The sequence below is a fragment of the Poecile atricapillus genome, chromosome 1 (genome assembly GCF_030490865.1).
Source record: "Poecile atricapillus isolate bPoeAtr1 chromosome 1, bPoeAtr1.hap1, whole genome shotgun sequence".
NCBI classification, from domain to species: Eukaryota; Metazoa; Chordata; class Aves; order Passeriformes; family Paridae; genus Poecile; species Poecile atricapillus.
Window position 1 is genome coordinate 82,007,849 of NC_081249.1, and position 143,869 is coordinate 82,151,717.

Here is a 143,869-nt window from a genome sequence, read left to right on the forward strand (position 1 = left end):
CCTGTGAGTTAGAATCCATGCTCCAGGAGGGAGTTTCATTTCTATCACTCTTTTCATCACTCTTTTGATGATGAAATATTTGATCATCGTCAAAATTAAAATTATCCTACAAATTGAAAAAATGAAACCAAACAAAATGCAGAACTTATGTAGCTCCTTCCCAAGAGTCTGCAGCCATAGCTATTACCTAGCTATATATATATATATATATAGCCATAGCATACCCTATTAACTATTTGATTAAAACCTCCCCTTGCCAGGTCAGGGGACGTTACAGATCTGTTCTCACAACCTTCCTCAGCACAGACATGGGGGAAATGAGTGTTTGCCTGGGAAAGCTTTCAAAAGGAAAATGGACTTTTCCCATTATAGGCAGCTTGACTGCATTCAGTGTGGTCACCTACAGAGAACAACCAGCTCATACACCTGCTTCTCACCACAGCCAAAGCTCTGAAGTGAGAAACTCCCAAAGGAGTGCAGACTCACCATCTGTCATCCTGACTGCCATGTGTGTGACTCAAGTATTCCTGTAACCAGCTCTCCCCTCACTCCTCAAGAGTCAGGTACAAACTAGACAATGTCACTTGCAGAACTTGGAATCTGACAAAGGATAAAAATTGATGTCCCTGCAAAACAAAATCCAGTTCCAGAAAGTCAACATTATTTTAATGCATTTTTATTGATGCAAACTGCAGGCTCACCAATAAGATTCATGCTTTGGGGAAAATATTAACTCTTTTTCCCTCTGCATTTTCCCCAGTGAATAGGAAACATAGAGTCTTCAATTCCTGCAATTTCTAACACAAGATAAGGACTCACATAAGCCTGAGATGAAGTATGGCTCATCACCATATGCCTGGAAAGACAAATCAACCATTGGTTACGCCCAACTCATTCTCACCTGTATGAAACACACAGGAGAGCCAACATTTAGATGAGGTAGCCAAACCACAAGACAGTCCCTCTGTAACATTCACAGATGTGTACATGGATTGTAAGATGAAGTCTGAATGTTTGAGATAAATAAGACCTAAAGTTTTGACTACTCAGCTTGACGGGAAAAAAAGTAAAATCAAAAATACCATAAAAACAAGTCACATAATTCATAAGCTGGTCCAACCAATAAGAACCTGATCCAAAGTACACTTGAATCAGTCTCACAGAAAGAAACTGTATGGAATAGTAAGATTATTAACATCCCCCCTCCCCCAAATAAACAAAAAACACAAACAAAACTCCTCTGAAAATATTTTTTAAGTGTCATTTCACAAAACTTAAAGTTAAGAAATTGCATGTTACCCTAAATGTTGCTGAAGGTAACTTTTTTTTTGCTAATGAAAGGAATGAAAAGAGAAAGAAGAATGAAATTGCTGCTTGAAATTAACAAGTGTTTTCCATACAACAAAGCAGCAGCTGTTTCCTGAGACAGTAAGTTCACTAGCAGGGGAGAGAGAGGAGACACAAGCTGACTAATAATATAGAGTAGCTGTTAATTTCAGCTGTTCACATCTTTATGGAAATGCTTATCCCAAAATTTTCACTTGGAGCAGCATCCTGAGCAATCAGTGGGCTAGTGGGAGCAATTGCACCAGGATCTTGCTTGCTCAATTAAATAATTTTTGATCCCCAAATTTATATTAACTCTTACAGGTTTCATTCCATGCCCTGCAGTAAACCAGGACATTGCCACACATCAATTAACGTGTAAGAAGACACAACAGTATTCCTAAAAACTCTGCTGTAACATAATTGATTAAAAAACAATAGATTTTATTTATTTCAAAAGAATCAAGGACATGTTATAAAGTCCATGAGTGAGAGTCTAGAGTGTATTTACAGCAAAAACTGGAACTATTGGAAAACAGAAACACCAACAGTTTTCAGTCAACAGGTTTCAGGAAAATCCTACACAGCTCATCCTTTAACCCTGCAGTTCTTACCTGGCCTTGTTCTCTGGAGTATCTAAGAAATTACCTTGCTCAAAAGTGTAAGATTTTCAGACTGCAGAGTCTGAACATAAATGCCATGTTTAACACTAGATGAGAAAAAAGACAATCTGTTGGAAAGAAGATACACAGGAGTGTTTGAAAAGATAAAAATTAAAAGATAAAAAAAAAAGATAAAAAAAGATAAAAAAGATAAAAGAGACCAGTGTTGGGCTCTCTTTGTTCCCAGAGGACAGGAGGAGACTGGAAACAGAAAAGGCCACCTGGAATCTTAGGAAAATACTCAACTATTAGCTAAAGCTGAGAGAACTTTTCAACAGAGATGGAATTTTAAGAGTCTGGGGACATGAAGGCTTGCCTGAGTCATTCTAAAATTGAGTTGTCCTTTAAACTGCAAAGAATCCTTTCTGAAGAAGGGCTGCAGTGTGAATGAAGCCAAAGCTGGAAAACAAGGGTACTGCCCCAGCCATTTATTAATGTCAAATATGCTGTCTCATGAATCAGGGAAGTTTGTCTGGTTTGGAAGCCTTACAGAAAGCCCAGTGCACCTGGCTTGGTGAGCTCAGCATCAGACTTTAGGCTGATCCAAGGGAATAGCTGCATTCTGTGTTTTCAATAGTTTGTCCAGCAAACATTTTCTTTTTTAAAAGGCTTTTATTGAAGAGCCATCAGCAAACAGATCATGCAGAATTTGAACAATACACAGAATGGAAGGGAGGGAAGAACCCACACAAGGCACAGCCCCAATTATTTGTCACTTCATAAGATGTAGCCAGCACAAGTGTCACATTTGCTCTTCAAGGGAATAGCTTCAAAAGCTTTCTGATTTCAAAAAGCTATGTGTTTGTGAGAGGTACAAACATATACACACACAAAATATGCTCAGTTTTCTTTGGTAACCATCATCACAGATATTGACAGGTATCTCAGAATTAGGACTCATAGCAAAAGAAGAAATAGAATCCTGATGCAGATTCTGCATGCTCAGCCAGTTAGCAGAGTGAGTCTGGGCCCAGCCCTGACCATTCAGTACAGCACAGAATACAAAAATGTGCCAATTAATAAGCTGCTGGAAAACTAGGTAGAAAAAAAGTTGTATATTTATTTATTCTCCAACACTGATTCCAAAAGGGTAAGGGCTGTTTAGTTTCCTTATAAACAGTACAACCAGTTTCCCCAGGCCTTGCCTACCTCTCCACCAAGCATCACAGAAAGATGTGATTTTTGTTCACTCATTATCTCCAGTAGCAGAGGATGTTTGAAATTCAACCACACTGGAGGCAGCAGGAGTTTCACCATCAACAGCACTCCCATGCAATCCACTGTTGGAACAATCACTCAGTGCGGTGAGGAGAAGGGCAACAAGCCTAGAACTGGAACCCATTACTGTGTAGTAAAGTACAGCATTTGAGCAGAGCAGAAGAGGAAAGCAAACCAGAAGCAGGCAGCTCAATCCGTGCACTTTGACTGGAGTTTATCATCTGAGAATGCTCTCCATCCATCTGCTGCCTGCCTCTCTCACGGACAATGGTGACCGCTGCAGTGCAGGTGAGGAAGCAGGAGGGAAATGCTCCAGTGACCATATCACAAGGCCTGATCCTGCTCTCAGCAAAGCCAAGAGAGGTGTAATGGCCACAGTTGTTGCAGTACCACTTCAGTGGCTGTGCCTGGCCTTTTCAATCCACTCCTTCATGAGGCAGATCTCCATGGCTCGAGCCTGCTGTACAGACTTGGGGTCCAAAGGGTTACGGCTGCGTAGGTCCAGGTGATGGGCTCCATCTGGGATCACAACTGCCACGAGGGAATTGGTGATGTTCTGGGTCACCCCACCTGCAGACCATGGATCCAGGCCACCATTGCTGTAAGGAAAGACTATTTCATCAGGGTACATGTGCACAGCAGTCAGCAGTGAGGCTGCAGCTCACATCAGCATTTCTACTGATTTTTGTTTTGCATGTGCAGCAGCAGAAACAGAGCTCAGCCCTTTCTTAATATCTTGTGCCCACCCCTCTGCTAAGAAGCACCTTCTTGACAGAGATATGGAGCTATCAGCAGCTTAAGCAAGGCTACACTTCTCACTAATTATCTGCTAACTCAGATAATAACCTGTAGCAGTATAAAAGCCTCAGAAGATAAATCTGCTGCAACCTGTTAACTGTCATAAAAGTTTCAGGTTTCCCTCCACTAAAACATGCCAAAATTCCCAAATCAAACACTTCACTTTCCTTCTTCACAGTCTACCATAAACAAATTACTCACTGGACCCTCTAGAGCTGAATTTTTAGGAAGTTTTACCTTTTCGTGTCTCAGCTGAGTGCCAACCTGGTTTTGCAAAGAAATGCTTGGATGGTTTGTTAGTGCTGACTTCAGTAACAACCATATGAAAATGAAGATTTTTTTTTTCCCCTTAAAAAACTGTCTAAAATGACTCTTCCTCTGTGACAGGACAACTTCATACCATTCACTCCCCCTCCTCACAGATAAATTTTAAAAATTCCTTACACTATAGATAGGGCTCCAAATAACAGTCCATAGAGCAAACCCAGCTGGGAGAGAGCTTTCCATCTCTCATTCCTAGTCCTTCAAGTCCTAGCTTAAGACTTGACCCAATAACCCCTACTACATCTTATTTTCCTTTACTGCAGTGTCCTTCCCACACATGGCCCACCTTTCTGCACAAAGAAAGCAATATCCATATACTTGTGGAACTACACAAACCTAGATCTGTTTCTCACTTAAAACACTGGACCTGCCCACAAAAGGAAATGTCAGAGATGGGCTGTGGTATGAGAGAGTAAATTTCTAGAAGGAGCTATTAAGACATCCTTGGACACAGAGACACAGAGCTAGAAAAATACCACAATGGCAGCACCAGAAAACGACAGTAAAATAATGAATAAAAATAAAAAATAAAGTTTTTTTTAGAAATAATCTGGAGTAGAAACCTAATATTTCACTTGTTTCACCGCTGAAATAAAACCCCAAACAACTAAGTATCTTGAGTCTCTGCAGTTCCTTACTTTCAGTGATTCTAAATACGACCTAAGACAAGAGAAACATTTTGTATCTGCAAAGCAAAAAACATTGAGAGCTGCCCAATAAGCCAAAAGCATTGGATTTAAAAGGTCACCTGAATCAGCAGAGCACCTTGGCAACAAGGGGATGAGTTGCTGAGAGACCCATGATGCAGATGAACTTGGATCCTTTGGTCCTAGTCATGTGGAAGCTAAGCATGCCACAGCCTTTTCTGTGAGCTTCTGGCTGCATCCTCTGCATCTCCTTCCAAAGGATAGCACCAGAGGTACTTACACAGCTTGGGAAGTGAAACTTAATGGGAGGGGAGATGGAGGGCTCACCACAAAATCACAAATCTTAACAGTATTTGCAGATTAAGATCATTCCAACTGGAATAAATTATTTATGTGTTAAAACTAAGCATGCATGTAAGTACTCTGTTGCCCATCTCACGCAACAGGAATTTCCCAAAGCAAAAGAAGAAAAAGAATAAGCCAGACATTTCTTTATAGCAGTGGCCAGGCAAGCAGGACTTCAGAAAAAAAACTAATGCAAAAATCAGCATGCTACTCCTGTTTTCAATTCATATGCTTCCTTGACAGCACACACAGGGTTCTGCATATCCCACAACACACAGTTCCCTTTCCTATATTCTCTTCAGTCTCCTCAGCCCTCCTGCCCTGCCCAGAAGTTTTACACAATTGTAGCAGCACTGTCTGTGCATCCTTTTATAACGTGACCACCTTCCACAATTGTCATGTTCCCATGTTGTTTCTCTAGCTTTTTCTCTTCAGACACATATTGTTCTGCCTTCCCTTCTTTGCCTCCATTCCCTTCTTTAGTGCTAACAATTCTCCCTTCTGCACAGAGCACCAAAATCTCTTAAAACCAAGCCTTCACTTTCTGCCTCTCCTGTGCCAGTACAGGACTGGATATGTGGGTGCCCTGACTTAGAAGCCTACAACTTAGGTGTGATTCACTGAGATTGAAAAAAAAAAAACATTTTTAGACTCTGCACACAAGATTTCATACTGTCTGATGTAACCTGGGATGATTTTGACTACTACAGTAGATGATGAGACACTACAACTGCTACAACCTCTCTGCCACCACCTATATGAACAGTGTTAAAATGTCACTTCCCACTGCTGTGCAGCACTTCCACATCAAGTACACAGCATGTTCCAGTAAGAGGAGTGAAAACTGCTGGAAGGGAAAGGGGAAACAGGGTTCTGAAACCCCCAACTTCCTCAGACCAGTTTTAGTAAAGATGTACTGCCCAGGACAGGCAAGTGCCACCTGCCCACAGCCTAAGTAACTGCTTACACACTATGTAATTCCAGGAAGGTAGCAGAATGGCAATGGAATTCCCTGCATTAATCCCACACAAACAACAGTGTGACTGTGCAGAGTGATGTTCTGCTCACACAGGGAGAAGCAGCAGCACCAGTTTAAGCATCCTGGCCAAATCCTACTGTGTCTGGATAAATCCACCCTACAGTGGTTCTCTTTAGACGGAGTACTTTTCCCTTCCTGCACTACACTGTTGTGCAAGTTGCCTGTCACTTGAAACACAGTCCTTTTCACCCCACAGGGAGCCACATCCCCTGGTAAACATTGGGATGTTTTTTGTAAAGCACTCTGCAGTGTTTGAGAATAAAAGGCTCTTATATAAAATGTACAGTGTTGACAACGTATTTGTTTGAAGAGAAACATCCCAGCTTGAGATCCAAAAGCTTTGTGTGTACAGCACTACTTTAACATTCATTTGGTTGCTTTCAGGCTTTTCTCATTTCCAGCTCCTTCAGCTGGCATAAATTCTTAAACACTTATTTAGATTTGTTTGCTTGTCTATCGCTTACAAAGCAGATTTCTACTGTACAGAGCTGTGCAGCCTTGGAAATAATCAACATTCTGAAGAAACTAAGTGAAACCAACAAATTTTCTTTATTAAAAAGTTTTCCAAAAAAGGGTGGGATTTCTCACTCCAGAGTAGATATCCTGCTGGGACAGAAACAGCAAGAGGCAAACAAGAGGAAAGCAAAATGCCTTTGCAGCCAAACAGACTGATACTAACAGCTGTGATCCAGAAAATAATCCCCAATTTAAGTGAGAACTTTCTACTTTGAAAATGCATACCTATCTACCACATACAAAAGACTAATTCCAAGCTTGGTTTGTAGAAGTGGCAAGGTGTTTTATGAAAAGGTTTTGCAGAATTTTGACCAGAACACAATACATATCCAGGAGCTTCCCAAAGTGGGTACAGAAAGTCAGGACTCCTGAGGCCTCAATGGGTCTGTAGGACACCTCCCTCCCACATAAGAACCTGATGGATAGACAGCACTCGCCTAAATCACCTCACAGCATAAGTAAAACCACATGAATTTCCCTTTAAAGACAGCAGTTTAATCTTAAAAATCAGGGAACCAAAGGCTGAATAGAGAGCAAGCAGCATGGACCAGTTTTTTGTGCTAGATTGAAACATTTCTTTCATTTTTTGTCCACATACAAAGGTATTTTAGACAAACTTTTGTTGTATTACCAGTATTCCTTACAAAAATAGAAACATCTTTGTATTTGGACCTTACACAAGTTTGTTGAAACTTGCCTAAATGCCACTAAAAGAAAAAGCTGTTGGCAGTAACAGAAAAACTCCCAAAGTTACTTCCCTCTCTTTTCTGTATCAAAGGGAAAAAGGAATGCCATGCCAGCCCTTTCACAAGGCTATCACTCAGAGCAATAATTTTGGTGACCAAGATTCTGTGTTATAGCTAGGACTTATTTAGACGTTCCTTTTATGTGTAAGCAACAGTGCTTTGGGTTCATAAAAGTAGGAATTTGCCAGCATGGGAAACCTGAATTTTGACCACAAGGTAAGAATGAATCCACATGGAAAGAAGATGTTTGGCAGAATCCCAGCCCAGATTTTTCTTTTAGAGTCACACAGGCAATAACAGAACAGTTGGTTTCTTTGGCCACTGCAGACTGACCATTTTACTCTCAATAGCAACACAAAGCATGCCCATAATTTATTCAGCTGGAGTGCTGCAGAGAGATCCCTTCACTACTTGGGGCAGATTCTCTACACTGGAAACCCAAACTAGTGGAAGACTACACTATCAATTGAAACAAGGCTTACCTGAAGATGATGTTGCTGTGTGAACTGATGTTTTTTCCTCCATACATAGAAAGAATCCAAGAGAGGCGAGGCCTCACTCCCCACATCCTGTAACACTCTTCTGAAAGTGCATCAAAGTCCCACTTCTGAGGCTCAAACATGTCATGGACACCATCTGTGCATAAGGGCATCACCATCTCAGTGCAAGCCTGAAAGAAAGGGCAGGTCAATGAAATATATGCCATGGGGAACATCCAATAGCTTTTACTGCAGTATTTAGAAAAGAAGGTTCAAACAGCATTTGATCAGTAATTACTGCCTAACTACTACAGAACCATTTAGGTTGGAAAAGACCTTGTAAAACTGAGTTCAACCATAAACCAAAAAGTGCCAAATCCACTTCTAAACCACGTACCTAAGTGCACAGTAACTTTTTAAAAACTCCAGGATGGTGACTACACCATTTCTCTCTGTAGCCTGTTTCAGTGTTTGACATTTTTCCTAATATTCAATCTAAATCTCCCTTGGTACAGCTTGAGGCCATTTCTTCTCATACTATTGCTTGTTACTTAAGAGACAGAAACCCACCTCCCTACAATCTCCTTTCAGGGAGCTGTATAGAGCATTAAGGTCTTTCTTCAGCCACCTCCTTTTCTCCAGGCTAAACACCTCAGTTCCCTCAGCCACTCCTCATCAGACTTGTGCTCCTTCCCCAGCTCTGTTGTCCTTCTCTGGACACGCTCCAGCCCCTCAATGTCTTTGTTGCAGTGAGGGGCTCAGAACAGAGCACAGGATTTGAGGTGAGGCCTCACCAGTGCCCAGTACAGGGGACAATCCCTGCCCTGGTCCTGCTGGCCTCACCATTGCTGATCCAGGCCAGGGTGCCACTGGCCCTCCTGGCCACCTGGGCACTCTGCTGACTCATGTTCAGCTGCTGTTGACCAACACACCTGGGTCCTTTTCCACCAGGCAGCTTTCCAGCAGCTCTGACCCCAGCCAGTAGCACTGCCTGGGGTTGTTCTGACCCAAGTGCAGGACCCATCACTTGGCCTTGTTAGACCTCATACAACTGACTGCCATACATTCCAGCCTATATGAACAGCTGAAACTCAACAAGTAGCTAGATAATGAAGATACAATCTAAACCGCCTGAGAAAGCTGCTTCTATTTTCTGCCTTGTCTTCCCCACTACAATCATTGGCTTGTGACTATGTTTGTCATCAGTACATCAATACATCTGGCACAATATATTGACAGCTAAATAACAATTCTCATCTGCTCTAGATCAAAAAAACACAACTGACTTGCAATTTATAAAGATTAGTGAGCATACCTGGTAGTACCAACCCATTTCACCCAGACTCTTTGTTGCAGTCTGTGACACATCTAAGCATGAGGCTTCTCCTGTATAATTGTAATATAAATTTACTGCCTGGAAAACATTCTGCAGCAATAATTTGTCAGAGAGACTGGGATCCTTCAAGAACTTGCAGACTTCCTGCAACAAAGAGAGAAGTAGTCTCAATCTATATGAATTAAATATTAATACATGACACCTAGTAGAATATTAATTTATTTTCCAAGTAGAGTCAGACCACTTCCAGAAATTGTCTATGAAATTATATATCCTGATTATCAGAAAAAGCAGTATCACATATGTGTAGTGCATGCTACTATGAAGAACCTGAAACTTTTTATTTCCTGATTAATTTTTTTTAAAAAACCCAACAGTGCCACTGAAATGCCTTTGTCATCAAATTTTTCAATCCATTTCCCATATTTTAAAATAGATTATATTTAATAAATAGTATTTAGTACCTCTGTAATTAAAGGCAGCACATACAGATAGATAACAGAGAAACTCCAGGTATAGACTGGGGATTTAGTCCCTGTAGTTTGATGTAGGTAGCTCAAAACAGAACAGATTAAACAACATGCATATATATATATGTATATCCAGCTGCTCATTAAGGTTGGAAAAGACCTCCAAGATCATCAAGTCCACATCTTCCCCCTACCTTTCTTGCCCTCAGAGTCATAATAGAGCTACTGTTTCAGAAAAGAAAGTATGTAAACAGCTTATATAAATCAGATTTCATGCATTAGTATTGTCCAGATGAGTAGTGGCCTCTTGTGGGCTAGGTTTATACCTCAGCTAAACAGAGGTAACATGGACAGTGGTGGAGGTAAGCATGTTTCATGGATCTTTCAGACTGATAAAAAAGCAGAAATTATTTCCAAGGTGTTTATCCTGCTCTTTGCAGACAGACACATAGGACAGATGAATTTCCCTCTCTCCTCAAGCATACAGCTCTATACAAGGGAAAGATTTTGTTTTATAATTAACTACTGCCTAAAATACTTGTATCTTACCTGCCTCACCTGCCTTACACAGTAACCCAAAGTCCTGCAGGGAAATTCAGCCAGAGTCTTGAAAGAATAAGAACACTCCAAGGATATAGAAATCTTGGAGAGGGCACTGTAGATAAACAGAACTGCACAAATGAAGGCTTGCAAGTGTAAAAAGAGGTTCTGCTTTGAGAAGGGACCCAGCAAGGAATGTTTGTGGTGATCCACATTTTCTCTCTCACTAGTTTTCCCACACCCAAAAGGACACAGGCTCGAAACTTTTTCAGTTGCAAGCTCTGTCAGCTAAATCTCACATCAGAAACACGTGTGCTTTTTGTGCAGTATTTTTCTGTGAAAGAACAGCTCTGCAGGACAGCTAAGGTTTCTCAGTCATCCCTGGCACTTTTTCTTCTGGCCTGTTGATATACCCTGTTAGACCTACAAGTGGCAGTTAGTAACAAACCAGCTCATGCACAAGATCTTATCTTGGTTGTCTTTTCTCAGCACACTGCTTCTACAGAGCCAAGAAAACAAAGGAAATGGTGCAAGCTAGGAGAGGAGGAGAGAATTAATTAAATCAAATAGTCAGTTCTACAAGATATTGGTTCTAAATTACCTGTATAGGCCAAGCTGGCAGAGGTTGTAAGAAGTCAGCTTTATAGGGATAATTCACCATAGCCAAGTTTACCCATGTTTCACTCAGCCAATTTTTCAATACAGCAGCATCCTGAAGAGTTTTTAAGGGGCTGCACAAATGAAATGTGTTGGAAAGCCACTGCAAACCTGCATCTTCAATAAAAATAAATGGATAGAACAATATTTAGTGAATTGTACCATTAACACATACATCAGTTTTGCTGCTGCTAAAAAATATTTTTGCTCAGCCTAATTCAGTGAAACTATTCCACACATATACAAGCACAGCAGATCAATTTTTAGTCAGCATCTCACTACAACTTTTTTTCAGGTAGTTGTATAATCACAGAATCACTTAGGTTGAAAAAGATCTTCAAGTCCAACTAAGTCCCTATCACTGAGTTCATAATGACTACAGTATTTTCTCTTCCTGAATGCCTCGGTTGGCAAAGTACTTCTTTTTTATAGTAATGACTATCTGGCCTATTTTGTCAGAAGAAATATAAGCCTTGAGGTTCTGATCTTAAGTCTGTTCTTATCTGACCTTAGGAATGTTTGGACCTGGATTCTGCATCCCACCAGGCCTGAAAGAAGTTTGTGATACAACAAAACAGGCATTTAAAAGTAGTACTAGGTTCACTAAGCAATTTTCAGTACTGGAGCAAAGTTTCAAAAAACCCAAGACATACACAGGTAAAAGTCATAACACTCTCCAGATTATTACTATTCTTTGAAAAAGCACTGGTGAGGTCTTACCTGTTGAGGAAAGGTGGTTAATAGCATTCCAGGAATTCCGGATGCTCTCTGAGCAGCCCGTGCCACTCTTTTTGAAATCATTGGTCACTATGCTGAAAAATGTGCCACATGGAACCAAATCACCAAACTGCCAGATTGGGGCAGAGGCTGCCAGAGCTCTGCAAAAGGACATAAAAAGATCCTTAACCCCTGCAAAATGGACTTCCATACCCTCCCCACAGACATTATCTAAGCAACATTTATAATTCAGCTTGGACACTGTGCTCTAGGTGAGCTAACCATAATGCTGCAAAATTGTTCCACAGGTCTGTATACAAAAGGCTGCTGGAGGATACAAGTCTTGGACAGTAGTACAACTATATCAGCAAATACTAGAGGTAGAAATTCAGACTTGATTACTTTATTGTTTTTCATTCTTATCTATCAGGTCTTTCTCACTAGGCATTGTGTGAACCCAAATGAAGAGAGGCACGGTCAGTGAAAATAAGCTCTCTAGCTTGTTTGCAAGAGGGTAACTAGGTTATCAAAGAGATTAAAGACCTGCCTAAAGTCATCAGGAAGTCTGGAGACCCTAAAAAAAAATCAGGTGCCAAGTCAGTTTTCACATGTTGTTTTCACAAATCTAACAGGTAACTCTGACAAAATATACCTGCTGACCTACAGCTGTCTTTTTTAGGCAAACGGTGCCTCTTCCCAAGTTCAAAGTAACTTGATTCCTTTTCCCATCACTGAAAAATTCAAGCCAGCTTGAATTATGGTACTTCTGCCAGAGCGGAAACATTTATAGCACAGAAGTAATATGTGCCTGCTCTGTTTAAGCAGGAGGAGCACACTCACCCAACCACCACATGGGGATACTTCATCCTAAACCAGGCTGCAAGCATTCCTCCATAAGACCCTCCAATAGCTATGACTGGACTGTGCTGGGCTCCCGCAATGGTCGTCTTTAAGTACTCAACAAGTACTGCAAAGTCTGCCAGAGCTTGTTCTGAGGTCAGGTAATTGAGATGCTTGGAATCCTGAGAGAAAGAAGGCAGGTTATGGACAGCACGAGTGATTTCCAGCAGCAGTCTTTCTATTCCCCATGGCAGCTACAGCTAAAATCAGGTCTACGGCTAAAATCATAGGTGTAAATTTGTGCCTGAGAACAAATTAAATATTCTTCACATGTGTCCTTTGAAGCACTAAAAAAAAAACCAAAAACAAAACCTCTAGTTGTTTGGGGTTTTTTTCCCCCTAGAATTGATAGATACAAAAAAGTTACATCTTACTCAAATTAACACTCATTGCCCTGGCAAGAATTAAAATGCACAGAATTATTTTTCTATGGAATACATTTATTAGGAAGACAAAAGATGACACTTACACTGAAAGACTCATTCCCAAAGGGCAAAGATTCTCCATAGTATCTATGTTCAGCAAATACCAACATGGCATTAAGTTCTTCAGCCACATCCCACATAAAACCCTGGTTGGAGGAAAACGACACTGAAAATAATTGATTCAGCTTGTTTAAAAGTCTCTAGTTTCATTCACATAGCTTATATTTTTTCTAGTGTATTCCAATTCTTTGATTAGAAAGATATCACTATCAAAATGCCACTAGAAAGACAGAATGCAATTTGGTTTTTAAGTATCACTTAAGTCAGAAAACACAGAAAACAGATACCAAGCCAGAGAAAGAGATATAAACAAAGACATTATGTGTATTTCAATGCTGAGAAATATTAAGTATCCTTGTCTTGTGACTATACACAGGCAATTCTAACAGGACTCCTATGGCACGAGCTTAATCCACAGGAAATAAAAAAGGCTACAGGAGAAAAGCATGCATTTGATTTAGGACTATATTACAGAAAATACAAAACTTGTGTGTCAATAAGTATTAATCTAGAGCATTGCAATACAGTTATTTTCAATTCATAAATAAGTACAACTTATTATTACTTGTTGATAACAGTTTGTTACCAGCAGCTATGAGCAGAAGCAGACAGAGATCATCTGCTGGCAGCACAAAGCATGCAAGCAGTCCCTGGTGACTTTGAGCTCAGCACATGCCACCTCCTATCATGTTACTGGACTTTGTATTGCAATGACTGAAAAATACCCACACACTCCATTTTGCATTTGTACCAGTCAAGGAAGTAAAAATTTTCACAGGTACTACAGAGAACAATTTGATTTCCAGCTCCCTTCATATTTTTCTTAATAGAGAAACAAAATTCCAAACATGAAAACCTTCCATTTTGCTTGGGGAATCTAAAGTACTAGGATAAGTTTAATTTGATCCAAAATTCTGAATTGTCAGCTCAGGGCAGCTACAGTGCTTCCTTTAAAACTTTTCTTCACTGCTCCAGGAATTTAATACAAGTGTATCTCTTTGGTTTGTTTGGGCTTCAAATAGGACCCTGAACCCCCCCCTAAGCTTTTTATGTGCTTTTGTTCAGCTTCCTCTTCCTCCTATAACAATCACAGCAATCATTACAAACCTATCTTTCAAGAACCTTCTATGACTGCCATCTCATTCCTCCTCACTTTTTCAGTATGCCAGCACTGGCAGGTAGGACTGTAATCCCAGTATTTCACACATACCGTGTTGTTGCAGAACCACTCAATGTCTCCTTCATTGCCTGTATAAAACAGTATTGGTCCACTGCCCTTCTTCCAGTACTGATCTGCTACCAGGTACCGCTGCTGGAATGTACGATTTTCATCAAATCCAAAGTGATCAATCTGTAAGAACAAACATCAGCAACAGGTTCAGAAAGTTCAAACTGATCCTGGAGCCCACTGGGAGTACTGACAGTTTTTAATCTGTAAGTACGGATTAAAAAAAAAGTCTTTAAATTAATTTATATTCCTAATTCATCAAATTATTCTGCTTTGTAAAAAAAAAAAAGTCTAAAATACAGGTGTGTATACTGAAGGATAAATGCTATTTTCAGCCATTAAGAATAAAAATCCATGCCCTTTTTATAGCACCCTACTTAACGCCAGATATTCTAAATATATTTAGGAAGTCAGACAAATCTGCTGAGAGGTCACAAAGTACTTCATGCAATAAAACTATCAACAAATAGAGAGTCATCACAGGATGTTTTGAATCTCAAGAACACCTTATTAGCCTAGTTATTAAAAAAAAGGAAAAAAACTCCAGCAAATTAAACAAATAAGAACTCCAAAACTAAATCAATAAAAAAAACCACCTCTTCTTTCTCTTCTTCTGGCGTAAGAATTAAATTTAAACAGATTCTTGTTAGAAAGTGGGTGTTTATTGCCTACCACTGTTCTACAAATATTGCCAGCCTATATACATCATACCCCTTAACCCAAACCCCATAGTGTTAGATTTATTCCCTCATTAGAAATTCAATTCCTAAGGTAATTTTTTTCCAGCTTTTACTCACACGGCTTTGTATTCACCATCCACCTGGACCTTTCCCCTAGAATTCATCCACACTGGAGAGTTTAACAGGTAACTCCCTGCATAGGCATAATCTTATTCTGGAACACCCATACAGGCTTTTACTATGAAATATAAAAAAAATAAAGCCAAACCACAGAATTACTCCAGAAGACCTATCCTACTTAATTACCACATATTCACAGTTCTCCACTACTTTTATTCCTCAGCTGAAAATGACCTGTAGCTTCCCAACTTTGACTTTCATCAGTGCATCAATCCACCTTTTCCTGTCATAGTTCCTGCTGGTGGTAACAGCCTGACATCTGCTGGCTTGAGGATCTCTGCTCGCTCATCCATCTGCCTTCACACCCAAACTCTGCCACACCTCTCAGATGCTACAGGAAACAAATTTTCACATCCCTATTTTATGAAAGTCTGCAAGTGAGAGTTGAAAAGCAGCAGATCACACCCAAATCCAAGCATTTGCTGTTATCACAGTAACATATCTGCTAGGCGGATTCCTTTAGGCAGCTCAGAAAAGCCTAACACTTGACCTGCAGGATCTGGCTACTCCACACCAGGTGCTTATATTTGCTTTGTGTCAAAGAGAGCACAGGAACTTATTTCAGATGTACAGCCTGCTGCAAAATGTCGTTTCTGAACTCCCTCAGAGGTTAATCTCTCTTGGACTCAAGTGGGAGGACACGTGTGCTGCAGCCCACTGCTACAACAGCAGGAGCAGATGAAGGTCTGTGCATGGTGTGGACAGACATGAGAGACAAAGTCTTTGCCTTCAACAAGTAACTTCAGTGACTGCTTCCAGACCCAAATAAAACTGTTTTATGTACTTTCACAGTTTTCCTCAGGGAGGCCATTTCCTCCTTACTCATAAGTACATGGAGATGCTATCGTGTGTATTTAAGGGCTCTTTCGATGAACTTTGGTACTGACAACACATGCTGGGCTTGCTTCACAGTGACAACTCACCTGCACAGTTATTAATTTTAGTTTCACCTATTAAGAGTGACTAAATGTAGAAAGGCAGAACAAGGTGAGCAACTGAAAAAGCCTCTGGTCATGAGACCTTGGGACAATTAAAGAGAACAATCAGTTAAAGCACATCTAAAAAGTCACCGCATGGTTTGATAAACTCAACACTATCAGAAAGTACAACTAACACATCTTTTCTTCCATGTCTGTTTGTAAACAGGAGGAATTCTTTTTCTATTTCAAATTTCTTATTAAACTGCTTGCCAGAGATAGGAAAAACAAGCCCACGTGTCCTGCTTGCCTTTTACGGAATCATCTAAAACTAGGTATGTAGATTTAGAACTTGATTCTGCATCCTTCCTGCCTGAAGCCAGAGTGCCAGCTAGAGGACTACACCCCAAAAAGTATTCAACGTTTGTCTGGAGGTACCCCAAGGGGTATCTTATCACAAGAGTAAAGACTATGTTAAAATTTGTCAAGCCAGAGGGAAGAAGCCCAAGAGTCAATACAAAATTGTGAGGTGAAAGGTTTGGACACGCAGGGAAAGCTGCAGCTCAGGAACGACAGAGGGAGCTGTTGTATAGCCAAAGTGTGCAGCAGGAATGTGCAGGGCTGTGCACAGGAGCTGCTGGGTCTCATTCAAACAATTGCTTTATTTCACCATTCTTGATAGAACAGGCATGCAAACAGGTAATAAACCCCAGCAATTGTGTGAAGCCTACTGTAGTACTCAAATCAACCAGAAATTTTTATAGCTTTTTTTAGCTTAAGCCAGATGTCTTTAAACACTTGAATCAGAAAGGGTTTTTTCCTCACTCTTACATAAAAGGAGTAAGATAAAAACAACGACTTTTACAACCAGACCACAACCCCAAAAAGAAAAAAAAAAAATCCATTTAGTACACATTTAAAATACCTTAACTGCTGGTTAAAACAATAGTAATGGTATACTACCAGATATGTGTTTTTTCCAATTAAAATTTTCATATTACAACTGTGTCCAGGATGTCAGCAGTAAGTACAAGGTCCTCCTGAGCAATCCTGAACTATTCTGATATTGGCCTTGCTTTGTGTGGGAGGTGTGAAGAGATGGCAAGGTTCTCTTCTAAAACAAAACTATTCTAGAATTAATGTAAACCAGTTACTCAGCCCAAAGTTCTACGCTTCTGTAAACAGGACTATCTGGCAAGTTTGGTAAAAAAATAAAACACAGTCATCATCAATGATGCGACAGAAATGTCTTACAGATGAAAGTATGATTGGTCATTTTATTTACAGATAAAGTAAGAACAGTCATTCTGATACTAATAAGAGGAAGGATAAAATTAGAAAAAGCAGCACTGAAACTCATAAGTTATGACTAAGTTTTTAAAAGAAAATCTTGTCAGCTTAGGCAGGCAGGATGGCAAAGTGAGCACCTAAATTTCAGTTCCACATACAAAAACCCTTGTGAACACTGCTTAAGAAAGCCTCATACTTTCTTGCACACCTTTGAGCCCAAAGACTCACAAAGCATTTGGGGAAAATAAAAACATACAGCAGAAGGCTTGTGAAGGCAGGCAGCTCTGATGGAAGACTGTAGGCACTACCCAAGGAAGGATTCTGGAAACTGCACTCCCTGAGCTGGATGACAAATGTCAGTGGGCAGCACAAGGCACTGAGCCCACAAGGCTGATGAGAGCACCAGACTGAAGGCTTAAGTCAGCAGCTTTGATCCTTCAGCTCAGAAAACTTTCTACAGAGAAGAACAGCTCATCAGCTCAGGATGAGACATCTTCCCCAGACTGGTTTACTGAACAAACTCACACTGGGAGGAATAGCCAAACCCCATCTTGGTGCCTTCTGTTTGAACTGTACAGCACCTTTCTCTGTCTTTACCTTATATGTGCACATGTACCATGTGCTTTTGTTGAGCTCTCAAAGACTACTTATCTCAAGGTGGTTTTTTCGTAATGTGCTTTTTTGCTATTTTTAAAGTCCATTTAAAATAAAACAAGTTACTCTGCCACACACATGCCCTGGGGACGAAAAAATAAAAAGGCACAATAGATGTTAGTTATTGTACAGATGTTAGTTTGCTTAATGTACTTCTGGAAGTATCCAGGAACTCGGGCAATAAGTAGAGCACAAAGACAAAACAGGACATGTGGGCTAAAACCCACTTCCTTCTCAGCGGGACCTTAAGGTCATCAGTGACTACAGAGACAGGGCAGCAAAGCCAAGCCTTTACCAAAAAAAGACTATAATTCACAGGGCAGTTTTAACCAAAAGCATCTGATACCATTTGAGGTGGTAAATCAGCACCTGATAGCTTTATGCTTTTGGGTTTCTGGCAAGATTGTGAGCGTCTGAAAGCCTTTCAGTGATGCCTTGAATTTCAATCCTCTATGCAATAGCTTTATTTTCCCAAATTGGATATTCCATGTGAAATCAAGCCAGTTGTTTTACTGGTGAGAAGCCAGGGGATTTAAGTCATGCTTTACTCTCCACATGTCCATGGAGCTGTTTTGAGGGCTCATCCTGTCTGAATTATTTCCTGAGGACAGGAAGATACAGGATAGCCTGAGGATATCCTCCTGTGTGAATGGCAGTATGGACCTTAGCCTCCTTGGGATTTCACTGATGTGTTCCTATTCCTGCATTTACTCCTGATGGGCTGTGGGGGACTCCAGTTCAGTCAGCTGGCCCTATTAGTTTTCTTTCCTCTTATAACCTTTGCTTCCTCTATTCAAATTTGAAGTTCATGAGGGCAGGGACTTTCTTGTCACATCTGTGTAAGAAAGGAGGATGGGGTGGGGGAAAGATTTTGTTGAGGCTTCCAGGACTGAAGTTTCATCCTACCAGTACCTGCTAAGGTTCTCTGTCCCTGCTCAGTGCAGGAAAGGGAGGAGAAAAAAAGACAAGAAAATCAAGCTTAGCTTTGTTTCAATTTTTTAATTTTAAATGTAAGGAATGAGGTGTTTCCTTGCTTCCAAGGCTGATAGTTGTGCAAGGAACAGCAGAGATTGAAGATTTTCACCCCTCTGTTGAAATGGATAATCATTTGGTGCTCTGTGGAAGAGCAGGGAGATGTAAACTCCACCTTTTTGCATGAGGCTGTGTAACCCACTAACTGGAAAGTCTTAGACATAAATAATACCAGAAATTTAAGAGACAGGATCATATATTAGAATAATGGAACTGCTTAGGCTGGAACAATACCTTTAAGACTGAGTCCAATCATTAATCTAGCAATGACAAGTCCATCCCTAAATCACATCCACACACCTTTTGAACACTTCCAGAGATGGCAATTCCACCACTTCCCTGGACATCCTGTTGTAGTGTCTGACAAGCTTTTCAGTGAATAGTAATCCAATCTAAGCCTCCCCCGTTGCAACTTGAGGCCATCTCTTCTCATTCTACTGCTTGTTACTTAAGAGACAGAAACCCACTTCACTATGATCTCCTTTCACAAAGTTGTAGAGAACATTAAGGTCTCTCCTCCTCAGCTTCCCTCTTGCCAGACTAAACACCTCAGTTCCCTCAGCCACTCCTCATCAGACTTGTGCTCCAGACTCTTCCTCAGCTCTGTTGTCCTTCTCTGGACACGCTCCAGCCCCTCAATGTCTTTCTTGCAGTGAGGAGCCCAGAACTGAACACAGGATTTGAGGTGAGGCCTCACCAGTGCCCAGTACAGGGGACAATCCCTGCCCTGGTCCTGCTGGCCTCACCATTCCTGATCTAGGCCAGGGTGCCATTGGCCTTCTTGGCCACCTGGGTACAGGCAGGCTCATGTTCAGCCACTGTTGACCAGCACACCCAGGCCCTTTTACCCCAGGCAGCTTTCCAGCCATTCTTCCCCCAGCCAGTAGCACTACCTGGGGTTGTTGTGACCCAAGGTCAGGACTGAGCACTTTGCTTTGTTGAACCTCATACAACTATCCTCAGCCAATGGATTCAACCTATCCAGATCCCTCTGCTGAGCCTTCCTGCCCTCCAGAAGACCAGCAGCTGGATTTAACCCCACTCACCACCACTCTCTGGGTTTAGCCATCCAGCCAGTTTTCCACCCAGCAAAGAGTATGCTCTCTGTCATTATCATTTCCCACAAGCTCCATAATTCAGAGGTGTTGTTCACCAGATTTAATTTTATTTGTTAATCTATCACATTCACTAAACCATACAGATAACAATAGACAGGCTTTTTGACTGTTTTTTGTTTCTAATTCCTATTTAACAATCAAGATGGTCGAAGACAACTGTTACCAAGTTTGTCTCCACGGCAATGAGCTTCCAGGCAAATATGCCCCCAGAGCAAATGCAGGCTTAGGATCCTTGTAATACAGAGACTCTATCATTGCAATTGTGTCCTTAAGAATGTCCTTTGACAATGCACATGGGTTAGTGATAAACCTGGCAGTGTAACATTACAGATGGACTTGATGATCTTAAAGGTCTTTTCCAACCTAAATGTGTCTATGATTCTACATTCCATGTATCTTCCAGAAGCTTCTCTTATGCTGCAGAAATCACAGCACCTGCTCTTGCAATGCTGTTTAAGGAAGTCTGATTTTTAGCACTGATTTATCTCTTCAGTGATTAAAAGACACAAACAAGGAAAACTTCAGACAGGAACTCTACCTCTGCCCTGAGTCACACAGTTTGGACAGGCTCTTTAAAGAAAATTTAAACAGCTACAGGATATGCTGTAGGAAAGCACCAGGGTACTCAGGTCAGCCCTTGTTAGAAACAAACAGTACATGATGAAAGGTTATTTTTATGTCGGAAGCCCAACCGGCTAATGAGAATACAAACAAATTGATTTCAACTTCCACAAACCATTAATAGTTTTGTGCTGCAATTTAACTTTCAGATTCTACTTACCATGTAAAAATGAAGTCCATAAACACATTTAGGCTTTAATTACTTAGGTGTAAAATCCTCCAGCAGACACAATGAAGATGCTAGTATGTTAAAATTCCTCCATTTGGAAGAAGTACCACAGGCATTCTCAAACATTTTCTGTCCCAGACATGAGAGCCAGAAAGCTCCAGCACAAGGGTAAGAATGGGTGACCAAGGCAGGATTCTCTTCAGTCAGCTTTACTGCTGTCACTCCTTAACCAGTCTCCATTCCCCTGTCACTGGTTCTTTTCAGAGCAGTGAAGGGGCATGAGATGCCCAGACTCCACAACTCTGCAATGAACTACTAAGGTAGTAAACACCCCAAATGTTCACATCATTAATGCTTCCATTCAAGGCATTATTTTCCAGGTGAAATTCTTCCACAGGACAAGGGATGGGGCAAGGCATCGGGAAAAACCAGCTCAGAGCCCTACTTCACAAGGTATGATTTCACGAGGCTGAAAAAAGCAAAAAGACTACTACACCAGTCAGAACAAAGTTACCCTTGTACAAGGTCTCTCAGACCCCTAACAGGCAAAGGCCAGTAATTTTTTCCATGTGCCTTCCAGATTGAATTACAAATCCATCACATTCAGAGGATTAACTTCAGAGGAGAGAAAAAAAATGGATGTGAAATGTCAATAGGTCACAGATTAAGCAGCATAAAAGCATTACAGGGTTTTTTTAGAAGTGACCCAAAGTTCTAGTGTGTAGGACCATGTAGGACTAATTAGTCTGTGTAGAACTAATTGTTTAAGCTAAAGAATTTGCAAAGTTTCATCTTCTCTAAGGAACACAGTTTTCATTTAAAAGACTTCCTCAATTCATTTTTTTAAACAAAGACACAGGGAACAACAGCCTTTCAGATACAATATAATATTTTTACTGTGTCAAATTAAATATATTAACCAGCTGTACCCCTACCTCAAAAAGGTCTAGAACTGTCTACTTTGCCAAATATTTTTAAAAGGTTTAATTCAGGTTGCAATTGTTTTATTTCCCAGGTTTTCAGAACTACAAATAAATCTGCTTATCATTCTCCCAGTCTTAGTTCACCCACTATTACTTGTATTTCATTCTCTATTGCTAATCCTACAACAGAGGATCCAAGGAAGTAGAGATGAACAGTGGCAGCTAACAGGAAAACTGTCCTGTAATCTATCCAGATAGTCTTCTAATTAGGCAGAGCACAGACAAAATGACAAAAGCTCAGTGCAGGGATGGCAGTTTATCAGTATTGAAAGGCTAAGTATTTTACAAGTGCCACTGGGGATCATGTATTTAGTAGCCACCAATGCTGATGAACATCGAGGTGGGGGGAGAGAAAATTTCAGAAAACAAAGCAGGAAAGCAGCACTTACTTCTACAACCCTGATGCAACAGCAAAAATACCACATAGCAACTGCTACTTTGGCAAGCTTGCAACACCAAGGAACAACTTCTGCTTGCAGAGCTGCAAGATGTTGGTAGACAGGATGATGGGGAAACCAGCAGCATTTGGGAAAATATCATCTGTGGCTCCCTGCACCACCAAGTGTGTCAATATCAGTGATCAGAGGGAAAGGACAGCACACAGTATATCATGGCTCCATGGTATCCCATGCAGGTAGGCTATTCAGTCAGCCATCTCCACTTCAGAAAAGAGACACACATCTCAAATTTTCCTCTATGGGCACCTTTTCCAGCCAATCTTCACTTAATCACTTTGGCTTTAAGCCTGACACAAGGGTGAACTTGTACATAAGCTCTGAATCTTGGCTGCAGGCGTGAATAATTGAAAAGTCTGTTACATCAATTTAAAGTTAGAAACAACAGCCTACAAGGATCAGAAGTTTTGTTCCTTGTTCTCTGTGTGTGTTTAGAGAACAACAATCACACACAGCACACCTGACAGCAGCACCATAACAGCACCATATATCCGAACGTACTACATGCATGCTAGAGATGAACAAAAGCATAGGAGACAGCAACAAGAAATTTAACATAAAGAAAGGAAATTATCCCATTATACCACAGGCAAGGCGTGTCTACTGACTGTGCTTAAAAGAAATGCAATTCCCATTCTTCTGTCTATGTTTAATTCTCTGAATTGAGATGCCTGGAAAACTAAGAAATTAAACATTTTGCAAATATTAGTAAGATGGCCCAGTAATGCCTGGTTTGCCCCACTAAATTTCTTATAAGCTTCACTGCTTTAGATATAAAATCCAAATATTACAGGATGTATGAAATAAATTAAGGTAAATCAGTTTTTGAAAGCTTAAAATGAAAAAATCAAGTTTGACTTCTGGTCTCTCACCAACTTGGCAAAATGCTACAAATTATCTGCATGATCTACAACTTCTAATGTTGATGGCTGGTCTTGATCTCCTGAAAGTCAGATGAAGAAATAGATACAGAACTCATTAGCATAAAATTTCATTTTGAACTTCATTTTCCTCCATATCTCTCCACCCAGTCGCCACCACAAAACAAACAAAAAAAAACAAAAAAAAACTCTAAGACTTTGCTTCAGCTTGTAGAATCTCATGGTTCAAGCCAAATTCAATGAAGTTAACCGGAGTTCTCATGCACCTCTGGCTTGTAAACAGCTTGCTACTTCAGCCAAACGCAATTCTGCTTACTGTTTTGTTCTTTAGACTTTCTTTAGTCTAGACAGTTTACCAGAAATCTTCCAGTGGCCTATTACAGCTTTTAATGATTAAAGCTAGTGAGATGTGAAATGCTGACTTCCAGTGAGGTAGTAGTGATCATTGATGTTTTTTGAGTCACTACTATTAACTGCTCACTTGAAGGAAGAGGCTACAAGTTGTGAGGAAATTGTTTCCTGCTTAATTTGAGAAGCTGATGTCTGCATTGTGACCCCACAGATAAGCAGTGCATAAAAATAAAAATTCACTGACAAGCTTTAACAAGTACTTCCCTGTTTTCCTGTCCCCTGAGTAAGAGCTATTGTTCCTGCTTGTGGACCTGGTTTATAGCTTACAGTTCCAATTTTAAATCACGCTATGAAATCACAGAGTAAGAGCTGCCAAGTACTCCTGTACTACTTGATGAGTAAAACACATATTCCAAGTAATTCACCTCAGAGACAAACACCAGCATCACTTTTTCTTTAAACACCGGCATAACTTTTAATTGGTACCAAGGGGCTCTGTAAAAAGCACTTTGTTTTTTCCTTCACCAGAAGCCAAAAGTGCTATTGTGTTATGGTGCCAGGCATAAAAAACAAACCCATCTTAACCATTCCCGACATCTGTTACTATTCTGAGACACCAACCTGAATCACAATAAGATGCTAAATAATATGCTAACCAGAATTACAAATTATAACCTTAATCTATGTCTTCCTTAGCAAGTTTTAGACCTATGATTAAAAATTACTTCATTAGGTTTAAAAAAATTCACTCTAATTTTCGCATTTTCAATCAGGGCTTTTATTTTCTATACTTCAGAATTTCAGTCTGTAATAAAAAATAGGGTATTAAAGACCCCTGATAAAGCCAGAAAGGATCAAATTGCATTGCTTTTTAAACTTCATCACTTTGAAGCTTCAACATATCTTCCTTTTATGTACACACAATATATGTGGATGCATTTCTGAGCAGAAGGACTTGCATGTGAATTTATTATGAGATACTGACATAGGTGTGAAACCTAGGAAGTTATGAAATGTAATCAGAATCCTTCTTTTGCAAGGGGTGACACAACTGACAATCTGACAAATGACAATCTGATTGAAGAACCAGGCTCAGTAAGTTCCTAAACAAAAATTAATTTGTACTTGTTACATTGGTTCTCAGACAAATTCATAGCAATTGTGATTGAGGTGAAGGGTTCACCAGCACAGAGTCTCACACAGCCATCAATTATCAAATTGAGTGAAGAGATAGCACATCCACTCTCTTTTCTAAGATGAGTTTATCACTAAGAAGCCTTCAAATACCAGAAATTTTAAGGCATCATGCTCTCAGCAGTACAGCACATAAAGCACCACAAGTTCCCAGGCTGTGGTTTTTGCAGCACTGGTATGTGTGCCAAAGGCAGAGATACAAAGGTACAAGATAAGGCTCCCCAAAGGTCAGGACTGACTGACTTCAGACCCTCCTCAGTATGCTGTAAGATTATTTCTACTTGGGTAAAGAGAACTAGATGGATCTTGGATGTCTCACCAAGTCATTCCAATGACCTGACCTGTGGTCACAGACACAGCTGCTTACAAAGAAGCCACCCCAAGAGTGGTGCTCCGTATACAACTCTATACATTCTACACATCGTTCTCTGCAAAGTTCCATTTTGGATGGATTAATTTAACACACAAATCACAAACAGCTGCTTAGCAGGCAAACAAATTACCACAGACTTGCCTTCAAAAGTCACATTAGTACATCAGAAAAGCTATAAAGGAGATTATCATCACCAAAACAGACAAAATGTATTAAAGACATGGGTGATGGAAGAGTTTCTCCCCCCAAGGGCCATCTCTTCTAGGTCTGCATGAGGTACTTTTTTACTGGGGTAATTTCACTCATATATAGGAGGAGAAGAGGGCTGAAATACATCAGTTACTTTTGAAGGGAGAGGGAAAAAAAAAAATCACACCTCTAAGACAAAAATATAAAAGGTATTAAATACATACACAGGTCAGCAAACAAGCTAAGATACTAGTCACACTGACACAGGCACTGCTTGACTGATTTCTCAATATTCTAGACTTTAGCCCCATCATCACGGATGCCTGACACTTAAAATGGTAAACAGGAGGAAGTTTAATGCAAATGAGCATTGAGCTAAACTCTGACCCTGTTATTTCTCCATTTTAATGAAAGCAGACTTAAACATCACTGATTCACAGTAAAAGCTAACACTAAACCCTCAAACAATGTTACATGTCTACAGACTGTCATTCCCAGAGGTTCCACTGTGCAGCAATAATAAATTATTCACAGTGATCAAGAAGTAACTTTTTAGGCAACAAATCATGGAAGGAATCTAATTACACTTTCAAAGTTTTCTTCTGTAGAAGTATTAAATATTTAAAGACTCTATTTAAAGGTACTTTTAATATTAATAGGTATAAAAACCATTTCCTTTGTTTTTTATAAAAAAGCAGTATTTTGCTGTTAGAATATTGTACTATGAAGTAATTTTTTTATTTTGAATGGTTTTAGATAAATTATTTCAACTTGTGATGAAAACCACCAAAGAGAGAAACAAGAATCAAAACAGGAACCTTAGCTTAGAATAAAGACTTTGGCAGCAAGGAACACAGACAGATAATTCATGTCATAAGAAATAGAATGTAATTAATTAAACTTCAACAATCCTGAGAGGTGGTAGAGTATCACCGCCCCTTATTTAACATGTTAATCATAGTTTTTATGTTGCATTACAGAATAATAATGCAATTACAAATTCCCAGACAACAGCACTGAATGCATGTTTCATCAGGGCTGAATGCTATCAGTTCTACCCACAGCGCTACTGTTAGTGCGTCCCATGCTCTCCATGTGATTAGACCTCTTATGCTGCCTCTGTGTCTTTCAAGTGCCAGGCAGCAGAATTCAAATCTTTGATGAACACACCTCTCAGACTCTGTTCAACAATACTAGTAAGTCTTTGGTCAAAGAAAGCAAGGATTTCCAGGCCTGTGAATGGGCTCCCTCTTTCCTGAAGCAGACACTCTCAGACAACATGATTTTGCTTTGAAGCATGAGAGGAAGAGACAGAGGGGTGAACAAGATGTGGCATCAATATTTACAATAGGTTGTTCCTGTGACTCTTTCTTCACTTCTCTCAATACCTATCTACACCCCAAAATCCACAGATTGGCTGGCAGCCGGATGACACCCGGGCTGTCTGTGCCAGAGCTGAGGAGAAAAGCCACAGCCCCGGGAGGAGATGAGGACAGAAGTGTAATAGATGGTGACAAAGGGTGGTTCAGACCACAGCACAGAATTAGTATCACTGATACTATGATAACAATGTGCAACAACCAGTGTGCCATAACAATTAGGGTTAATTACACCACTACTGCAGGACTGATATCCTGGCCAACACTGGCCACACACTGCAGAAGGTATCTTCAGTATGCTCACAATACAAGCTCAATGGCTGTTAGAGGAGTTAATGCAGGGACACAAATCTCAAATCATTATCCGAGTGAACATTAGGCAGAAATGTTTTCAAGATGCAGAAATTCCATGATTTATGCAGGGAGAACCTTGGAACAGGAGGATTCCCGAAAGCAGTAACATGAAATTCAGATGCATGCTACAAGCCTGATTCTAAACAAACCAATACTAGGAAAACATCCTCCTCTCTTACTATGCCTCCCAGTAAAAAGAACCACTGCCTCCCCTGAGAAACCCAGGTACAGAATAGGGGACGATGCAGACACTCCTTGACATACCAAAGGAGCTGTTCACTGTTTTCATGAAAACCTATGAACAAGGGACCTGTTTTACTAAATAATAGCATATTATCAGAGGCAATATAATAGAGGCAATATAGAAGTGGATCTTTATTGAAGGTTTTCAGGGCAGTTACGGAAAGAGCCTCACAAAAGCCCACCTCCCCACTGGGGAGTACATTTTTAAGTTTTAGGAAATTAGTATAATTGATAAAAAACACTAATTAGGAGGACAAGTGGCAACGGAATTCCCCCCCCCCCCCAGGTCAAGCCCCTTCTCTGGAGCCCCTCTTCTGCACTAGTTGTACTTTGTCCATGAAATGTATCTCAAAGAGCTGTTCTCAGCCTTGGCTCCCAGGAAGAACCAAGATAGGAGAGGGGCCTCGTACCTCTGGAGCTGTGAGCTTTGGATTTTGTTTTGTCATTTTACCTAGGCAAAGACCATGGCAAACTATTGGGAAAGCTACTCACTAACGCAATAGGCTACAGAGCTACAAATATATAGAGACAATATAGAATAAAAAGGCAAAAAAACAGAACTGCAGCACTATCCAGGAGAAAGTGTCCCTGCCCATGGCAGGGGGGAATGTGGAACTAGATAGATCTTTACGCTCCCTCCCAACCCAAACCATTCCGCGATCAAACAAACAAACCAACCAGAAAAATCCCCGCACGACTACTACTGTGCCTCTACCATCGGGTGCAGCCCCTGGCTGCTGACACGTGTGCAGCGTGTGCGGGAATACGGACCCCAGGGCACGGCGCACGGACACAAAAGACAGCAAACGACCTGGCGCTTTAAACAGCTGCACTTAACCGGAACACTCAAGGCTTGGAATGTTTTACCAAAGGGACACAGAATTCAGTGTTTCTTTAAAAACCTCGAATAGTCGTGTCCCGACTGTGGCTCGAGTGAGGCTCATGACAGCGGAAAACGTCCCCCAATTCCCCAAGGAAACTCCCTCCCTCCACCACCGGCTCCCACCTGCTGGCTCAGGTAGCGCGTCAGGTAGGGGCCGACGAGCAACGAGGCGCTCCGGTGGCGACGGAGCGGGGTAGGCAGGGTGCCGGCCGCGCTGAGGAGCGCTAGGAGCAGGAGGAGCCGCAGCATCGCCCCGGGCAGCAGGAGCTGGAGGAGCGGGAGGCGGAGCAAGAGCAGTGGAGGCCCCGCGGCTTTATAGGGGCCCGGCTCCCCCGCCCGGGACTGCCCCGAGTGGCCCCGAAGGGAGCGGCGGGGCCCTGGGGGCGGGGCCATCCCCACACGTGCAGGGGCGGGCTCTAAGCAGCGGCGCCTTCCGATTGGCTGCCGGCCGGCCGTTACCTCGCGCGCGCCTTCGCGGTTGGCCGAGGAGGCTTCCATAGGTGTTTCGGCCGCGCGGCCTCCCGCGGGGAGGCAGCGATTGGCTGTCCAAAGCACGTGATCCGTCCGTCTCACCGCTCCGCGCCGTGCGGGGCCGGGGCAGACGTTATCGCTTTGTGATTGGGCGAGAGGGGCCGCTCGCCCCTCGGACTGCGTCACGATTGGCTGAGCGCCGCCTCGTCCCACCCCCTCTACAGACCTCCGTAGTCGAACTTCCGCCCTTCCGCTGTGCCCTCAGGCTGCGGGACTGCCCGGGCGGCCGAGGCCCCGCTGCACCGCCCGCCCGCCCGGCCCGGCCCGGCGGCACCGAGCGCAGCCCGAGCCCGGGTGAGTCGAACCGCACCGGCCGCTCGCTGTCGGCCTCGGGGAGGCTCAGGGGGGCAAACGGGAGTGAGAGGTGTTAGCGACACATGCTTTGCTTTTCCTTGGGGAGACAGCGAGGCAGCGCCAGAGGGCACCAGGAGCCGCGCTGGGAGCCGGGCCGCTGACAGGCAGCGAGCGCGGAGGGCTCTGTGGTTCCGCGGCCGGGCGCTGAGGTTTGGGTTTTTCGCTCTATTACAAAAAGTTCAAGTAAAAGAGATCTATTCGTGCCAGCCTCTTTCAGTCTGAGTCCGGGTAGTGACTTCTGTATTTCTTCCAAAGGGAAATAGAGGTGGAGATCTCGAGCCTGTTCGCTCTTGACAGAGCCTGTGTGAGAACTTACACGCTGTGCTTTATCTCCCGTATTTCAATTTAATACTTGCAGTGGACTCTGTTTCCTGGGGTGTGCGTTTGTGGCTTTTTTGGGTTTTTTGTGTGTTTTTAATTCCTTTTAAAAGTGCAGATAACAAAAGCTAAACTTTGTTTCTAGAGTTCTGAGTTGAAAACAGGTGGGAATGAAACACCTGCTAGTTTCTCCAAGCCCACCTTTTTTGGCAATAAAAAGCTCAGGCTTAACTTTATTACTCCTTTCCTATATATTGATGTGTTTTCCATGTACTTTTTGCTGTTGTCTTGTACAAAATCTTTATAACCAGAACAAAACAGTTCCCTTTTGGTAAGACTTGAAGGCATGCACCATTCAATATACTGAGTCAAATGAGTCTCTGTTAATACGTGTGTTCTAAAGAGATGTTTTTTTCTCATTTTGTTTGGCCCCCTATTAGAGCATTTTTTTTTTTTTCATCTGAACTACTCAGAGTAATGAGTTTAGTATTCAGTGTTACAGATCTTGTTTTTACCAGGATGCTGAGAAAGGTGTCCCAAAGGGCAAAGGAATAGCCTGTAAGTTTAACTTCCTGGTGGCAAAATATGAACAAAACATCATTGTTGATTATAGAATGTGGGATCTTTTTTTAAACTGTAAAAGCCATACTTCAGTATCCTCTATCTCTTTGGTCTTTTGTCTCTCAGAGAGAATTTTGGGATGAAGATGTGGAATTCCTTCCTATTCTGCAGTTTATATCAAAGAGAGATTATATTTAGCTAGGCTGTGATAAAAGAGCTTTTGCAAGTGTGGACTTCTAAGGAGTCGTTTGATTCAGCTGTAGAGAACATTTTGGTCATTTAAGTTGGAACTCTGTGATGTGAGCTACTGGATAAGGCTCCAAGCAACTTGGTCTAGTGAAAGGTGTCCCTGCCCATAGCATTGAGGCTGGAACTAGGTGATCTTTTAAGGTTCCTTCTAACCCAAACCATTCCAAGATTCTACTATTGTTGTCTACATGCTTCTAATGTCTGCTGAGAAAAAAGTTGTCTGTCTAAAATGGGGGAAGTTTCCTAAAACTTGATGGTTTGGGCAGTAGAGTATAATAAAGCTAAAATAAGTCTGCAGGGAAGCAATATGGAATAAAAATGAATTAATTCCTATTTATTGAAATGTTTTGGGTTTTTGTCAATTCTGTACAGCCTCTGTTGACCAGGAGCTGCCCCTTTAACTCAAAGAATGTAATATAGGAGCAAATATAGTTGTTGCTGTTGTGAGCCTTTTCCAAGATTTTCTGAGTATTCTTTCCAAGTCATTGCTGTTAAAGCATTTGCAGAATTACAAGTGCAGAATCATTTCAGTTTTTAACCCCGTGTTGACTTCACTCTGAATTAAGGAAAATAATTAGAAAGTGATTTTCTGGAGTGCTTTGTCCAAGGATAATTCTAATAAAAATCCCTAAATGCAAGTGAGAATTTGCATCATCTGTGTGCAATGGCATGCAAATGCCACAAACAGTTCCTTCATATTACATAACTTAATCCTTTTTTTTCTTCTTTTTTAAAAGTTAGTTAATAGAATTTCTATTTTCAAACAGAGATCATAATTTCCTGAAGACTGCTATTCAAAATGTTAAAATAACTCAACTGAAAGCAGTTAATGTTAACATCTCCTTTCGATTTACTCGTTTCAGGTGATACTGTGAGCACATGAATAGTGTGCAGGGACTCTTAGCTGCCTCGGTGATTTCCATCCAGAATTCCTGCTTCATCTATCCTGCCTGTCAAAACTGCTTTTCTAGGCTGATACTGGACTCCAGGAGGTACGTCCTGTTTTGGGGATCATTTACTGATTTCCATTAACTTGGGGATCTCTGTTAGCTGAACACTAAATAAAGTGGTAAAAATCCAGCCCCTCCAGATCAAATCCTGATTTTATTTTTTTTTCATCTCATTCTATATGTGCAGCACACCTGGTAGTCCTGTATGACTCTTCACTGAGTGCATGTCCAGAAATGGATGAGCTTTCTTTTTTAATTGCAGTGGTGGGTGAAATCTCTGACACACAGAAGAACAGTAAATCAATGAATATCAGCACTAAATGGAAGGAGCTGACTTTGTAGAACAAGGGTATCTGTTGTTTCAAATGCTGAAGTACAAGATAACAGTGCTGTTTCCTGATTATTTTTTTAAACCTAGGTATTTATACTCAAGCTGCAGGGAAAAAAAATCCCAAACCAGAATGAAATGTGAAAAAAATGAGCTCAGGAAATTCAAAATTGCACTCCAACAGTCTCTCAAAGCCCACTGTCCCTTTAATTTGACAACAGGCTAGCATTTAATAAATCAGTGAAAGAAGCCAGAGTCATTCTGTCGTTATACACACATCTTGCTCTGAGCCTTTGGTGACATTAATGCCTCAAGGAGTAAAGAATAAGAAAAAAAATCCTAAAGTTTTTTATTGAATATTTGATACATTATAGTAGTAATACTTATGGCTGCAGATAAATTCTTACCTCAGCAGTGATTAACAGAAGTTCATGTATTCAATCTTTTTTATCATTTTCCTGTCTTTTGTCAGGTTCAACTGTCTAAAGTGTGGCTGCACAGGTGAAGCTAAAGATGCAAGCTACAGATATAGATTGTCCCTAAAGATTGCTGACATTGCTGATTTGTTTGACATCACTGTTTTTGGAAGTTGCTTAGATCCATTCTTTGGGGTCACCGCAGAAAATCTGCAGAGGTAAGGAATAGATTGTCTAACGATATAGCTGCTGCTATTTATTCAGTCTAAAAATCTGCAATGAGCATAGATGGTAGGAAGATGAGTGAGAAGTAACTGCTAAAGTGCTCCCTTCCAGCATTTCCTTGGTACCCATCACCTTGAGAAAGTGCTGAAGTTTGTTTCTTCCTGAAATCTTGATGTTTTGAGATGGATTACTTTTAGGTAGTAGAAGAAATCCTCCACTTGTCTATTAAGTGCAGCTACTACCTGTTAAGTGAGCCTCATTGGTTGGTTGGTTTGGCTTCTTCCTTATGTCCTTTCTGTTTTTTTTTCTTTTTTGAGATGATTGAATTTCCTTTGTTTAAGTAAGTTGGGTTTTCCACATAGAGCCTCTGGGTTTTCTTTTTTAACAGTTTGAATGCACCTTGTGACTATTTGGCAATATGACCAAATTTTCCTGAAGAAAGAAGGGATTTCTAAGGAAGTCTCTTAGTTCTCAAAGCTTGACCACCCACAGTATAGGGTTCAGATTTTCTGAAATGTGAAGCTGCTTGGATGGGATATTCAGAAGCAGATCCCTGCTTCTTTTCTAGTCTGTTATTTTCCAATGCCTTGTGTTATCACTGGCTCAAAGATGAATTGTTTGTAATGCCATATTAGCAGCATTAATGACATGCTTGTGGCAGGCATTCTGCCCTACACTGCTGTACTGCTGTCAGCTGTGAAAAGCAGTTATTTCCATGTCTTACATGGATACTACTGTGCTGTAAAGGCTGGGCAGGAAGGATGTGTAAGGAGTAGCAGCATCTTGACAGCATTATACTGTCACTGTGTTGGCAGAAAAATCACAACCACGTGGGGAACACCTGAAAGTCATGTGTGTATTAAACCTGTTCAGAGTGGTTGTTTTGTTGACTTTATCTCACTAACAAGTTAAGTGAACTAAAAAATTGAATGTATAGGTTCATGGTTTTCCTGTTCTTATTCTATCTTTAAGTGAAGCTACCACAAAATCGTTTCCTTAACGTGAGTCCTCATTAACACTATTATGCAGCTAAAATGCTGTGTAAGGCTTCTTCCTCTGTGGGGCTAATACTTCCATATGTTTATATTCTAGGTATATTCAAGACTTTAACCAGCTGTCAGGAGAAACAAACACAGAGTCATCTACAAGAGCATTAGTTCAAGCAGTGGAAACCTGTTTCATTGGAAAAAGGTTTCTATTTGGAGTGAAGGTAACTTTTAATCTACATTATGGCCTTTTAATAGTTTCTGTAGCCAGTTAGGGGTCTCAACTGAATTATCAAAGCTGCATGTACAACATCTTTTTGAAGTTTGAGAAAATGTAAGGCTAGGACATGAGAAGGATTCTGCTTCTTTTTCCCGACTCCTGTGGTTTTTAAAATGAGTCACATCCAAAAATCATCTTGAATGGCAGTAGTCAGCTTAACAGCTTGTCAGGGTGCTTTTTGGAGAGCCTGAGCAATGCCAGCTCCTGTGCATATCAGTAACAGCTTGGAGTCTGTAAAAAAAACATGTATGGTTGGAGCAAGAAACAGACTCTCTTTCCAAGCACTGCACTACCTTTCCCATGCTGTGTATTCTCCTTTCCAGTCTGAAATGTAAGGAGAAGCACATCTCTTTGTAGCATTTTAATATTTCTGGATGTAAGAGCATTTTGTTAAAGCAGAGCATGTTGTTAAAGTACAGATGTTCAACATCTGCATTGGTGGTTCTTTTACGTGTTTAACACACTCTGAAATATTAGTTCTTAGCAATATTTCTATAGAAACAGTCTTTAAGGTTCTCTTTGTGTGGTGCTTATGTGAGTCATTCATATTACAAAATTTGTGAACTAAATCCTACCTGGCATGTGTTTTGCCTCTCCCACAAGTATGACGAGGTTTGTGTCTGAACTGAGACTTTTCCTGATGTACAGAATCTTAAGTAATGGAAGTTGGAGGACTTAATCCATTGAATTTTCTTGCGTGGAACCCTTGACCAGGACTGTGGGCCTGATGCCTTGAGAAATGTAACTAACCCTAGATATTGCCAGCCTTGTGGCTGTTCCTGCACACACATTCAAAGACTGTTTGTTTGAATTGTCTTGGCTGCAGACATTTCTGTATGGTCTCGTTCAGCTGTGTATACAGTTGTACCGTCCCAGATAATATTCAGAATCAGCATAACATACTTTTTAAAGATTTAACTAGGAGGGTGTTGTCCTTGGCTAACAGCCTTCAGCCTCAAACCTTGCACAGACTCAGGGAGAAGGACGGTTGTTGGAGATAACTATATCTGCTTTTTGGCCTCTCTGGCTTTGCCAGACCTTGAGGGGTAGATGAGAAAGGGTTTATCCGCTTCTTAAAATATGAGCTAATTTCCTCTCTGTTTAATGTCATTTTTCACAGGTAATTTCTGTGTAGAGAGAAGCAGGTTTTATAAAGAATTGCAGTTAAAGCACCTGTCAAACACTGCTCTCTAAAAAAATCTGACCAGATAAAGTTGTAGCTTATTTCCCTTTCACGGATGTAGTGCACAGAAAGTAGCATGCTGGCTTTGGCAGCTGAGCTGCCAAGTCAAGTATCTGGTACCAGAGTGCTTTGTTTCAAGTGCTGCCCAATGCCTCCTGGATAAAAGCAAAGCACTGGCCTTAGGCTGCCAGCCATTCACACTGAACTGCACTAGAGGAAGCCCGGAAGCATCCAGTGCCCTAAAGGGAGTTTCTGTGAAGTCCTTTCTCAGAGTTCTTGGTTGTTTTTCCAGCCACAAAACTCTGTAATTGCAACAAGCAAAGAGCCTCTCACTGTGATGCCCTTTACAGCCCTTGCCAGGGTTTATTTCCCAGGGAGTGCCTTGTGTGACAGACTGTTTTGTATTCTCTTCCCTGCAGATCCTGACAAAAAGCGAGACTGAAATTTACGCCTGACTTAGAAGACGAGTTATTTTTTTCTTCTCTAAGTTGGTTGTTTTTTTGTTTTCTTCCTTCCCCCAGGGTTGTGCAAGGGAAGATGGAGGGCATTCTGCTGCCAGCAGCATCTTGCAGAAGTGTTCCAGAATCAATAGAAGTATGAAAAACCTCGTAGCGTGCCAGATCTTCCCGCCAAATGCTGCTGTTACTGGCTTTACTGTTATCAGCTACTTAGATCGTCTCCTACAGTCGGCAAAATTCAGAAGCTGTAATAACAGCTCATATTTACCTGATGTGTCATCAACTCCCATAGATGAACCTCTCAGTGAGCTCAGCAGCTTGTCTAGCCTGAGCAGGAGCTCCTGTTTTGTTCAGTCTAGTGGCAGGGAAAGTTTTTTAGGGTGCTGGCAGCAATCCTTGAGTCTGACTTCATCTGTTGCTTGGGTAACAGCGGAAGACTTTCCCACTCTGGAAGTGGGAAAGCTGGTTAGTGAACAGCATGAACAAGAGGAGAGGCCTGTCTCTGCAGAATTGGGCAGTGTAAGCCTCAACAATCAAACTCTTTGGGACTCACAGTTCCTGATCTCTTCTGTGAAGGAAGGGGATAAAGAGAAGGATAATGAATCAAGTTCACAGCTTAGTCAGACTGACGGTATCTCTGCAACTGATAAATTGGAGAGAGTTTCCTCTTCAAACACTGAGTGTTCACATGGAAACAGTTCCAAGTTGTTACAGCATCCCTTGGAATCTGAGGTAAAAAACTATTACCCAAAAACTAATAGTAGAAATTATTGTTACTCAGAAAAATCCCACAACTCCCTTGTTTGCAAGAGAGATACCTCAGCTCCTAATCACATAAGTGTAGCTAGAGTGTCTCAGATGGACTCTATGCTTTGGGAAGAGCTCCCATTCTCAGAAAGCCTAAATGAATTGTTAGCCAGAATAGAGGATGGCAGGAGTGTTGTAGCATCACCCAGCCTTGATGCAGGCAAACACGTCCATCTTGAAAGTACCAAGTTTGGTGTAAATCTTAACAAATCGTATTCCAGGCAAGCTGTAGGTGATTTGCCTACAGTCAGTGTCTCAGGGAGGCTTCTGCCACCAGCAGGGAGCAATAGCTGGGAGACTACAGTGTTTGCTTGTCTTCAGTCAAATGCAGACCCTCCAAGTGATGTCTCACAATATGAGTCTTCCCCTAGTGATTTATCTTCAACCCTCAAGGAAGGTGGAGCATCCTCGCCAGTTACACCAGAGCCTTCTGTTTCTCAGAGCAGATGCATGCAGTCCAAAGAAGCAAATAGTGACCCTGCAAATTCATCTCGGTCTTTTATTGGGCTGCACGGAGAAACCTCCTGTTTTAAAAAGAGTAAGACAGCCACCTGTGTGCATTCTGCATGTGGAAGCTGTTTAGCTGCTTGTGAAAATAAAGAAAACTATTCTACACCAAGCCAAAAAATGGATCTTACACTCACAGGGCCCCAGGTCGCTGATCCACCAACTCCAAACAATGCAAGAAGGATATATAAAAGAGAATTAAAACCGTTGACAGAACTGTCAGATAATACCTTCAGAAGTGTTAGTAGGAAAGAGCTGCAGTGGAACAACATCTTCCCTGAAGGCAGCTACAATGCTTCTGCTGATCTCTTTGATGCAAGTATAAGAGAGGTAGCAAAACCTGTAGAATTCTTAAATAAATCATGTAATTCTTTAATACAGGAAGATACTTTGACAGAGACGGTCACAGCTGAATCAGTGCTTTCTCCTGGAGGTGCTCCTTGCAGCAGTTCAAAACTGAGCTCATCCTTACACAGGTCCCCTCATGCTTTTAGCAAGCACAGCACACCTGTAACTTACTCCTTTTGCGATTCAGAGTGCAGTTCAGTTTGTGCTCAGGACTTTGTTCCTTATTCACAGTCAACTCCTATGACAAAACCACTGCAGAAACCATGGCCTATTGGGGAAAGAAGCTCTTTTATCACCATCTTCACCCCTAAAAATCCCACTAAAATCCATTCCAAATGCAAGCGATCCAGGTCTTCCTTTCAGAACACTCTGCTGCAGCAGCTTACCGGCAAGTTAGTGAAACGCAGGAGACCAAGGAACAGGAAAGACAAAGAAAGTGGTAGCTCTGCTTCCCAGCAGTTTCTTAGCAGCCAGCTGCCTGCCAGCTTGGAGGAGTGGATCACTCCATCTTCAAACAAAGGGCTGAAACCAACTGCATCTTCAAATTTAAAAACAGTTAGCTGGGCTGCTGACTTAAAATCTGCCTGTGGGCACACTGGCAGGAACCCTATTTCTGAAAGCAGAAGGAACAGTGAAAATGATGACAATTTCATCCAAAATGAGAAAATAAGCCCTGGGGATAAACCCAGGATTCTAACATCTCCTTTATCTGCAAGTGTCACCAAGACCTTATTTTTAAATGATCCTGAAAAAGATCCTGAAGTCCTGAAAACTTGTTCCCCTTCAGAAGGCAGGAATCACCTCTCAGGTGGGAATTATTCAGAGGTTGTTTTGGAAGTGCCAACTGTCTGGTCTCCTGAGCTGTTCTTCCAAGCACAGATCCCATTTTCCAATAAGCCAAAATACTAAGAAAGATAAATTTCTATGCCGCGTTCTTTTTAATTATTTTTTAAAACGTTTGGAAAGGATCCAGTGGAAGAAAAGAGCTATTTAAAAGTTAAATTGTTTATACACCTGTTGGCATATGTCTTGCAAAGAGGAGTTAGGTTTATTTTCAGACCTTTGTACCACAGAGATAAGGGACATTAGAATTTGTAGTAACTATATTTTCTTAAAAATTAATGTGCAATAAACACTTTTATAAATGTGTGAATATTGAATAGATCTCACTTCATAAAGTACAAGTAGGTGAAGTGTTTCAATGTTCACTGTTGTCTTTTTATCACATGAGCAGCACTGGCATCCATGTCCACTCCAGATTCTTGCCTGATGACTCTCTCGCGAGAAGGGCCAAGTTTTTGTTGAAGATTGATGGTGCCTTGTATCTGAGCCCATGTGGGGTCCTGTGACAGCCTTGAGTTGGGTGAAGGGGGCCATCCTGAGAGCTTAGTAGCAGCTCCCAGTTTTCCTACATGCTTTTTCAAGTTACAGACTGCTAGTGGCAGATTCCTGACAGTGTCTTTCCTCTCCTTGCCTTAAGGTCTTCAGTATCCTCAACCCAAAACAGCTGCTTTTAGGATTGTTGAACAGAGAAATCTCAGATCTGCTGCTTGTAAGCTTGTAAGTCAGGTCCTGCAGAAGGATGTGGGAATCTGGTGGCACAGGATCTGAGCAGCCTGAAAATGCTGACATTTTGTAGTGAATGAGTGCTTTAAGGTCCTAGTGTGACCTGGCGGGGGTGGAGGAGATGAACCACACTTGTAGAACCAGAAACAGACCTAAAAGTACTTGCTGTGACTTTTTCTTCTGAGGTATAAAATGAATATGAACCATTTACATTGTGACTGGTGACACGGAGGGGTTACTTGGTTCCTTCTCAGCTGCAAGGTGGATGTTTTTATCTTCCTAGGTTTGAGGCCTCATATAATTTCTACAGCACCTACTTAAGCTTCCCTCTTTGTTCAGAAGAGTTTTTCAGGAATAAGGGCATGTACTTTAACTACCTTGTTCCTTATGCGTGATTTTTAGTGTGGATCACCATCACAGAACATACAGGTAAACTTTCTCAGTTTCTCAGTCTCTAGCCTAAGTTCTGCACTTTCTAATCAAATATTTTTCCCTTTGAGGGATGCCAGGGAGAACGGACTCAAACAAGCTTCTCTTGTGGATGAGTAGGGTATAAATAAGGTACAGCCTCTCCTGCCAAGGGTGCAGATGTGGTGAGGCTGCAGGCATTCCTGTAGGCCAACCCAAGAAAAACTTACCATGGCTATGCAGCAGGTCTGCACAGGTAAATTCCTTCTACAAAGAAGCTTTTCCAAGTCAGCATTGGTTGGTTTGGTTATTATTTTTTTTCCTCCTTATTTACTGTTGAATTCTAGGCACAGGTTCAAAGACTTGCCTGAAAGGACATGGAGCACAGCTCTGGAAATCACTGGAAGACCTAATCTCTTCTTGCTCTTTCCCCAGCAAGATACTCAAGCACACCACAAAAGTTCTGGTTGTTCCTGCAACAGCAGATGGCAGTGGAAAGAGGCACAAGATTTCTTCTGACAGGTCCAAGCCTACAGCCCTGCAGTCCCTGAACCCTAGACATAAACAGAAGAAAAAGGAGTATCTTGTTATAGCAAAGAGAGAGAGAAAGAGCAAAATTAGACATCACAATTTTTAACAATGTTTAATTGATAAACTGATGATGTTTTTAAGCTGAGAGAGGGGAAATTTAGGTTAGATATGCAGAAAGAATTCTTCGCCACAAGGGTGGTGAGGCACTGGCACAGGTTGCCCAGAGAAGCTGTGGATGCCTCATCCCCAGAAGTGGGGCCAGGTTTGATGCGGCTCTGAGCAACCTGGTCTGATGGAAGGTGGCCCTGCCCATGGCAGGAGGATTGGAACAAGATCTTGGCAGTCCCTTCCAATCCAAAACCATTCTGTGGTTCTGTGACCAAGGTAACCTGTGAATGGAGTCACTTTCAAGTGTGGTGCCAGTGACAGCACTGTTGCAGAACATGGCAGGGCTCTGCTGTAAAGGACACAGAGCTCCCTATGCAAGGCCTCCTGGCGCAGCCAGAGGGACAGGAGGTAAGAGCAGAAGTTGTAAGGGCTTTGCAAGCTGCTGCTGAGTTGTCCAGCTGAACTTTAGCCCAGCAAATCAGTGCACCAAAACCACACCAGGGCTGCTTCTATCAAGGTAGGGCAGGGCTCCAGGATGAGGCCAAGTGAAAAGGCCTGGACTTGTGCCTGCATTTACCAAGTGCTGTGCCTATTGAAAAGATTTTATGTATTGAAAATAAAATCCTACCTGCTGAACTCTTGGGGCAAGTGGAAAAGGAATAAGAAATGTTGCCTGCCTGGAAATTAAAAATTGCATATATAGCTGATGTAGAAGAAATGAAGTGAAAGACAGCATTACTCATACTCAAATCACTGAGCATAGGGAAGGAAATACAGAAAAGGTTTTAAGGCCTCATAACACTTTAAACCAGTTTTTTCTACTCCAGCACGCAATAGGGTATTGCAGTTATCATTGGCTCTTTAAGCACTCCCTTGTGTTGAACTGGAGATACCCACTCTATCACCAGGAATTAGAACTGATCCAAGTGAGACACCAGAGACTTGATGAAGCTAGCTATGAAACAGTGCCAGAGCTTCTACATCATGTACCTGACAGCATCTTGACATGAACTGTTTGGTCCAGCATGAGTGATTTTTTTCAGCAGACAATTCATTCACATACTATGGTAAGTGATAGCTTTGGTGCAGGCTGATGTGATTATAATTATAAGCTTGTACAAGAAGTCTAAAGCTCAGCATGTTTAATTCTAAGGGTAATAAAACTCCTGAAAATGCATAGTGGGTTTGTGATTGATTCCCTATGCATAGAAATCCATAAATCAAGACTAGATTTTAAATTAGGCAGGACTGTCTGTGCCATTGAAATTAAAGCAGGGCACTCAGATCTCCTGTGCTTTGTGCGAGAGGACTACACACAGAGTGAGAGCAGAAAGTATTGTTGCTGACAGGCCCCTGTCAGCAAGGTGACATCTTCTGGGCAGAGCTCCCCACATGCTCAATAGGGAGCTTTGACTATGAGAGGATGGAAGAGGGGCAGAAAAAGCTCTCTTGCTTTCACTCCTGTAGTTAGTCAGCTTTGCATTTCTTCCCCTGCGCAGCTTGTTCCCTTTTTGCAGGGAGCCTTTGTGTGCTCACATTCTGTTCACCCTCAGCAAAGCCTGGCACAGGCTGTACCCTTGCTGCTACACCTGCTGAACAAGAAGGTTGCACATCTCATACTCCTTGGAAGAAAGAGCTGCCACTCTTCACCTGTCACTTACCTTTCCCCAGGAAGAGCTTGGTCTGTTTTCTCTGGCCTTCACCCCTCAAAAGCAGCACACTCCAGCCTTCCTCTCTTTCAGTAAATATTCACTTCCTAAGAGGTCTGAATATCTGAAGGATGTTTCCTTCACCTCTGCCTCGTTACTACCTAGAAGCATACTGGGACTTTTCCCTATCCAAATACCTCTCTGTTATCTCACTGACTCAAATTGCCAGCTTCCTGGGGAAGGAGGAGCAGATGGTCCAGCCCTCATGTCAGACATTTACCGAGGAAGGAGCTTCAAGGTCAGTGGAAGAAGCAATAAAAGACACGTGGTGTCTTCAAGCCTCACAGCTCGTTTCTCAGTTTAAGTGTTAGCAGGAGTCATCTTTGATGTGGAGCAGAGCACAGAGGAGCAAACCTGATCCCCAGAAAGAGTCAGAGCACAAACTTTATGTATTCACCAAAAGACAAAAATCATAAAATGGGAGTTCTTGTCCAAAAGGATTCTAGGCCTTGAGGAAGGCTGGTTATTGGGCAAGTCCAGTGGAGTTCAATGAGAATGAAAACAGCAATTTGAAGGCTCAATGGAAGGAATGGCATTTAAAAAAAAAAAAAAAAAAAAAAAAAAGTGACTGTGTCAAAGAATAAAAGATGACCAAAGCATCCACCTATCATTCAACATTTATACTACACAAATCCAGCATCTTGCTAGGACAAGAGTTTAACCTGCAACAGGTTTGCAAGGTCAGTGAGTGGATGGTGCCTCTGTCAAAGGCCACCCTCTAGTGCCTGATGCTGGCATTTCTTACATTTATAATTTCTCCTACTTGGAATTTTTTTTCTCTTCTAGTTCAAAGGGACCTGGCTCCCATGGGCAGCAGTTCTACATCTGCTCTTTTTGTGAGGTCTCAGTGGTGCAAGAGCCTCAGTATGCTCAGCCCAAGCAGAAAATCTTTAGTAGCCATTTGTTTGCTGGTCTAATGTCAAATCATGTCAATTGAATGTGTTGTATTTAAGGCAACTTTGCTTTGCAGTCCAAATCAAAAACCAAACAAATGAAAGACCTCAAAGACCAAGTGGAAAGGATTAAACATTTATTTACATACAGATACACATGTAAGCAATTTCTAAGTATAAAAAGAACATTACAAATAAACGTGAAGCATCATACATTCATCATCCTGGTCATCCAAAACACATTCCTTTCTCAAGCCCACTGTACCACACTTGACCACAAGAACTTAAAGAAGACACAAGCCAAATGCTTCTGACAGTGAATGGTTCACAGTTTGGTGATTCGCTAACACCTATACCCTCCCCAAAGACAGCACTACCCCACCAATGAGATCAATTGTCTAACCAGATGTAGTGCATTTTTTCCACTGAAATGGTTGTGCTTGATCAACAAAACCCACATCCTCTCCTCATCCTTCTGGCCAAATGTTTAGGAATCAGGGTTCTTGCTAAAATTCTGTACATTGTGCTACATTCACAATTGTTGGGGAAAAGACAGCAGACCTTTGTGGGAAAGACTCCAACACTGAAAATTCCTTTAATGCTTTGACTTCCCTGGCATGGAAATCACAAACAAAATGCTGCTGTTAGTGCTTAAGCAGATTTTTAAACTACAATTCAAACTACAGTTGATGGTATAAAATACACTTTGTTCATGATGTAAAAGAAATTACGTGCTTCAGTGTTGATTTTATAGTAATCGAAGCTGAGGGTAATTCAGGTTTTCTCCTGAGGAAATGAAGATGCCTTTGTAGCATCTCTAAAAATTATCATCGCTTTCAGGAAAGAGGAAATGTTTTAGATTCAAAAGTCTAAAGGTAATGCAGAGCACGACAAACTTGTCAGTTAGATAACATTACAAAGGGAAACAAGCCAGTAAACATAAAATTAAAATGCCTACTCAAAGTATTAATGTATTCAAATGAGAACTGGGTGAGTCTTTCTGTACAGATCAAAAGCAGTTTGAAAAAAATCTCATGATCTGCAAATTCACAGAACAGCCAAATATGTGCAGCAGAACAGAGTGAAGTGGAAATAAAAGAACAGAAAGAGCCTTGTCCCATATTGACAGCTGAGTGACTGCAGCTGCTCCAATCTCAGGATTTTGGTGGGTTTTTTCCCTTTTGTAAACAGCTGTGGAGAATAAAATGGATGTGACATATCTGCAGTGCATCTTATTATGCTAAAAACTATGGCATATTTTAAACTACTTCCCTAATATCCAGAGATATACTTGTCACTCCCAATCAGCATAGTAACAAGCACTGGGCTTGCTCCATACTCTCATTAGAGGGCCTTTTCTCCTCTAAAATGTTGGCTTCAGAAGTTAGTTTTTCCCCCTTCAGTGTTGGCTCTGTGTGGGGGTGAGTGGTAACCCTTTCTTCCCAACAGTCTGCAAGAGCTGAGGCAATGGCAGTAAAGCATAGCAGCTCTCCTCACCACAGACCAAGTATTTTATTCCCCCTCTGTTAAAATGTAAAACTGGCATTCCCTGTCCTCTGCTTGCCCTTCTGTGAAGACTCAGCTGCTGGGACACTGCATTTACTAACCCTCCGTGCCAATGATGCAAGCCCAGCCCTCTGTGACATTTACAGCACCCCCGCAGCCACAGCTCCTCCACACTGCTCCAAGTCTCACTGGATGGAGAGCAACATCCACCTGCTCACTAGAGAGCAACTCATTTGCACCAAACTCCCATCAGTTCTTAATGTCTGAATCTCTTTTATTGGTCCTGTAAGAAGGGAAGTATTCCTTACAGGGTGTCCTGGCTGGAAAGGGGTTTATTGAATTATTAACTTTATGTCAATAGTAAGAAGCTCAAGGTGGCACAGAAAAGGAGCCTCTGATGCTCTTCTTTCTAACTAAAGCAGGAGTCAGATCCAGTGGTTCATGCAATCAGATCACCCCTCCACTGTGCTTGAGGCATGAGCAGTAATTAGAGAAGAGCAGATTCATTGATGAGGGGTACTACAGGGATCAAGCTTTGAAAAGTGCCGAGGTTTGCATTCATGTGACACCAAACACTCCAGAGCCCTCAACTGCTGCCCATGAAAGCATAAGAACACTTTTAACATCCCCTCTGCCCCAGGGAACCATGCACAGCTAAAACCATGATTGAGACAGGTTTTGGCCATATCATTTTTTGCCTGAGGACCAAGTGTTCAGAAAATCCTCACCAGGGACACCACCACTGTGTACTCATGAGTGTGCATGTCCTTGAGAATGTTATCCCAAGAAATGCAGAAGTGGAAAAAGCAAAGGTGCAAATGTAAAACTGGCATCTGTTTTTGAGTAATATTGTAGCACTAACCAGAGCTAAAATTGTCTTCTGAACTTACTGGAAAAGGATAACTTGTTCAAAAAAATGTGGTGACATCCACCAAGTCCCAATTGCAAGTTATTAATGTGAAAACAGAGACAATCTCAGAGTATTGTAAACCCAGCTCCTGTTCATCCAGACAGATAAGCTGAGCTGTTGACTCTGGCTATGCTCCTAAAACCAGGCTAATTTTTCACTGACAACGCTTAGAGCTTAAATTACACTCATTGCCATCTCATTTTCTGCTCTCTCTGGGTTACCTTCCCCCAGTTATCCCACTGACTGTATTTGAAGGAGCAAGCTTCAGGGATGACGGTTTTTTCTGGATATGTGGCTCCCACTCGGAAAGAAGCACACACCCATGAGTCACATGGCATAGTTTTTACTTCTGGTTTAAGTTACAGCTCGTTCACATGAGGGGAAAGGTTGTGATGGCATCTCTGAGTGATGACAGCTGGTGATCTATCCCAGCTGGATAGGGTTCAGTACAGCAAAAGCAACTTTGGGTCAGGTGAGTGAGGTGGTGATTAGAGGGGTAAGTCAGAGCAAGGCAGGGTGCTGCTTTGGGAGTCCTGCATCATGGTCAGCATGACTACCCTGCTGCCTGCTTTCTCAGCCAAGACAATCCCAAACTGAGGCAGATGTGAGATCAGTAACATTTATGGTACATTTAGCTGCAGCTCAAGTGGATGATTGCATTTTAAAGATATCACCAGTTCCAGTTGAGGCTGCTATGCTTAGGATGCACTACTTGCTTATAAGAAATCAAGCTATTGTTTCCCCACCATTCATCACCATAAGACATGACTGTTCTTCAAAATTATGATCCTTGAACAGCAGCTACAACAATTATTACTCACAGCAACAAGAGGATAGAACTGATGCAAGGAAAAAGGGTGATGTCAAACCCCAAATTTGTTGAGACAATAAAGTTTATAAAAAGAAGAAGAAAAGATTTTGATTTAACAGGGTTTTCACTACTAGAATTGATTAGAGTATTTCCTTTGGCTCCAGAGCATTTTCTGGTGAGCCCTTATGTACAGAGACTCTTAGAAAAGGAGAGTTTCCTTACTTGCTCACTGGGAATTCACAAAGTATCCTCTAGAAACATCTTTTTCTAACCGAATTAACTCAAGAAAGGACTTTGTTGGTAGGGGTGGTAGGAGCCAATCACATAAAGATATTGGGTGCTTGGACACTAAAAGTAAAAGAATGCAGAATTTCAGACTAAATTTTAAAGCAGACCTTTATGAAAGCCCAAAGCGATCAAATCTGAATCCATAGATGCAATTTCAAAAGAGGATGGGATAGAGAAAATCCTGAGCACGTGGAACCATCTCTTTACTTGCATTTTCTACTCCAGAGGGTCATCTTCCCAGTGCAGAAATGGCTATAGCATTCATTCTGCCCCACAGCCAGGAGAGAGAGGGTTTCTGTGATAGTGGCTCCAACCGTATCTGACCCTGATGGCACCACAGGTCCCAAAGGGCAGTATATCCTGTATGTTTGCTAAGCCTGCTTCAATAGCTGGAGAATTTCACCTATTTTCCAACTGACTTCAGTCTCTGAGTGCAGGAATCATGCCAGCTCAACATTTCAGCCTGACTTACAGACAGTCCTTCACACTGAAAAGAGAAGACAAGTAGAAAGGCAGCTGAACAAACATCAGTCCTTAGGGATAACAAACAAGGCAAAACCCAGTGGATTTGACTCTAACTAATTGCATCCCTTGTCAGCAAAAGCTCTGGGAAGCCTGCTGTCCCATGTGCGTGTACCCACCGTGCTTCTGCATCACTAACCTCGACTTTCTCTCTTTTCAAATCACTGTCTCCTGTGTCAGCCCCAGTCTGCTGCTGTTATTACTGATGCTGAAGGAATTCGATAGCCATTAACTGCTAAACCTAGACTAGCAGGAGCCAACTGTTACCAATACAGCCATCTCCAAAAAAACACAAACAGCACCAGCAGGCAGACAGATCTTAAGGGCTGTTTCATGTGTTCTACAGCAAAGAACAAAGTATCTTGCCTGACAATTTGTCATGTGTGGTTTTCATTAAATAAGGATCACAGAGCCATTTATCATTCAGCACAAACACGTATCTGCATGCTCAAAGAAGCTTACCTGGAGGCCAAATCAAGACTTCAGGGCTCGAGGCAGGAAGAGGCACTCAGCATATCCTCTTTCTTTACAGAGCTCATAATTTCACTTTTTCCATCTTATTTCTTTGACCCAAAGGGTCGGTTTGGTTTTTTTATTTGTTTTTTTTGTCCCCTAGCACTTTCTCGGGGGAACACAAATATGGACTGAAGGGAGTCGTGGCTTGTCTCAGCAAACTGTGTCAACACCCAATGTGAAACTTCACAGCAAGTACTTCACACCCAGTGATCTGAAGCACTGAATGTTTGGTGGTTTACACAAGATCAGGCTGACTGAATCAGTGGCTCCCACTGGAAATTAGAGCTTAGACCATCCGGTTTTCAGAGATGCTTCTCTTAATCTCTGCAAACAGGCTAACTGGATTAAGGAAATATTTGTTGATCATCCAGTATTGGCTTCTGCTTGGACGTAATCATAGTGCTAAATATGTCACAAAAGGGTCTCATTACAGGACTACTAAAAAAATAACATTCAGCCAGAAATAAGGTTACTCCATGGCTGTGAATATATCACCCTCAAAACACAGCAACCACACTAAAAGCTTGGCTCTTGTGATAGTAGAGAACATTCCAAGTCAAATTTGGTCCCATTATATCAATTCTGCATGGGTTTTGGATACTTCACCCAGCAAGCATCACAAGGCTTTTACTGACAGTTCTCACAAAAAATCTACCAAGGTGTTTAGTTGGAGAGCTGATTATCACATAATTGGGATTTTTTATTTTTCAAGACTCTGCAGTTGATAAAGTTCCTCTTCCAGTTGTGCAGCCTTTAGCAGTGGATCAGACTGTAGAAGAGAAGCTCTCAGTGCTACAAGGAAAGTTTGGCTGTATGCACTACAGAGATATTCAGAGGTGTGCAAAAATAACTCCAGTAAAAGAGTTACTCCAATAAAACACCACTTCTTCAACAAGAGGTGTGTTTTCAAACAGCAGAAAGAGAGGTGAGTCTCAAACTACAGCTTTGGTTTATGACCTTGTAAAAAGTGTTGCACATACCACCATTGTTTCCTTTCAACTTTTTAAGTCTACACAGAATAAACACTAAGAGCAATCAGTTCAAATTTGACTGGAGAAGTCAGGTCATTCACTTGAGCATCAGCCCAACCGCAGTACTCCACCCTGCCACAAAAGCACATCACTGTCTGGAGATGGAGTCCTTACACAAAGATTCACTAGCAAGAAGAAGAACCAGTGCTTTGAGGTTGCCAGTAAGCAGCTAGTCTCCAAAATAGTCACCTACAAATTACGAAAGCACTGGGAAAAGATTTAGGCTTCTAGAAATCTCAAAGTAAATATCCAAGAAAATAAAGTTAGCTGTTTCTGCTATTTGACCATCTCAGTTTGTTCAGTCATGTTCCAGTTCCAGAAGTGATGCAAGGAGCACTTTAAAATGCATTTATAGAGCAGCTTGGCAGGGATGAAGAGTACCTGCCCAGCTTTGATCTTTTTGGAAACCAGGCTCAGTAACCCACGGGTGTTTTACTGGGCAGTCTCCTTCTTCCTTGTTTAAGCTGATCAAAGAGCTCTGCCCTATTTGTTACCAATTATATGCTGTCAGGTCCAGCTTCAGAGAGCAAGAGCTACTACAGATTAAATACAAATGGTACTAATTTTTAACTTGAGCGTTACCTGCCACAGAACACCCTGAGCCCAGCTCTAAAGAACCACCTAAGAGCTGTGCAGAATCAGCTGTCTTGGAGTTGGGTGCTCTTCACAAGCTCAAATGAAGCTGTATTTGGCAATTTGGGGCATGCTCAAGAAGAAAGATACAGCAGAAGCCACCAAGTCCCACACATTTCCAAATCCTTCGGATTACAACATGAGCAGAGACTGAAATGGACCAGAGCAGAGCAGCAGATGACGTGTTCCCCAACATCTCACACTTACAGAAGCTCTTTGCTAAATGTTACCTAAATGACAAAGCAGCTTCATACCACAACTTCTACATCTTCCTTTTACCACTAGTCATAAAAATGACCTAAAAATAGCAAGAAAATATTAAAAATGGCCATATGACAAACCAATCCCCCCTCTCTCTGACACAGAGTCTACTCCCCGTTACATATCAAAGGCACAACATTATACAGCCCAAAGAAAATCTTTCCAGAAAGCAAAAAAAAATTTCAAAATGCCTCTTTTTTTTTTTAATTGCTATTTTTTTTTTAAAGAAGTACTTACTGGCAGCTTTTTATGTCAATACAAAAGCTCTGTTATAATCTTCAGTACAAGCCCAATAATATTAAATTGATATTAAACTCTAAACTGCAGCATATCACAGCCATGTAATCGCCAGGAGATATTTATCCAGATTAGCTAAACTGAACTCAAACTCCTAAATATAATCATTTATGTGCGCATTCACTATCTTCTGCTTTCGCTCCCATGCCAACGTGTAAATTTGCAATGCATTGTATGGCACTAGAGGTGGAGTAACATCACAAACTCTGGGGTGCTTCCACTTCAGTGCTTCTGTAAACAGTTACATGTACCAGAGTTTGGGATTAAGGGTACAAAGCATCAGGTAAGTAAAATGACTCTACAGCCCTGAACCTAAAAGCTACCCTAGCAGAGGGACCGGATGCCAAGAAGAGAGCATCAAGAGCATCTTTGAAAGCAGTTCCACAAGGTAAGAGCTGGATGGGGCAGACATGGAAGGACGCCACTTGCAACCCATTGCTATTCCCACTTACCATCAAATAAACCCCCTACAACAGATTTATTCTCCTGCCTTCCAACAAGAGCTTTGTTTTTCAGCTGGACACATTGCAGCCTGCCAGTCCAGACTGCGCTTCCTGTGAACCCTTATACACCATCCATGCACACACAAGACTTTGGTCATGTCTGGTGCACTTTTGCCAAGTCCACCGATAATCTTTCCCAAGGCTAACATTTTACATCAGGACATGACTAATTAGAGGAGGAATGGTTAATTTATTTCTTTATTTTTATTTCTGGAAAGTCTTTTCATCCTTTGCTGGATATCAAAGAAGCACACAGTCCTTTCCCACTATGTTCAGGCCTAGAAAAAGAGGTAATGAGATTTTTTTATTTTTATGAACAGTGCTTATTAGTGTTTTTTCCTAGCCAGTCTAAGTTACACATTCAGAAAGAAGACAGTAATGTGGTAAGACTATATTTGGCCTATGGAATATTTGTTGAACTGCTAGCACCAAAGGGAGCAACTGGGTCATATCCATGTCTTCTTTAATCTTGAAAATGCTGCTATATGTAACTTTTTCATTTATTCCACATTCATGAAAGTGCCTGTAGATGAGAGACATAACACTACTTCAAACACCAGAGTCCTCCATGAAGACACAGGGTCAGACATTATGTACACGTCCTCTGAGCTCACTCACTGACAGCCCAGATTGCCAGAGTAGTCCAAAGTCAGCATTCATTGTTGCACTTCTTCTTGCTTTGTTTTATTTTAAAAAGGATCAAACACATTGTTCTGTAAGAGAGATTTTGATCTCTTCAGTATCTTCAAGAAAGGCTGGTCTACTCTCCCACAGAAGGAAACAAAACAGCTCATGTTCTGCATTACATGAAGCACTTGTGCAACTCTTCCTTTTCTGACCTGCTCCACAGACTGCAAGAAAAAATGAAATTTAAACCCTGTTGTATTCTGCTACATTGCCATGCAGCTGGAGCCATCAGCCTGCCATGTTTCCAGGACAGTAACCTGACTGAGTAAGCCAGATGGGTCAGATTGGCAGGAATTCCTTCAAGTAGATAAATCCCAGCATACAAAAGAAAAATCCACTTGGCCCATGGCAAAAGGGGCAATCACATGCCAGCTCTTTAATTAAAATTACAGCAAGTCAAATAGCTGATACTTTTCCCCTCTCCTGGTAAGGGGGATGAGACATTGTTCACAAGGGTATTCTGTCGTGCCTCACTGATCAACCGGCAGGCCAAGTCCAGGAAGAGTTTTTCCACGTTATCCGATTCTTTTGCTGATGTTTCCAGATAGTACATGTCCTGTGCTTCAGAAAACTCTGCAGCTCTTTGCTGGGAGACTTCCCTCTTATCAGCTAAATCAATCTTATTACCTGCATTGATAAAATATTTTAGAAAATGTGTTAATTTGATTTCAAAACCAAGAGAAACTGAGGTCTATAAAGGATAAATAAGAGTTTGGTTTGATATATGTACGGACAGTAGTTTGGATATGTAACTCCTAATGTTTGCTCTCCCCTCCAAATAATGGATTCCCTGAAACATCAGAGTCCATTTAATATCAGCTCTTGTAATGAAATATGCCCTGTGAACATCCAAGCCAGTTTGCTTTAATTTAGCGCCAGGGCATCTGTTTGCTGCTATCAACCAACATTAAAGGATTTCCATGCTAACATCTATTGAAAATTCTCCTTTGCTTGCTCTGAGGAGCACTTAAAATGTCAATTATAGAATATGAGACACTAAATGTGATATTCATCATGTTGTTACAAGCTTTTTTAAAAGCCTGGCATGGAAAGAAGGTTCCCTATTTCAATATTCCAGTATAGGATTTGGCTGTGGAGGCTGGAAGAGGGATGGGCTTTGGGGGGCACTTGCAGAGTGAGGTGGGGTGAGAAACCAACCTTTTGGTTCAGAAATCTGTCTAGCAGAGAGTTGATTAAAGCCTAAAGCAAGCATCTGATATGATTATACACTATTGCTGGCCCTTTAACTTCAAACATGAGGTTTCTGCCATAAATTAATCTTACAATGAAGGTAACAGACCAGGACTGGCAATGCCAGGTCACTCTGTTCACAGACTCAGCAGGTTCAGGAGAAAACTTCTCTTGGCCCCACTCCTACCAGCAATTTTGTGAGAGCTTGTGGGAAGAAAAGGCAGTGTTTCCATCAGCAAGCCTTCTCTCGTTGCCTTCCCCTCATCCAAGATCTCCTTTCCCAACAAAGCAGCGTCTTAGACCCACTGAATGCACTGAAGTTACCCTTCTAAACAGATTATCACCCAACACAAGTGATTTTTTGGGTGTCACCATCTTCAAAGGGTGTGTCACGACTAAAATACAATTTATATGTTGTGCTGTAGATGCTAGCAATTAACTTAATGTTCACTGGAAGAATTAATGTACATTTGTAAGTCATTTATCAATTATTTCTGCACCATTTGTACCCAGGCCATAATCATGGAGTTTCTTGTATGGAAGCTCTATAAAACTCATAGCTCACTTGAAGTAGTACTGGGGCAAACTAAAAAGATTTTTTTTTTTTTCCTTTAAAATACACTTTTAGACACCTCTTACAATGACCTAGATTTTCTCATTTAAATAGCAAACTATTAAAGGTGACATTGTAGCATGAAACTTCTTAGTTTTCTCAAGTTATTTTTCCACTGTTCTTTATATATTCTTGGACCTCTAAAAGCCAAGTCCCAACTATCAGGTGCTGAAAGCAGAGCATGGAAAAGCACTGGTAGGCAAAATAACCTTCCCCTTGCTTCTAGCAGACAGATGGCCTGAGGTCTGTTTTGCCTTGAGTTGAAGCTCTACAGATTAATATAACATTCGGTTGTTTATTTTTAGCCTCCCTAAAATCCATGCAAGAACACCCAGTTTTCCAGCTCTGCCCCACCTATGAACGCTACGATCCACACAACCATCAGGTCCTGATTTGGCTCCCAGATCCTGAGCATTTAAGACAGGACTGGTTGTCCCACACCTATGGAGTATAGCAAGCTGCAGACATCACCAGCTCGAGCAGGCCCTCACTCATTTGTGGAGATCTGAGCCTGGAGTCACAAGGGGAACTGCTCTGTTCCTAGCTCGGTGGTAGCTGCACCATCAGCACTTCAGTCCCTCATGGACCGAGTGGTGGGAAGCATCCCCCTCTGCACACAGGACCCAAGACAGGACCACACTTCAGGAGGTGTCCGTGGCATCCTGAACACCACTTTGAGCATCCTGGGGCTATTTGGCACAAGGGATGGTCCGAGCACCGGGGTCAAGGCGTGCACAGCTCGCCCCCCGAGGCGGCAGCCAGCAGCCAGGGGACACGGTCACTTACCCACGAGCACGGTGATGACCTTGTTGCTGGCGTACTGCTCGATCTCCCGCAGCCACTCGGGCAGGCACCGGAAGGACTCCTCACAGGTGATGTCATAGGTCAGGATCAGTGCGTTGGCGCTGCGATAGTAGCTCTGCGTGATGGATCGGAACCGCTCCTGGCCTGCCGTGTCCCAGATCTGCAGCTTTTGCCATAGCAAGGAAGGGTGGGGAAAGGCAGAAAAGAAAAAAAAAAAATGTTATTTATTTTTTTTTCATTTGATAGCAGCACCATTTTGACCTAAAAGCATCCCCTTCAGGGTAAAACCAATGCTGGGAAAGCACTTTGCTCTTCTCCCTTTGGCTTCCCCTCCCCCAGCATTATTTGTTTCTGTTCCTGCACTTGTGGATTGAAATGCAAGACACAAAGTCAGCTGGCACTGTGGCCAGGTCTATCAGCTTCCCTGCATCTCTCTGCAGCAGGCAGAACTCCCAGCCTGGAAGGGCTAGGGGGAGAAAGTCACATCTCCCATCCCTGAAGTCTAACAACTTCCATTCCCAAGAAGGAATAAGAATGCCTCTCCTCTAGATCATGGAGCTGGTTGCAGTTATCCAGAGACAGTGCAGTGATGGGTGGAGAGCACAGGATTGAACAAGGAGCTCAGTTGAAGGCTTATCTAAGGTTTGGAATGCATTTCCTCTCTACAGCTTCAGCCATATCATCCAGCTGCTCACTGTTCACCTTCCCAGCACGTAGAACTGGCTACATCACAGAATCCTAAAATGGTTTGAGTTGGAAGGGCCCATCTAGTTCCAACCCCCTGCCATGGGCAGGGACACCTTCCACCAGACCAGGTTGCTCAAAGCCCTTCCCAGCCTGACCTTGAACACCTCCAGGGATCCACAACCTCCCTGGACAGTCTGCTCCTGTCTCACCACCATGAAAGAACTCATGAATGTTTGCCAAACCCTCTGGATCCACGAAAACAACATACATTTCCCAATACAAACTACACTTATGTTGGCTTTATATTTTGACCATCTGATAGTTTTTAGTGGATCATCAAAACCTCAATTCTTCAAAAAAGAAGTCAAAGAAAAACATCCACCATTAACATAATTTCAAGATAAAAGAGTATTTCTCCACTTCAGCTTTTATTTTTTTAAAGCGCCTCTCCCTGGAATTAAATATGTGGAAGAATGTTTTCCAGCCAAAATCCTGTGTACTTTGGGAAGAAAAAGGTAAAGTATTTGAGATTTTTTCCATATATTCAGCAGCCTGTATGGAGAAAACCTTACTTCTGCCCAGTTCAAAAGTTGTGCTACACCAGCCACTCATCATAAATATATTAGTTTGAAATGTAGCAGCTTTTAGATGTGAGGTATAATTTTGGGGAAAATAAAAAAAGCAAATACTTTTTTTTTTTTTTTTTTCAGAGAAAGTAATTGTGGCTGGCTCATAGCTCCTGGACACCTTCGTGCCTAAATCTCTTGGCATAGTTGTACCTAAAAGGCTGAACCTGGTATCTGTAAAGTGACACACAAAACCATAAGTGAAATTACTTGTACATGAAAACCAGATAATGAATGAGCCCTTGTTAAAACAAACCAGCCTCCAAACTCTGGCACATGGAAAGACACAGATAATTCTGTTGTTACTCAGCTGTTTCTCAGGAAAAACATTTAATCACTGTCTACTGGCTATATACTCCAGCTTATATATGTTCTGCCTTTATTGAGAAGATCTCTAAATTGATAAAAGCTTGATGTGAATATGTTCTTCCACTGCTTTAATCTAACAAACACTGAAAGCAGAAGAGAATGTGCTGGGGAGAGCAGACATGAGTCTACCTGTGAGCTGGGTACAGAAGGCAGGGAAGAGCCCCCAGTCTTACAGCCACTGATAAATTCTTCCTGCACCCAAAATGCACATCTCACATTTTCCCTCACTGGTAATTTCTGTCAAATAAAGTATTTCACTGCAAGTATTTTATTTGTACAGTTTTCTTTCCCCCTCCCCCCAGAATAACCAAAGGATGGTGTCTGACTCAGTCTGCAGAAAACCTAGATGCTTATTTTTTTGGTGTGAGCTGATGCTTCCCACCCTCCAACATCTGCACACACATTTAGCTTCCCACCAAGCCCATATAGCACAGTCCTCTGCTCGCAGCACTGAGGGTGCTTAGCTTTGACCAGCACAGTAACTGCTATCTGCTTTGCTTCAATTTCTGGGCCCTCTTGGTACAAGTGCTGCACGTGTTTTTGGAGTTTACTGGAAGAAGCCAGGCAGATCAAAATCCCCTCACAACTGCACAGTGCTCTCTCAGCTCATTGGGCAGTGAGCTTTGGTAGCTGCTCATATCTGGAAAAGCTTGCACACAGCTTTCATACTAGTGAGTCCCTCTCCACTGACTTTATAATGCTATTTTGAAAGGTGCAAAGTATTTTTCCCCAGAAATCCATAATTTATTTTCAAGTCTGAAAACTCTTTTGGCAAATAGCTCTGCTTCCTCATTCTGGATCCCAGCAGACATTCAGGGGAAGCTGTCCAGCACAGAGGCAAGAGAGTCATGGCTTAGGCACTGCTAAATGAGCTAATAGCCAGAGCAGCTCTGTTCTCTGACTCATTCCTGATTTCCCCTCTCATTTAATGTTTATTCTCACAAGTTATACTCAAAAAGTTTCAGCTACAAGACCACTGAAAGAAATCTGTTTGCCCTCCAGACTCCAGAAGGCTCATTCCAATGCCCAAATCTATCATACTAAGCTCCCATCAAGGCTCATCAATGTCTCTGAAACTGAGCTCCAGCAACTTCAGTTTACTGCACTGGTGGGGGTGGAGAGGACTTTAAAACCCAGTACTGGTCATGTGAAGTATAGCAGATACACCAGCTAGCACCTGCTAAGGCTCTGTGACACACAATCCTGCCCCAAGGTGATTCAGAGAGGACACTTGTGCATTCATCAGACATTTGCAGGTCAGCAGAGACTTCATTTAGCTTGTAGAGCTTCCCTGAACCATCCTTGCCCCTGAGGCAGCTCATACTGGCACAACTGCTTCCAATATTCTCTTAAGAACTTTGCACCCTCAGCCCTAATAGAATTATATCACAGGAGCAACACTTGAAACACAGACAAATCCTAAGGGTAAGTTCATCAGTACAAGCCCCAGACCTCACACACAAGTGATGTTCTAAAGGCTCCAGCAGAATTTGACAGAGAACCAAATTCTTGAAAAGGAGAGGTACGTGAAGTGGATGGGATTCATGTCCCTCGGGACTGCTTTTCTCCCTCTAATGACCAGGACAGTCTTGAGGCTGCTGATTTAAACTACATATACGAGAAAGAACAAATTCCACCTCCAATACACTGATTACACCATTTACCAGCTCAGATCCTCTGAGTTGCTGCAGTGGAGCTGCTTTTGGCTGAGAGAAACATCTCTCCTGTCAGAGGAGCTTGGGACAAGCAGCATTCATGTCCTGGCCAGCCCTGCTAATGAGCATCACAACCAGAAAGCTGAGCACCAGCACCACCTGATCCTGATCAGCACATGTGATCCTCACTGCATCCCTGCCTGCTGCACTGGCCCATGTGCACAGCCACCTGCTAAGTATAAACTTGGGCTTTATCAAGTGAGCGATTTTCTACCTCTTGTCTTTCAGCTGCTCAGGTGGGAAGGTCTCCTGATGAAGCACCACCACTTCCCATAGGTTTGGAAGCTCCTCACACAGCAGAGTCACAGCTTGCTGACATGACCATGGTTCTTAAAATGCATCCTAAACTCAGCAATACAACACCCCGTTTTCTTCTTAAAACCCCTCTGTGGTGCTGTGGTCCAGGTTAAAAAAAAACCTCAGGGCTGAAAATCTGCCCAAGTCCACTGTTTCCATCCCATCACTTAAGCTTAATAACAGGTTTCAGTGTCACACCCAGCCACTGCCACACCGGTGCCACTCTTGCATTTGCTCACTATTTGGTTTGATAAAGACTGCAAGGGGAAACTTCTGGTTTTCACTTTGGTGCCCCTGAATTTTTTGCAGGCAGAGTAAATCCAGGAGCAGCTCAGGGACCATAGACACCTTGATATTAGAGGCTCAAATAACTGTACTTTTTTTCTCATCTCAGATACCACAGCAGCTGAAGTGAAACCCCTACTAATGAACAAAGTGGTAGCAACCAGCATTTCTGGGCTCTGGAACCCAACCGTGGACCCCATTAAAGCATGAGATTGGTCTTCAATTGGACACCAACTTCATGTTTGTGTGTTTTGGCACAGACAAAGTAGTTCTTTGCCAAGCGATGCTCAGGATCAGTTTGGGAGTCAGCTCAGGACAAGGACAAGTTTCCCAAAAGTGTCCCACACTGTTTTAGAGGGTGAAAGAGTTAAAAATATGGAGAATTTTTCCCTTTACAGTTCAACCTGTTGGCTGAAACACAAGTACTGTGATCAGCTCTGCTTCTCCCAAATCCATAACTTGGCAGAAGTGGAAGATGAGCCTTCATTGTGCAGAACCACACAAGTCCAGATATCTACTCTCCCCAATGGCCATCTTGGAGCTCACAGGAAACCTTCCTCAAGCACATCCCAGTGGGAATGCAACAAATTTCTGCATACCAGAAACAGTGAGCAGAGGCTGCACTGAATCTCTTGTTTGGACTTCCTCAATCCAAGCCTGTCTCCTAAGCAAGGACAACAGTTTTGCAAGGTCTCCCTTTTCCATTTTCTCCCCTCCAGTAGGGTCACTTTTATAATCCTGATAGTAATGATGGAGAGGGGCACACAGATTGTTATACCCTGCATTGCCCAAGTCATGCCAGACAGCCCTGACCTTCCTTAAATGTCTTCCAAGCAGTGGAAGGGCTTCAGAAAGAAACCTCATCTATGGTACTGCCACATGAATTTACACTTTAAATGATCAGGCTCCTACCTTTACTTTTTCACCGTTTATCTCCACAGTTTTAATCATAAAGTCAACCCCAATCGTGGCTCCTTGCCCTGGTGGGAAAAGCCCCTGGAAGAAAAACAAAAGTTTAATCAAACTTATTTCTACAAGACAAAAGTCTCACTGGGTGCCAGTCCTCACCGTTTTCCATCTTCCAAACTATTCATCTGTTGTCCCCTTCCCGTGACACTTACTTCCATCACATTTAGAGTGTCACATTTCCCCAGCATGAAGGTTACCATAAATTCAACCCTGTTATGTTTTCCCGGCCTTAAACATCCCCAGTTACGCAGCAAGTTTTTGACTTCAGAGGTAGAAACACAGGAAAAGAAAAGGAGGAAAAAAGAGAGGGGGAAAGCCCTTCTGTACAGTTGGGAGAAGCAGGGGAAGGGTGAGGACCTTCTGTCCTACTTCCCAATGCAGTGAAAGATGTGTGAACATCTGTGTGGGATGAGATGCATTTGCAACCTTTTACAACCTCACACCTTCCCTTTTGCCTCCACAGCACCCCATGGCACTGACAGGCATTTCTGGCAGCTCTCAACAATGGGCTTGCACCTCTGCACAGCATTCCAGGAGCAAAGCACAGAGCCAGCCATCACCAGTGCCACAGCAATGGCAAGGGACAGCGCAATGCTGGCGGTATTTGATTGCAGCACCATCAGAAAGGAGCAGCAGCAAACTAAATGAAAGCTTTTTGATTTCTGGTCTACCAAGTCACACTGATTTTGGGCACGTCCATCCCCTACAGCAGCTGTGCTGCCAAAGAACAAGCAGCAGAAGTTGCCAAAGATTTTTGCTGCTAACCTTTTGGGTATGACTAGCTTTATTGCCACTGTCTGCCACATGTTTTTGGAGAGCATCTAAAATCACTATAGCTTCAAAACTAAAATTCACAGTGAAAGTAAAATTGCTGACAATTCCTAGTGGAGAGTGCAACCAAAATCTCCCAACTTGTGCTTTATGATGCATCATGAAAAGTCTTCCCTTGCCCTGGATCACAGAGGCTATTCTGCCACAAAAATAGACATTGAACTGACAGCTCAGAACCCAGATTATTCATTTACTGATGACAAATAACAGGGAGTGCTTTGTGCAGCAAAGGTTGGGGAGGAGACCAGGAGATGTGTTAGTCTTATAACTGATCCAGAACACCATGAAAACAGGAGGAATTGTCCTGGTGGCTTTCAAAGGGGACATTCCACCTTCAGAGAAGAATGAGGTTTCCCCAACACAAACTCCAGAACAGGGCCAGGTGCAGCATTAGATACAGATATGCTGCTTGTGCCGGTACGTCCCTGTATGTGGGACACCCCTGTATGTGTACAAAGGTGTGAACAGCAAAATGCTTTGGAGCTGTGACACTGGCACAGCCCTCAGTGCACAGCCACAGGCTCCACGCTCCCATACCAGGGCTGTCCCCATCCCAACATTCCACAATCCTGGAGGTGGCCAGCCTTACCTGAGTGAAGCGACGGACTAAGCAGGTCTTCCCCACCCCGGCGTTGCCGATTAAAACAATTTTGAAGAGGAAATCATAATCTTCCATACTCATTTACGCAGCTGCAGGAGAGACAGAGAGCACAACACTGTGTGAACCAAGTCACTGGGGACATGCCCTTTTATCCCTGCTGAATGTTATTACTCCAAATATTCAGAACAAAGGTCTCTTGGCACACACATGGCTCCTCAGATAAGGGAGAAGAGTACTTCTCCCTCTGAGCTGGGGCATCCACGTTGTCAAAGTCAGCTCTGAAACTTTGGCCCCATTTTGGTTCTCATGCGGTCTCACCTGGCTGCCCACAAGTTAGAGATGCTGGTTATCAGCTTTCCAAGCAGTGCTCCACAAACCTGAGACTCATTCCTAGATGTACCCAAATGTTTGTTTTGCTTTTAACTTACATCAGCTGCAAAGGACAGCATGGACATTGCCACATTGTCTGAGGGGATCATGTAACTGACCCCTGTCAGGGAAATATTTCAAACCCCACCATGAGCTCCTCCAGGAGTGCACTGGGTGTGCACAGAGCAGGGCTTGGGTACACATCAGGGCAGAACAGGTAGGGGACTTCATTTTAAAACAAGAGCACCACTGCTTGCCTTACAAACAGAAAGAGCTCACATACTAAAAGTGAAAAGTGGGGTAATAGTTTAGCTGAAATACGAGAGATGTTTAGAAGAGAAAAAATAATAGATGCTATTAGAAATATTACTACAGTGATAATTTTTTTAAGTTTTGTAAGGAATCTTTATATTGCTCAAATGGGAAGTGAACAGAGATGAGCTTAGGAATTATCCAGCACACTATGCCCTAAACCCAAGCTCCTGGGCAGGAAGAAGAGACGTATTTCAGCAATGTCACAGGAGATGGGCAGGGTTGCCTACATGGGGGAAGAGCCACACGGCTTCCTACACCTCTCACAGCACAGTAAGGACCACACACACAACTCAGAGCTGAGCTGCTGACAAATGCATTTGCTGCAGCTGATCAACTCATGAGGGATGAGCATCTACACCTCCATCTCCAGTGCTCCCAAGGGTGCTGCCAACACTGGGCCCAGAAAAGGGGTCTGTAACCTCCAAGGAAAGCAACAACAGCCAGAAGAGATTCAGCTAGAGATTTTAGGCAGAAAGAAAAACCCAAAGACAAGGAAGCAAAGGACAGTGTGCAAATCCAGCTGTGTCCAGGAGGATCCAGGTATTACACGCAGCATCAAAGACCCATCCTCAAGATATCAAAAAAGAGACAGATTTACACACCATCAATTCAGATACCGTGTAAGGCAAAACCAAAACATCAGTACCTAACTCACCAGCACCTACAGATTAGGTAAAGAATGAGGTGATAGAATCAAAGATGGTAAGTGTAGCAGAAGTATGGGGCAGATGGATGGGGAATAGGGGGAAAAAGGTATTATGAAAATGCTATCCTCAGTAAATCCCCAGATTGCTTAGAGGATTTTTACAGAGCTGACAAAGGGAGCAAATGCAGGCTGGGTGAAATCAGCTTCTTATGCTCAGTCCAAAGTCAGTGCTGTCTCCCACTGCCTCCAAAGATCCTTCCTTTGGAGGGTCCATTGCAACACCCACCAGAAGGCTCCAGCTACAGACTCCAGTCCCACCAAACAGCTGTGACAGGTTTATAGTCAAACAATCAGAGGATACAAGATAAAGCTGAGACAGTCTGTTTCTGCCTGGCAGGGAACCTTGAAACAGCTCTCCAAGCACCACCAAGAGTCCGGTGGACCTGAGGGCAAAAGAGGTTGAAGACTGACTCAGCTGCTTCACATCTATGTGACCTTTCCAACAGCCTAAAAAAAGGGTAACCACACCAATTAGTGACTAATGAGCTACATCACATCAGCAGACGGTTAGTAGGAACACAGCTGAGTCACTGCATAGACGTGTCACTTCACCCGGGTCAGGGACACAGTGCAGCACAGTGCCACCAAAGAGTAGCAGCTGGAGGTGTTCTGAGGATGCTCTGACTTCACTTTGCTCCAACACACAAGTCCTTGCAGACCCTTCCTCTCTTAGCAGAATGAAAGAGTGGGACCTTAAAAACAGCCCAAAAAAAGAGCCCTTTTTTATTTTCTGGGGTTTTTACTTTGTGTCATTATTTCATATCTCTGTGACTGGCTTTCCCAGGGTGGGACTGGACAACAAAAGCAGTATTAAACACACATTGACAGTGCTCCTAAATGAAGATTAAATGTTAACCTAAGGTTTCATGGTTTCACACTAGCTTCTGCCATGTAGAAAAACGTGACCATCCACCAAAAGCTGTTTCAAGACTAATGATACTCACGCAGCACTGCATAATTATTTCTGGGATTCTTCATACCCCAGAGGGTATGCTCCACCCAGAGAGATTTCAGTTCCATTACTTGCACCCTAAACAATCCAAAATTTAAATTTATCTTCTTAGGAAGCTTAAAAATAAACTCTCTGCAGATCTTTGAGGTCAGAAATGCTAAATGGCTCAGACATACCCTAGAGTTATGTCTGATCTCCTTCATTAGGCTCTAGGACTAATCATATGTGATAATGACCCCAAACGGGAATGGAAAGACGAGCCAAGACCATAAAACAAACCCTGCAATGATGAGATTGAATGCCAGAACTGAAGAGATACAAGAAGTCAGGGCATGGGAAGGGAGAAGGCAAAGGAAGCAGCAAGGAAGAGTGAGCAGTGCTTTGTGAGGCACAGTGGGCAGGTGAAGCTGACTCTTGCTGCCCAATCACCCCAGCTGGGGTTCCTCCCTCATCTGGACACACAAACAGTGCACTGGCCACGTTATGAAATCCTCTCCTTCTGCACGCCAAGCCTTGCAGCCAAGTGACCTTTGCTGCTGACTCAGGCTCACACTACCCTCCCCTCTCCCCAGAGATGTGTCTCAACCTCTACCCCACTTACCACAGCTGGGGAATGTACATCTCAGCAATACAGCACGTTGAATTATATGCTTAAAAAAAACCAAAACAAATGCAGAGCACAACTTCTCTGCTTGTTTTTTTTGGTGTGGGTTTTTTCTTCCCCTCTCTTTTCTTGTGTTTGCAGGTGCAAGGCTCTGCCTCACCTCCCTGCAGTTGTTGAAAATGTTCAGGAGGCAGCTGCCTGTCCCACCCCTGGAGGAGACAAGACCCAGCAGTGAGGGCAGGAGATGGGATGCCAGCCCATGCCTCAGCCACCCCTCCCCACATTCATTTACATCACAAACACTACAGCACAGAGACATGCCCTGTCATGAGATGAAGCAGGAGTGGAGTCCAAGTCTGGCAGCAGGGCAGAAAATTTGGTTTCACAGCTGTTTTTCCCCCAGGCAGTTTATGCTGCTGGCATCCCAACCAGCCTCTGTGGGCTGCTCCTGCCAGCCTCACACAGGATCAGTTTTATTTCATTTGTGTCACTGCTCTGCTTCGCTCCATCACACGACCCCACACACGGTCACTCTGGACAGAACAAGAGGCCAGGAGGGATGAATCTAAGAAGGTGACCACCTGGAGAGGTGGTCCATCCATGGGAATGCAGCTGAAGGACAGCAGGACATGTTTTAGACTTAGCTAGTTTCCATGGATTCATAGAATCATTAAGGTTGGAAAAGATCTCCAAGATCATCAAGTTCAGCACTGCCAAGTCCGCCACTAAAGCATTTCCCTGACACATCTACACATTTTCCAAATGCTTTCAGGGATGTTGACTCCACCACTTCCCTAGGCAGCCTGTTCCAGTGCTTCATCGCCCTTTTAGTGAAGAACTTTTTCCTAATATCCAATCTAATTCTTCCCTGACGCAACTTGATGTTTCCTCTCATCCTATTGCTTTTCACAGGACAGAGGAGACTGACCCCTGCTTCACTACAGCCTCCTTTCAGGTAGTTGTAGAATGACAAGGTCCCCCTGAGCCTCCTTTTCTCCAGGCTCAACACCCTCTGCCACTCCTCATCAGACTTGTGCTCCAGACCCCTCATCAGCTCCATTGCCCTTCTCAGGACACACTCCAGAACCTCAGTGTTTCTCTGTTTGGGCAAGACAGTGTAATAAATGCTCTCAATAGTCTTCAGTTATTAATTCCAATTCAACCAAAAGACTGGCGAGAGCCACCCGAATCAAAAGCAGAGGGACCAGGGACTTTCACCTCTCCTCTCACCCAGGCTTATACAAACAAGTTCCTGCTCCCATGGAGACACCTGAAAAGGAAATGCAGAAGCTGTGGGCTGCTTTTCCCATGCTCATGTTCAGCTGCTGTTGACCAGCACCCCCAGGTCCTTTTCCACCAGGCAGCTTCCCAGACACTCTGCCCCCTGTCTTGATGCTGCCTAGGGTTGCTGTGATCCAAGTGCAGGACCCAGCACTTTGCCTTGTTGCCAGAGGTTCAGATCCAGCTTGGCCTCAGATCCAGCCTGCCCAGATCCCTCTGGAGAGCCTTCCTGCCATGCAGCAGATCAACATTCCCACTCCACTTGATGTGATCCACCTGACTGCCACCAGCCACCTGAGGGTGCCCTTGATCCCCTCTCCAGATCATTGATAAAGACATTAAGCAGGAGTGTCCCCAAAGCCGAGCCCTTGGGAACACCACTAGGGCCCGGCTGGATGCAACTGTATTCACCGCCTCTCTCTGGGCTCAGCCATCCGGACAGTTTCCTACCCTAGTAAAGAGCTGGACGAAAAACAGAACACAACAAACAACAAACTATCCACAGCTGCAAAGGTTTCTCTCCATTTAAGAATTAAGACCAAAACCATATCAAGACAGGAATGCTGATAATTTGCACCTCAGCTCTATCCCAAAAAACCCCATCAGTACCTAGTGCAACAATTAGACACAGAGAAGGATCTGCAGCCTTTTCACCTGCTGGATCTAACCAGTAGGCCAGGGCAGGTTTTGATGTATTTATGCAGCTCTTAATAAACAACTATTTTCTGGTTTTCATCATCCAACAGCTATAAACAAAAATAAATTTACCCAAACATCTCAAGTTCAAACAGCAGCATTTACGTATACAGATATTACAATGATTGCATACGCCATATGAGCCACAAAATTCAAAGCTAAGGCTAGTATTTCAAGCAGAAAATTATTCCTTGCAGGCCAGAAAATTGTAGGGAGTTCAGGTTTGGACATGCTGCTGCATTACGTAACTCAGGATAAAATAATTTCATTTCCAAAGCACCTGCCAACCCAAGCAGGCTCCTGCACTCAGCAAGCATGAGCCCAGCCCATGTCCCTCTGCAAATGAGCAAGCTGGACTTCCCTCTGCTTCCTTGCCCACTTTCCTCACTCCTCATCTCCACAGGATTTAATTTCACTTCCACTCACACATTTCCTCCATAGAAAAATTAAGAGGAACTTAATTCCCAAAAAAGTCTGGATCATGCTGATGGTGCTGATCATGCTCTGTGCTGATGGTGGCAAAACCCCAAGTTTGGGATGCATGCTCTTGGCATGGTGCAACACTAAAACTCCAGCAGTGTCTTTTCCAAAATCAAGGGAGAAAGATTTATTGTAGGCACTTGGGGTTGCAGAGCTTGACGTCTCTCAACTCCCACCACACTTGCCATTGCAGGTAAGCTAAATCCAGTTGCCTGTGGACTGGGAACCCTAAATATACCTCTTCAAGGAAGGGAGAAGCTCCCAACAGCGCTCAAATCCATCCAGCGCTTCCAGGAGGTATCAAGCAGCTATGCACACAGTGCAGGGAGGCATGGGCTTCCCCATGTATGGCAGGCCCAGCAACATTGGCTGATGAGCTGCTGATCACTCAAAAGTCTAGACACATTTTAAAAAGTGCACCTGAAAAAAAGTCCAGGTTATGAAAACCTCAGCCCTACCCTATATGCAGAGATTCACACCCCTCAATGCTTCACTCAGGATATTTCTCCTACAGCAACCAAGCAAGCTGACATGTATCAGATGTATGTTTTGTCCCATGGAAATATTTCTATAAATAAAAGGAAAGCTGAAGGGGTTTTGGATCAACGAACCATAGAGAGTACACAGGCCTTCCCCTTACCTCTTTTGCCACCATGGAAAATTTGCAGCTCACTGAACTGACTCAGGTCATGCTCACACAGCATGAGTTGGCCTCCAGGAGCTTGTGCAGGTCCTACAGAGGAACCCACTGACCAGCAATTACAGCTGCTTTGCCACAGAACAAGCAGGTAAATCCAGCACCAAAATCATCCCAAAGAAGAGCCTGGAGGCAGAGCTCCAGAGAACAGGATGCTCTGCTGTGGTGCTCCCACCTAACACAAGACACGGCTGGACATCAGAAGTAACTGCCTGCAGACTGCCCTCTCCATCTGCCTGCTTGGCTTAACACTAAAGGTTACAGATCTCACACTCAGGAACAATCTTTGGATTTCCACATATTCCAGGCATCCCCTGATGGTCAAAAGGCTTTGTGTCCAGGCTCTCCACTTCTGAGTGAAGTCTTCTGGGAGAGCTTTGCTACCACTGATGTCAAGAGCAGCATTAACACACACCATTAATCCTTTTTGGTTGGATGGTGGAAAAATGTGTTTGCGCTGGACACATCCTTGTGGATCTCAGTGCCACCAAAGACCCTTTGGGAGAGATCAGGCAACTCACAGCTTGCCTGGTGCAGTGTCCTCATCTGACTTTCTCACCTCCTGGAGGGAGAGGAGACTCAGAGACATTTGTGCATGTCAGCACTGGGAACGGCCACGGAAGTGCTGAATGTCCAAGTTATATTCCATCACACACATCTGAGGATTGAACTGTTAAACAGTAGTAATTCTCCTTGCACAGATAAACTGATCAGATTTCTGTTTAATGTAGGAATAATGAGGTACACGCAGTAGTTACAAAACGATAAATAGAAAATTAATTTATTTAGGATTAAAAAAACCCTGCTGACATGCACAGCCACAATGTCTTAATGGTGTCTGACCAAACCACACACTAGAACCCCCAGGATACACACCATCTTCAGAAGCATGACAACAGCCTGACACTCCATTTACTGGCAGAATCTGGGTTTTCACTGCAAAAAAAGTTGATGCAATATTAACACATGCTGTTGCAAACATCTTTTGAGACGCCTGGAGATGGGGATGATACTGCATGCTCAAAACAACACTTGGTTGGTCTTGGCTGCATTTTAGCACATCCTGCGACCACCAAGCTGTACACTCTGCAGCAACATGTTTTTGTGTGTTGAAGCAGTTACAGCCAGCACAGCAGACAGCCTGACTTCCAAGAAAAAACTGCATTGCCATAAATCCAGCCAAAAAAATGCTGTTTCATCCAATCAAAAACAACAGCCCCATCCCAAATGGGAAAAAAAAACCAAACAGAAAACAACTAAATTCTTTTTTAAACTGCAGCCAAGCGGTAACTGAAACATATCCTGCATGGAAAAGCCAGGAAAGCTTACTAAGTAGTCCAGCTCTCTAGCTGAAATAAAGCTCCACACCAAGACCTGACCCACTAAAATGGGGAAACCCATCAGCAACTTATGTGAGATTTTGTGTCTTTAGAAACCAGATGCAGGATGAAGGCCAGGTGTCTCCCATGAGGCTTCTGGGGACAGTGCAGCTCCAAACAGTGAGGTGCAGGCTGCCCACCTCACAAGGAGGCAAAGCCAGTGGAGAAAACAAATCCTTTGTTTAGAATAAAGGCTTGTACATGTCAAATACGTAAAAAGCAAAGGAGTCTCCCGATTAATGCATTAGTTTGCTGGGCTGGCAGGGGTCTGAGTGACATCATGATCATACGTGGAAAAGTTTTGAAACTGGATGACAAGGTTCTGCTAAAAACTTGGAAGATTAGGCAGCTTGACACCATCATTTTTGCAAATATACAAGAAAAGCTATCATAACTAAAGAATTTCAATGAAGTATTTACAGGAACATCGTGACTCAAATGAGGTTCCAAGTGCAGAATTAGCACAAGTGTAACTATGCCATTTAGCAGTGACATAATCATAAATGTATTGTGAAATATGAATATGTGCCTTAGACACACTTTCCTAACCCAGACTATCCAAGAAAATTTTCTTGAGTTGTAACTGCAGTGACATGTCTTACTGCTGTTGACCATATTGCTTTCATTGTGTCAGAGTCCGTGGTATGACCAAAATAAAGAAAAAAATGTAATAAGGTTTTATTTAGCAAGAATGGTTTCTAACTGTAAAAAAAAGCCATTATTTCCATCTCTTCACTTCTGCTTAAGTAAGCTTGTGATTTACTGGGATTTACATCACCTCTCCATCAAACCTATTAGAAGTAATAAGTAATTAAACCTCAGCTAATTGCACTTTCAGGTGTCTGAGGTCTGAGCTCTGCTTGATACCTCACAGCTTGGGCTGTGGGTTCCATGCAGCCCTATGCACAATGCTCCTCTGCCATGTCATGTTGATGCCATGCCACTGGTGAAGGCCAGGCTGTGCCAAATCAACAGTGTCCTGAAGTAGCAATCAAAAAACTAAAACAAAAAAATATGCTTTTGGCTCAGTACAGATATATCATACCTGAAGTCTAAATATAGAATATATAAACATATTCCAAAATACATTTTTATATATGAAGTAATACACATTTAAATATATAAAATATATTTTATATATTATAAATATGTAATTTAAACATTGTAATAGTAATAAATTAGCAAAACCAGCAGCAGAGGAAGAGAAATATAAGAAAGATAAAAATCACAGATCCCTACAATAGCTTGGGTTGGAAGGGATCTGTGAAAATCATCCCTGGAAGTGTTTGAGGCCAGGTTGCATGAGACTCTGAGTAATCTGATCCAGAGGAAGGTTCAGGTGACAGGGGAGATGATCTTTAAGGTCCCTTCCAATCCAAACCACTCTAGGATTCTAAAATAACAATTCATTTAGAGGAGCTCAACCCCTAACCCAGCTCCTCTCATACGTTTTTTTACTGCGTGAAGTACAGTGAAGCAGCCTTGCCAAGACAATTGCTTAAAGGAACTTTACTCAGGAACAAGCACAAAATTATCAGGGCAATAATTTGTACAGTTCAAGCAACCCATTTTCAGTCAGTCATCTGCAGTTGGGTTACAGGGGCAGCTTCTTCCTGGTTACTCAAGAAGGTGGCTGTCACTCCCAGGAAAAACTTTCAGGCATGCCCCCTAATTCAAGGGCAACCTGCTACTCCAGAGGTGGATTGTTAAGAGAAAAGAGTTCTTTGTTGTGGTTATTTTTCAACTTACATGAAGAAATAAAGAAGAGACCCTGTGTTTCGGCTGGAGGCTTCCTCTTCACAAGCACACATGCAACATCATACGTGAGCTACATGTCAGCTGTGCTCACACCTGGGCCACCACAATAGGAAAGGCAGCACTTTGCCACAGCACATTTGCATTTCGGAAGGATTTCTGCCTCTGTTATGCCTTTTAAGGGAAGGTTTCTTATCCAGAAGTAATAGCATTTCTGAAAATGAAGTGATAGGATAGGAGGAATAAAATACAGTTGAGTGTTACAGGCTTTTGCCTCCAAAGATGAGCTTGGAATCCCAAACAGCAGGCCCTCTCTGTCACTTAAGTCAAGTTTGTGGTGATAAGTTCTGACCTATTCCTAGGCTGATTATTGCCCCAGTGGTCCTCAATTCACCACCTCCTATTTCCAGATGGGAAGCACTTTTTACCTGTACCAGGCACGCTCATGCACACAATGCTTCAGCTTCCTAATGGAACTACACTATCAGCTCAAGCACGGTATGTGCCCTCTAAGAAGTTCTCCCCTTTAAAAATGGTTTAACCTGATGGAAACCCCTCAGCTGGGATCAGCCATCTCAGTGACAGTGGCAAGTGACTGATCTGGAAGGGAATATTCCTTGCATTTCTGCAAAGCAACACTGCAGTACGGCTTTAACTGTGGGTATCTGCCAGAGCAGCAGATGTTTCACAAAAACAAATTGTTCAGAGAGGGAAGAAAGTGGAAACAATAGAGACTTGGGTGTAGCTTCAGGACTGGCTTAAGAAGATGTTTCCAAAGGGAAGGCTTCCAGCCCTGCCTGATCCAGACAGCTGCAGGAGGGACACAATCCAGATGGGAAAAAAAACCTGAGGGTGGGGCAACAGAATTATATTTTACAGCCTGGGTTACAGAATTTAATTTTGAAAAGTATGTTTACTATCTTGAGTATCTCAATAACAGTAACTTCTTATCATGGCTCCCGAGTAAGATTTTTATAAAGATATCACAGGTCTCTTCAGAAGGAACAATATTCATGTTTTGCTTACATTCTAGCTCACATGCTAACACATAGCCTATTTTCAGTTCCCCTTATAGTTTCAGGTGGTTACAGGACTTTTTATTTACTGTAAACCACTACAAATATACAGTTAATTTTCTATGGCAGATATCTGCTGTTAAAACCTCATCTCAGCTTTGGACCAGCTGCAATTCAAGAAACTGCAGGGGGTAAATTTGGCACTAAAACAAATCCTTAAACGCAAAAAGGCAGCTCTTTAGCAGAATCTTTCTGCTCCAGGCCTCCTGCCACTGCAGGGACATTAGTCAAACAGCTCACCTAGAAGTACAAAATCTGAAAACATTATTTTAAAAATTGTGTTCCAGGGTCGTTGAGATTTATCGCTTAGAGCTGATGCAGCAAGCGGTACCTTGAGGACTAAGCAGGCAGGGCCCCACAAAACCAAGCATCACATGTGCATGCACACACACAGTGAAAGATGGCACTGGCCACAGCAGCTCTCCAGCCCAGATAAATCATGTCTCCACCTCTGCACACCTCTATACCCAGCTAAGCTACTCCCCATCTTGAGACACACGGGTTAATAAATTATTGCAGAGATCTGCAGAGAAAGATTTGCATTTGGAGAGAAGGTGAAGGCACAGCCGCAGCTTCTGCTGCACCAATATTCACCCCTTTGATGCCATCAATGACCAGCAAGACGTAGCCCAAGGTGTCCCAAAGAATGGTGCTTTTGTTCAAAAATATGTTCCCGTCTCTCAGGGCTCTTCCAGTACAGACACTGCTGTATTATAGATAATAGCACATAAAAAGATACTTTTTTTTTCCTGTACCATCACTATGTCCTGGCAGCAGCCCTCTGAAGTTTTTGTCCCCCTTTGGGACTAAGATTAGGAAACAGAAAGTTACTTCCTCTTGCTTACTTAAAGCAAGCAGCAGCCAGAGTCCTTCATAGACACTGATGCTGGTGCTGCCACAGGGACCTTCACACTCACAGCTCCCTGGTCATGGGGACACAACTTGGCACGTCAGCACCATGTTTGTGACTACCTCTTTTTATTCCTTAGCAACAGAGCAACTTTTGGGGTTGAGCCTTGAGTTTGTGAGGTTGGTTTTTTCTCATGTTGAATGTATATTTGGCACCCTGAGGAAATTCCTAAACAGAAGATGGCAATTTTTATAAGAGAGGATAAATGCTGGCACTCAACTTTGCTGACAGCAACACCACCACCAGGCTCTGGGTTAGTGTGGAGTGCTCAGACCTAGAACCAAGGGAAGCTCTCACGTGGACCAAGCACCAAGAGTCACATCCCTCACACTTTCTGCCTTTGCAAAACCTTGCCCTGGCATAAGAACAGGAAAAGATTTATTGGCTCATGAAGTCTCTAAGCCATTTGTGTCCTGTGTAAACCAACATCTCCAAGGTTCTGAACCTCATCACTGCTCAGCAGCACTGATGGGTCCCACGGTAATTTTTGTCCTATGGGAGACAGCGCTATTGCTGCGTGGTCCTGTCTCGAGGGGGGAAGACTTCAGTACAATACAGCAATTCTGAACTAAGATACTGTCCTTACCATAAATCATGGAACTATCAATACCCCCTAGCTCTCTACAGCTCTTAAATAAAAACATGAAAATTAAATCCTGACTAATCTACATGAGAAAAGCAAACAACACCTGATGTTTCCCAACTGTTAGCAACATGGCCTTAAAAATTAAAAAAAAAAAAAAATTAAAAAAAATATAAATTTAATCATAGGAAGGATAAAGATATCACATGGCTTGGCAGTTTCATCGGTTGTCATGGCAAATGAAAATCCCTGACTCTCCAACTTGCCTGTTTTAGAGGAAAGGAAACAACAAAAATGCCCTTTTTTATGACTAGAAAGGAATATTTTCCTAATAATCGCTCACGATCCCACTGCACGCTATATGTAAACAGCTGCTCCCTTCCTTTCCCTTCCCAGGGAAAATGTTTGCTGTTTCTTACTGAGCAGCTCTCGGGAATCCAGGCAATTCAGCCCCAGCAGACATTCAGGCGCGGGTAATGAAAATCATGTGCTCTTGGATGTGGTGACTTCTTGCCTGCCAAAGGGAGCCTGAACTAGCTGCAAGGGGGGTCTCAGCTCCATGAGGGCTCTGTCACCAGCTCCCAGGGGAGGCTGCCAGCACAGCATGGCCAGGCGAACCTGCCAGCAGTGTGAGCCCCCTCCTCTGCTCCCACACCCAGCATCACCGTGCTATTTCTTGCCACATGCCCAGCAACAGGTGCATTTTCCTGTGTTCTCAAAACAAGCCAGAACCATGGATGTTTGTGCGAGTTTTAATCTGACAGACAGGTAACAGCTGTAAAGACACCTCAGTGCTCCCACCCAGGAAATCCAAAGCACCTTGCACCCTGCCTGCATGGCCAGCATCACACACCTTTCATTACAGTAGATTTTGTAAATATAGGGAGATAACTTGGCTGTAACTTCAAAAGCAGGTCCCAAGAGAGCCTGCTCCTTCCAGTCACACTGCCTTTTGGTTCTGGCTGCATGCTAAAAATCTGGGAAGCTGAGGGTATCTCCACAGCAAATTTACAGCACTCACTTCACTACCAGGTTTTAGTTCATCAGTTTTTCTCCAGCCCTTCCCCTCCTGCAAATCACTCTCCACTCCTGGGCTTCAGTGCAATACTCTTGTCTAGAATGAACAGCAGGACCCTAAGGAATAAGGTTTATTGTACAGTGTGGTAAGCAGTACTCCTCCCTGGGTTAGGTTTTTTTCCTAGCACCTCCATCCACTGTGATTGCTTGGGAGGAGCAGAAGTTGCACCACCACAGATGGGCAGCTGGCTGGAAAGCAGCCCCTTCTCTAAGGAAAGCCACGAGCTCTTTCCCTTATTTTTCTGAAAAGCAGCTGCGTACCAAACTGCACCACTGCACTCCAACACTGGCTGTGTATGTACACCCAGGGCCACATTCCTAAGTCCCAAAGTCCCCAGTCTCAGCGGGTTTGCACTGCAGAACCTTCATCGCAACAGCAAAACCATGCTCCTGCACAAACCTCATCCATAATCAGGGATGCCCATGCAGATTAGCTAATGGTAATGAGATAACACATGGGTAACTAATTTGGATCCATTATCTTTTGGATATGAGGCAGAAGGAAGGCAAATCATCACCTCCATGGCCAGGCAGTGCCTGTAGGACTGCAGGTGAGACACCCACCTTCATTTACAGGCTGGAAGTACCAAAACGAGGTCACTTTGTATCAAGTACGAGATAAATAGATTCCCACAATAACTTCAGCTCCAACACTGAATTATATCGCAAGCCTCATGCCTTAACCCTTACCCACAGCAAGGAGATGGAACATTCAGGTTACTGAAATTACTAGGAATGCAATCTCGAGCCAAGGGACAGAAGAACTCGGCTCTTTCACCCATCCAATAAACCAAATACACAGAAAACATTATTTTTCCATGGAGGATTCCAGTCGGACTACCCCTTACCATGCTGGTCCTGCAGCATGCCCTCCCTGCAAAGGCTGCTGTCTGGCACACTCAGTGCCCCGGTGGTTCAGGGTCCAGAGTGTTTCTGGATTGCTGTGCATGTGGGTGGTTCTGGGAAGGAATGGGCAAGGGAGAGAGCATGGGCCAAAGGGGAATTTGAAGGCATGCTGCAAAAGAAAAAGGGAAACAGAGAAAACCAAAACCAAGCAAGACTAGTTCTCCTTGGGTATTACAGAAGAACAGGCTGGCACTGTTGGACACCACAGAGTTTTACAGCTTTAAGTTGAAAGGATGTGACAGAGCAAATATTTTCCATCCTGACTAGGAGACTTAGAAGTAGTCCCAAGGCTACAGCTAGTTACACTCAGGTGTTCAAATCTTGACATACAACCCAGGAAGAAAAGTGTTTCAGTCACAAAAAAGACTGCATTTTCAGCTTCTCAAATACATATATGCTTAAACATTTTCCTTTGGGATAGAGCTTGACAGTTCAGATGATATGAGGCAGACAGACTGTGCTTATGGGGGTAAGGCACATTTCACATTTGTTCATCCCTTGTATTTTTCCAATTTTGCAGAAAACTATTTGGACTAGCACCATTTGTTCTTTAACAAAATGGGCAGTCTACCCAAAAATACTTCTTGTAATTCAAAACTCAACATAAGGCATTTTTATTCAGTGAAATAAAGAATTCCCCCACATCATGTTTCAGTTTGCCATTTATTCCCTCAAACACAAGCACAGCCTTGCTGCCCTCCAGCACAGCACGCTCCCACCAAGTATAAAGCAATGTACAAACAACAGCTCCTACTGCACTGCAAATTGTCATGAGTTCTAAAGAGATTTCAAGTCTAACAGAGCCTGTGTAAAGCAAAGACAAGACTTCTGTAGAAGCTCTATATTTATTTTCAGTTCCTTCTGTAGCTATTGCTACACTACATGTGACTGAAATCAGATACGCAGAGAACAAAACAGATTTTATGGTTTTTTTCCCCTTTTTGGTGCATATTTATCGTCTTAGCAGGTAAAAGAAGTGAAGACCAAAACTACAAGTCAGAATACAAGAAGATTTTTGGCTCCACTGATGACTGCTTGCAGGACAGGTCCTATGCAGCACTTCAGATTTTATTCTTTCCAAGGCAACAGTCATCAGCACTGCCCTGAAATGGCACTGCAAGCCCAAATCCACCCATCCTGCAAAGCTCTGTGCAAGGAACTTGAACGAATGCATTAAGTCTTAATTTTAAAAGCAGATTTATAAAAAGTCACTGGTTTTCTCTCTGAAAACAGAGGGTTTACAATGACTTGCACAATTTTACTGCAGTCAGCTAACTCCAGCAAGAACATATGAATTCCAGCTTTGAACCACCTTTTCAAACTATTCGCTTCTCCAACCTATTTAGCTGCTCTCCAAAGTAAAAAAAAAAAAACTTCCCTCTTAACACGTGCTGCTGCTCCCTTATAGCCTAAGCTCTCTGCAATTGTCATGCACAGAACAACTGAACTTGAGGCAACTTGAACTACTGGATACACGTATGATAAAAAGCAGAAGAGAAGCTGTTGTGGTGGCAAAGAATCCAGGCAGGGTAACAAGGCTTGTAAAACTGGCCACAGCTGGACTGGGATACTTGCTTAGCTGGCAGTACACTCAGTTGCTACAGATGATGGTGAAGAGAAACATGTTACAGCTGTAAAAAATCTAGGTTTAAAGGGGGGGAAAAAAAGGTGTTTTTAAAGAAACCATGAGGCAATCATAGGTTATGATTATAAAAGGAAGAAATAAGATTTATAGGTTGAAAAGACAAGAGGAACAGGAAGAACAGAAGAAGAGGGGGTGAATCTGGGCTTAGGATGCCCAGGCAGATGCTGCTGGAGCACCAAGGCACGAGCCCAGCCAGCCGCACTGCGGAGAGGAGCATTCCTGCCCAGCACAGCAAAAAAGGGCAGGAAAAATGCTTGCCCAGAGGGGAAGATGGGAAGAACAAACAGCAAAAAACTATCCCTAACTCTGGCATGACACCTGCCAGCTACCTACAGAGATAAAAGCCATGGGGTTATCTCTGCCAAAAGTTAGAACAACCTCCGTTTCTAAAATTGCAAAGGGGGTGTGTAACCCAGCAAGACTGTGTGTTGAATCTGGGAATCTGAATTCAAGCCCTGAGCATAAATCAGGTTCCAGTGCCAGCCTGAACAACAGTCACTACAGCCCCATCTAACACATCCACCTGTAAGAGAACATGCATTTGCAAGTCACAAATAGGCTTTTGGCTCATTGTTAAGAGCACCAAAGAACCTACGACAATTGGGGAATATTTGGCATTAAAGGTCAAGTATCCAGCCCATTTGTGGTGCAATGCAAGGGGACAGGTTTGAGTATGGTTTTGGCATAGCAATGTAGGTGGGCTTGGGGCAAAGTCAAGTGATCCACATCCAAAGAAAGTCTACATAGCATTTGGAGTGAAGAACTTCACCTCCAGTGGAGATACAAGTTTTCACTGTGGGCTTGCTAAACCCATGCTTTAGTTCACAGCTTCATTGACGCCACCCAGCAGGAGCTTCACATAAGACCCAAAGTTACAGCCAGCAGCTCCAAGTGCTCCCTGAAAATTATTTGGGTCTCTTTTCTTGGCAACTGATAACCTCTTCTCTCCCTTCCCACAAAATTAGGCAAGCACCAAATGAGATTTCCAGGTACAACAGAAGAGTTGCAGATAATGAGGGTCGCACAGAAAGCACCATGTTCCCTTTATTTTTGTATATTCATTACACTTACGCAGCCAATGAAGACAGTGCATGTTTTTTGGAGCAGATCTGTGTCCACTCATGTCTGTCCTAAAGTCAGCAAAATAAAGCCTCAGCATGGTTACAAACATCATTCCCTTCACCCTCAACACAAATACACTCTTGGACAGATCCAGAGCCTGGTGGTGATAAGCACATAGGAATTAGGAAGCCATGATTAAATATGTAATCTAGAATAAAAGTATATTATTACTTCATTCATTACAACAACCAACACTGAACACAAAACTAAGTCAAATATTAGCTGGGTTATGTAAGAGCACCAGAAGAGTGCTGCAGACCTTATATGGGTGGTGTCTGTGCTTTACACACTTGTTGGACTCTTCTGTTCCATTATTTTCTCCTTGTTGGTACCTCCATGTACATGACATGAGTTTTCTTTATACCAGGTTGTACAGAAGGTTGCATGGACTCCAACATGTGAGCTGTGCTTTGAGAGAATATATCACATTTTTTTGGTCTAGCACATTGAAAGTAGCATGTGGCATTTTTAAAAGGTTGGAGTAAGAAGTCATAAACTTCACTCAACATTTAACTATTGTCAGCACACTTTCCACCTCACACCTACCCCCTCGTACATCCTTTAAATTTTAAGGGGAGAGCAAGCTGTTCATAAACAGTATGTACATACTCCCCTTTCCTCATCATTGACAGTAACTTCAAACATGTATCATGATAAAACTTGAATTCGAGGCTGATGGCCTGCCTATACTCTGTGCTACAGAAAAATTACCTATTGGCAATGAAGAGAGAAGGGGACAACTGACTCAGTGATCAGAATCCAATTTTATTGTGGGTTGCATCTGCTTATATACCATTCTAGGAAGGCTAGTGGTTTTCTACTACAATGACTGAGTTAAACATCAAACAAACATACAGACATACATGTGTATTTCAACACAGATTGCCAGGCTTGATTCAATCTTCTTGCAATCTTCAAAGCTGTGTTTGCTCCTGCCAAGGCATCCTGTCTATCAGACCTCTTATGCTAATCAAGTCCAAGGTGCTTTCTGATTTCACCATGTCTCCCCCTTCCTTTTCTACCATAAATATTCCCTTTATGGTTTTATTAATTAATCTCTGGGCACACTGAAGTAAACAAGGTATCAGAATTAACACAATTATCAAAATCAACACATGCATACCTATTTTAAACAAATCTTTCAGCTAGGGTGCTAAACCCCAGCCACTAAACAGGTTATCTTGCCAAGATCCAGATTCTATTCCCAGTTTAAACACACCATTTTTCAGTTGCTGTATCTTTTATGAATTGATTCAGAATTGTCTGTCAGATTCATGCAGCACATTCTGAAGTCTTCACACCCATGACCTTGTGCTATAGCAAGAAATCTATTGCTGCTCTATTTTGCAGAGTAGCATGTCTTACACTGTCAACATCTATTAATAAGTTTGTTAAGGCATAGCTGGTGGCATTCATCTGTTTTGCAAGCCAACAAGCTAGTTTATTTAATTGACTTAAAGCCTTTTTTGCAGCCAGTCCGGGCAAGAGCAAAGAGGCCAAATTCATCTGAGTCTCAGTCCACAAAGACAATTTATCATCGCAGTATTCATCAAATGCATGTAAATTGCTCCTTATTCTGCGGGGATATTTGTGCTGTAAAATCATGGATGCATTAGGTGTCAGCACAGTCAGTTGTCCCAGACTGCAGGGACCCCCTTTTATGTGTGAAGGGATAGCAGCCCAGGCCCAATCTCCACAAACCAAAAATATTCCTGAGGCAGGGGGGCATTACTGGATTTAGAAAGACTGCCGGAAGTGTAGTTGCACCAAAAGGTTTGATTCTTATTCACAGGGCAATAGGGAGAAACATCCCAAGCTTTAGACTGATTCCTTCCTGTGTATTTAAAGTTAACACAAAAATCCATTTTCACAGAACCCAGGAGCCTTGGGGCTCCAAGGGTGCTTCAGGAAGGTAAGGGACCCATTGATCCCATGCATCAACAGGATTTGAGCTCTGCACAACACTTCCAGTATTTTTTGGTATTGGCCAATCATCTAATGGCAAGCCAACTAAACAGGTTGAAAATGGATTGTCTGGGGATGCAGTGACTAGGCATAGGGTATCTTGCTTTGTTATATTAGCCAGAGTTATCCAAACATTCATTTTGGGCTGGACAACAAGCCAAGCTGTGTTATTAAAAGCAATCAATGCTAATAAGCACAAGCATAGTATTCTATTTAATTACATGCTTTTTTTTCTTTTTTTTTTTTTCTTTTCTTAGCTATGTTATGGAAGAGACTTTTTTTCGGATTTTAGTTTCCAAGCATATCTTTTAGCACATTCCCTTTTTGTCTTTTCCCAAGCTTATATATTGACCAAATATAAGGCACTAGGTTGTTTTGTTTGCACTCTACTTCGCAAAAATGACTATTTTCAGATTCCCTCAACACTTCCCTCCTGAGAATAGGGAGGCGAGGGCTATCCTCTTCCTTGTGGCCTACTACAATTAAAAATTCAATGGCCTCATACCTTATTTGTAACTCCTCATTATAACACGATCTACACACGCTCTTGCCAGAAGGGCTCTGCAATATCACCAATTTCCACACTTTTTACACTGACATAAAACCCAAGGTTCACAGTTTCCTTTGCAGGCAGGACAAAAGATGTGAGTCATGAGCTGCAGTCTCTGTGTGGTTCCTCCTTCTCTAGGGGCTTGGTAGAGTCCTGGCCTCTGTCAGCTGCTGGTAGGGGTTCCCAGAAGGGTTTCACATTTTGGGTGGGGAGCCAGCATGATCCTTTCTCTGTAGAGACACAAGCAAAGCCCCTCTCCCATGTGATCAAAGGGTAAGGGCCAAGGATTCTACCAGATTCTGGGGTCACAGATCAGTACTGGTGGTTTCTCCTTGCAGGAAAATAATGTGGATGATGCAAAATGCCAGGTCATAGGAGGACTTGAGTCCATCATTGAACAGGTCAAAAAATTAAAAATGTATAGGGCTTTCTGCAGTCTTTCAGCAGACGTGTCTCCAGCTCCCCCCTTCTGTTGTATCAGGAGACGCTTGAGAGAGCCATGGGCCCGCTCTATAATGGACTGCCCAGTGGGTGAGCGGGGTATGCCCTTCTCATGGAGAAAAGAACTGGTGATTTTACGGGAAATGTATGTGGGGCCATTATCTGTTTTAATCTGTTGTGGCATTCCCAGTGTGGCAAAGGCAACGGTGAAATGACAGCAAAACATCCTTTGCCATTTCTCCTGTGTGAGCTGAGGCAAACAGAGCACCTGGAAAGGTGTCAATAGAAGCATGCACATATTTCAAACAACTAAATTCAGGAAAGTGTGTCACATCTGTTTGCCAAATTTGTAGGCTCTGTAAACCTCTCGGGTCGACCCCTCTGTTCACATTAGGAAGAGAGCAACGCTGACAATCAGGGCATGTAGCGATAATACCAGAAGCTAGTGCTGGAATGAGCTCAAAAAGTCTTATTAAAGCTCCAGCATTCTAGTGAAAAACCAATGACTCATTATTGCCTGTTCTACTTTGTTTGGTAACACATGTTGCACCAGGACAGTTGATAAGTCAGCCTGGGCCTTCTGAGAGGAATCTGGGAAAATTAGAATGGGACCTTATACGCATGAAAAAGTAAGGAGATGTCTTTTGATCTAAAAGAAAAATTAGGAGCTTCAGCCACTGAAAAAGGATATAATTTTTAACCTGTTTTAAGACAGAGGCTTCAGCTCTAGACACAATTCCTGCAACACAGGCAGAGTCAGTTATTAGGTTAAAAAGTGTGCTGAATTTCTGAAACACTCTGGTCACAGTAGCCAATTCTGCTATCTGTGGAGACCCTTCAACAACAGCAATATCAGTTTGCCAGGCACCGGTTTCAGGATCCCTCCACACAGTCACTGATTTCTGTGTTTTCCCAGAGCCATCTGTGAATGTTGCCATATCTTGTGAAGGAATCTCACTTCTCCATGGCTTTGGGAGCAAATTAAAAGAAAGCTCAACAGTGTTTAGGTGGGTGAATAGATAACTGCCCTGAGAAGTTGGTTAAGGCAATTGACAATTTCTCAGATTTCTGTAGCAACCAATCCAAATAGAACATTGTAAGGGGTAGAAAGACATGGTCAAAATCTCTCCCAGCCAAGGAGGTCAGTCTTTGACAAGCTTTGACAATTAACATAGCCATAAGTTCATTTTGCATGGAAATAGTCTTGTGCATATTATTAGGCAGAAGGATCCATTCAATAATTAACACAGGGTATGGTTTTTCTGAGTCCCACTGAAACAGCAAGGCATGTGGCTGTTTATCAGGGTTTAAAATTATTAACAATAGAGGTAACTCTGGAGCCCAGCTGATGGGCTCTGCGAGACAGCATCAGCTACTCTTTGCAATGCAGCTTGTGCCTTTGTATTTAAATGTCTAGGTGATGAGAGGTTGGGCTCTCCCCTTAATAAGGCAAGCAATGGCTCTAATTCTGCGTTTGAAATCCCTTGTAAAGGGCGAACCCAGTTGATTGCTCTCAGCAATTTTTGAGCATCATGCAGATTTTTTATTTCAGTTAAAATTTGCAAAGGTTGTGCTGAAATAGAGTGCATTCCTATGCACCAGCCCAGATATTTCCATGGGGATGTTCTCTGAACTTTTTCAGAAGCAATGGTTAGACCTGCTGATGTAACAGCCTGGCTAACAGCCAGCACTGCTGCATCCATTCAAACCACTTTTTCTGCAGAGATAAGATTACTGTCCATGTATTGGTACAACAGAACATCAGGCATACGTTCCCAAATGGGGCTCAGGGTTTTTGTGACACACTACTGGCAGATGGAAGGGCTGTTGCGCATTCCTTGGGGTAATACTACCCAATGATACCGAATTAATGGTGCCTGCATATTAATGCTCAGCACAGAAAAACTGGATTTTGGTCCATCATCTGGATGCAGTGGGATATCAAATAAACAATCTTTTAAATCAATCACTGTCATATGCCAATTTCTGGGGATCATGGAAGGGAGCCCTAGTTGGAGGGTTCCCATTTCTTCCATTTATCTTGCTCAAATCATGTAACAGCCTCCACACCCCCCAGATCATTTTCTGATTACAAACACAGGGGAGTTCCAAGGGGTATTTGACGGGACTATATGTCTTTTATTCAGCTGTTCCTATACAAGTTCTTGTAACATTCACAGTTTATCTAATGACAGGGGCCATTGGTCCACCCACACAGGGTCTGAGGTTTTCCAAGTCAATATGGGGGTGTCGCACATCCCAATGACCCCTATACAAAATTAGACTGCATGAAAATTCCCCACCGTGTCAACACATCCCTCCCTGACAAAACCAGGGGAACAGACAATACAAAAGGTTTAACTGTGGTTACCTGCCCCTCAGGTCCTGTAATTTGTACCAAGCATTGGCTTTGCAGGCTTTGGCTATTCCCACCCACACTTGAGAGCATCTGAGGCTAAGTTGTTAATGGCCAGTCCCTGGGCCATTGGCTTTTTGAGATGATTTACATCGGCTCCAGTATCAATGAGCCCTGTTAGAACTATGCTCCTGACTTTTAGAGTCACTTTGCATTGGCATGTGGGGCGTTGAGATGTAACACACTGTGTCCAAAAAATCTGTGGGACCCCTGTGGAACCAAACTCACCTCCCCTCTGTTCAGCTATCAGGGGTGCAGATAGGGGTGCTGCCAGGAAAAGTATGAGTTGGGCTACATTGCTCCCAGCCAGGACCACACAGGGCAGCTGCGGGGTACAAGCCATCATCTCTATTTCCCCAGCTGAGTCAGAGTCAATGACTCCTGGCAGCACAAATAACCCTGCTATTGAGGTGGATGATCTACCTACAAGCAAAGCATGGTAATCAGGTTTCACAGGTCCAGAAACTCCTGTAGGGAGACACAATACTGAGCAATCAGTTAATGTTACTGTGTTATGATATGTCCAGTCTGGCTCTCCCTGCGGAGGCCGGACATAGGTCAGACACAGCCCGGTGTGGGAGAGCTGGGCTGGTTGGAAGCTGGCAGCTGCTCCTGGTTGCTGCATCTGCTGCTGCATCGGCTGTGGGATTTGTGTCTGCACACATCGCTGTCCTGTGCTCCGAGACGAGTTTCCCTGTAAGAGCTCGCCATTCTGGTGGAACTTGGAGCAACAGAGATTAGTGAAGTGAGAGCCCTTCAGGCAGTGAGGGCTTATACCTGGGGCTTTGGGCCTTTGTAGTTGCACCTTTTGGCAGTCTCTTTTGATGTGTCCAGGTTCCCCACAGCCAAAACAAACCAACTAGTTTCCAGGAATTAATTTCAGGGCAGCAAAAGCCTCAGCCATACCTTGCCACACAGCTTGATAGGTAACTGCTGCAGTATGTTGCAATGTTCCCAAGTGATTGCAGGCTTCTATCATTTGAAGCAAAGTGGGCTCAGGTTCAGGGGGCAGAGATTTCAATAGGTGCTTACAGTCCTCATTAGCATTTTCTATAGCAAATTTGAGGAGTACAGCCTCCCACGCCTGTTTATTATCTGTTTGTTTCTCCAATGTTTGTTTTAATTTGTCCACAAACTGCAGATAGGGCTCCTAGGGGGGCCTATTTGATATTTATGAAGGACTGTGGAGTCCTGGCATCAGGAACCTTAAGAAATGCTAAAGGAGCTGCCTCTGTGATCCCCTGTAGGGCTTCTCTCGGTAAAGCAGCTTGCCTTTCCGCCACTAGGTGGTCAACAGTTAAGGCAGCCAGCGCTTGGTTTGCATGCTCCACATATGTCACAATTAAATTCTCCAGTCTTTTTTTCCATTGCACCATAAATATTGTGTATTGCATCAGCTTAAGCAATAGGTTTGCCAAACATTTATCATCATGAGCAGTCATGAGGGGAGTAGTAAAAGTTGCTCCTAGTAAATTACTGAAGTAAGGGGACTACAGACCATATTCTGGCATGGTACAGCAGAGTTCTTTAATTTCTGAGTGGTCTAAGGGCTCCCATTGCATGTTCCCCCTCTTTGGGCCAAGTCACATGGGTGCCACAAAAATTTCTGCCGCAGTATCAAAGTCTCTGTCCTTAAGGGCTTTCTTTTTTATTGGTAGCCAATTGTTATGCGTATGCAAAGGGAATAAGTCTGGGTCTTTTTTGGGGCCAGGGTTGCAAGGGTCCAGTTCCCCTTCACTGCCAGAGTCAGTGTTCACCACATAAGTGTCCCATCCCATCTGGCAGTTCTGGGATTGCTGGCGATATAGCAGTGGGGCTGGAAGGGGTGACTGGGCTCTATCCCTGGTGCTCACTGGGGAGCATCATGTGTGGATGGGGGACAGGGAGCAGGATCTGGGCAGGTTTTGGTCCAGCACAGTTGCCAGGGCTGTCTCAGAGATAGCCTTGTGAGCAGCCTCACCGCTCTCCTCCCTTCTAATCACATCCATGACCACTCTCCAAGCAGGGAGCATTCGCAGCTCTGGCTCGTGTCCAGGGAGGGTGCCCAGGTCATAGAGCTCAAGACCAACCGTGTCCCAGAAGCAGAGGGTAAAAGCAGAAGAGGGAGCGGCATTGGGAAACATGCGTGACACCCATGGTAAATGTGGCTTAAAGTCGTGCTTTAGGATGGGGGAGCCATGCTTTCTCAGGAAAGCAAGCATGGATTCATTAACATCTCTCTCTTCGGACACATTCCGTCGCATAGTTTCATTCCCCCAGCTCAGCTGTCTCGTCGCAGCTGAGGAGGTGACTGTGGGCCCAGGTGCAGTTCTTTCACTGCCAGGATCAGTTCCAGGGGCACCACGACTGCCACCAGGTAGGCCAGTCCTTTTCCTCACATGTGGCACCAATTATCAGCGATGAAGAGGGACGGGGACAACTCACTCAGTGATCAGAATCCGACGTTACTGTGGGCTACAGTATATACCTGCTTATATACCATTCTAGGAAGGCTAGTGATTTTTTACTGCAATGATTGAGTTAAACATCATACAAACATACAGACATACATGTGTATTTCAACACTGACTCAATCTTCTTGTCACCAGGCTTGATTCAATCTTCTTGTAATCTTCAAAGCTGTGTTTGCTCCTGCTGAGGCATCCTGGCTATCAGATCTCTTATGCTAATCAAGTCCAAGGTGCTTTCTGATTTCACCGTAATTACTTATTAAGAGTTATTGTCCATCTTTGAGCACTCTATACACAGAAGCAAAATGGAGAAAAAGTAACAGATCAGGTGATTTGTCCAAAGAGAGAAGCTCAGGAGCAGCCATGTAAACCAGACCTATGCCTCATATTACCTTTGTTGAACTATTTTACCTCTCCAGCCTCTTTCCCTGCTGATGTTCCCAACTCTGCTTTACTTTTCTTTACCATCATTGATGAGTATATCTTTTCACTCTGCGGTCTTAATATCACCTTCCTCTGCCCTGGTATCATGCTCTCTACGTGCATTTTTGTCTTTGTCAACCAAGGAAGTTGTAATAGGGCTGGTAATTTTTGCACCATATTCAGGAAATTTCCCATTTTAACTAAGTTTTGTATAAAAGCTATAGATACCACAATAGAGAAGATAATACTTTCTTCTACCTTTCCTTCCTACTCACTCCTAAGTGCTGGAGTGACAGGCCATCCATGATGGCCCAACCTTTCCTGGGGTCTTCACCATTTCGCCATGCAGACAGGCCACATCCCAGTGCTCTGCAAGTGTTCAAATTCTCTCCTAGCCACTGGTGACTTAGTGCCACCTCTGTCCCCAGACTGAAACAGAAATGCTTTCTATCCTAATTTAATGTTCTATGTGCAGCAACTGAACTGATTGATCCAGTTCTCAAGTAGCTGATACTTACCTAAGAAGATCCTAGATTTCCAACTTAAAACAGGCACCACCCAGCTTCTCCTAAACCCTCTTCTCCCTTTGCTCACAGAACAACCCTTCTCTTCCCAATCAAAGCCTCGCCAATCTGCACCTTTGCTGTTCACACAGATCATTCATATAAAGAACTGGTTTAGTCTGAGCTGTCAAGAGAGTTATTTCCTGCAGAAGTACTCTAGTGAAGCCTTCTGAAAAAAAGAAGTGCCCTCAGGATTAACCCAACCCATCATCCTCTCACATCAGTTATTGCAATTGTATCTCAATAGATCTCATCTTGGATCACTGGCATCCCCACACACACACACACCAAAAAAAAAAAAAACAAACCCAAAAAAACCCCAAAACAAAACACCAACCGAAAAAAAACAAACCACCAAACCAAAAACGTCCTGTTAAAGCACAATTTGCCCAATTTGTATTTTCAGGGTTTCCAGTTTTTCTTCTTTCTATGGCTCCAACTCCTTATTATTTTTCACATTCATGTTATAGCCTAGCCTACATCCCACTAATTATCCTTAAAGGAAAAGCAGCCCTGTCAACCATGCTCTCCCTCATGGCTGGTCAGGTCTCCTTGAAAACACTCACTGAGCATTCCCTTGCTCAAAAATACTGCTCTTACCTGGCCTTTCCCTGCCTTTTAGTGATCATAACCTGTAGTCACTCACCAGAAAGCACTGAGCTCTGCCAGATAGAAACTGCATTTTGCCATTGACAGCTACTGTGGATACAATGACAGACCACGGGATGCTGCAGCAACATGCAGTGGCAGGAGGCAGAAGGAATCTCATTTGAGTGGTCACTCTTAATTTAAAGCAGCAGGTCTCTCCCCTCTTGAGGTTTATCCAACTCTTCCTAAGTGGAAATGTTAGGCTGTTATGCCCATGTTAGTCATTCTCTTCCAGGTCTGACCTACAGAGAATGGCAATTCCTCTTGGATCCATCAGGCTGAGAGGTGATGGCGAGATGAAAGTATGTGGCTTGGGTTTCCTGCAAACAGGGCTTGGGTTTCTTGCAAACAGCAGGAGAGGAGTAGGGAATTATGGAAGATTTGAAATGTGACACAAGATGCATTTTTGATATTTACAGGGATTTCTGTGACTTCAGAGGGAGCCCTTCCCACGCAAAAGCAGAAGTGTGATGGAGAGTCTACTTTCCCAGAACAGCCAAAATAGCTGTTATGAGCCTGTTCTTTGCAAGAGGACAAACAACCTCAATCACACACTGAGGCACACTGGGACCCACTTAAGGCTTAGGATAAAATCACAGATGCTCCTTTTTAAAACTAGAAGTTGGAGAATAAAATGTCAGAGCCTTGGACAAAGTCCCCAAATGGCAAGTAAGTTTCACATCTCTTGCATGTGAGAAAGCCAGTGAGTTTCAGCACACAGCTTTTCCCAATGTATCTGTATGTATCACAACATATTAAGACTCATTTAATACATTTACCCTTTCAAAAGGGCATGCAAGCTATAAGCACTTTCTTCTTTCCTAAGAAGAGACAGATGCTGATTACAGGAAGAAGTTCCCTGTAACAATTCTCTTCCTAAACCATACCAATTGTCTTGCCCATTTGAAAGACTCATTTGCTGTATCAGAAGAAAAAAGACCCTTATTATTACCAATGTCTGAACCACTAACCATCAAAATTGTTTGCTTACCAGGCACGTTACTTTTTCTGCATAGCACTGCTTGAATCCCTGTAGCACCTTCCCAGACAAAGTGCCATTAACATGCAAATGAAAAGTTCACACTTCTCCTTGAGATGGTACACAATTATAGTCATAAGCTAAGGTAATGAAAGGCTCAAAACAAGACAGGTTGGTTACACATGTCACAGTACTGCTTGCAAATCATTCTCTCCTCTAATTACCACAGCATTTCCAGGAGGAATCGATTACAGCAATACGGATGAATGGGATCCTAAAACTGAAAAATGTACTGAATTAAACATTAATGCACTCATTGACTGTTTTATATATATATATATATTATGGTATGGCCTAGGAAAATACAGAACTAAATATCTGAAAAGAACAGAATGCTGGACACTGAGGCTTTAAAGTGGCCCAGCAACAGAATATAACAAAAATATAAATTCATCCACCAGGCTATAATTACACTTTGTGTTTTGCTTTTGTTGTAAAGATTGGTGTAAGCCTATAGCCAGGCAGAAAGCCAAGCCACAAACTGCGCTCTACTGACTGCTGACGTCTCCATTAGGTGCTCCAACAGAAATATTCATTTGCCCAGACCAAGCCTAAACATGACACAGTGCAACCCCTACTCAATGCCAGGCAATCTTACAGATGAGGACTGCCAAACAAGCAGCTGAATTCAACAAGTTCCCTGCTCCCCAAAGCATTATACACACTTTAGCTCTGTTTTCTAACAAAAACAAGCTTTTGTAATACCTGGCCAACAGGCTCAGAAATTACTGAAGGAAAGAGTGTTTCAGCAAAATTATAAAGAACAATATCATGGCTGCAATTCTTTTGATCCCCAGGTGGCTGGGATAAGCCCAAAATCGGCATCCACACTGTCACTATTGAGCTGACCTCCGCTCTTGCCTTTTTTTGTTTGACTACAGCTGGCTAGTTGTTTAGGACACTGGTGCCTGTCAATCAGGAGCACACTTAGCAGGCCATGCATTTCTTCTCCAACTGTTCCAATCACAATTTCCAATTCTATCCACTCATTTGTGCTATCTGGTCTACTACTTCTGAGCCCTTGAAGATGCAGCACCCAGCTACCAGAGTTGAAAGTGCTCAAAACCTTTCTAAAAGAGATGCTCCTGCATGGGACAGAAAAGCTGAACCACTCCTCTATTAGTAAGTGATCTGGCCTGTGCCCAGTTCCATTAAAGCACTAACTGTTCAGGCAGATTATATTGTACATGGCAGCACTGTTTTATCCTGCCCACCTTTGAGGAATTAACAAAAATGACCCACTTCTGACTCTGCTATCTCTCTCCAATGATTGTGTCTGGGACGTAAAATAATAATAATGTTATTTACACAATGCAACTTTGGGCACCTACGATTCAGGAGAAAAAGCCAAGGCTCCATCATTCAGTGAACAAACCCAACTGAATGCAATAAATTCTAAGCCAACATCTTTGCAAAGTTATTTGCACTTTCTTAAAGAATTTAGGGTTAATGGAACATCAGCTTAAGAGTAAAGAGGGTATGCTTTCAAGTCTTTTGGATCACATACAGGGCAAACTCCAAGAAACTGTGCCTTTTGCCTCTGCAAAAGCAGAATAACAGAGCCAGCCACACCAGCTTGAGGAACCACTGAAAGCACATACACCCCAGTATTTGAATTAAGACATCCAGAAATACACACGCTCTGCATGAAAAGAAAGCCCTGGTTGCTAGCAGGCCTTGTTCTGCTCGACTTAAACTGCACCAGTATCACAGAATCATGAGGCTGCGACAAAAATGCCACCTTTCACATCAGAGTCACTTGATCTATAAGAATCAATCATGTCAGAGATAAAAATCAGAATTCAGGTAGTGGCTGCTTCTTTTCTTACTTCTCTCCTTATGTCACCTCCAACACTGGGAGAACTCCTTTTCTTCCTTGCTATCCTCTCACATCCAGCTGCACTGCAATATCCATCACACAGCACCTCCCTGATAGCTGGTGGCTGCTAAGGCAATATTTACACTATGGCTTGTGTTGCACTTTATAAAATTCTTTGGAGCTCTTCCAGAGGGAAAGCCCCACATAAATCAAAGTTATTAGTGTCATCTACAGGCTAAGTCCAGTCAAGAATTTGCTAGAGTGCACTGTGGAGACTGCGGATCTTTGAAATACCAATCAATGTGCAGCAGAGGGGCTGAGTAATAAACTTCATTAGTATTGCTGGTAACACTTTTCTTCAGTGGCATACAATAAATCACTGATGAATATTCAAGGCAGCCCTCTGAGGTTATCTCAATTTTATGCATGAAGGCAACCAAGAAAGAGAAAGTTTAGAAGGAACTTGCCTATAAACACAAGAGAGAGATGCAGAACTCAATTGTCTTGCCTTCAAAGTACAAAATATGTAACTTCTAGAGGAAACTGAATTCTGTAAATTGATTTGCAATGAAATTAATGAGACTGTGTTTCCCCAAAACTACTAATGGCTATTCCCACCCAAGTTACAGCACTGGTTAATCACATTACAGTAACACCTATAGACTGTGGAAAACTGCGGATTTCTTACTGTACGAAGTGAGGACTAACAGACAGGAGTTCTATCCCAAAGACTTTATAACGGATAATAAAACTCAATCTATACACAAAATAAAGGAGCAGTCAGAAAGAGATTAATGACTCAAAAACTGCATCAGAGGAAGAACAAGAAATGGATCAACTCTCTGGAGTATCAGACAGACATCAATAAATTCATTAGCTAAGCATCACCCAGCATTGCCCAGGAGATATTTTTAAAACCTTCCTCTGTATCTCCAAGAACTGATGTCATCAAGCAAAATGAGAAATATTGTGAGAGATGTGCTAACAAGATGGAAAGAATTTTTATGTAGTTTCACACATTTTCCAGCAAGAAGCCTGACATTTAAGCAGGATGACCTGGTTACTAGTGGCTACTCCACAAATTGATGCACCACGCTCACCCCTGCAATGACTGACAGCTGCAGTAAACAAACAATCATTCACGCCAGGTTCTTCCTCCCCGTGGCGATAGCTTTTGCAAAACCACGGAACTTAATGAGATACTTTCTTTAATATTTATTTCACAATCAGGCTCATTTATTCTAACAGAATTAGCTTCAGCCCACAATAAATTTTTTCCTTGGTTATTTCATTGTGCAAATCAATACTCAATTTATTTAAAATTTCTTCATTTGAGAATTCTTAACTAGGGGGGATTTGTTTTAAACATGCCTTTATTTATTATTATTAAATACCAGCTAACCACCCACATGGCTGCAAAATGAATCAGCCTGAGGATGCTATCCCAAAAAGTTAACCTAGCAAAAAAGATTAATTTTAAGACAGATTCATCCAAGCAGTTTGCCAATCCAGAGGCATGACAGGTCAGAGACAACACTGATATAAATGTGATGGCCCATGACAGAAGACTGAATTCACAATGAGCAAGGTGAAGTAACTAACTCATGATGGAAGCATGCATGAAGGCCAGGCAGCAGCTTGAGAAGGAGCTTTAGAAGTTCCCCATACTACATTCACATCTGCAGTAGAAAAATCAGGAATGGTCCATAGTAACCATGTATAATGGCACAGGACAGGGCAATCTCAAGCATCTCCAGCACAGGGATGCCCAGTGTGACGCAGCAGACACTTCTCACAAGCCATGCTTTTGTAGACATTTTTGTCAGTGCTTCCTAGTGACACAGGGGCCAGTGACCTGCATAACTAAGTGCAAATGCACCAAGGCACAGCTTTCCTGCAGAACTGTGACAACAGAACTGCTACTTAAAAGAAAAGGGAAAAAAAAAATTTCCTAATAGAAGAAAACGCTCTACAGTAGCAAAAGTCATTTACAAACATAATGGAAATACTGAGAAGTACTCCGGACCACAGTATGGATATATTTAAGTTTATTTTTCAGTTTTAGGTGATAGGCAAAGGAGATGGAATTTGGAGTTAACAACTGCTAAAAGACACTGATTTTTTCTGCACTGAACATACACTTCATCCCTGCACAAGGTGTTCAGGGCATGCCAACCGCAGGTCACAACCCAAGATGAGACTTCACTCCTACACATCCCACAGAGCGGTTTCCATCCAAGTCCTATGCTCATGCCTCCTTCTCCTAAATAGGTCGAGCAGAAATCCACTAGCTTGGAGCTAGCTCAACTTTAGATTCCTGTTTGTCTGCTGAAATTAAAGAGTTAACAGAAACCTGTGTTTATCTGATGGGTTTCTATGTGTGCACAAACACATCAATCCAAGCAAAATGCTACTACCACATTTTAGAAATGTGAATACTGCTGACTTGAAGGGAATGGGCACAGATCCCTTTTTAGAAGGAACAAATTGTTCAGAACAAGGACAAATGCAATAGAGAAATCAGGCACTGACTCTGCTTCTACAGTTTCAAGCTGCTGGTACATGTAACTCTGACAGTCTCTAGACGTTTGGTTTTTTTAACAGGCCCAACATTGTCCAAGAGCCCCTTCAAAAGTACCTAATGCTCTCTAGAGCAAATATTTACAGTAGGGGTTTTTATATTTTTATATGTGAGAAATTAGAGGGTACCACAATCTTCTGTTGGCTAAAGACAGGAAACAGCTACTGCCAACAAGGCTGGAATAATGGCAATAGTGCAGATACTCACTGAAGTTGAGTGTATTTTAGACAGAAACATGGAATTAGCTGCAAACTGTGTCAAAACATCCCCTTCAGAGTAAAAGCACTTTCTGTAATTATGCCACAGAAAAAGGGATTTACAGAGAAGAACAGCAGAGCCCAAAGCCATTATCACACAGGTTGAACTTGCTGCTCCATCTCCAGTGAACCAGATGCTAACTATTCTGATGTCCTCAGCAGTCCATAGATACACAGAAATCCCAAACCTGCCCTTTCCTTTTTGTGACAGCTAGATATTTCTCCAGACTTTGATGGGGCTTAAATAAAATCATTACCACAGGTTTATCTGAATTGTTACCTTTTCTCCACAGGAAATGTTGCACTGTGAACTTCAGGGGAGATGAAAGAATAAAAAGGCTAATGTCATTTCTCTTAACCTTCTTCTCAATATGCAAAAATGAACTGACACCCCCACAGCAATTTCAGGCTACCTGATTCTCACCTCTAAAGATTACTCATCTCAGGATAGAATGATCTGATGTCTCCAGAGGACTAGCAGGGATACCAAATGAGCCAGGAAAGCTATTTCAAGTCTACATTTACTTTTCAGGTATTTGTATTAATAGCTGTAAAGAACAATAGAAAAATAATTATTTTTCCAAGTGGCAGTTGTCCTCTCATTCAGTTAATCAAGTTCAATAGGTATTATAATAAAGTCTCACTCTTCAGTGTTGGAGAAGAAGGAATTTACATCTCCCCTCTACCATCAGAAAGCAACTGAAAAATAAGACAATACAGTATGGAGATGGCATAGTGGATTTCTTGATGTCAATTCAGGTTATACAAGGTTGTCTTACTGTGTTTCTAAGGAAGGATGTTATTTTCAGTAAACATTTCCATGCAGCCCAACTGTCATGAAAACACCACTTTTTAGGCCCTAGAAGCACCATGAAGAACTTCTCACTAATTAGACACAAGCCTGGCTTCCTTTAAAAACTTGTTAGATGAAAAGCCTTGACTGATCTATTTTCCATTTCTCTGAGTTCAGGCAATGAAATCTAAATCACAGAGAAGTGCTAATGATTATTTTTCAAGTCCACTTTTTCATTACTGAAAGCACTCTTTGCAACACAGCAAACCCAAAATCTCTTTTCTAATCCTGGCAATCCTTTAAGTTTTCTTTAATTAGTTGTAAATCTGAATGTTGGCGTTCACATCTCAACTCATGGCCTACATCCTGAGCATGGATCTGGGATTTTTCTGGATCTCTCGTCACGTTTATATTTATGGATAAATGACTATTTGGAGCAAAAGAATGACGATTGAAAAGTCAGGAGGGTCTGACAAGTTCCCGTGCCTTAAGTTTCATGTCTCATGCAGGGTGATCTACTAACCAGACACAAATTTTTCTACTCAGCACCTTTAATAATCTGTTTCCTAGAGGCATCACCTCTTCTTCAGGTAAAGTGTCCACTCATACCTACTCCTCAGATTCATTTGTATATACAAATAAATGAGGAGTAGGTATAAATATAGATATTTATATACTTATATAATAGTAGGTATTTATATACTTGGAATATCCAAGCTCCTGAAGGTGCATCTGGGGTGGCTGCATTGGAGCAAGAGGCTCAGGCAGATGGAAAACAAGCAGGAAGAAAGCAGGTGGGAACAAGAACATTAGCAGTTCCCCTGGAGTGGTACTGTCTCTTCAGCAACACCCCACTAAGTAGTGAAACATGCTGTACAACCCCACACAGCTTTGTCAGGGCTGGACAAGCACTGTGGAGAGCAGTGTAGGCTTTAGGCTTCTCTGGTTTGGAGAAAGAGGGTGACTTCCTTGCTCCTTGAAGCTTCCTGAGGAATAGAGGCAGAGAGAAAGGTGCTGATCTCTTCCCCCCAGTATCCAGTGATAAGATGCATAGGAATGGTTCAAAAGTGCACCAGAGAAGGTTCAGACTGGACATGAGGAAGTATTTCTTTACCAAGAGCATAGTGAAACACTGCAACAGGCTTCCCAGACAGGGGGTCGATACCCCAGCCTGTCAATGTTCAAGAGACATTTGGACAATGCCCTTGACACGTTTATGGTCAGCCCTGAATTGCTCAGGCAGCAGGACTAGATGATCCTTATAGATTCTTTCCAACTGAAAATATTCTATTCTAACTGTTTGATTACTCAGGAGATGGGTCCCATCCTTCCAGAGCCAGGTAACAGGGTAATCCTTCCTGCCAAAGCAGTAAAAGCTCCTTTTATATATATATATTTTTTTATTATTATTATTTATTTTATTTAGCTGCAGGGATTTTGGTCCAAAACACTCAGGAAAGCACATGCAAATGATTGTTAATGTGGGGGATGCGAGACTCTCATACGCAGTCAGATTCATTTTCTGCACTGTTCCAAAAAAATTGGCATCAAGGCTCAGCATCAGCCTACGGGATGGTAGTTCCATGACAAGTCTCTTTTACAAACAACAGCCTGGGTTTATATCAAGAAATACTCCTACTTTAAATGCACACATGCTGCCCTTTGAGTAACTGAGTTTTTGCTTAATCAAAAAAAGCAGAGTTTAGTTTTTGGAACCTTCACTGCAGAGGAGAAGCAGCACAGTGCAGCAGTGGGTTGGGCTGCTGGGGCTCTGCATGAAGTCTCCCTCTCTATGGAAGGCATCTTTAGCAGGACACAGTAACCCAAGCACTGCTTGACTTCTGTATTTTGGCATCTCTAACACCTCTTTTTTTTCCTCCCTTTTTAAATTCAGCCGGCAGGATACAGTCTTTTAAGAAACCATGCACAAGCTCATCTTTTTTTCATGCCAGCACAGCCTTTCCTCCCTTCCTCCTCTCCCTTTCCTTTTCTCATTACTCTTTCCGAGGTCTAAAAGAAAACACTATTCAGATACTTAAAGGTTACAGTTAACTTTTAGTTCAGCAGTACTCAAAATACAGTATTTCTGCTAAAAGGAAAGAAAATAAACAGGGTATCCTGTGATGTTTAAAAGGACAGCAGCAGGTTTCTGTGAGACCTTACTGAAGGTTTTCTCCTCTGTTTGTACAAGTATTCCCTAATTATTTCAGGAAACTAATAGCTAGGCTAAATAGGTTTTAAATAGGTTTAAATTTTGCCTTTAGTGTATTAGGGAAGAGTGCACCTCTGCAGTGTAGTGAGAGCAGTAACTCCAGGAGAGGCAAGATGACAAATAGCAAGTGAATCTCAAGCTGTTCACAACCTAAATATCTCTCCTCAGCTCAAAGCAACAAAGCTCTCTAATTATTTTTATCTATGCAAGGTGAAATCAAATGACATTACAACATAAATCTCACTAATACCTTATGCAGGGCCAATGTTTAATAGCACAGATTAGTTATGAAACTACTGCAACAGACCTCAATGTGGTCTCAACTGTTTAAAAGCCAAGAATGATTTTAAGGGACAAGTTTTATCCTTGTTCTGCCCTAATTATTTCCACATATTAACACCTGAAGAATATTTGACTCAATCCCTTCCCTCCCCCCAGTTTAAATTCATTATTTATGCACAGGGCAACCCGGATTATATGACAAACATGACAGATCACTTCTTTCCCACTGTAAGAGGGCCATTAAAAATAAAATGAGAATTTAGTTAGTTATTGACAAAAGCACTAGGAGGAAGTGGGAAGCTAAATGACTTGCTGCAAAATGAAATTGTGGAAAATAGAAAGTCAATCAAAACACTGCCTCAGGTCATCTCATCTGTCCTCCAGTCAAAGAAGAGATGTTGCTGAGCATCTCTGACCCAAGACTTCCCCAACTGCCCCAATGTTTTTGATGTCAGAAACCCATCTATAATATAGAAAACTATTTTCCTGTCTCCTAAATCTGCTGTTCCAAAGTTTTCCAAACATCTGCACAAGCATCAGTATCTAGAGTTTCACCACTGCAAGGTATACCTATATTGTGCTACTTCCTGCACTCCTGCCATGCCAGCCATACAGTTGCAATTAATCTAATTTTCTCACTGCCTGGGTGGTTATTTGACAACATGCACAAGCTAGCACCTAGCACATTCCCCACTCCTCCTTCTCTACTCACAGAGAGCAAGGCATGCACTCAAACTGCTGGTCCTGTCCCTAAAAAAAGGCGATAAGCCTTAAAATGAGAAACAGAATCAATCTAGATCCCAGCTCTTATAATTTCTTGTTTTGCTACATTTTATGTAAAAATAAGAAAATGCCAACAAACCTATGCCACCCACAAAAAACCCAGGGCAAATGCACCTCTCTGGGACACACCACAAAACTTAGAGCAAGTGTCTCAATTGTCCAGTTGATGGATGTCAGCCAGGCCCCAAACCAAGGCAGATCCAGAGCTGAAAACAGGAGCTCTCTACAGCTTTAGAGATGCCCCACACTTGGGCTCAGGCTGTGAGCAACACCTACCACCTGCAGCTGGGTCTGGGAAGATGGGGAGCACACAGCACCACGATGAGCCAACAGAGAAGAGCTTTTTCACAGCAGGGTGACAAATGGGGGCTGTTTGCTTGCAGATGCCTTTCTCCCCTCGCTTGTTTGAGAAGCAACTCCATAATTCCTTCCTGAAGAGCCACATTCAGCCATCCACCCCCTGCTTCAGGAACGCCAGCTGTCTCACCAGATTCCCAACCCAGGCCACAGAAATCCCTGTCCTCTCACAGCTCATCTCTGAAGCAAAGAGGAAAGTTAAGCTGAAAAGTCAGCAAGGCTAGCCCAGCTCTGGCTCTTCTCGGTTCCCCACATCTCACCAGTCTTTGTGATCCCCTGCACAGGAGGGTATGTGACATCCAAGAATCCCAAGGCAGCAACAGGCAATTTAACACAGTTCAGGGCACACAGGTGATGCTCATAAAACCAATTTGCAAAGATGTGATTTCTGACTTCACTAAGAAGCCAACAATTAGCATCATGCTCAATTTCATGAAGAACAGGACTAAAATATAAGAAAACTCTGCAGAGTATGACCATGAGACCACCTGATCCTAAATTTCCCTTCAGAAACTGGACACTAGTAAGAAACAGGGGAAGAAAGTAAAAGACCAGAGGAAACATTTCGTGCTGCCTTCCTGGGATATTTTCTTTGCTTCCAGCAACTGGCATTTTGGAGAATTCTTAATTCAGAGTAAACACATACACTGCATTCAGGTCTTTGTGGGACAAGAGGAAGGGTCCCCTAGCTCATCTGGGTTTTTTTACAGCAATCATTGAGTGATTTTCAGCTTTTTGTTCCTTTTTATGTGTCTGTATTTCAGTTTCAGAAAGGCAAAATTTAATCTGATTAATACAATAGTGTATATTTCTGAGGTACATTTTTAATTTACCTCCTGATAAAGTATAATATAGTTTGAATACACCAGCATGCATTGTCACAAGTCTTTCTAAATCCGACAAATGTAATAAATTTTGAAAAACATACAAATACATATTGCTATTTATGCTTGTTTTTTTCAAGATATATACATATAGAATGATGAAAACGGAATATAAAAAGATGGGCATCACAAAAATTGTGTTATTAAAATGCAGAATCCCTGGCCATGGATTCTTTGCTTGTCCTCACCTATTTCTGTATCAGTATTTCCCAGAACAATTCCCAGGCTACACTTTCAAATCATTACTTCATATCCAGCGCCTTCTATCCCAAGCTAACAAAATCACTGCTATAAAACTTCTCCTTTTACAACCAAGATGGGAAACACTTTATTAAATTATCTGTTCCCTCCCTTGTAAAATAAAGAGGAAAACGCCATTCCAGGAAACAAAAATGTTAAAAAAAGACCAACCAAAGGCAACGCCTGCGTGCACTGTTGTTCTTCCCCTTTGAGTCAGTAGTAAAGAGGAAGGAAGGAAAAGACACAGAAAATAAATGCAAGGAGGTGTGGATGCAGCATGTTTATCCCACTTGAAGAGGGGAAGCTGTAAAATACCATCCTTTGCATGGGGACGCCCCAACACTGCCTGGGTGTTTACAAACACTTTGAGCAAACCAAACAGGGAGTTTCATTGTCCCCACTGCACTCATGACACCCTCTCCCCAGCACTGCAATTCCAGGGAGAGCCCTGCCAGAGGACACACAGTGCCAGTTACACAAGAGAAGCGCAGAAGCAAATATGCAGCAGAGGGGATGGAAAAAAATTAAAAATATCAGCTCAGCTGCACGCTCTCCTGCTGCTCCCAGAACAGCCTCCAAGTCGGGCTTTGGTGAGGATTAACTTTAAAGGGCACTGAAGTATAGTGACAGACTCGAATCGAGCAAGACCCCTCTGTGTGCACACATTTCATTGCCACCAGCATAAAATGTCTGGGGTCCACTAGCAATTGCAGAAATAACTTTGTTATAGAAAGGGATAAAACCTTCTGATGTCATATAATAAAGAAAAAATATCTGTTATGTTGCACTAATATCTTAGCACTGGTTCAAGTAAAGATCCAAATTTCACCTCACAAACAGCAAGGAACGGGAAAACAAATGAAAAGCCATTAAAATGAAGTTCTGCTGGACCACTAAGTTTTCACAAAGTTCAAAATAGAGGCATTTCTTGTATTTAGGATAAAAGTGAAAAAGATCAGAGCTGTAGTTTGGAAGTTGACATGAAACATCAGACTGACCAGCCAAGAATTTTTAAGATACTAACTCATTCTATGACTTGGAAAAGAAACCTGGACCAACTGCACACAGCCAGGACTGAAAGTCGGCTGGATTCAAATTTGCCCCGTTTCCCTGAAAGAGGGGAGGAATAGCGGTGTCAAAACAACGAAGCCCAGGACAGCACACCAACGCCCCCAAAACCACCCTAAAACACATCTCGTATTTATTTTGTCCTCAGGAGCCCGGCTCTCGCAGGCTCTGCAGCGCTCAACGATAGCAATTCAAAATCCATCTTATTTTCCACTCTCATTTAGCCAGGGAGACAACCGAGGCAGGGCTCCCCGCCGGCTCAGGACTGCGCAGCTCCGGGGCGCCCGGAGCATCCCGGAGTTGCGGGAGTTTCCCGGGGCTGCGGGACGCGCAGCGCGGCCGCGGAGCTGTCGCCGGGCCCGAAGGGCGCTCAGGGGGACTCATCTCCGCGGTGGGAAACCATTTAGCGGGTTAGGGTTTTTTTCCGCCGTTCCCCGTCCCTCCGCCCCTCCTTTTTCAGCAGGACCAGGGAACGACAGCGCAGTCCCGCTCGGCAGCGCTGCTCCCCGCTGAGGAACACACAGCGCGGGGACGGGCATCAGGAGATGGGCGCCTTGGAGGGAGGAGGTAACAGGACAAGGAAAAGGACATATAAAGAGAAGAGGAGCGCAGAACTCACCTGGTTTGGGATTTTTCCTCCCTCTCCACGACCATAAAACGAGGCGGGAGCCAGGAGCCGGTCAGCGGCGTTGGAAGAAGCGGCGGCCCCGGGCCGCCGCACGCTGGGGATAGCGGGGCTGGGCGCTCCAGCCCTCGCACGCCGGGGCAGGAGCTGATCCCGGAGACGAGCGCGCGGCAGCCCACTTCCAGCGGGATGGGTGCTAGCCACCCTCCCGGCACAAGGCAGCTCCCCGGGATGGCTGCAGCGGGGTTGGGCGCAAGGCGGTCCCACTCGGGAATGAGTGTTCAGTCCCCACCGCCCGTGCAGCGCAGCGCAGCGCAGCTCTCCGGAACGGTATCGAGCCACCCTGGGGCCAGGACGCCCGGGACAGGAGCTGCAGGGCTCGGCGCAAGGCAGCCGTCTGCGGGGATGCGTGCAGGGCCGCCCGCCCCAGGCAGCACAGGAGCGGGAGCGCGGCCCCCCCCCCCGCCGTGTCCGGCAGCGGAGGCGGCACCGGCCGAGCACAATGAGCGGCGGCGCGCGGCGCGCCCCCGCGGCCCCCGCTGGGCAATGACATCACCCCTCTCGCCCGCCGGGGCGGGGCCACTGCCCGCGCCGCCGCCTGGCCATTGGCTGGCGCCCCTTGGCAGCGGGGCCTTCTGAGGTTTGTAGTTTCTTTACGGCTGCCACAGCCCGGCAGCATGCGGGGTGTGGACTCCATTTCCCGGCAGATCCCGCGCCGCGCGGCCGTGGTGGGGAGCGGGGTGGGGAAGGAGGCGGTGGCCGCCGCCATGTTGATGGCGTGGGACGCTTAGCTCTGGAGGAGCGGTCGGGGAGCCGGGTTAAGATGTCGGAAAAGGAGGAAGGGTGGGAGTGCTGGCTTGGTTTCAGGGGCAAGAAAGAGCTTGTGCGAGCGGTTGAGAAAGAAGGGGGAGGCTGAGGAATAGCCGGAGGGGCGCGGCGGGTAGGGGAACGGGGCCCTGAAGGACGCGGCCGATCGTCACTCGGTGGCTGCCGGCTCTGGGTGGGGCAGCGCCTCTCTGTGGTGGGAGTGGGACCGTGGGATGGGAATCTGTCCCGGTACTTGAGGGGCCTGCAGGGTTGCGGGGTGTGTGGGTGTGTGACAGGAGCAGGCGGGGTGGCGGCGATGCGGCGGCCGGGGCGTGTGGGCGCTGGGCGGTGCTGGTCGCGAACGGGGAGGCCGCTCTGTGTGGCGCAGGAGCCGGGGTGGGTCCGGTGGCTCTTGGGGCTGTGTCCCCGGCGCCTTCCGGGCAGAGGGGCCCGTGCGGGACTACACCAGCCACGGTGCTTGGCCCTTGGATGAAGTACGGGCTGTGGGTTAAAGAGCAGGGCTGGCCTTGGTGGGGCGGCTGTCAGCAGGGAGCAGATTGGGACATGCCCTTGTCACGTGCCAGGTGACAGCTTACGCTTCGCTGGTTTGACGGGTTTTTTAAGGGCTCTGGCTCTGTTTGATGCCTGATAATTGCACTAATGGTGTCTGGTTGTCCCAGACATACGGCTTGGTGTCACCAGCAGGAGGAGCTTTGCTTCCTTTTAAAGTCCTTAGTATGTCTAGAGTAGGGTAGGTTCAGATTAGATACGAGGCAGAAATTTACTGTGAGGATTGTGAGGCACCATCGCAGGTTGCTCAGAGAAGCTGTTGACACCCTGTCCCTGGAAGTGTTCAGGGCCAGGCTGAATGGGGCACTGGGCAGCCTGATCTACTGGAAGGTGTCCCTGCCCATGGCAGGGGAGGGTTGGAAACAGATGGTCTTTGAGGTTACTTGCAACCCAAATGTATAATTCTATATCCATAGACATGTAAGTCAAATTTGAAAAAGCTGAGAGAGTAGATGAGATGGTGTAAGACATCTCAGCATGCTATGGGAGTGGCCAAGCTGACTTGCTTCCTCACTATTTTGCCTGTGCCTGCTGTCTCATGTTGGCATGGCTTAGCCAGCTGACTAGGTGCTGTCTTAGTTTCAGCCCTCTGGCTGGCATGCAGGAGGTAGGCTGGAATTTTAAGCATTGGTTTTAGGCTTTCTTGTAGTGAACATTATCCCTGCTTGTGCTAGTCTTTTGTGCTGGGGAATGGGAAATGCACGTTCACCAAATGAGAGAGTAATCAAAGCTCTGTGAGGCTTAAGGGGACTGGAGCTCCCTGAAGCCATGCGTGGAAGGCCTGTGGCCGAAACTGGAAAGAAGGATGGTCAAAATGTTGCATGGCTTGTGAAATAATACCATTTCTAGTTACAGCTGATTCCTGTGAAATAAAGCGCTTTATTATGCCAAGAAGATACTTTATTGGAAAGAGCTGTGAAGAGTTTTGCAGGCTTGCTTGAAGTCTTGACTAAAATCCAGTAGTGGTACAGCTCAGGTAAAATGGAGTTGCAAGGGTTTATTTCATACTTTGGCTCCTCCTGCAGGTAAGTACAAGGCATTTGATCAGGGTGTTGCTGCACAGTAACTACACAGGTGGTGTGTTTGCCACAGGGTGCATGAGTGCTGGAGGAAAGATGTGAGATGTTCTGTGGTACAGATACTTCACCTGAACATTGCAGCCTTTCAAGATTTGCTAGTACTACAGCAATGTATGCTATTTTTATGTCACTTTAAATGCAGCTTCCTCTAGTTAGAGAAGCTGAACCAGTTGCATGCCATCCTGCAAAAAGTCCAGTGTTCCAAGGACCCTTCTCTTCACAGCCAGATTCTCCTGTTTTATCATATTCCTCGGTGAAGAAAATGAGTGATGGGGGTATAATGTTCTGTTAATAAAATTCATAGCATCAATAGTTCCATATATCTGGAGAATTCTGAATTACATGTGCAGCCCCTTTTATTTCTTTCCTAATCTGTTTCATCTCTATGCAGATACCTTTAGATTAGGTGAACTGTGGGTGAAATAAAAGGCACAAGGACTTCTGTCACAGCTGTTGTCCGCTGTAGACTTTAGGCCTATGCATTTATCTCTGCAGCTGATACCTGGTAGGGATGGTAAGTACTGCAATGGAATGGTTGGGTCACGCTTGGTTATCTTATATAACTATCAGAGAAAGTGCTTGTGAAATTTTCATCCATGATAGTCTGCTGGCTGAATGACAGTGTGTTCTGTTAAACTGGTTTAGAAACAATTGGTTTCACCTGCAGTGGTTCCCTTCACTCCCTCCCCATCCCCCTGCAGTCAGTGCTGCAGCTCTGAGGAGGATGTTGTGCACCCCACCTCACAGATAATTGTATTTGGTTATTTATATCTTCTTTATCTGTAGATGTAGATGCCACTGATGTCTCAGCTAAGGTAGAAAGAAGGAAATTACTTCGGAAAACTACCCAAATGAACACCTGATGCAAGAGAGAAGTAAAACAAGTTTTCTCTGCGTGTGTTGTTCACTTTGGTCAGTTTTGGGGGATTTGATACTTGCCAGTGTTTGGATCTGACTTGCAGGTCACAGCTTGTCAGAGATGTTAATGATGAAACTTGTGTTAACATGTCTCAGACTTGGATAATCTGTTCACTGAACGTGCTAAAGTCCAAATCTGCCCTGACCCAACAGGCCTTAATTGCAATGTAAGAAGCTTACAGTCCTATTGTAGAAATAAGTGGTGTGGCTGCATCTCATATGAAAAGATAGAAGGTGATTATAGAACTGAAAACCTGGCTTTGGCATTTCTTAAACATTGGTATGCTCTGTTTTAATGCTGCTAATGAAAACTTACTCCAGTGTCTGTGTGGTCCTCAGCCTATGAAGCTGAGAGGTTTGCGTGTACTGTACTGTGCTGACATCCTGCACTGCAAAACCTATAGGTTGTCTTTGTTACTGATTTTTGTCACTGTGGACTCCAGTAAGTAACCACCCTGTTTCCTGACCTGGAAAATCAGTTGGAAGATCCTGAAGGAAGGAATATAATTAGGAACGTGTGATAACTTTGCTCAAAGAAGAAAATTCTCAGTGTAAGTTTAAGCCAAGTTCATATGTAGAAACCTGTCTTCATGTCTCAATGTCTCAGCACTCGTTCTGCCAAGTTTGCTCTTAGAGAAACCAAACATTTGGATGCTTAAATTGAGTTCACTGGGTAGTATACAAAGCCAGGCTGCATGCAAAACACATATTTCAAGATGAAGTGTACAGATACATCATGTCATAATTTATCAGGTGTGCCGTGGTAGTCTAGGTCTGCTGTCACTGTCAACATCCATGTCAGTGCAGCACAGAGAACTTTTGGAGGTGTCTCAGTTCTAGGAAGTGATGGTCAGGCATAATGACATTCCTGTTATGCAAATTAACGGGATGAAAAGACTTGTGTGTGCACTCAAGCAGAAAGTGGAATATGGTTTCTAAATGATACTATCTATGCTAGTCTTGGCATGTAAATTTTGTTTTAAGATCCTCTTAATTACCCCAGCTGTAAGACGAGGAAAGAGTGGAAGTGTCACTGATCAACTGCTTGTTCCAAAGCCTGTGGGGGAAGGGTGTAAACTCTTTCACGTTAAAGTTACTTCTCAGATGATAGTGGATGAAGAAGTTGTGATGAAGGTTGGTTTATTTTAATTGTTTCCTATGGAGCTGTTTGCCAAAAAGTTTCTGAAGCTGCAAGGGGAAAGGTGAGTTCAGCTGGGAAGAACAGGTAAGTACTTGTATATCATCTTACAGTTTCCAAGAATCTTAATGCTGAGAATACATTGTGAGTTTGGAAAAACTGGACAGAGTGGAAGGCTTCCATGCCTTTTTAAAGTGCTCTAAATGAAATTGTGGGGAGGCAGCTATTAAACCAATATCTGGAAGAGGCTAGTATTTGTGTATAGCTGAAAGAGTGTAAAGTGACTGGAAATAATTCTAATAATAATAATCTTCAAGTAATTCTAAATAATATATTTAATTATAAAGGGTTATCTTTTTTTGTCTTTCAGCAAAAAGAAGAGTTCTCTAAGAGCAGTCAAGAGTCAAGTTAGGATGGACGTGTTCTTCAACTGAAATATGGCAGCAGTTCAATAGCAGTTACACAGTAGGAAAGGGTGTGCAGGCAGCTGCAAGTCCTTGTGTTCTTAAGATCTGGTATCTGAACTCAGCAGAGAGAAAAAGATGGTTGCTTCCACAGCTTCAAACTCACGAGTTGAAAAGGGAGCTCATCTAATACTGAAACAGGAAATTGATTTTTTTTAGATACTGGGGAAGATAATCACAACATACAGAACTTAAAGATGCTGGTCAGGACACTGAAAAACTGCAACTAGCTCAAGCACAGGAGACTCTAGGACTCCAGTTGTGGGAACCTCCCTTTTGGAAGGCACACTAGCAGTGGGGAGAACTTGCTGAACACAAGGACAATCAAAAGTTTTGCAGCTGTTAGCTACACATGGATATATCTCTTAGGGTGTGGTAGCCTGACATGACCACTGAAGACCATGAGGCTGTAGGCAGATTGCATTTCTCTGAAAAGCACGTATGCCACTACCCATTTCAGAATCACCCAAACAATTTCAGCTTTTGTCTAATACTCCTAGTTCCTAGAACAATAGCTTTTCTTGGTCCACCTTACTCCTGCAGAGGCAGCTGGCTGATTGCAGCTGTGCACTGAAGATAAGCCTTCCCCACCCCTGGATTGCTGGATAATGGCACACAAACATGGCTCAGATGGACTCCAGGGCTGAGCATAAATCCTTTGGCTGCCACTGTTCTGGCTTTAATATACACAATGGATGCCCTGAGCACTTCCATGTTGAACAAGAAACACTTGGAGTGCACGATTAGATGTACTTCGTGTGTGCACTGCCCTCTTCAGCACAAAGCTTGATAAAACCCCGTATTCCATAAAGCAGGTGGAGGTATCACGTATGTTACGTTTGGTATGCACCTGAGTCAGTTGCCACTAATCTCGAGAAGGTCTATTTTTGTTGTAGTGTAGTAAACCTGAGTTGATAACTGATACTTTTCAGCTGATGGGCTTGTCTGTGCCAGGAGAGCAGTCCATGAGCTGACAAATATTCAAGCATAGTACTGGCTTTTACTACTTAAAAAGAAAAAATGTAAAACATTTAAAGGTGGGAGGGAGTGAACAGAAGATTTTTAAGGGCCACGTAAGTTCTACTGAAATTAATAGTTCACTAAGAATATCTTCACTGAAAGAATGCATTTTGGGAAGTTACTTCCTTTGACAAGGGTAATATAAGCTTTTGTTTGTGGCAAGTGTCCAATACTGTTTCTTGACCCTTTCTTTGTGAGGTTGTAGGGGAAGAGTGTTGGATGAAGCGAGAGTGCAAGCCACAACCGGAGGTTAACACTTAATTTAGCAACTATTTTTATGTGAAGTGATGCACCGTTACTAATTTTCAAAGGAAGTCCCACACCTAAATTGATACACTGAAATCCCTGATAATGTGTGCAAGGTGTCTTTGGGTTCTTCAGCTATTTGAATGTAGTGGTGCAAAATTACACATTACGTCCTATATGATTCAGCTTAAAATACAAGCTTGGGCAGTGTGAGTACCTAAACAACAATATTGCAGTCAGAGCATTCCTCAGCACACACAAACCATTTCCTTTTGGGTAAGTAATGCTGCACTGTGAAAAAGCATGCAGCTCCTAGGACAGCATCATATGATTGTGTTGCCTATGCCACAGTTCCCTGGGTTTGCTCTCTTGCTCTGGACTCTTCTTGGACTCAAACTTACAGTATTTCTGTATGTTACCACTGGATGACTTTTATTTTTGGGTGGGTTTTTGCTATTTCTTTGCAAATGCTTCTTCCTGGAAAACTGGCAGTGACAATAAGTATCTCAGGTTCCTGGCCAAGTTTCCAGTCACATGGTTTCACTTGCTCATTCTGTCAAGTTATTTACATGTGGTGTCCTAAGGATGTAATTTAATGGATTGCTAGTGAGGAGCTGACCTTCATGTCTTGGCTGCAATCCACATAGGTTACACTAACCTGCTTCCCAATTAATTCAGTGGCTACTGTTGCAGCCTTTGGTTTCCTGATGGACAACTTTATGAAGAAGATAATGTTACACTGCTCTTGCAAAGATTTAAAGATGGTTACACTAGCGTTGCTCACTTTACCTGCTTAGTTGCAGGATCCAGAATGATTTCTGAACTTTGTTCTGCATGCACAACACATAGGATTCACAAGGTGAGAAGGATATGTTCTTCATGTCTTAATAGGTCTAATGTGCCACAATGTAGGAAAGCTAGCATAGAGATGTATAGTTGATGACTTAAGCAACCTTGCTTAGTAGTCTTAACCCTCATGTTCTGGTTTCATACATACCAGCATTGTTTTGTTTCTAGTAGAATCTCTTTGGGCATGCATTCCCAGGTGGTGTAATTACTTGAATTCCCTGCATTTTAGCTATTGAAAAATGCAGCTGCACGAAGCAGAGGCAACAGTGGCATTGCTAGTTTGAGGAGTTTGGTGTTACCTTCTGCCCTTGCCTTCCCATGCTGCAGTACACCATTCCTTTTCATGCCAATGCAACTACCTGGAGTGGCATACAGAAGTATTGGTGTCTTCATCAGGGTGTTAACACACACTCTCTGCCCTGGGTATGCTTTTCTGTGGGTCATTGTAGATGTTTGGAGGAGGAGGTTTGTAGTTTTATGGCTTTTTAGAACTTCAGTTAGATTTGTGAACTGGTTTAGAGCATTTTCACCATGGCACAAAAGCCAGCTGGCCAGGCGCATGCCAGAACAAAGTTGTTGCCTTGTTGCTGAAGTCTCTTGACTCGTTAAATCATGCATCTAAGGATGCTGTTAGTTTTATGGGAGAGGAGCAGCAGTGACTCTTGTGCACATGGGTGTTCCTTTGAAGAGCCATGTTCTTCTGTGTTAGGTCTCATGATATGGTGTTTTGGGGTTTTGATGTGTTTAACCTTCTGACCAGGCAGCAGCAGCTCAAGCAACCCTGCTGTCTGTAAGCAGCACTAGAGATTGTCCAATGTACTCCAGACAAAATCCTTGTGCAAACAGAGCTGGAGTAAGATGTGGAACAGTTTTCTCCTAAGTTTGGGGGGTTTTTTATTACTGAGACTACCAATATATTTTCCTTTGATGGAGCTAATTCTTACATATAGGGAGTTGTATATTACCCCTGCACACATATCCAAATACAATTTTATATTTAGTGGCAGAGTAGATTGGCAAAAGAGAGAACTAGGTACTAAAATGTTTCACATATGGTAGGTGAAAAGCTAACCCCTACTGTCATTTTTGCAATGCTCCTGCTTCCAGTGAAGGCTGCTCTGGTGTGAACTCTTACTATGCAATTCAAATTTCCTTTCTCGTTTCTGATAATGGTGAATGTTGCCCTCTGATGAGGACAGTGAGATGGCAGATGTTTCAGAGAGACCTGCAGTGCCTTCACTGTAGATGCTCTGCCTCAGTGGACGTCAGCGAAGAGAGTAATTGCATCCCCCAAGAGTGAGATTGTTGCTGCTGTTAACCTTTCTGGAGAAACAAACATGAAGTAGAGGCAGGTGCAATCCTCACATGAGTTGGCAGCCAGGTGGGTGCCGTGTGTCACCAGGGATGACAGGCAGTCACCCTACTAACTCACAGCAGTGAGGTCCATTTGTCCTCCTGAAAATTCCTGCCCACTGAAAGCTCTCATATTCAGGGTAGATTGTAACTGGAGCAACTGCTGTCCCAGTGCTACCTCCTGGTAACAAGGGGATGATGAAATGGAGTTTATTTTAGTAGGTCCAATGAGAATAAATGAATGTTATTCGTTACAAATATTTATACAATAATTCTTATAGTGTAAATTGTTTATAAGTACATATCTGGAAATCTAGGCATATATGTATGTATATAAAATGTATGTATTGAAATACATTTATATACATATTAACAATACAATTTAACTTTTTTTAAAATACATATTAGTAAACTGGGAGAATAATGGAAAAGGAGAGGAGCTTTGTGTTTTTGACAAACTCATGAGATGAAGAAGCTATTCCCTCTTGAGAACAAATGGAAACAAATGTCTGGTCCACAACAAATACAGTTGGCATGAATTGTTTTGTTAAAACCTCTGCTTACATCTGTCTTTCAAACTCTTATCCTTGAGTGGGTAGATTAACCTTGTCATGAGTACTGAGGCATGTGACGTGCTTGGCCATGAAAGCAAGGATGTGAGGGGTCTCACAAGTTGCTGTCAACACTTAAGTGATGCAGCCTTCTGGGGTGGGTGGCATTGCTGCCATTTATTCTGAGTGGTACTGCAGCCTCATTCACTCGGGTTTGATGGTACCTCATATATCTCAACCTTCTGCTATAGTCAGTTCTCTGTTACCTGAAGTTAAATTTAGGTACAAATCACATCAGCCAAGATCCTGCTTTTGGAATGTCTGCCATATGTCTGTTTCGCTCATTTTCTCTGGTATGAGTGGCTCTGCTTCTTGGCTACTGTCAATTTACCATCTTATTTCTCCCAAAGGAAGCACATGCCCTGAACTTACCCTGTGCTCTGGCAGTGCATTATGTGTGCAACCTCCAGGTAATGTTTGCTTCCACGGATGTAAGGGAATAGCTGTCCCAGTCTTTCTTGAATTTACTGCTCAGTATTCAGTGACATAGCAGGGAAAACAAGGCATTATTTTGCTCATGTCCACCATCCACAAATGACATTTAGTTTTCATCACCATTTTGTTTCTACCTCATGTGTCTGCAACACACAGGTTTTCTAGACTCCCCCTTTTTTTTTTTTTCCTACTATTTCCTTCTTACCCATATGTAGTACACTGCATTCAGTGTTTAGTGTATGAGAAACCCTAGGGTAATTCCCTATAGTAATGTGTTAGCTGTGGGGAGGCGGTGATTCTGGTGGCTGCAGAGTTCTGCCTATAGCATCCCATCATTATAAAGAAAAAAGTAAGCTTGAAGGGAAGAACCCTCCTTGAATCTGGGTGGGGAAAGATGTGTAATAACACTTAAAAAGTAGGCAAAAAGTGTTCTTCATGTGCCAAGTTTCATGTATTTAACCTTTGCTTTTTAAAACGCTTAAGTTGTACTTCTATTGCCTAAGCTTACGACACCTGAGGGAAAACGGATCTGTGTAGCCAGTTGCTTTGAATACCTCCAGTACAGAAGTGGTGTTTTGCAGATGCCCAGCAAAGATGCAGTCCCAGCAGTACTACTAGAAACAGTCTGTCACAGCTAAAATATGATACTGCAAAAAACGTCAGCAGGCTTAGCAAACCCAGGCCTTCATGCACATTATGTCTACAGTGTTCTGTGTGAAAGCTATTATCCCTTGGAAAACTTGTTGACACATTTTAACAAGGAGAATCAAAGACTGAACAGTATCTCTGTAGGGTTCCCCTAATTTTAGTGCATTCATAAACATAGTCAATGGCTGCTCTCTCTTTAGTAAAGATTATATTGGAAGCCATCTGTAGGTAAATAACTTGATACAGTTTTAACTATTCACCCATTTTCAAATGGCCCAGTTTTGACATCAGCAAGTATGTTCACATTTCTGAGTCCAAAATGCAAGGTAGTTTTGTGTTTCTTTAGAAAAAAGTAAAAGTCATAAAAGAAGCCCTAATTTTCAAAACATTAGATTTGTATTTTATTTTAAATGAAGTGAATGCATGCAGGTGGTTGTGCAAGTCAGTACAGGGTTTGTTCAGGCAGGGTTTGTGGTTTCTTAGCCCACCTGTTTTGCCTACAGAGCAGCAAAGAGCACGGCTGTGTTAGCAATCATAAATCCTGTTCATCTCCTGGCAGACTCCTAGGGACGCAGCTGTAGGGTGAAACCCGGGCTGGATGCAGCTGTAAGGGGAGGGAGGGAACGGCAGAGCTTCCCCTTGCAGAACCCGAAGCGCCCTGTAACACGAACGGGCATACAGAGGGCCTCGCTTGGTCTCTCCCGGCTGCCCTCGGGTCACGCTCCTCAAGCCTTTATGGTAGCCGAATACTACGTGGTGCTGCAAAGTGCGCCTCGGGGGCATTGATGTCTGCTGGCTCTGAAACTGGAGAGGCTGCTGTAGCTGCCTTAGCTACTGACCCACCGTACCGGTGAGTGTCGGCCAGCAGAGGGTGGCTTTAAGACCGTTTCTGTACTGCTGTAATGTTTAAACACTCTAGTGCAAATATTGAGCGTGACGGCCTCAGTGCTTCCTTTAGTGCCTAACACTTCATCTTTAGTTAGTAATTACAGGAAAGAAGTATCTAGCAGAGATTTTTGGTTCAGCTTTTCCTCGTTGATTTTTTTTTTTTCCTCCTCTGGCATTATTCTACCAGGTAATAATCAAATATAGTTAAATTTAGGAAGACAGGTTTGAAATAATGTTGGTGTAGATTGGGAACTATTTCTGCCTAGGACCAAGGTATTTAAATTAAATAATTGTCTAAGTTGTCATTTATTAGAGATTGAAACATAAGACACTAGTAGTGAATGGAAGCAATTTCCTTGAACTTCAGACACTATATGCCCAGTGTGTGCTTGGGCTTTCCTTGTACTCTGTGGAGAGCACTGCACACATCCCAGGTTTGATTTCAGCACCTCTTACCCTAATTCAGAATCTCAGTTTAGAGAACACAAGCTAGCAGGAGCTTGAGCACAAACAGCACTTGTGCGTGAATAATTATTCTCACGTGGGGTCCCACTATGTGACAGTTAATGACTGGATAGTTAATTATGTGAGCAGTTTGTGTAGGAATGGGCTCAATTCTTGTGTCTGTGTTGCAGGGAGACTAATTTGTCTCTTGAGATGTTCGTTCCTTTCTGTTGACCACAGAGGAAGCAGAGGTTAGATTAGTTCAGAGTTAAGGTATCTGACCTCTGCATCTAGCTGAGATACAGCTTAGCTGCTGTCCTGCAGGCTGCTGCTGCTATCTGGTAATCCTCTGCTTCATCTTTGAAGGTCTGCACACACTTAGATTTTATGGATCTGATTTCACGTTTGAGGGAATAAAATGTAACAGTTAAACTCATATAATTAGTAGACAGTCATTAACTTTCCTGAAATCAGTGGAATTCCACATGGGACCATGTGTGCATGAATAAGTAGTTCAGGCTGTTGTTGACTGGAGACCTCTTGAGAAGCTTTACAAAATTAAAAGTAGTAATGAATGATGATGAAAAATGTTTCATGTTCTAATATATAGTGATTTATATTCTGAATTAGATGTTGTGTTCAGAACTTTCCTACATATCCTTAAGTAGTTTTGAAAGGTTTGAACTAAAATTTAAACATTTCTGTTCTTGATTTCAGTTTACCACTCAGAAATTATTTTTAAAATGGAATTTGTATCTCAAGCTCTTTAATTAAAAAACTCAAACACCTGAGTACCAGCAGTATTGAACTATTGCAGAAGTATAGCACAGATGCAGCTTTAGTATTTAATAGAGTAGGTAAATTTCCTCTCTGTTTGCCTAAATAGAGCAACTTAGGGACCAACTCAAGCAAAAAATTGAGGAGGCATTTTCACAAAGGCTACAAACAGCAGATGACATCTGGCTTTCTCTTCCATAAAAGGCAGGCAGTACCGAACATGAACAGGATTCACTTCCTCGTCATCAGCAGGTATAAAGCCTTTTGAACCTGTTTCCAAAACTCTGTCCGTGGTGCAAGAAGTGTGTTTGATGTATGTAAACACAGAGACATGCCACAGCAATGATTAAGGGATTAGAGGAAAAGGGTCAGGAGGATAAGAGAAGGTTATTACAAGCACAAGGGTGTATTCATGACACCAGCATACACTGTGGTTCTTCTGGAAGTTTCCAGTCTACACCAGACTGTACAGAGCTTTCTGCAGGATTTAAGTGTGCCCAGCACTTGTTCTCTGCTTGAGGTTAATAAGATGGAAAATCCTGTGTGTGATTCCTTGTTGTAATGACCTGTTTGTATACAGATGGGCTTTCAAGTTATGGAAATGACCCATGACTTATGAAATAGCCTCTTCCTGTTTGCAATGATGCAATGAAATACTGAGTCATCTCTAATCCTTGAGCCTTCGCTGTACAAGCTCTTTGTTGTTTGTGACCTATCCGCATATGGATTGCTGCTAGTGGATATGGATTGCTGCTAGTGGATATGGATTGATGCTAGTGGACAACTGTTTTCACTTGAACTGGTCCCAGTTTTGGATTAATTACTGCTCTTTCCTAGGGAAAAGATTGATCCACATCACTGACAATTTGAATTGTAATAACTTACTGAAAAATTACCTGTGTACAGTTAGGTTTAAATTAATTAATGAATTCTTGATTTGGGGGATTAATGACTTGCATTTACTGTATGTAGCTAACTGTCCTCCCACAGAGTAATGAGTCCAGGGTTCCACAAAGTGCTAGATTCAGATGGAAAGTACATACTGTAATGCTCCACCAGATTATATTTCACTGCCTTTTGGAGAGAGGCCCTAATGCCAGTGAAATCTCAGCAATATGACATCTGACCCTTCAAGGGAAGAAATAGAGTAGGTGCCTGAAAACATAACACGAAGTCTTTTGTGTGGTATTTCGTTGGGTATTTTATCCTTTCTCTACAGAATATATCAAGGCTTAGGTAGAGCAGGTTGGATGGCCCTCACAGTGGTTAATTTTAGTTTAATTTTGACATAATGTCTTGGCTGAAGAGCCTCATTTCTAGTGGCTGTGCAGACTGCTGGGTGTGCTGCCAAATAGCTGGAGATTGCAGAATGGTGTTGTTGTTAATATGCTTCTGCCAGAGAGACATTCCTGTTCATCTCTGGCAAAGTGTCATAAATCACTTATTGGTCCTGCCCATCGCTGGACCCGGGGTGAACTCAAGCATAATGTATATGCCAGGTTACTGCCACCATGCCTTCCTAGAAGCTGTTCATTTTAGCTGTTATCCTACTAAGAAGGAGGAAAGAAGGTGGAACAAGCCAGATTGCATTGGTGGGATAAAAGAGCCAACAGTTTTCCAGGTTTGAAATGCAATGTCTTTAAATATTGACAACTGACAGTTGCAACATCAAGGCACAGAATTTTGCAAAGTCTTTGACAAGTTAAATACAGATGCAACATGAGGCATTTTCTTGTGGAACATTTTAATGGCTATTCTTGGTTTTCCCAGTGGGGTCTTACTTTCTTAGAGCAGAGATTTGTCACCAGTTAATTGATTTGTCTTAACTTTCTGCCAAAATCAACAAGGAAGGAATTGACAGGATGGACTTTGGAAATGGGAGTTGTGACATGTTTGAAGAGAACACATGCTCAGAGGAGGGTCTACTTCCCTTTTAAATAGCAAAACAAACCCTACTCTTTCCTGCATGTATCTTGTCTCTGCCTTGCAGCAGTGCCACAGAGATGCTTCATCTTGTGAGAAGGCAAGGGAAAGAGATTTACTGAAGAACAGCCTTGCACATGCTATTGCAACCAGTCATCCTATTGAGTTGAGCTAAGGCAAGTATTAAAGCAAGTTGAGACTGTAAGGAATAGAAGTCTTTGCAATTATTACAGGGTCTGTTTTTCTACTGACATGCTGCAGCTTCTATGACAAAGGAAAAATACATATTGGTACAACAGTACAGGAAAATATCACCCTGCTGCCTGGTCATGGGTGACATGGGGCAGACATGTCAATCTCCTGAGAGAAATCAACAGTGCAAATCTTAGGTGGTTGAAAACTGACATTTTTTTAATACTGAAAGATCAAACTTCAAACAGCGGAAAATATGAGACAATGCCCAGAGAAGTTCTATCTTTCAGAAATGGAACTAAACACAAGTAGCCAGAAGTTCAAGAACTAACTTAAAACAGATGATATCACTTCTCTCCCCATTCTTTTCACCCTTCTGTGAAACACTACAACCAAAACCAACAGCACACCATGTCTTCCCAAGCCTCAATATTCACTCACACATAAAGAAGTGAAGCTTTTTAAAATCCCCTTGACAACTGGAACAAGAAAACTGTTTAGCTATGAGTGGAATGTCCTCTTATAGCCTTGTGTTTTTTAGGCCAAAAGCTAACAAGTTGAGCTATGAGCTCTTATTACTACTTCTGTTCCTCCACAGTAAGGATCTGGAGTGCTTAAAAATGCTGAGAGCATGACAGTGATTGACAAGAAAATAAGGAATGTAAGGACGTACTGTGCTTTTTAAAATTTTAATAATTTTTGTAAAACAAAACTGATAGTGTTGGAGGTCCTGCATTTGCAGTTTGAACCAGGAACCACAGCTGTTTTCTCAACCATGACCCTTACACACTGCCTTGCACCTTTACCCTAATATGGTAAAATCCCAGAGTAACTTTAGGGAGGGAGATCCTAAGAAATTAAACAGTTGCTTGAACCATTCATGTTTTAACTTTTTCTCAGTGAAAGCATGTCTTAATTTTAGTGTGCGCAGTGCGTGTGTGAGGCTCTTTCCATCATTTTTATTACTGGATGTGTGCAGTGATGGATCTCCAAACATAGGGATTTGGTTCCAGTTCACTGTGGGCATATGACCACCTTGCCATTGAATTAAGTGTGTCTGGTATGGAGTTCATATGCGTTTTTTAACAGTTGGTAGCCGATATCTAATCTGACGTGAAGTGACAATGGGACAGAGAGTACAGTAGTTGTAATCACATTAAGTGTCAGTAAGAAATCAGTAAAATATTAGAGAAATTTTAACTGACAGCATGAGTGAAAGCTGGATCTGCACCTTGGGTAGCAGGTTATGGTATAACTGGTCCGATGCCAAAGGCCCTAATGTTGGATTTATTATGTCATTAAGCTATGGCCAGAGAGGAGGAGGAGGCTGAACTGTGTCTCTTAGAGTTGCTAAAAAAGGAAAACACTGCCACTGGTATGTTCTCAGTGAAAAAGCCAGTGCTGTGTGAAAACTGCTGTTGGAGATGATTTAACCATCATCTGTCTGCATGTTAAATCTTCAAAATACTCTGTAACTACATAGAGATGAGAAAAATAGTGTGAAACTGCTAACACGTAAAAGCAGGGAGATTTAAGGATGTGTTACAAGCATTTGTATAACTGCACTTACTGAACTGAGCTTGTACAGTTCTTATTTGCTTGGATCATTTAACTGGCCAAAGACCAAAATATACCCTTAATATTCACAGACACCTATGCCTAGTAATGACAGGATCCTCCAGTGACATGCGAACTGTGTTAAAATATTAGCTAAATAATAGCTGGGTGTTTTTCTGGTCAAAAGAAAACTAGACCTTCGTTATATTACAAGATAAGCTTTAAAAAAAAATTACTTTTTTCATTATGTGACCTGGTTCTCTGCTGTGGTAACTCGGTGACTGGATAATTTAGATCTGCTAATTTATTGACTTAACTGAAAACACAGCCTAAATCATCTAAAATCGAGATCATTGCTTTGTTTTTAATCAGTCTGTTGAAATTTCAAGTAAATTAGGTAAATGTGCTTTGTGAGATTCATGCATACATGGGGCATGAGATGTGTTTACTTCATCAGCTCACAAGCTGTGTCACAGTCTGTAAGAGAAAACAGCTCTGGGGTGGAATCACCAGCCTCTCGCACCCATCCCCACAGTGACTACCTACATCCCTTGCATTACACAGGCTCTACATCCCCAATAAAGTGACCACAAGAGATTGCTATCTTGCAATACTGACAATGCAGTTGTTTATATAGAGTATAAACATGCTTGTGCACTCTGGATGCACTAACATGCCTTCATTTACCAGCATAAGTCAACACAAGACACAAAATTGCCAGATGTCTTCACCTCTAATGAACACCTACGTGGACACACAGCTGCTTTGGAACAGGACAAAGCAGGCACTTACAGAGCCTCTAAACTGACTGCCACAGGGCAAAGCAGCCCCAGCCGTGGGCCTCCTTTTGCAGCTTGCAGGGGGAGTACCTGCTCTCCTCATGTGCACTATCTATTGTGTTCCCTGGAACATGGTGTGTAACAAAACATACAGGCTGTTGTTTTGGCACCAGGGAAGATGCTGCCTCTGTCTTGGATGCTGCAGCTGTGGTGGGAACCCTGGAATGGGCACAAGATGCTTTTCTTTGGTGCAGTTAAGCATGATCAGTTGAGTGAACCACTTTAAGGACAGGATGGACAGAGAGAAGTGTTTGGGATAAAGAACCTAAATTAACAAGTTAATTAAGAAACTTTCTGTTCTGGCTAACTTCAACAGTTCTCTGTTGTTATTGTTGGGGTTTTTAAAAAGTATTCCTTTATGTTTAAAAAAATCTGATTGCTGAAGTTGAGAGCTTTGTGTTTTGAGATGTCTGCTTCTTGGGAAAACTGGAGGTAGGTCTGCCTCAAAGATCTGCTGACTCCACTGGAGTGCTAATGTAATTATATATGTTTATTACCTCCAAAATGAGGAGGTGCCTGCTTTAAGGTATATTGCAGGATTATAATGTGAATTCCTTAGTTAATTGCTGGAGATGCTGTTCCTCTGCCCTGTGCTTAGTGGATTTGCACGCTTACATGATGAGAGCAAAATGCCGAACATGAAGATTTGAATGTAAACCCATTGTTAAACTTTGGCCTGGAAGCATCAAGTTGTTCTTCTGATTATTCTCAAGTACAGGTGAGTACAGAGGTAAAGAGTAATAACAGGGCAAGGCAAAAAAAAGGATTCATAAAGCACCTCAGTAGAGCTACCCTGTTGGCCTGTATCAATGAGTCTGAGTTTTGCCCTTTTAAATGCTTGTGCCTTTGCACACTTTGCACCATGGGCCCTTTATAAAAGATGCAGAGCTTGAACAAGGCATATTTGCAACTCCTCTACCTATTTATAAGCTGGCACGTACACTTTGCAGGGTTTCACGTAGTGTGAGTGAAACAAATTTATTCCTGATGGAAGCAGCAAGGGGAGAGGGCAAAAGGAGAAGCCAGAATTTCTGCTATCAGGAAGAAAATGGAGATAGAGAAAATCTAAGATTTTATTTGAGCAACCTACTAATGTGTCTGCTTGCTATTTTATATCACCAGCTCATCAGCGTGTATATATTCTGCTTATTCACTGTATTTACTTGGTGACTGGATAATTGAAATCTGCAAATTTATCGGCTTCACTGAAATTGCAGCCTAAATCATATAAAATGTGGGGTAAATACATATAAGGATTATTGTGGGTTGGTTTTATTATGGGGCTAGAGTGTGTCTCTTTTCAGAGCACTGAAGGGGTTAATTAGACACAGAAATACATAACTTTTACCTTTGTCTTCATGTGTTTAAAAATATGCTAAGATACCCTAACATGGTATTGTCACATATAAACCCAGCTCAAGCCAATAACTGAATGTGACGAGGCCAGTAACCTGTCCCAATTCTATCTCACTTGGCACATCTCCAAATGCTGATTCTCGTGGTACATCCCAATATACCAGCTGCTCCCAGTACAAAGACAACACTTTGTAAGTTCATTATGGATTGTTTATGATTGACAATATTTACTGTTTGTAGATTTTGAACACAGTGCTGTAAATAAATAGGGATATTAGGCAGTTGTATGTTCCTACACTATGCAAATAAACTGTAGCTGGAGGTTTTTCCTACTAGCAAGTCAGGCAAACAGATTGTAAAAGCTGTTGGGAATTAGCCCAGGACTTTTATGATGGTTGTGAGGAAGTACATTGTGAATACTTTTGTAATCACTCCATTTAGGTCAGCCAGTGAATTGTTTTACTCTAGAGTCTACGGAGTCCTCAAAATGGCTGCACTTAGTTTGGCATTTACTGAGGGACGGGCAAGGACTTTAGGCATGGCCAATATGCCAAGAAGTCATCATGCTCATATCACTTTGTCTTGCAGTCTTGGGGAATGGGCTGGCAGGCACAGATCTGCAGCAGGGCCCGTCCTTCAAGGCTGTAATTTCTGTCCTCTCCATGTCCCCCACACCAGTGTGCCACCATTGCACTGATGTGATTTGATGAGCAGGGTCTACTCACACCTTTGATTAAAGAAATTCACTTAGACCTTGTTTGGGACCCCTTGGGCAGGGTCTGCAGGGATGCTGTGACTTTAGCCCCATCCCACCCACTGCCAGCTACTTTCCACCTCCTCAAAACCTTTGCAGCATAGCCAAGGAAGCTTTCCTTTTCAGTCTACTGAAGTGATTGCTCACTCAGGATGTTTTTTCCAAGAACCATGGCTGGTGGCATCTGTATGCAACTACAAAGCTCTGGGGATCCTCTGGAGATGGATGCAGGCAGGGTATCCCAGCACAGAAGTCCTCAAGAGCAGCATAAAATGTCTATAGTCATTATGTCCTTCTGTTTATTCTGACCCTGTACAAGATGAAGCTATGTGTCATATGCTTAATATTAAATGGACTGAACAGGTTTCTCTTTAATTCTTTTAATCTTCTTACAAGATACAAAATAGGCTTAAGTCAAAACTGTTCGTTAATGTAAAGGGTTGAGGGGGGCGGTTGCTTGCTTGGCTGTATTGTGATGATGACAGCTGTGCCCTAGAAGGATTTGGCTTGTCGAGCCCTGAGACTACTCTCCCGAGCAGGTTTATGCCTTCTTGCATAAAGGTTTCCATAAAGATTTCTGGGAGACAATTGCACGCATAATAAAGGAAGAGTCAGAATGTAGTTAAACCTCCCAGCCCACACACAGTAACAGGAAAATCCTGTTTGAAGAATCAGGGAAGAGCCTTTTCTGGATAACAAGAGATAATATGCTGATAATGCTGCAGTCCCCCCACCCTCTATGTGGTTATCCCCGTAGCAGAGTCCAGCCCACCGTGGTTTGATATTTTTCAGGGTCTGCCCAGGGTGGGAAAAGGAAAGAAGAGGTTCTAGGAAGTGTTTCTGCAGTTAAGCTAGCAACAATTGTATTTTAATGAACTCGGGGGGACTGCAAGAATAATTTGTTTTCTGATCCATGCATGGGTTTTCTTGTCCAGGCTGAAAGGGAGGAGATATGTTAATAGGGAGATGCATAACATTGCAAGCTATCCAGCATGGGGGTGGGAAAAGAGAGGAAGGGTGCCTGTTTTGTCTCCTACTCAAGGTTCTGTAGGTGTTAAATGTTGCTGGAACCACAGCTGTGTTAAGTAAGAGTTAAAGCACCATCCCAAGACCAGGTTTACTCTTCTCAAGAGAAAGGCTGGAAACCTTCTGCACGACAATACATACAAAAAGATTTTCATTACTATAAAAAACTATTGTTGGGCTAGTAGTGTAATCTGAACCCCAAAAATGGACACCTTCAGGTAAATGGAAGATTTTTAGCCTAGAATCACAACAGTTCTTCCCAGAAAAATGCCCCGGGGAGCAGTATAAAATTCAATTCAATTAGAAAGTGCTTCCTTCTAATCTAAACAAAGAAGTAAAAGAAAGACACCACCTACCTTATCTATTGATTTTGGGAAAACTACTTTGCACCTCACTGCCAAACTGAGCATTTGCTGATGGACAGGGTTATTCTGTTGAAAGAGAAATGGGAGCTTTGCTTTTAATTAGAAAACACCAACCAAACAAAAACCCCACAAATAAACATTTTTTAAAATGTCTTGCAAATCTTTGCCAACATTTCAATTTCTATTTTTTTCACAATAGATAACAAAGGCATTAGTAATTGCCAACATCAATTTATCTGAAAAACATCTTATCAAACCAGTTGCAAACCTTACATGGGTAAACAGATTCTTGGAGAGGAAAAAAGCACTGAAAATGTCCACTTGAACAGGGCTTTTGCTTAACATAACAGTCCCATAAGCAAAGCAGCTACAACTTCTAAAGGGGTGCAAAACTGGTTGTGTAACTGTTCTCAGAAAGTATTTATCAGTGATTCACTGTCAGAACAGAGTGATTTGCACCTACAGGCATCCCTCACAGGTCTGCTTCCATAAAGACGTAAGGGAATAGCTCTTCCTCTTCAGAGCTTGATGTTTACGCAGTCTTTTTTATTCCAAATTGATCTTCACAGTGTTAGTGCAAAGATCAGAGGCTCCTCTGTTAGTCAAGTCCTCGCTCACTGTGAGCACTGTCACCACACAGTGATGCAGGCTGCAAATTCATTATATAAATCAATTCCAGCATGTCTAGTGGGTTACTGTGTATAACTTCAATACCATCAATAAGAAGTAGGATCCGATTGTTTTGGGCTTTGGAACTATCAAATTAAAGGCCAGCTACCTTCAGTTCCTTCAGTTTGGAGTAGATAAGGAGTTACTTGTAAGCATTTAGAAAATAACAAGGAGAGGAGTAGCAGCTACCATGGATTCATCAGATATAAATTATATCTAGTAGAAATTGCAATCAGATTTCTTTTTATGATAGACTAACAAGACTCATAAAAAGCAAAAAGTTGTAGATATCATCAGATATGGGGACTTGAGTGAGACTTTTGTCATCATGCATGTTCATAAAGAAACTAAGTGAAACCCATACACGCCCAGTAAAAATCTGGTTTCATAGAGTTTCAGCACAGAAAGGTGGCTACAGGAGTATATCCAAGTTTTTTCGATGTTTCACTAACAATGCAGGTGATGGAATAAAAAATGCACGTCTGAAGGTTACCGATAGTGCAAAACTGGGACAGTCACAGTTACAATGAAGGATGGGTTTCAATTTCAAAACAAACTTGACAACCAGAGCAACATTTTTAGGACTGCAACTCAGTGGGGACCAGCACAAAGTTGGTCACTAAGGCATGAACAATCAGACACACATGTTGAGTAGGAGCTGGTGAGCAACTGGTTTTCCCAACAGGATTTGCAAAGTAAAAAGAATCACCTTCCATCACCTGCCATACTTGGCTCCTGTTGTCTCTACAGCCCCATACATATATACAGCTACATACACACCCCCATACCAGCCACTGTGAGAAAGATCAACTCTATTCCTGCCAAAACCAGCACTCACTTAAGTGTTAAAGGACTTTTTATCAGACCACACTGTAACACCAAAAAAAAAAAAATAGCCCATGATTGAGCAGAGGCTAGGCTAGCTGCAGCCACATTAAATAGTTTTTAACTACATGGAACTTACAAAATTCTTGGGCAAATTTTTCTTGTAAAAAATGGATGAGACATTGGCTCACCCAAACACTGCTGCAGACTCCATCTATCCAATAGTCATTGACATTTATCCCATACTACTTGACATCTGTCCTCTATTTGTTGACATTCTTCCCACATTCATTGAAAATAGTTGTAAAAGGGGATGTTGTTGTAGAAGAAGGAAGAGTTGAACTCTCAGAACTGAACAGCAGAAGTGTGGTTGAGAAGGGGATGGATTAAATACTGGACAGATAGTTTGCATAGATGGAAGAAGTCAGAGTGACAAGGGTTTACAGCGGGAATCCTCTTGAATTTGTGTGTGGAAGCAGCATTTCAGTTCTCCAGCTTAATGCTGAGTTTTAACAAGCACTTGCAGTGCCCTGCATAAGCAGAGCCTCAACATTGTGAGTCCCTCACTGCTATGGGTACCCAGTCCTATCTGTGCCGACAGCTGCTCATGGGAAGAGAGAGCCAGGCAGATCTGAAACACCAGGGAATCCTTTCCAGGTTAATTCCATGGTGTTACGTGACTGCATGCTCTATCAGTGAGAAAGCCAGCTGCCTCCTTGGCGGCTGTACTGCACAAGGGATAGCTGGGGGAGTGTGATGTCATGTGATAGGAGCAGGTTTAGTTAAACCAGGAGCCTTTCCTGTTATCTTTCTGAAAAACAGTTGACAGAGAGGCTTGCTGGGGTTGCCCTTCTCAAAAACAACCCCACCAAAATTAGTCTCTGAAGCAAAATGTTTCCAAGATATAGTCTACTCTAGTAAATATGCCTTTAAGTCTCTAGACACTAGTTCCAGCTAATTGCAGCTGCTTTCCTTAGAGCTGCCAGCCTGTTTGTAGGGAAGGCACAGAGAGCTGGCCAGCAGAAATGTGAATTATTAATGTTCTTGCTGAAAGCATGAGTCTTGTCACTAGAGCCTTGCTTGATTGAATGGATCTGCAGAGACAGTTTCTGTAGCAACCCAGAACCTTGCCCAGCAAAATGTCACCCAGCTAACACAGAATGGTAATAAATATCTGTCTGGGTAGCTGAAGATGACACAGATGTGCCAGAGTAAAATATATCTGAGTTTTGAGTGCTTCAGTCCCTCAAGACCGACGAAGATGTCATTTCAGAAGGTGAGCTGGTGGCATGTCAACTCAGGGACCAGTAACAATCTCCAGCATGGGGTTTCTAAAGATCACAGAAACTTTCCTGGGAAGGCAGCAAGTCGTTAGCACCAGGAACACAAGGGAAAAAAGCCTGGGGTCAGAATTTTAGTGGTAGCCCACACAGTTAAAGTCAGTGTAAATAAATATGTGCTTCACAAGACTTACTGTCACATCTTTGGGCGCCATGTCCAGATACCAAATACTGAGTTTGATAATACTGTCCAAAATATTTCAGAGATCTTTTAATTGCCATGGTATTTAGTACAGATTGACAAAGACAGGAATACATTGATTCAAGAGTTTCTTTGCTATCTATCCTTAGTCTTTGATCTTGGCTCATTACTGTTTGAGGTCTGTCTGCCTTCCTGTAAAGGTGAACTCATCCCAATGAAAATGTTGCAGAGATTACAAACTGCCAGGACTATCTTGAAAAGCTTTGAAAGGCAATACAGGTTGGTACATCTGTCTAGACACACTAAACATTTTTCACCATGTGTCTATTTGAACTTTTCCTAATTATCAACCCAGCAAATGATCTTTTACTAAATATGTTTATCATGTCTTAAGTATTTTTGAGGATATGAAGCCCAAAACATATTAATAAAGTTACAATACCCAGAATTTTGAAAATTAAAGAAATGTTAGTAGATGGTTTCTTCATCTGCATCTCCAATGGAGCTGTAACTGTTGCATCTCCAGGTGCATCTCCAACTCAGCTGTACTCACCAGAAAAGTAAACTGCATTTTTTTTGTGCTTCCATGGATCTGCCATTCCAGCATTTCCTACGTTTTGACTTTATGAACAAAACTAGGCTCTCTGCATTCAGAACAACCTAGGTGCTAAGCTCTAAACAGGAGATAATCCAGTTATAAAAAGCCTGTGGTTATTTGGACAGAGGTCACCAAGGTACAACTCTAAAGGTGAATAAAAGTGAGGGAAGCTGCCTGACACCTATGCAACCTGGACAAGGGATAATCTGGCTGGCAGACAACAGAGACTCAGTTTATATTTAAAAGTTTTGCTGATTTAGCAATAGCAGGATGTAACAACATTCACCAGTCAATACAGCTTTGCTGGCAAAAACCCACAGGTGTGGTTTCAACAGCAAAACATCCTTTTAGCTCTGATATAAGAAAGATAAAGTTATTAAAACAATTTAAATTGGATCCTGTCTCTACGATAGTGTACCAGGTCTTCTACTGCAGCTACATTGGCAAATTTTCTAGTCAAGGCCTTTCCAGAGATCAGCTGCTGGAGAGTGCGAGACTGATGACAGCGGAGCTGCTGTGGAAGCTTGAGGAGAGTATAAAGCTTTGCACCCTCACCCTCTGGGAGGCCCACCGAGAAACACAGCCTGCTTCCTTAAGAGAATCTTGGCTGCAGAACAAAGGACTTCAGCTCATACACAGAGGGGTAATTTACATCTCATTAAACCAATATTTAAAAATCAACACTGTGTTAGTTTCTCTACTGTCTGTGTTTTCCTCTTTCAGATGTGTCAAAAAGGATGCATTTTCTATTTTATTTATTTTATTTTATTTTATTTTATTTTATTTTATTTTATTTTATTTTCACTTTTCCAGGATGAAAAACAGCAAGAACATTTCTGGGCACCTAGACTCCCCCTCCCCACCCCTCCTTATATAGCTATAAAACAGTTTAAAGGAATTTTATAAAACTTCCTAAGAAAATTAATCTCATAATATAAGCACATAAACACAAGCATGACTACTCTCAACTGTAGATGTTTTGGGATGTAATAAATTCTTGGAAGGTGTTTTATCTTGATATGTTTTCTTATGTAGTACTATAATTTCATGGCTAACCATCAAAACTTCCTTAATCATCACTTGCTGGTGATTCTCAAGTCAAGTGTGCTATATGTGGGTCTAGGTTAGAGGCTTTCTAGAGGGTTTTACACCAGCAAAACCTATAGCTGCATCTATAAAAAACCCTCAAATGACCCAAATATCCAAACTTTATCTGACAGCTATGTCAACTGTGATAAAAAGCAGTGGAATACAGCTGCACCAGAGGCACTTCTAGATTATGCTTTCAGCAAAGCTATGCTTTTGATAGGAGGCTCAAGAGCACATATATGAAGTGTGCTTTTGTAGCCATCCCACACTCTGCGCACACTGCTGGTACAACACAATTCCTGCAATAATAAACATAAGTAACATAAATAATAAACAATTCCATAATAATGATCAACTTTTCATTAAAGAGCCTGACGATAGACTAAATGGGTATTCTTGTGCCACTCTTAATGAGCTGTTTCAGAAGTCACTTAGAGCACGGAGTGCTCCCACGACTCCTCGGCTCACGGGGGCCCCACGATCAACTTCTCACTACCAACCTGGTGAAGTACCACTGGCTTCACATGAAGACTGCGAAAGGCAAACTTGTGTAATACTACACTAAAACGTGAGATCTGCTCGGGCACGTTGAGTGTACTCGACCTCAGGAAGACTCCGCGTTCTGGAGGCAGCATACTCCTTCGCCTCATATCGGGCTCGGTATTTTCCTTATTAGTGAACAGCAAACCTGCTTTTGAGGGTGGCCTTGGACCACATGGTATCCTCATCAAGGCTGTTTTGTTTCTATTATTGGTTTTGCTCCTGTAATTAACAGGAACGAGCATTCTAACTTACAAACACGTACTTTGGAGGAGGAGCTAGATTTCCCCACCCCCACATTTTTCCCCTAGCAGCAGAACAGTGCGTTCTGTTTTTGCTAAATAAACTGGGTATACGTTATGGGTTGATTCCCGGTGTATCACTGATATTCTTCATAGACAGTGTGTCTTCAAACAGCTGGCTAATAATTACTCTGAGAAAAGGTTTTGCGATCCCAGCTTTGGTCAGCCAGGGACGGAAACTTTTTTTTTTTCTTATCTTGTGGTGACACACTGTAAATGCGAAGTGGTGTGTTCAAAGTACAGCGTTTTGAGGCTTACAGGAACAAACATGAACACGCAATTCAACAGGCAAATGGAAGATGCCGTTGCATTTCTTCTTCTCTCCTTCTCTGTTTTTCATAAAGGGCATACAAACACGAACACAGAAACGAATTTTTTTAGCCACATAAAACAACATTCTTGTCAGAAATGTTCCAGGTTTACGTTTTTACCATCTTTCTACTGTATTTGCAGAATATATGTATATATATATTATATATGTATATATATATTATATATTCTACAATATATATGTATATATATATTATAGAATATATATAATTTACACTTTAAACACGATCCCACATGATGTGTTTTACGTAGTGTATTTTAATTAAGCTTTCACCCCTTGCCTGGTTTCAAATGCTGACAGTTCTCCAGTTACCAAGGAATAAATATGAAGTGTGGGGGGAAGGAACGGCTACACCTGAAAATGCTTTGCAAGCAACTTCACTTCCAAGAGACACCTTTGGGCAAACCTCATAAACAAGGAAAGGCAGGTTTTGTTACTTTTCTCTCACTCCCCCTACTCCTAGCTCTCTCCTGCGGCTCCTGGCTCTGTGTAGACCTGGAAACACTGGTGCGAGGCGGACTGGTTAAAAGGATGCCATCAGAGAAACAGGGAGGGCAGGGGCGCTTGCCGAGGCAAACGAGTCACAAAATCAAGGGATTGCCAGGTTGGAAGGGACCTCTGGAGACCACCTACTCCAACCCCCGCACCAAGGCAGGATCGTTTAGAGCAGGTGACACAGGAACGCGTCCAGGTAGGTTTGGAATGTCTCCAGACAGGGAGATTCCACAAACCTCCCAGGGCAGCCTAGTACCCTCAACGTAAAGAAAGTTTTTCCTCATGCTGAGATGGAACTTCTGGTTTTACTTAAGGCCACTGCTCCTTGGCCGGTCGCTTCCCAAACAGCGAGAGAAAACCCAGCGCCCCTGGGAGCGGCCGCTCCCCGCCCTCCTGTGTGGGGGCTGTGGGGGCAGAGCCAGCGGAGGGCGGGGCGGGCCCGGACGGAGGCGGGGCTGCACCGAGCACCAATCAGCGCTCGGGGCAGCGCGGGAAGGCGGGAGGAAGCGGCGGGGCAGGACGGGAGACGCGGCCAATGGCGAGTCGAGACGCGCGTGTGAGAGCGGGACTTGGGTGTAGGAGCCCGTCAGCGGTGAGGAAGGGCGGTACCAGCCAATCGGAGGCCGCTATGCTGAGGGGCGAGCCAATGGCGAGCCGCGCAGGCGGGACGCCAACCAATCAGGGCGCGTCCGGCGAACAAAAGGAGCTCTCCAAGGCGCCGGCCCCTCTCCTGAGCACAATTTCACATGACGCAACGGCTGCGGGAAGCGGTTCGCGAGCCGTGCCCGCCGCCGCCATTTTGTGAGCGCGGAGACTGAGCCGGCGGCGGCCCGAGGAGCGGCGGCACCGGCAGCGCAGCCAGCGGGAGCCGCAGCGTGGAGGATGCGGTAGAGGAGCCCAGCGGCAGCGGCGGGGGGGCGGCATCGGCATCGCTCGGCGGCGGCGGCGGGGAATCGCGGGGAGGGGGCTGTCGGTCGGTGGGTCGGGTCCTGGTCGGAGCAGCATGTCGGCCCCGGAGAGCAGCGCTGGCAGCAGCGAGGCCCGGGAGGACGCGTGCCGCGACTACCAGTCGTCGCTGGAGGACCTGACGTTCAACAGCAAGCCGCACATCAACATGCTGACCATCCTGGCCGAGGAGAACGTGCCCTTCGCCAAGGACATCGTCTCCCTGATCGAGGCGCAAATCGCCAAGGTTTTTATATTCCACCGACTACTACTCCTACCTATACTGCTGGGGGGACCGGCTGGGGCAGCGGGGTAGGGCGGCCTAGGGGCCCGTAGGACAGGCGCGGGGGGAAGCCCAGCGGCGGAGGCGGTTCAGGGGGACACAGCCGAGCCGGGAGACCAGAAGGGCCCGAGGGTCGAGAAATGGGGCGACAGAGAGGGGGAGAGGCTCGGGCGGAGTGGGCATGGCTGGGCTGGGGCGGCGAGGGGGTCTAGGAAGTAATGGCGGGGGGGTGGTGCTGATAATGAGGGGGCGACCAGAGAGAGCAGGATTTAGATGGAGTTGGGGGAGGATGGGGGTATAGGAGGTTGGGGGTCGCCGTGGGGGAAACAGGCGGAGGAGGGAAGCGTGTCTCAGCTGGGATCAGGGAGCAGCGGGGCGAGGCGGCGGGCGGGGGCTCCTCCTTCCATCGCGAAGCTTAAGGGTGCTGTTTCTTCTACTTCTGCCTCCCTTCCCTCCCCCATCGCATAGGGAGCAGGGGACTCGAGGGAGGGGAGCAGCCCCCACACCACCCTGTTGGGAGTAGGGGAGGGTTTGGGACTCGCCCCAGGAAGAGCTGAGGGAGGAGGACAGCGTGGCTCGAGCTGCGAGCCCCGCGTAAATAGCAGGCACAACATGGCGGCCCGGCAGTGACTGGGCAGCTGCACTTCCTCGCCTTTGGAGCGGGGTTTTCCCCCGACATGTAGCCAGGATTCGATGTCCGAATCCGGTGACTAAACCCTTGAATTTAGGCCATTTCTCCAGTAGGTGGATAGTGCAATCAATAGAGAGGACATGAGTGGGGAGATCTCGTGGAGAGTTGGGTTTTTCTATGGGAGTAGTCTAAAAGAAGAATAAGGTGAAGTTTCCACAACGCAAATTGTCTGCCACTGAAGGGCTAAGTATAGTGACCTTTAAATATAAGTTAAAGCTATTTCCCCAGTGCGGTCCCTGTGAGTGATTGAGGGGTGGGGGCTCCCTTGTATCATAAAAAAGTTTGTGGGTGAAAGGTGATAATCTCCTTCGGTTAGAGAAGTGTGTGTGTGGTGGTGATGGGGGGGTTGTTTTGGTCTGCCTCGTTAGAGAAAATTCTGTGGGCTTTGGAAAATCTGTTTGGATTTCAGGTCATCTGTGCCCCGAGCAGCACTACTGTTGTGTGCATATTTAATTTATTTTGGCTAGAGAGGTTTGTTGGTTGAGGATGTGGTAGAAGAAATTCTGGCTGTAGAAACTGCAGCAGCCTGTAGGATCCTAACATGGCGTCTGAAAGGCACATGATATAAAAAGGGAAAGAGGAGGCTCCCTCTGAGCCCAGCCCAGGCAGTTGCTGACATCAGTCAGCCGCTGTACATGCATGGGGGTTTGCAGCACCTTTCTAGCGAGCATTTTAGAAGAAAAGGGTTCTTCTTTCAATCCCCCACCCCCCCACCCCGTATTCGTGCCAGTCACCCCTCCCCCGTTGTTTCCCTTGCTCCCTCTGATCTCAGGTGTTAAAAGGCTTTTTTTCTTTGGCTTTAATCGTGGTTTATAATGGTGAGAATTGTACTATCTAATGATGGGGGTGGGAAACATCTTTTAAGATACTTACTCTATCTTTCTATCAATGCAGGATGTCTTTTTAGTGTGCCACAGAGCTCTTCCAGTCTAGTTTTAAATGCTGCCAGTGGCTGAGTTTTGCCATTCCTTGGGGAGGTGACCTCATAATCTAATAGCTCTCACCATTATATCTCCTAAAGGGCAGTAGATGTGTATAAAATGATTTGTGATGAATAACAATGCTGTCAATTTTTTTTTTTCATTTCTGGGTTATTTAGAACCTGCCCTGAAGTGTGGGGATTTTTTTAAAGATGTCTTAAAACCTGTATCATTGGTTAGTTTTGCCTAGTTACTGTTGATGACTGTAGTTTATTGAAGGCAAGTTTTTAGTTGTTTCTGGGAAAGTGATCTCCTTTACTAAGCCACTTTTAAAAAGTGTTGCCTGGAGACAATTTGTTTAGTGTAAAACCTGAGTGGTCTGCTTTACAATTTAATAAATGGTTCTGAAATGTGTGACTGGTATTATAAAATTTGTAAATAAAAAGTGTGAAATATGTATTTGTCTTTTTATTTACCATTGTATAGTGCAGAATTTGTTTCCAAGACCCATTTTGTATAAAAAGTTGATTTTTTTTTTTTTTTATAAAACAAATTTTTTTACAAGTTTGTGACTTGGGGTTCAACTGCCAGATATTATTTTAAACTTGAAATCTTTTAGGAAACTAATAAAAAAGAGCCACACATTTCCAACAATAGCTTTCCTACGTTATTTGAAGGAACAGTGGGAGTTTTGTAAAGAAGTCTTTAATTTATGCTGATGAGCTCAGAGTTAGTGTTCTTCTGTGTGCTGGTGATTATGCGGCGCCTCCTTGCCTTTTGATTAGTGTCGTGTGGGCATCTTTCTTGCTTTGGGGTGTTGCAGAGACCTCCTAAAAACAAAATAATTCTGGTGTGGGATTCCCTTTTGTGGTTATTGAAATACGATCTAGATACCTTGACATAATAAACACTTTCAGAAGAGAAGACTTAACTATTCCAACCATATTTAAGTTTGCGTTGCTTAAAATACGACACCTGAATAGCTTATATTTGAAGCAGGGTACGCTGCTGAGCTGCTAATTGTGCTCCATAGTTGGAAGTCAGCTTCCTTACCTAGATGATGGTGTTTGCGTGTTTGATTGCTGTTAACAGTCTGATGCATGATGAAAGTGACAGTTAAACTTTATTCAGTGCTTTTGCTACTAATGGTTCCCCTGCATCTCAAACTTCCAGCTTAGCCGAGTGCAGTGAGCTACTTTCATGCATTGGTGAAATGGAAGAATTTAACTCGGGGAGTAGCTCTTGGGCATAGGTACTTCTAGGACAGCTCTTTGTGTCCCTAACACAGCTGACTAAAAGTCAGAAATGGTGTGCTGTCATTTTGTTATAAAGGAAGACACTCAGAACTGGAGTGTTTCTAATGTGCCATTGTGCAGACTGCTTCAAAGGAAGCCAGTATTCCACAGATACTTAAAATAGCTGCAGCTCCACAGTCTTCTATGTCTGAGACTTAAGCGATGCTTTTTTCTAACACTTGCACATTGGGTTGTTTACAGTTCAGTATTGCATCACAGTGGGAAGTTGACTTCTAATGTGCTGCAATTAGTTTTAGCTAACTTAGCTGGGTTTTTTTGTCTTTCTGTGTACAAAATGCATCACCTGGCTGATTCTGCTTTTTCCCAATATGTTTGAAGGCAGTGACACCCCCACCCCGCCCCCTTCTGCTCCCAACTAACAAGGAGTTCTGCCCTCTTCAATAATAACTTTCAGGTCATGGTAAACTGGTACACTTTAGGGGGTGAGGAAGCGCTCTGCCCATGTAAAAATACTGTTGAGTGGGTGCCCGGTGAACCACCTTAAAGGGGAAGGAATTTAATTTAAAATGGTGAAGCAGTAGCACTTCACACACTTGTCTGGATAATGGGCCTGCAAAGTAAGGTGTCATTAATTAATCTAGTAGCCTGTTCTATTTAAAATGAGCAATGAGTGAAGTTACCCTGCGTTTATCCCGAGTTTACCAGATGGTGAATGGAACTTAAAGTGGATGCTCTTCCAATGGGGTCATGGTCAACACACACTGCTTGTGTTGTCTTTCATGTCCTCTTCAACAAGTCTGTGTACTTGCTGATTTTTTTTGAGCTTTGCTGTGCCTTCTGCTTTGTGAAAGCTACTGGCAGGCATTCAGATCACTTTTATTGGTCCAGTACTGCTTTCTGTAAATTGGAAGTTGCTGTAGCGGTCCAGGGTCACCACACTTCTATCACACAAACTTGGTACGAGTTTTGAAAAAGGATTTTAAAAAAACCCAACCAAAACCAAACAAACCAGAAAACCAAGCCTCCTGTAGCAAAGCTGTGTCCAGAGTTTGAAGACAACCTTCTATGAAAATGGTGGTTGCAGTTCCTGAGCTTGTCTGTGCATTTAACCAGTCGACCAGATGACTGAGTTTTGACTGCATTTGGAACTCTGTTCTGACTGTGTTTTTGCATGCACTCTGGAAATCAGAACCATCGCCATCTGCAAGTGCCAAGAGAGAATGGGACTCTCTGCTATATCCAGTTGGATTACAATGAAATAATTGCAACTTATTCTACGTGTAATTTACGAAAGACTGTGATAATCAACATATAATTTACAGCTACAGAAGTTCACTGACTTGGGCTGCTTTCCAGAAGTCTAATTTGTGTTCTATGAAATCCAGAAAAATCCATCCAGGAGGTTTGAATTATAAACTATTTTTAGAAGTTCCTTGAAGTGCTGACGATGGCTTCCTGCTAAGTTACTTCCTCAAGGGAAAGGTTACACTCAGTATACTAGTGGCAATGCTGTCTCATGGGCTTCTTTTTTCCTCTTTTTTTTTTCCCCCCTCTTTTTCCAGAGCTTTGATACACAAACAAATTAACTTAAGGTGTTCTTTTTTTTTTCCTTTTTTTTTTTTTTTTTGGTGATAGACCCGCTGCATTATGCTTTGAACTGAGTGTCCATTTTTCAGATTAAGTTTTTGTATAAACAAAAATCCCAAGACAAATCCCTTGGTATTTATAGTGGCAACCAAAAAGAGAGGTCTGTATTTCTGGGATTGGTAATCCCTTTATTTGAAATGGTTAAAGTATGTTTTTGTTGTACTAAACTTCTCAGTTTCTTCTTATTACTCCAGGCTCCTGCATCAGAGAAGCTACCCGTTATGTACCTAATGGATTCCATTGTCAAGAATGTGGGAAGAGAGTATCTCACTGCATTTACTAAAAACCTAGTTGCAACATTTATTTGTGTATTTGAAAAGGTATATACACTTTCAGAAAAGTACTGTATTCTAAGCAAAAATTTGTTCCTGGTAAAATAAGTACGTGCTTTCAGATTTGAATTTTCTCGTGTGGCGAACTATACAAATGGATTGGTTTTTATAAATCTACATATCTGTACTCTGAAAGATTATTCCTTCTGCTATCAAGCATGTAAGTTAGCTGAAAGATGTAAAGTATTACTTAATTTGGTGTGTAAACATCAGCAGCTTTCCTGTCCAGGCAAGGTTTTACTAACAGGATTTTGGTTATTGATGGCTTAGCTGGGTGGACTTTTTGTAATGTATAGACCAATTAATTAAGAATCATTGGTTTGTTTTTAAGATAGTTAATAGTCCTTATGCCAAGAATAGACTGAGAATTGGTTTCTTGTGGATTTCTCAGAGCCTCATTCTCCTGTAGTTAGATTTGTCTGATTTACATAATTCACATTGTGCAGAATGAGTGCTTAAACTCAAGAGTGAGTTGTAGTGACACCTGGTTCTCTCTTGGTGGTCTGTCAGCTGAAAAAAATGCTGCGACTCTGTTGGGGAAGGACCTTAAAATGTGTGACTGTATTATAAATGTTTTAATTTCATTCAACATTGAAAGCTGCTGCCGTATCTTTTAATTCTGGCTCTTAATTTTGAAGCCCAGTGAAGTAGTTGTGCATACTCCTCAGTGAGAAAAGCATATCAAAGTCCAGGTTTTGAAAGGCTGGACTTGAATGGGTTTAAGTTGGATCAGAAAAAGAAGGGTTAACTTCTGTGGTTTTCTGTATGTTAGAAGAAAACAGCATTTCAGAAGAATGAGATGAATGAAGCTTTTGCATATTTATCATTACATATCAGCTAGGATCTGAAATCCCAGTACGTTTTTTTTTGCATATGGTTTTCAGATGTAAAGTGCATGATGAAGTAAGGAATAGATTGTTATCATGACTGTAGAAGACAAACTCCTGTGTATAGAGCAGATAGAGATAATAGATTTCCTTGGTTTTTGGTATTAATTGTGAATGGTCTTCTACTGAATTGTGTTTAAGGTTGCAGCTGAGTGAAGCTCTGTACAATAACTAATCTTGAGAGTTTTATATGTTAACTTGCTACTAAGCTAATTAGAACTATTAATGTGTACTAATTAGATATGTAAAGTGTCAGTCATTTCTAATAGTTTAGTTGGTCATATTAGACTGTGAGTTGAATTGCAGCACAGGCATTGTTACAGATTTGGATTTACCAGAAAATGGTCACTAAGGTATCTTTAAACACTTGAAATCAGAACTGTTTGCTCAGTCATTCCCACACATTTTTGCAGTGAACTTCAGTGAAGCCTCTCAAGGAAAATTGTATAGAGGCATACCCCAGTTAGTAACTGAATTACTTTTATTGAAGCTCTTACTCTTACCCAAAAAGAACCTCCAAACTGTCCAGAATATTCTGTGTTGAGGTGTAACATCTGAAAACAGCAGCAAAAGTCATCTACATGGGCAATACTTAATGATTGAATTGGAATTTTGAAATTAGGGCAGCTGCATGTATTTTGTCCTCTAATGATTTTTATTTATTGTTTAATTGAACCACTCAAGTTATGTGATGAACTAAATTTGCTTTCTTGTAAAATTCTAATTTAGCTGCCATGAGATAATCCAATTGTTTGTAAAGAGATAAAATGGGCCTCTGGTCCTACAAGTACATTTCATCTGTGACTTGTACATAGATGGGTCTAATTCTGCAGCTGAACAGAAATAATAATTGACTCCATTTTAGCTAATACTCATTTTATTGCATTTGTTGGAAAAAAATCCTTCAGTGACTAAACAGCTGAGAAAAAACATTTTTTTTTCCATTCAGAGTTCATTTTTTCTTGATTTGTTTGTCATTGTTACATTCCAGCACAAACAGTTGAATAATGTGTTGTCTCAGAGGCTGTTGCCTTTCAATACCTTTGTTACTGTATTTTTTTTCCACAGAAGTTGGGCCAGTAAAATGAGAATTTTGCTAATGGAAAAGTTGAAAGAAAATTCTCAGAGCGTGGTAATACACAGTAAAATCTTCAAATGGCCTTGAAACAACAATTCCACATTTGAGCTTCTGTTACTGATCCCGCTGATAGATATGTGTGGTCTGCACTGCTTATAAATTTTGTGTAGCAAGTTCAGTATGTTGAAATGGCAAGATAGAAATAGGAAATTAATAAACTCTTAAGTTCTACAGAAAAGTTTAAGAAATTGTTCTATATTAACTTAACAAGCCATAGAATTGTTTTATTGTTTTAGGTGGATGAAAATACTAGGAAAAGTTTATTTAAATTGCGCTCCACATGGGATGATATTTTTCCTTTGAAGAAACTATATGCACTTGATGTCAGAGTCAACTCATTAGATCCTGCCTGGCCAATTAAACCTCTGCCCCCAAATGTGAATACTTCTAGCATCCATGTGAATCCTAAGTTTTTAAATAAATCGGTAAGTTTTTCTGCCTTCTGTAAGAACAGCTGGTAATACATGTAGTTTTCATTGTTTGATTGCTGCTTTTTGACAATTTAGAATATTAAGAATGAAGTATCTGACCTTTGTAAACAGGTAAGAGAAATTTACAAATTCAGAATATTTGAAGAGTTTTTTTTTTGTTTTTTTTTTTTTTTTACAAATTGTATTCTAGGTTTTGGAACATTGAAGAATTTATATTAAATTCCTTACACCTGTCAGAGCAGGCAAATCATAGTGGGGCAAAAGAGTTGCAGTTTATAACTGCTGTGCAAACTAAGTCCTGGTACTGGCTCATGATAACACTGAAAGGAGATGGATTTAGTTGATTTCATTAGGATTTTAAATGTAAATTTTCTTTATTTTGTTTTTAGCCAGAGGAATCTAATGCACCTACCTCTGCTGTCACTTCTGGTGCCTCTACACCTCCAGCTGTTCCTGAAATACAAAAGAATTTGACACAGGAGCAACTGATAAGGCAGCAATTGCTTGCAAAGCAAAAGCAGTTGTTAGAACTTCAGCAAAAAAAACTTGAGCTGGAGCTGGAACAGACTAAAGCACAGTTGGTGAGTAGGATAGTTGGTAAAACTTTCATAGGTGGGACCTCTCTTTTGGAGAGTACTTGGCTGTACTGGTGGTGAGTACAGTACATTGGTTTTTCCTCATGTTAGGCAAGTGTAGCTATTTTAGGACTACTAGAGCAGTGCGAGGTGATCTGGGGTTCCTGAACAGTTTTTGTTATCTTGAAACCTTAGGTATTACACTTAAATGTAAAAGTGAAAATCTCGTGGTTTGGCTTAAATTTCTCTTCAGAATGATACCTGACTGTGATCTTCATCTTTCACTTGCAGCTGACAGTGAGCTGGGCTATTTCAAATATGTTTGTTCCTAAGGAACAAGGGAGCCTGATTGTTTGTAAACAAAGTTTCTTGGTCGGCAGTAGTTGGAAGTTCTGCTGTGTTGGCAGTTGACAATACAAAATAAAGCATCTTTGAACTGAAGTGTGAAAATAGGATACTTGGCAGCTGAATTGCTAAGAGCACATGGAATATATAGAAAAGCTAGCACTGTAGTTGGGATGTGTGCCAAAGTTACATATTTCACAATATTTATTTTATATACTGATCTTGCATGGTATCTGAATTTGATTTGTAATGGTACTGCATTGTTTTAGTGCTTGTAATTAGCAATTAGTGGGTCAATTTCAGTTAAATGGCTGAAGCTCCTAACTTTCAAGACATGGCTATTACTGTTTTGTTTTCGAGACAGACTATTAGCACCTCTGGGTAGGAGTTGTGGCGTACAGATTAATGCTAGATTTTTTCCAATTTCAGGCTGTATCTCTTAGTGTTCAGCAGGGATCATCTAGTATAGCTTCAGTTCCAGCACCTTCCAAGCAACATGTGTCTCCTACCCCTCATATGACAGTCAAACCACCTCATCAGGCTGCTGTGCAATCTGAAAAAATCAAACCATCCCCAAGTCCTCCACTTCATGACATCAAAATAGTGAACAGGGATCCTCGGCTTAATAGGATGGGTCAACATTCTTCTCATCCTAAAGATCAATCTCATAGGAAAGAATTTTCTCCAAGTCTGACCAGTCAGTCTGAGACCAAGGGAAACAAAACAGCACAGGCTGAAAAACAGAACTCAACAAAGTCAGAAAAATCAAAATCAAGTGAAAAAACACAGAAGAAAGAACTTGAACAGTCCAAAGCAAAATCTAAATCGCCATCCCCTTTGAAAAATAAGCTGCCTGATACTAAAGACAATAAAAGCCAGGAATGTGAAAGCACTAAGGTTTCTGACATCAGTAAGCGGGATCCAAGACTGAAAAGACATCTTCAAGATAAGTCAGAGGGGAAGGACGAGGAGGTCAAAGAAAAGAGGAGAAGTACAGAGAAGAAGGAAAAAGAGGAGCATAAGACATGTGAACATAGACCGGTGGGGAGCAGAAATAAAGTAATTAATGGTGCTGTTCAGAAACAAGACATGACAGCAGAGGAGTCAGAAAAACAGGGTGGAAAACAAGGAAGATCAAGTAGTAGAAAGCGGTCACGGTCACGCTCTCCTAAGGCAAGATCACCCTCTACGCATTCTCCAAAAAGACGAGAGAGGAGATCACCTAAAAGAAGACTTCGGAGTTTATCTCCCACTTCATCAGCTCCTAAAATTGGAAAGATACGTCAGATAGGCCCTAAGCAGTCTCATGTTGAAGAAGGCACACAAGCAGCAAGAGACGAAAGAAATTCTAATAAGAGAAATGTTAAACAAGAGGTGCGTGATCCAAGGAGATTGAAAAAAGCCCAAGAAGAAAGACCTCAAGAATCAGCCACCCAGCATTCTGCAAAAGCTTCTCCAGATCCAAAGGAAAATGCAGAAAACTGGCAGGGATCCAAATCAGGCAAGAGGTGGAAATCTGGTTGGGAAGAAAGTAAAAAGTAAGTTACTATCTTTTTAACAACTTCTCTGTGAAGTCAGTGGAAATTCTGTTGGCGTCATTATAGTTGACTTTGAGAGGCAGTGTTCAGATCGTTAAAATTAATAGATTTAACTTGTTTCTACTACTGAAATACATAGATGATGCATACTTAGATTCTAAGTTGATAGTGATGTTTTGCAATGATCAGTTCTAGTAGGAACTGTTATGTCCTGAATAATGAAATAATCTATATTTTACATATATTCTTGTTTTCAGCTCACAGCAGAATGATGAACACCAAGCACTTGTTAAATCCCCTCACCAAAGACATCGGGAAAACTGGCCTGCTGGTAAAGGAATTCTATCACCCCGAGCACCAAAGCAGCAGCACCGTTTAAGTGTGGATGCCAATTTACAGATTCCAAAAGAATTGACATCTGCAAGTAAAAGAGAATTACTTAAGAAGGTAATACTGATAAATCTGTCTTCATAGAAATGTCCCAGGTATGGCTTTTTTTTCTTCTCTTTTTGGAAGTCTAAATTTTAACTTTATATTACAGGCTAATGACCGCTTAACATCTGGTGAAATAACACAGGATGAGTTTCTCATGGTAGCTCATCAGATCCGACAACTGTTCCAGTATCAGGAAGGAAAGCACAGATGTAATGTCTGGGATAGCCCTACAGAGGAAAAATGTGGCTTGAAAAAGAAACCTCTTCTGTCGGATGCAGAATTAACATATTATGAACATAAAGCTAAGCTAAAAAGGACACAAGTTCAGCATTCATTGTCAAGGCTTGATCTGTTGGATCCTGATGATATTTTGGATTATCATATACCTGATGCATTGCTTTCTGGAATAGAATGTGAGCAGACAAAAGCCAAGCGGGGGGTACAGTTTGACAGAAAAGAACCATTTGCAGAAAGATCAAGGAGACACTCTCCTGTAAGTGGCACTACAAGACCTTTTGCTGAAAACCTCTCACCCCTTGAGAGTCGACGAAGACTTGAAGAACAGCGTGCTACTAAAGGAGCAAGAGGTTCTGATCCTTATGACAGCTGGGGAGAATCAGATGAATTTAGAGATGCTCTCAGACAACAGGGGAAAAGTACAGCAGAGTTCCAAAAAATAGATGGGGATGCACTTTGTAGGTTTGATAATCGTGAAGAAAGACAGCTTCTTGGGCAAGCTGGTATGTGATTTTACTTTGTTTTAAATCTGTTAAGTCATTGACAATATATTAGCAAGTGGTTATGTGATTTATTCTGGCTTTTTTAGGTGTTCGAGAGGAACCAAGGTCACCATTCACTGAACGTTTCAAAAGAGCTAGGTATGAGGATCCAGAGAAAGCACCATTTCCAGAAAGTCCAGGATCAAGATTTGGAGGTATTGAAGCAAAGCAGAGGATAAGTGCACTGATGGAAGACAGACCTCTATTTGATGGCTCACCTAGACCAACTGCTGCAAGGGTTGGGGTAGATGGACAAGGAAGTCCTTTTGTTGATGGTCCTGCTGCTGGTTCAAGTTCTAGAATTGATGGGCCAGCTGGACAGGCTGCTATGAGATTTGAGGGGCCTTTGGTGGGGACAGGTGCATCTCAGTTTGATGGACCACTGGCAGGAGCAGGGGGAGCTGGAGCCCTAAGATTTGATGGGCCACCAGGGCAGCTGGCAGGGGCCCTGAGATTTGAAGGACCCCCAGGTCAGGTTGGTGGAGGAGGTCCGCTGCGGTTTGAGGGACCTCTTGGGCCTTTGCGGTTTGAGGGGCCTGCAGGGCAGCCTGTAGGTGGTCCTAGATTTGAAGGCCCTGGAGTTGGTCTCAGGTTTGAGGGTCCTCATGGTCAGCCTTCAGGTGGTCTCAGGTTTGAGGGGCCTCATGGTCAACCTATGGGGCCTCGGGGTCAACCAGGGGGTGGTCTCAGGTTCGAGGGACCCCATGGTCAACCGTTGGGGCCTCATGGTCAACCAGGGGGTGGCCTCAGGTTTGAGGGGCCACATTTACAGCCAGTGGGGCCCCATGGACAACTTGGAGGTGGCCTCAGATTTGAGGGGCCACATGGTCAGCCCATGGGGCCACATGGACCATCAAGTGGTGGGCTCAGATTTGAGGGGCCACATGGACCATCGGGTGGTGGACTGAGATTGGAAGGATCACGTGGTCAGCCGGGTCTAGGTCCTAGGTTGATTGATGGACCAGTACACCAGGGAGCTGGTGGACTTAGATTTGATGGTCCTCTTGGTCGGGCTGGTCCAAGATTTGATGGCTGTCATGGAGCCGGATTTGATGGTCAGCCAGGACAGCTTTCTCTCCTGCAAAGATTTGATGGGATTCATGGACAGCCTGGTCCAAGGTTGGCACCTGGTCAACAGGCACAAGCAAGATTTGACACAGCCATACCTCAAAGATTTGATGGACCTCACCAGCCAGCCTCTAGGTTTGACTTGCCCCTTGGCCTTCAGGGTGCACGTTTTGAAAATGTAGCTAACCATCCTGCCTCAAGACTAGAAATGTCACCATATGGACAAGGTGGTCCGTTCGTTGAACATCCTGGCCAGGGCTACAATGGACCAGCTCATGGAATGCAGTTCCAGAGACCTGATATATTTGATGGTTCGCCTGGACCAAATTTCAATGGGCCAGGTGGCCCAGGAGCCCAGAACTTCCCACTGAGAGCAGCTGGACATTACTTCGAAGAAAAAGGTCTCCAGGGTCCTCAGTATGGAAATTTCAGTAATATGCCAATGGGAGGTAATCAGGTAAGAGCTGATTGCATCAAATACTTTGCTTGCAGAAGTGTTTTTGTTAAAGAATTAGCAGGATTTCTTCCTGGAAATATTGAGTATTTTTCTGAAGAGTTGGCAGGTTGAGAGTCAGTTTCAAACTGAAAAAGTCAGTAGATAATTTAAGTAGGACATACATTGCTGTGTTTCAATAATCTTTTTTTTAAGTATTAGACAAAATAGTGTATCTTTTTGATGGCTTCATAGTTCAGAATATGCCTTTGAAATTACTACTTTCAACATTTGAACAAAACCAGGTAATTGTAAGCCTTTGGTATTTTCATTAAATTTCAGAAGTGAATTCTGCATAAACCATGAAAGATAATGCAAGTGAAAGATACATGATTAATTTTCCTAAGAGGCGTGAAGTTAGACTGAACCAAAATAATAGTTGTCTTCTTGCAGCTGTTAGTACTGGTCACAAACCAGTAAAGAGATACCGATAGCTTGGGGGAATTCAGGAAGATAAGGCCATAGTTGAACTTTCTTGCTCAACTGTATTGTTGTCTCTTAAAATTCTTTTGGCACCATCTTGCTTTGTCCGTTCAGTTGTCTTTGCAGTTGCCTCTTGGAAATGCTCTCTTCAAAAGGAGGAAATGATAGTTTACAGTTGTGAAACTGATGTAATTTCTTGCTTTTTTAAAAAATTATTTTTAAAAGCATTTTTCATTTTGGGGGATAAAAAGAGAATGTGAAAAGTTAACTGCTTGTACAAAAGCAGGTAATATGTCCTGCAGACCTCTAGTGGGATAAAATCAAACAGTTTGTAAACCCAGAAATCAGCCAGTTAGGGAAAAAAAACAAACATTTTAATTACAAGTGTGTTATACGGACTGCTTTTCTGCCTATGGCTTACTGTAGCTAACATGCTGAAAAGTCTTGCTTTCAAGATGTGGGGCTGTAGTGAATGCTGGTTCAGTTCTTGATAACAATTAATTGTGACATTTATTAATGGAGATTTACGGATTCTCTTAATTTCTTGAGGAGCTCTATTTTGGTGAACATGAGCAATTTAAAAGGAAGTACTGTGTTTGGAAAATGTGATTGTTAAGTAGAAGGAAAAGTGTTCAAGGTGTTGTGGTGGGGTTTTGTTTGTTTGTTTTTCAATATTGGGCAAAACAAGGATGTGTTCTGAATTTCCTAGTGGAAAATGAAAATGAGGGAAAGATCATATAGTTATTTGTGGTCCTTTACAATACTGAACTAACATGGTTCATTCCTGGAAGGAGTTCAATATATGTGAAATTATTGAGAAACATCTAGAAGTTAATAATAAAACATGAAAAGTGAGTTTATAATCACATTATTTTGCAAAGAATACTTAAATGTTTACTTTCACAGGTTTCTCTCATGTCTGCGCAACCAGGACCTTATGGTCAAGGTCAGCAGTATTTGCCAAATCCTGGAAATTTTGTCCAGAACCCTGCAGGTGTGTAACAATAGAATTCCTTTTATTTCTTTTGGATTGTTCGTTTGGTGGTGGCCACAAAAATTAAGTTTTTTTTAGTGTCCTGATGTCCTGGGTCTTTGTGGATTAAGGGAAGCCTCCTCAGTGAGGTGGCTGTAGATGTGTCTGTAGCACCTTTATCTCTTAAGGAGCTTTTCTCAAACACTGGGGGCTTTTGATAGTTTTCATTAATCATGTGGTTTGGGTATAATGTTGTGCTGAAAAAAAAAGTGGTTTTGATATGTTTTTCTGGAAGGCATCAGTCTGTAGGTCTAGTTTGCTATGCTGGGGTGTGCTGACTTTTCCAGTGTATGAGTGCTTAGTAGTGAAAAACTTCAAAGACATCATAAAAGGTTAAACTAGATGATGAAGTAGATTGAATGTGGTAAAATACCTATGCAGGAATCTAGGACAATGCCGCATTTCAAGAACCACTATTCATTGGAGATCTGTGTATGGCCAACCAGCTTAGGTAGCACTTCAGAGTACTTAATGAGGGAAGGGAAAATCTTGCTACAAAGATTTCCTGTTGCAAGGGAAAAAAATAGCCAAACACCAGATAAAGCAGAGAGCTGGTAAATAATGTCTAACAAAAAATTAAAGAAATGGGAGAAGGCAGCAGGAAAATTGTGATGTGAAATACATAGATTAAAGTGAAGTTGATTTCTGATGGTAACCTTTTGGTAAACCTTGAATGTTTGTGTTCTTCCCAAGGAGCCCTTTCCCATTCGTATCCTGATAACCACCTTGGACAGGTTGATGTGAATGAATTGTTTGCTAAACTGCTGAAAACAGGGATACTCAAATTGTCTAAAACTGATTCCACTTCAGCACGTATGTAGATTTATTATATTCTAACTATCTAGTTTATCCTCATCTCAAGTGTAAATCTGAGTATAGAAACCTTTGTAAACTCCAGTATGGTTTTTTTAAACTGAACTATTTTTGGGAAGGAATTTATTGCATGTGTGTGTAAATTCTTAGTATCGTGTTTAATTTACACTTTAGCTATCCAGAGTAGTAAGTTTTGTCTTTGTTGCTGTGCTTTCATAACTTGTTCTTGATTATAATCAGGGTCTTCTCATCTTCTGAAATATTTGTGTATCTATGAAGACTGAATTTTAGTGCCAAACACTGAGGTGAAATACTGTTTTCCTTAATTAAATGATGGCTTATTTTCTTTTATTTTTATTTAATGGTGTCAGAAGATGGCTGATTTAGCTGTTACACACTTGTGTTTGACCTTAGTCAGATTGTCTTAATAGTGTTTGAAAAAACCAAACTTTTAGGAGCACGTAGTTTCTTTCTGATGATGAAATTTTGATAAAATAATATCTTCACGGTTTCTAGAAGCAAACGAAACATCGGCCCAGCCAACTGCTGAAGAAGAAGATGATGATCAGAATGAAGATCAAAATGTTCCAGACCTCACTAACTTCATAGTTGAAGAACTTAGACAGTGCGTATATTAGAATGGGCTTACAGTAGGAATAACAATGTGTCAGCAGCTAGATAATTCATCCAAGACAGTTAAAAGCTTTTAAAAGATTATCTGTCACTTTTTGATTCAGAGGAGATTAAACCTGCATTGTTTGATGTCAGCCTTTTTTAAGCTGAGAAAGGAAAAAGATGGAAAATTAACATGGGAAAACTTTGCTTTACACACAGATGTGTGTTGTTACTTAAGCACTAAGGTTGTGATAGGCAGTGAAGCCCAGACCTGGGGTGCATCAAAAGCTCTGTGACAAGGAGGTCAATGGAGGTGATTCTTCCCCTCTGCTCTGGTGAGGCCCCACCTGTAGTGCTGCTCTGGGGCCCCAACACAAGGAGGACATGGACCTCCTTGGTTGGCAGTGATCTAGAGGAGGCCATAAAGATGAGAAGAAAGCTGGAGCATCTCTGCCATGGAGACAGGCTGAGAGTTTGGGTGGTTCAGTCTGGAGAGGAGAGGGGTTCAGGGAGTCCTTATTGTAGTCTTCCAGTACCTAAAGGGGACTACAAGAAAAGCTGGAGAGGGGCTTTTCACAAGGCCATGTAGTGATAGGACAAGGGCAAAAGGCCTTATGCTGAAGAACAGATGTACTGTAGATAGTAGGAAGAAATTGTTTACTGAGAGGGTGATGAGGCACTGATATAGGTTGCCTGGAGAAGCTGTGGATGTCCCACCCCTGGAAGTGTTCATGGTCAGATTGGATGGGGCCCTGAGCAACCTGGTGGAAGGTGTCCCTGCCCGTGGCAGGGGGGTTGGAGCTAGATGGTCTTTTAAAATCCATTCCAATCCAAATCATTCTATGATTTTAATTTTACCACTTAGGTGGTACTTTGTAAAGCTGGGCCAAATGAAGGCATTGCTGTTTGTGCATTATTAGGTGAGAAAAGCTAATAGGAATGAGACACAACACTAAAATGTTTCCCATGAATTGTTAATAAGAGTCCATTGTGTTTTGAAAGTTGAAGTTGATTGTGCCGTGAAAATCAGGATGAAATGTAGTCATGTTGTGTACTTTTAACTTGGAGCAGAGTCATTTTCCCCTACTATTGTAGGCAAATGAAGCAATTTACTGAGAAACTTTTTACTGTCTCTTTTTAAAGAAGTGTTAAGATTTTTTTTTGTCTCTTTTTTGTAGGCGTTATGATAGTGTTATAAATCGGCTGTACACTGGAATTCAGTGTTACTCCTGTGGAATGAGATTCACGACTTCACAGACAGATGTTTATGCAGATCATTTAGATTGGCATTATCGCCAGAACCGGACAGAAAAAGATGTTAGCAGAAAAATCACACACAGGAGATGGTACTATAGTTTAACAGTAAGTAATGCAGTATTTGTGTGGATAAATTACAGGCTGGATTATTCTGTGTTTTACTCCTGCATGTGCTGTAGGTTTGCGGCTGAAATCTGCATCGTCACAGGAGTTGGCTGTGATAAACAGTGATGTATTGGATACTTCAAGTAGTCCGCAAATGCCTGTCAGAATACAAAGGGCAATTGTGTGATGAACAATAAACAGTTTAAAGCTGCTTATTGCACTGTTTTTGTTCCACTGAGAATGGAATTTGAAGGATAGTGATTTTTTTGGAAAAAGAGTTTTTGAAGTGTAGCATTGTGAGAAAGAGTACACTGTGTTAATATGCTGCATGTGGGAAATATTTCAATTTTAACAAAGATTTATTAAATACAATGCTTTGGAATGTGTGAGTAAGAATGAAAACTTTCCTTAGGACTGGATTGAATTTGAAGAAATAGCAGATCTAGAGGAGCGTGCTAAAAGCCAGTTCTTTGAAAAAGCTCATGAAGAAGTTGTGTTGAAGACGCAGGAAGCTGCGAAAGAGAAGGAGTTTCAGAGTGTCCCAGCTGGGCCAGCTGGTGCGGTCGAGGTAAGTTTCAGCTTGCCAGATAACAAGAATCTAGTTATCAGCCCAGATAGCAAGAATCTGGTTTTTCAAAGGCTTGTACTGTATTCTTGTTACTAAATGTAGACTGGAATATTGTGCTTGGGCCTTTGTACAGCCCCTCCATAGGTCGTGTATTTGTGTGTGTAATGGTTGCTTCCCAGGGGCAGGAGTAGTATAAACCATCCGTAGGTAAGAAAAAATCTACACCCATTGGCATTCTGTGGTTTTAGCAAAATTTAAATGGGCAGAGTGTGTTAATTTGCTGAACATTTAAGTAGAGTAAATAGAGTAAGTAATTTGTCCTTTGATGGATATTTGCCATCCAGGTAGCTACAAGGCATACTGAGTTTTGGTACTTCCAAACAAAATTTTGTTTTTTGGTAGCAGGTAGGCGTTAGAAGAAAGAAATACCAAAAGTAACCAGTAGAGCTGTATTTTGGTTGGTGAATTGGTGTAATAATCAAATACAAATTGTTAAAATCACAATTTAGTTTTATGTGCTAAGTCTCTAAGAAACTAGCTGTGAAACCAGAAAGGCCTTTTTTTTTAAATTTAAAAAGCACCTTTTGTGCTTTGTTCTCTGTGTTGATATTTTTGCACAGAAGTACTAGAAACATTAGTACTTCATCTAAAAGTTCTGCCTTGACTTGAAATTGCAGGCTAAAAGGGAAGAATTAAGATAATGCC

General features: G+C 42.5%; 4 protein-coding genes across 7 annotated transcripts in view; 2 read left to right on the plus strand and 2 right to left on the minus strand.

Annotated features, from left to right (window-relative positions):
* Nucleotides 1-674: 674 nt before the first annotated feature.
* Nucleotides 675-28,835, minus strand: PRCP (prolylcarboxypeptidase). The gene is made up of 9 exons (XM_058861673.1): nt 28,503-28,835; nt 14,416-14,556; nt 13,190-13,291; nt 12,661-12,842; nt 11,824-11,981; nt 11,048-11,220; nt 9,416-9,580; nt 8,104-8,291; nt 675-3,805 (listed from the first exon to the last, which is right to left on the minus strand). The coding sequence occupies exons 1-9, from the start codon at nt 28,770-28,772 to the stop codon at nt 3,601-3,603; spliced, it is 1,584 nt and encodes a 527-aa protein (XP_058717656.1). The 5' UTR covers nt 28,773-28,835; the 3' UTR covers nt 675-3,600.
* Nucleotides 28,836-29,083: 248 nt separating this feature from the next.
* DDIAS (DNA damage induced apoptosis suppressor) lies at nt 29,084-38,078 on the plus strand. 2 transcript variants are annotated; one of them, XM_058858046.1, is made up of 6 exons: nt 29,098-29,208; nt 29,311-29,413; nt 31,256-31,384; nt 32,143-32,304; nt 33,404-33,521; nt 35,282-38,078. In XM_058858046.1, the coding sequence occupies exons 3-6, from the start codon at nt 31,272-31,274 to the stop codon at nt 37,787-37,789; spliced, it is 2,901 nt and encodes a 966-aa protein (XP_058714029.1). In that variant the 5' UTR covers nt 29,098-29,208; nt 29,311-29,413; nt 31,256-31,271; the 3' UTR covers nt 37,790-38,078. The 2 variants fall into 2 exon arrangements, with proteins under 2 accessions (XP_058714034.1, XP_058714029.1); XM_058858051.1 differs by lacking the exon at nt 29,311-29,413 and having other exon boundaries at nt 29,084-29,204.
* Nucleotides 38,079-49,543: 11,465 nt separating this feature from the next.
* On the minus strand, nt 49,544-98,529 carry RAB30 (RAB30, member RAS oncogene family). 2 transcript variants are annotated; one of them, XM_058829052.1, is made up of 5 exons: nt 97,992-98,529; nt 59,037-59,137; nt 57,560-57,643; nt 52,651-52,834; nt 49,544-50,687 (listed from the first exon to the last, which is right to left on the minus strand). In XM_058829052.1, exons 2-5 carry the CDS (start codon nt 59,127-59,129, stop codon nt 50,437-50,439), a joined length of 612 nt encoding a protein of 203 aa, XP_058685035.1. In that variant the 5' UTR covers nt 59,130-59,137; nt 97,992-98,529; the 3' UTR covers nt 49,544-50,436. The 2 variants fall into 2 exon arrangements, with proteins under 2 accessions (XP_058685035.1, XP_058685036.1); XM_058829053.1 differs by lacking the exon at nt 97,992-98,529 and adding an exon at nt 59,367-59,386.
* Nucleotides 98,530-125,100: 26,571 nt separating this feature from the next.
* PCF11 (PCF11 cleavage and polyadenylation factor subunit) overlaps nt 125,101-143,869 on the plus strand; it is a 21,509-nt gene continuing 2,740 nt past the window's right edge. The window contains exons 1-13 of one of the 2 annotated variants that reach the window (XM_058829866.1): nt 125,101-125,779; nt 130,524-130,649; nt 132,923-133,111; nt 133,507-133,698; nt 134,467-135,575; nt 135,833-136,022; nt 136,117-136,750; nt 136,837-138,314; nt 139,680-139,767; nt 140,500-140,619; nt 141,136-141,244; nt 142,413-142,596; nt 143,009-143,164. In XM_058829866.1, coding sequence (XP_058685849.1) covers nt 125,591-125,779; nt 130,524-130,649; nt 132,923-133,111; nt 133,507-133,698; nt 134,467-135,575; nt 135,833-136,022; nt 136,117-136,750; nt 136,837-138,314; nt 139,680-139,767; nt 140,500-140,619; nt 141,136-141,244; nt 142,413-142,596; nt 143,009-143,164 — 4,764 coding nt within the window. In that variant the 5' untranslated portion in view covers nt 125,101-125,590. Of the gene's footprint in view, nt 125,780-130,317; nt 130,430-130,523; nt 130,650-132,922; nt 133,112-133,506; nt 133,699-134,466; nt 135,576-135,832; nt 136,023-136,116; nt 136,751-136,836; nt 138,315-139,679; nt 139,768-140,499; nt 140,620-141,135; nt 141,245-142,412; nt 142,597-143,008; nt 143,165-143,869 lie in introns of those variants that run through there. The other variant, XM_058829867.1, reaches the window with a different exon arrangement.

Excerpts from the sequence above, each read along its gene's own strand:
- PRCP (XM_058861673.1), bottom strand. The coding sequence starts at position 28,772 with ATGGCCCCGCCCCCAGGGCCCCGCCGCTCCCTTCGGGGCCACTCGGGG. Across the intron at positions 14,557-28,502 it reads CGCGCTACCTGAGCCAGCAG|ATTGATCACTTTGGATTTGA; the intron begins GTGGGAGCCGGT and ends TTGTTCTTACAG. Across the intron at positions 11,221-11,823 it reads TAACCACCTTTCCTCAACAG|ATGCAGGTTTGCAGTGGCTT; the intron begins GTAAGACCTCAC and ends TTTTTATTGAAG.
- DDIAS (XM_058858051.1), top strand. The coding sequence starts at position 31,272 with ATGAATAGTGTGCAGGGACTCTTAGCTGCCTCGGTGATTTCCATCCAG. Across the intron at positions 31,385-32,142 it reads CTGATACTGGACTCCAGGAG|GTTCAACTGTCTAAAGTGTG; the intron begins GTACGTCCTGTT and ends GTCTTTTGTCAG. Across the intron at positions 32,305-33,403 it reads ACCGCAGAAAATCTGCAGAG|GTATATTCAAGACTTTAACC; the intron begins GTAAGGAATAGA and ends TTTATATTCTAG.
- RAB30 (XM_058829052.1), bottom strand. The coding sequence starts at position 59,129 with ATGAGTATGGAAGATTATGATTTCCTCTTCAAAATTGTTTTAATCGGC. Across the intron at positions 52,835-57,559 it reads TAAACGGTGAAAAAGTAAAG|CTGCAGATCTGGGACACGGC; the intron begins GTAGGAGCCTGA and ends CTATGGCAAAAG. Across the intron at positions 50,688-52,650 it reads GGTCATCACCGTGCTCGTGG|GTAATAAGATTGATTTAGCT; the intron begins GTAAGTGACCGT and ends TTATCAATGCAG.